The sequence below is a fragment of the Melospiza georgiana genome, chromosome 3 (assembly GCF_028018845.1).
Source record: "Melospiza georgiana isolate bMelGeo1 chromosome 3, bMelGeo1.pri, whole genome shotgun sequence".
NCBI classification, from domain to species: domain Eukaryota; kingdom Metazoa; phylum Chordata; class Aves; order Passeriformes; family Passerellidae; genus Melospiza; species Melospiza georgiana.
The window spans coordinates 20,095,201-20,239,379 of NC_080432.1; the positions used below are offsets into that span (position 1 = coordinate 20,095,201).

The window sequence follows — 144,179 nt, forward strand, 5'->3', positions numbered from 1 at the left end:
CATCACACAGCTGAACTCCTTCTGTGCTCACCATGGATGGCATCACACAGCAATTTTAAAGTGAATGGCAATTCCAAAACCTTTAGGGAAAAACCCATATTCACGTATTGGGACCAGCACAGAATGAATACTTTGTTGCCAGTATTCCTTTGTTCTTTTGAGGTCCCTTGTCCCTTGCTCTATTCACCACCAGGATATTCCTTTACCCATCTGTTAAAACCCAGCATGAAAATCAGACAGGGCTCTTGTGCCCGTTTCTCACTTGAAAGCTGGCTTTGCTCACTGCAATTTTCAGTCCTGGAAGGCAACTATCACGAGTAGCCAAATGGAGCCTGCCCTCAGAGGAATCTGCTGTAGCTGCTTACCTCTCAGCAGCTTCCTTCACAGGGCTAGTTCTGAGGAAATACAACTTTTTTATTAGCTTATCATTTTCCATTGGGACTGGAAGAGTTTTGTGGAAGAAAATCCCAGAGCATCTGTAATTTAAAGCACTGTCCTCTCTCTGTTGGGGCTGTTCTTCACCTGTTTCCACAGTATCACTTGTCCTGAATAGAAGACAATCCTTAGTTCCACCAGTTTTCCTTATTTTCTTTGCCTTTGGTTGACATCTAACATTCCTACTCATGGAAGAACAAGGCATCTCTGCTTTTTGGCTCCACATTGTTCCTCCCATATTCCAAACAACCAAGGAACCTGTCTGCTGCCATGGACACCCCTGTCCATGGACACCACTGGCATGGTGGGATCTTTTTTCCCTCTTGTGTGAAAATGTCTGTCTTTTATTTCTCCCTTCATTCTCTGCTGTGGAGTCTCAGTCCTGGCTGTCTCCACTGTCCTGTCATTTGGTCTTTGGGGGGTAGTTTCCCTTTCTTTCTTCTTTGCCTCTGAATTATCTTCCTCCTCTAGATGAATAAATTTGTTGCTCAGCTTCATCTCTCCCACAGTAGCTGATTTCATCCTTCTCCTGCCCTTGGCTAGAGTTGTCCCATGGATATCCCTTTCCATCTTTTTGCTCTCAAGGCCACCTTCTTATTGAAGAGTTGAGCGCTAGTGTTGCTTCTGCTCTCTCCTCAGGGTGTTCCTCAATCACGGCTTTGAGTTTCTCTCTGAATTTCAAGTTATGTCCACTTATCTTTTTTGCACTGACATCATTTTGTCCATGAGTATGGTCAATTTATGTTCTATATTTATATACCTTCCATCTTGTGCCTTGATGTGAAACTGGGAGATTCTGCAGCCATCCATCATCCTGTGAACCCTTTTCTCTTTTGTCCCTTTCAAATTATTCTTCAGAAGAGCATAACTGAATTAGGTACCAAAATTCCATGGATTCTTGCTAGGTGCACTGGTTTATAATAAATGTTACAGAAACAGAAGACTATCACAAGCTGTTACACAATAAAAAATCCCTGCAACATAATCTGTTGTGGTTGGACATTTTATTAAAATCCTGGATAGTCATTTACAAAAAAAAAGCTGACATGCAGGGTTTGGATTTAATCTTCACATTTCCACTGAAACTGTGGCATTGTTTGAACACAACAGCTTCAGGATCCTGGCAAAAAAAGAGTAAAACTGTCCGAGCTGTTCCACTCTGGTTTGAATTATCCCTCTTTTTATTTATTTGTTTCTAGCTTTGAAGTCTGTGTACTTTAAAAATCAATGAACATTATATTAACAAGCAGACACTAATTACATTTTAACAAACTGGAAAGGCTTGGCTACAAATCTTTGAAAAGATAGATTCACATTTTAAAAAGCTTTCTAATCCAACTGGCATCGTTGTCATAAGACACTGACAAAGCCTGCACAGAATGGAAATGCTAAAGGAATCTGTTTACCAGATTTTTTTTTCCTATGATTTATAATTAGTCTTCATCATTGTACTGTTTCATACTCTAGGTCTCGTAAACAGAGTACTTGTGACTTTTACAGGATTAATGGAGACATTCTAAGATATAGAAATTAAAAGATCACTCAGATAATAGCAACATTTCACTCTTGTAGCTCTTCTCATCAGTTCAACTTCTTGTTTTACAAACAAATTAGGATTGCTATCAGAGTCCTATAGAGGGATAGAAACGAGGCAAGGAACACTAATGTTTCTCATCTGCAATTGCTTAGCAGAACAGAGGCAGACCAGAACTGGGTCTCTTGTATGCAGTTTAGAGCTCTAATTCTTAGGTTACAGTGGTTCATTGAGCAGATTTTAAAATATGGGCATTGAAGTAAGCAGTGGGAGTCAGAGAGTTTGTATCAGGATTTTCAGCACATCAGGAAATGCCAAAAATAAATAGATGGTCCTGTAACAATAAAAAATATCATGCCTCTTCTGGCCACTCTGAGAGTAGCTGTGTCCTTGGCGTGAGGGTCGCTGGAAAAGCAGCTCCCACATGAAACTAGAATCCCCAGCAATGCACGGAACAGTTTCTGCACCGATGTCCTGGGATGACTTTATGATGCTTGTATCCCCAATTGTCTGTTCTGTTTATGCTGGACAATAAGTTTTGCACCTTTAAGACTGGTTCCAAGAGCTAAGTGGGAGGAGAAGAAGCACGTAGTTTGTTATCAAAACCTGCACTTGCTCCCTGTACACAACTGGACCCAGTCCAAGTCTCCAGGTCTACCACATCTCTCCAGATCCTGTAATGGCACTACACTTAGGCTTTCCATTTGGTTAACATGTGATATAAGTGCATTTATCTTTGGTTCTTTATGCCACTTGTTAGTGACATGCTACATATGTGGAAACACACTCCCCTCTACTAAGTGCTGAGCAACCAGCCTAACTCAGACCCTGGACTCCTGTTCCAATGGTGCTGAACTATGATTTTGTGTGGTTTTGGGACCAGCTTGACAAGCCTGAAGCTCTACCTCTGAAATGGATAAAGTGAGTCCTCATTATCTTGTGACTGATCTGCAGGGAGCACAAACCACCCTGGATGTGTGAGTAAATGAAGGAAACACCTTGATGCTGTTTTTGAAGGCATCTAATGTTCAGCTTCCAATCATGGCATGAAATCTGCCCTTTCTCAGCTGGTGGTATGGTTTCTTTAAAATTTGGTCCTGATCTATGTTTTAAATTGAAGAGCAGTTAAACCTCATGAACAAATAAAAAGCAGATCATGTATTAGAGAATCTCTATTGGATTTTGAAGTAGGCTAGAAAGCACATAAACACCTTTAGTACAGACTGCTTTTTTACACCACTACTTTGTTCCCTGTCACAGCAGAACAGGGAAATATGCAACACACCTTCAACCAACCATTTTGCTAAAAAAAAAAAAAAAAAGAAAATAAAACCCAGCTGAAATCCTACCTTAAATAGATCCACTTCATATCTTGGTCCCCTGTGAAGAGCAGCAGCTGTGAAACAGTCCAGAGACACCAGTGTTCAAACCCCTCTGAAACAAATGCAGGCAGCTCACCTCACACTGACAGGTTCCTCTCACAGTTGTACTATTTTTAAATAGTACTAGTTGTAAATTGCACTAGTAATTAATTGTACTAGTTTTAAACCAACAGTATTGACTTCAAAGCAAGACTTAACCTGATCTACACTTGTATAAATGACACAACAAGCCCATTCTTGGTTCAGCAGCTTGGGTAGTTCAGATTTGGTTCGTCATAGGAATTTATCAACATCATGTTGAATTTATCAAGGAAAAAAAACCAAAACTTTTTTACTTGAAAAGGAAGGATTAAGTTTGCAAGAGCTGATGAGAATACCAGGAAAAGCAGGCAGTGAGGCTTTGCCCAGAAAGCCAACTGTTGCACTCAGGTCCACTGCAGCTGCCTGTGTGTTTCCCCCAACAGAGAACAGCAGAACAGAGAGAACAATAGAAAAAGACAGAAGTGGAGGGGGGAACCACCTTGACAAGTTTGATAAGTTCAGGAGATGAAGACTTTCTAAAAGATGAGGAAGGGTAAAAGTGCAGGAAAGGGCAAACAATTCAGTTTCTCTGTCAAACAGAAACTTTAGATATATGATATTTTCCCATATCATAAAGGTCAATCAAGGCTTTACATAGGATAACAGGATGCAGCTTGCCCACAAAAAGTTGGTGTAGTTATACTTAATCCACTGGATTAAAATATGACAACTTGAGCATTTTTTAAAATTTATGGAAGGCAGCTCTTCAAATCCTTCTGAAGCAATTAGAGACAGCTATATTTTCCAAGAACACACGTGCCTGAAGAGGGAGCACATTCTAGGAAATACATGATCCTGTGCTAGAGGTGCAAATTCCCTAATGGGTACTCTATCAGATTTTTTCAGACCCCTGCTAAAATAGAGTCTTCAAATGCTGACCAACTCTAAATCTATAAAAATTGAAGCAAGCCAGGAAAAACTCCACACTGTTAGAAAAGCAAATGCCAGATTACAAACCTCATGGGGAAAATCTAGAAGACTGAAGTTCCTGGGAGTTTTATTATTGTACCAGTGGAGCAGAGATTTCTCCCTAACTGTTCCCCAAGCCCAGGGATAGTCAGTCTGTACTTCCTCCAGTGTGTAAGGGATGGAAGAAATCAAAGAGAGCACATAATAAATCAACTGACAGTCTCTAAAAAATAGCTGTCCTGTCTCCTTAATATGAGTGAGAGTAATGTTCTGAGGGCAGGAAGAATTCGGCTTTAGACTGAAAACATTCCCCTATTGGGGTACAGAAAGTGATCACTCTGTACTTTAATCAATCTCAGGCCTCTCTTTGAGGGAAATAGTGTGTTGCCTGCAACAGTACATGTAATAATGTTTGCTGAAATATAAACTGTGGCTGTATACCCCAAAATGGAAGGTCAGAAGTCAACTGAGGATCTGGCCGCAGAAGTTCAGCAATAGAGATCAAAAAGGAATATATCAAATCCAGTACTTTTCCTCAAGGAACAGGTTGCAGAAATTTCTCAACCCATCTCCTTTCATAGTAAGTGCACTCACCCTGTAACAAAACTATGCACTACAAACTGCCAGAGTACTCAAAGATGAAGTTTCCTAATTTCTCCTTGTCCTGTGCTTGAGTATTTAAATATTTATACAGTGAGTTTGCTCTTATCCACAAACACAACTCCCCTGAACCTCTGCAATGCTTTTCCAGTCCATCTACCACAGTGAAGAATCACATGACACTTAGTCCTCCCCCAGCCCTTGATAAATATTTCCTAAAGCCAACATTTGGGATTACGGAATGTGTTGTAATCAATTCTTAAAGTTACAGCACCACTGGATTTTTATTAACTTGCACAACAACAACAACAACAAAAATCCAACAAAAAAATGGGCCCTCATAATCAGTCAGCCTTGTTATATCCTGAAAGCTGCTTTAACAAGCAGGGAGTAATATAGTGTAATTGGTACTCCACAATTTAATTGTTCTGTTCTTAAATCTAATATTGCAGCTGTGGGTTAAGTTTACACCACAGCTTTCAAGAGAACATGAAAGTGTGGTACATCTGTGCAACAGAAAGCTAAACATCTCTCATCTGATGTGTTTACAATGACATTTGATAGCGTGGAATTGTTTGGAGCTCATTCTTAAAGCTGCAGAACTGCTTTTCAACACTGGGAAAAAAAAAAAAGGCAAAAGCCTCCAATCTCCTTCCAGCACCAGCCCACACAGACCTGATGCTTGTGGCTGCTGGCATTGCAGGGAAACTGCTGGCTGGAACAATTCCTTCAGGTAGCCTTGAGCATTTGTCACTTGGGCAGTGGACAAGGGGACAAGGGCATCTTCCTCTTGAGAAGATACAATAATTATTTGAAAAACAAATGACTCAAAAAAACCCCCAACAAAAAACAAAGCCAAAAAAACCTGAACAGAACAACCCTTGACATGCATAAACCAGACAAAAATATTTCAAGAAATGTTATTTCATGGATGACTGTAGCATGTATAGAAATGGTGGAGTTTTCTGTTTAGCAGGTGGCAGAACCGCTTATGGTATCTTGAGCTTCACATAACTAACAGCTTCAGCATTATGTACTTGTTAGTCAATTTATGAGGCCCATAAGTAGTTCAAGAAACTTAGGAATGAGCCCATAAATGTCATCTGCAGTTTGTGAACTGCAAGTATCTGACTGTTTTGATCAAGGTTTTTATGGGAAAGTTAAATGTTTATTAAAATTATTTACTACCGCCCCACAAAAAGGGAGCAAGCCTGCTGAAGAACTTAGGTAGTGATAAGATGTGATAGGTTGTGGGTCAAATGAGTTGGCAGAAAAGCATTTCTGTTTATGTTTAAGCCCAAATTTTTATACAATTCAAAGTTTAGAGTGCATTTAGGTGCTGAGAAAAGGTCTGTGGAGAGGAGGAATTTTCCCTTTCCCATAACCTGCTGTCAGAAATACATGATCTCATCAGGCTACTTTTCTTGTTCTCAGCATTAGCCTTTTTCTAACACCTTCTGTCCTTGGAGAAATGCATGATAGTGCAACTTAGTTAAAGAAATCACTTTCTGCTCATTCCTTTGTAGCAGTCCACACCAGCGTCTTGATTAATGCTCTTTAACAGATCAGTCTCACTGATGAAGCTCAGCTATATTACACTGGAATCTATTAACTTTTTAAACTTTATTATTTCAGTCACAATTAAGACTATCTGAAGCCTCTTTATAAAAAAGGGCCATATCAAAAGCTGTACGTTACCAACCGGATCAATGGATGCATTCATTCTGCATCAAAAATACCTTAAGAAGGACAGATCTCCTGGGGAGGCAAATCTGTATCAATATTTCAGTCTCTTGAATACAGAAGTTTGATACAACGTGATGCAACACCTGAGCTTCCCCTCCTTTCAATTAACTGAGAAATAAAAATTGTCCTTAGAAGGGAAGAAATGCATTTGTATTGTTTCGTTTTCAGGTTTTCCGCCCTTTCATAGCATCATAATGTTCTTTTCATGGGTGGAAAACTTAATCTTCAAGTTCAAGCCTAGATTCTTCATACAGTTCAGGATGAGCTGACTTGGAATACCGGGAATATTTCAGATGTAGAAAATCACCCAATTCATCCAGAGCATTCAAAACCTGTAAGACCATGAGACTTTGTCAATTCTATTGGAAAAGAAATGAACTTCTCCTAACTTTTACTTTATTGCAGAACAAGAAGATTATTTTAAAAAATCAAGTAAAGTTTAAAGAACAAATAGGCAAATTTTGCATTCAGTCCACAACAGTGAACATCAGTGCAGTTGTAGATGTACAACAGCATCTATGAGAAAGGAATTTACTCCTTCAGTAGGTTATGGGTTATTAGTAAGTACATTAATTGAGCACAGATGAAAAAAATTACTTTTTCCAAAAGCACAGAGAAGTAACAACCAAAATAAAAAGTTATCTTTGCATGTGCAACAGAAATGTGTGAGGCTATACTTCAGTATTCCTCTGTAGCTCCCAAAGATTGGGGTTGCCAATGCATTTTCTTAGGTAGTACTCCGTTCAAAGTGCTGAGCAGAGACAGCATAAATAATCTAAATAGTTTAAGATCATTTTAGTAAATGCCATTATTTTCTATATCACAGGGACAATTTTTTCTTCATTAATAGTGTAATGCAATTTGCTGAACTGTGTCCCCAGCTCTCAGTGGATACAAAAATTAGCTGAGGAACTCTGTACCATAGGGAAGCAGCTCAGTGTTTTGCAGCATCTGACCCCCATTCAAGAGCAGCCAACTTTTTGGCATCAAAGAAGGAAACTGCAACTTTGATTTTAAGCCTGTTTCTGTTAAGCCACTAAAACAAGCTCATAAACAAAAAGTAATTTAGAACAAAAAGAAGTAATTTAGTAATGGTTTATGCAGAAAGATAGCTTCCAGGTCATTAAGGAAGTTATTCTTGGGAGCTTGCCCTTGCATGGATCTTTTCTCTTTAGCTGCAGGCTGATATACAAAAGGGAAATGTTTTCACTGTGCTTGTTACCTGTTGTTACCCCGGATTTAGGCACAGCCACAAAGTGTTTTGTCCTAAAAGCTTTCTTTCTGCAAGTAATCAAACTCAGAGCATTTCCATTCCCCCATGCTGAAAGAGTGCCACAAGTACTGTGGCAAAAGCACAGCACGTTCAGTGATGGCTGGGGAGTGACAGACCTTCCCTGGAAGCAGCAAGGTGCAGGTAGAAGTGAATGCACCATGATGGCCCAAAAATGAGGTGGGCTTGACACTTGGGGGTGGGGAGAAAGGAAAAAAATCAAAGCAGCAACGTTAAGAGATAAATCTTCAGATCAACTTCATTGCCTGTTACATAAGCCAAAATCCTTACAGTCAAACAGCAAAAACTGGTAAGGACCAACACAAGAACATAGCCATGCTCTGTTCTACAAAATGGTACCTTGTTAATAACTACTGAACCTTTAAAAGCAGCAGGAATTTTACACTGCACACATGCAAAGCAGGTTTTTGATGTTGTTTTAAAGCTACCTACACTGGCATGGGAGCTGCTCAACAGCTCCATACATCCACCTGTATCTCAGGATGCAAAAGGAGATTCAGGAACTCTCTGAAGGCCCCAGTGCTTGTCTGCATGAACCACAGGCACATTTAACCCAAATGCCTTTCCATGTTCAAGGATTTTTGGCTTTGACCATCAACATTCGTGCAAAGAGAGGAAAAGCAAAGCCTGAAATTTATTGTTAAGCCTCTTTGCTTCATGCCTGTAAGTTGGCTTATTCTGAGAATGAAAGTATCTCAAGCCAGGCCAAAAACACCTTCGGCAAAAAAAGGAAATGAAAAATTTCAAAGAGTTTATTTTAAACATATTTCCATTTTGGAACAGAGGTTTATGATAGAAGTCTCAACACACTCTTAATGGTATTTCTGATATCAGAGAAAGACACAGAACTGAGACTTTCCAGACAGCACCAATTAAACTTGATTAGGTTCAAACAGTTCCAAAACTGTTTGCAATTTCCACCTGTACCCCCAAGGCTGTCCCATATACTTCTGCAGTTCAAGAAACACATGGAAATATGGAGTGGAACTATGGGTATGGAAAACTTGATTTTCAATTATTTCCATATAGTTTCAGGTTTCCTACTCTGATAGTTTTGACATAGGATTTAACTTTTGTCTTGCTGTGCTTTTCATGTAGGTTTTTATTAGTGATGACAGATTTGGTCACTATTAGAAATAGAAGAACATAAGAAGTTAACTGACTCATAACTCATTTCAGAAAATAAAATGTATAAGGCTCAAATGCCTTTAAAGATCAAGTGCCAAGGCCACAAAAACAAACGTAAAAATGAATTATTGAGATTCAAAGTAACAGAGGCAGAGCTTCTCCTGCTCTCCCTGGCACCTGAGGTTGATTTGGGCAGGACATGTGCTGCACTCACCGTGTCCAACATCTCCCGTGTATGTGCAGCTGACACGCAAAAGCGAGCCCTGGACTCTGTGATAGGAGTAGCTGGAAACCCAACCACGACCACCCCGATGTTCTTTTCTAACATGCGTCTTGCAAAAGCCCTGAGGAGAGAAAAAGCAGTAGGAGAAAAATCAAAAATAAATGATCCCAAATAAACTGAACACAGACAGAAAACATTCACATATAACGCAACAATAGGTTAAATCCTGCTTTCAATTGATTGAATATTGCCACTGATTTCCATAAAAGCCAGAATTTTACCAGCAGGACTGAGATTCTTTGCTGCTTGGCAGCTCATGAAGTCAAGTGGGTGTCAAATGTGATGGCACAGAGGGCTCTGCAGGTAGACACGATTCATTATGCCAATGAAAATCTCTGAATACAAATCAAACCATGTGGGCATTCATAGTCCCTAAGGATGGAAGAGGCTGGGCTTGTGGAAGGTACAGATTCTTGGTTCCTGAACACCGATAGGAATACACCTGAAAGCTGTGTGATGGTTTATTTGATCTCACAATTGATCTGCTAGTTAGGAAGGCTTGTGTAGCATGTAGGAGACCTAAAACCCACAGCCACCCTAAGCTACCTACAAATACTTTCTACAGCTCAACACTTCCATTATGCTAATTCTGTCTTCTGGTCTCTGTGTCCAAGTCAGTGCACAAGTGGTGCTTGAGATGAACTGAATGATAAAAAATGTAAAAACCATTCAAAGATCAGATGGGGAAAAAAAAGCATCCTTCTGAACCAGTTCATACATCAAAGGCAATGCGTGTCCTTTAATAATTACAAATTCAAAATCAAAAAAATTCAAATTCAAAATGTTATCGAAAGTATTATTCCAGACCATGTTAAAAAGGGAAACGAGAAAAATTTTAAAATTCTGACATCTGGAACAACTCAAAATTAAACCTAGGGGCAAAAGGAAAACAGAACTAAATGACAGATTCAAACTACAGTGTATGTTTCCCCTGGGAAGCACCTACCACAGAGAACATCATCTTCTGCAGTGTGTACCAAATAACCCACAAACTTCAATAGTGCTTGTTTTGCCAGCAAGGTTTTTTCAGTACTTACCCTATCTTACCAGGCATATAAAGGAGCAAGGGAACAACAGGAGAATCATCATTGCCATAAATGATGAAGCCCATTTCATGCAGTTTTCGTCTGAAGTACCTTGTGTTTTTCTCCAGCTGACGCACTCTTTGGAGCCCTGAAATGAGCCAGTCAGGAGAAAAGTCAGTGCAAAGATCCTAACTGGAGTCTAGTCAAAGGTAAGAATCAGGGCTAGGGGATAACAGTTTGGCTGAAATGTGAATGTTGCTATTTGATTGAGAAGAAAAACATGGAATGAGCTAAATGCAGCTGCATTAATTATTATGGCATTGTAGGATGGATGGCTGATACTCCTGTACTTGTGAGGCGCCTTCCCATGGACAGAAACAGTCCCTGTCTGGGGGCAGACATCAGGACAATTCCCTGGACTTTGTTGTTCTAAATGAAGCCTGCTAGATGACACACACCTACAGAGAAGTAGTGCAGACAGGACCTGGAAATCAAGTATTTTCTTTCTCAGCATAACTGACTATTATCTCTGCATCATCCCTCATTTGGCCACGGATCCACAGATGGGACCCCAGCAAAACTGACAGGAGAGAAAACAATTATTTTTAATAAAGGAAAAAGACAAAAAACAGCAGAGAAAAATGTGCTTGAAAGGACATTTCAGCCATTTCTTTTGCATTGCCACAAAGGAGGTTGTTTCTGACAAGTGCAATTGCTTCCCAACCCACTGCATAAAGAGTCAAGTAGTAGGAGATATGTCCTTCCACCATTCCACCTGCATTATCCCTAAGCAGTGAGCTGATCTATGTGCTGCTTTTGCACTGCTGTGAGGTGCTGACAGGCATGGTGCCACCTCCTCCATGCCCACATGCCTGTCCAGTGCCAGATCAAGTTCACACAGCCAAGTCGAGCCGGGTCTGCATCTGCCTGACCTCGCCAGGAACAAAACTGCCAAGCCACCCTTAAGCAGATGGAGTCTCCAAACCTAACCACTGTTCAGTAGCTTGTGTCTGCCCAGCAGAGGTGGTGAGAATGTGTGGTAAGACTGGGAGTTAGCAGGACACAGTTACACTCTTAACTTTCATTTTCCTGCTGTTCATCAGCCTATACTTTCAATATCACTTACATTATGTCACCAGACATGAACACTGAAACCTACAGTGCAACTCATTTCCTCTTTTCCCTTTGCCTTTGCACAGATATTATGTTTTCACTCTCCATTTATGTTTTCATTTTACTTTACATTTTGTTGGCTTCATTCTTCATTTACCACTTTCTGCTGTCACCATTCTCTGACTGGAAGCCAGCTTCCTAATTCCTCATCTTGCTCTGAGTAATCACAGTGGCCAGTAAGGCACTTCTAGCAGCTACATGCTACCTTTGGTAGATTTGTCCTCAGACCACATTCTGCCCCCAACATCTGCTCTGGCTTTTCTTCCTTTTCCCTCTTGGCTGAAGTGGGGAACAGCACACTTACACGAACATCTTCTACATTAATATTTCTGAACATGTGTAGGGTTGAACAAGATCTATTACTTCATTTGTTCTGTATCCTCCAGAGTCAAGGTTCTGCCAGTGTTCTGGCTGGGAAATTTATAGGGAAACTGGGACTTGCTTCACAGTGTTCGGTGTTTTGCTTGAACAAATTAAGAGATCTCATAAAAACAGTGCATTTGTAACTTTATGCACAAAACTGCCCACGCAGACAACCTGTTACTTACAGTCACAGTCATTCAATTTAAAGCACTCAGTGGAAGAGATCTGCTGGGTTAGAAAAGGCCACAAATAGTTTAACTATCTCTCTAATGCTGCTAAAGCAAAAACAGCTGTGCCAGAGCAAGGAAAACAAATGAAACACAAAAGCATCCTACTACAAAGCTTTCCAGTCACTAATAAAAACAATAGTCTGTGGTATTTCCAAAAATATTTTTGGTGTAGTAGATCTCAAAGAAACAGGAGGAAGTATTGTTGAGGAGGAGAAGGGAAGGGGAGATGATGGTAAGGACAGGGAGTTAGAGAACTAGAGAATAATGTGGTTGAAGTCTAAAAAGATAATTTTTCCCTTTTTAGAAATTGTAAAGATGTTATTAGCACCTCCTCAATGTCCAAGCTATGAGGAGGAGGGTGGGGGAGTAACCTGAACTCAGTGCTCAAAGCCACTGCTGTTTCTTGCTATCTTAGCAGCCCCTGAGCGAGTTTCCAAACTCTCAGTTGGAAAGCATTTGAAACTACTAGATCTTCAATTAGGGAAAGCTTTTCATAAATGCAGATGTTCTTGGCAAGTGCAGTTTAAGCCTTGCTGCCTTCTCCTTTCTATTCATGTGTTTACCACAGAGCTGAAAACACAGTGTGAGCCACGCAGGATTCCAGGCTGTGCTGTTTGCTATTTATCAAACCATATGCGCAGGACCCAGAGTTGAACAGTTTTGTCTCCACTTATTTTTGGTGCTGGAAATTTAGACTCCACCTAAGGAAACTTTAGAGCTGAAAGAGAAGGTTCAGGCAATCCCCCAAAAGTCAAACCCCTCTTCCTTTTCTAATCTTCCTTTCCTGATTCTACATCCTCAAACAGTTTGTGATGTGAGATCCCCCCCTTTCAAGGCTCCCTCTGGAGCTCATTTCAAGCCAGCCAGTGCTGATGCAAAAGAGCCACTTGGATGTTTTAGCAATATCCCAGAATACTAATTTCATTTGCAGGGATGCATTAAAGAGCCAAATAAAAGATCAGAGCACTCACATATATCTGGAGGGAAAAAAAGCACATTAGGAGACGATTGCTACACACTCTGTATTTGTGGGTGGGTGGCTGGGAGGAACCTATTTCTTTACCAAATGTCAACACTTTCCTTTCTCATGTTAAGTTTTGTGGTCAAAGACCACAGACACACATCATATATGCACACTTCTTATATGCTGTCCCAATAAGAGCAATAAAACCATTAAAATTTGTAGCTGTATTTCAACACTCTTTTTCATTCTTTTATGGGACCTTCCAACATCAGATAAAGAGGCAGATCTGAGCAAAATGTTTATTTTTGTCTCACTGGTCTGATTTTGTCCCTCCACTGCAGATTAAGAATGATGAATTCAGTTTAGAATCAGGTCTTAATCCAAATTCACTGTGGGATGTTTAACTAAAAGCACCACATTTAGGAAGCATTTTCTTTGATTCCTGAGGCTGGGATCTTGCATTCTTTAATATTTATTGAGTCAAAATCTGCCAAGCAGACCCTTGAGCTAAAAGAATATGCCTGCATCTATGTGAGTGTAAGAATTTACCTGTATGGGACTAATTAGAGGATCAGGTCCCTAGACAGTAAATATGTATTACAAAATTCTTACTTTGCAAAATCCTTGAGGATTTACAGTCTATGCAAAGAGCTTAGAGCACAGCATGCAGCATATCCAGAGAGTTATATTCCATGAAATATGTGAACCACAACACACCATATGTTTGGAAAAAAAACCAGCCTGGACAGGGAACACCAACACTCCTCTATTTGAAACTAAGCACACTAATGCTCCACAGTATTCAGCTAAGGCTGAGAACAACTTTATTAAGTGCTCTATATCTTCTTATTGGTTAAATTAAGAAGGGACAGAAGGAGAGAAAAGTGAACAATAAACAATTCCCAAATTTCACAAGTTATCTTCACAGTGCTGGGAATGCACACAGGTGGTTTATGGGGATTTTTCTGAAATAAAGGATTAATTGCCTGGATGGTACAAGAAAAGCAGATTTACTGCATCAGCAATCCACCTTCTGCTGGCAAATTTAGAGTTTTCATTTGGTTGCACCACTTTAAAAATATTTGGTTTACTGCAAAGTTCTAAGGTGTCAGCAATTCTGGGAAAAATGCTGATTATATTTTTATGTGACATGGATCATTGCATACTGCTGGATTTAGCTCATTAATTTATGCAGGCTTTTAGAAAGTTTTATAGCTCAAAATTAATATGGTTTAGTTGAAAGAAAAATACCAAAAGAGGGCAAGAGAGAGAGATAAATAATAAAATGCAGTAGCTCATAATTTCTTTGAAGCAACCAACTTTTTAAGAGAGCCACTTGGAGTAACAGGCTTGTCAGAAGCTTTGTCACACATTTTCAGGGCACCTGACATCAGGAAGGCATTCTGATTACATATCTGATACCTGATCTTAGGCTGCCTTTACCTGGCACAGCCCCATGCACTTCAATAGAATTCTACTGTTCATGCCAGCTGAGGACCTTATCCTGGCAGCAAAAGAGGCAGTAAAACTATCAGCTCTCTAAAACAAAACTTCATTTTCCTCTTCCAGAGATGTCTGCTTTTGCCTTGTGCAAAATGCTCACGAGCAGAGAAGCTGCCTGCATCCAATTTCTGCACAAACATTCCACCCTTGAACTCTTCCTGTCTGTTCCTACCCTTGGAAGTTGTGACTCAGTCTATTGGAAAGAGGAATAAGCAACCTGGAGCCTTTCATATCAAGATCTCAGGTGTAGGAGGTGAAGGAGAGATATTTTTCCTGAACACAAGCCAGCAAAGCTAACACCACACCGTGCTGGTTTTTGGCAGGAGGTGGACTCCTCAAGACACAAATCCACCTGCTTTAATCTTTTCCAGCTGTTGTTTCATAGGGTCTTTCTAGATAATTAGTTACACAATTGAGCTTGTACACTGTCAGTGTTCCTTGGACAGAGCCCTCAACCCCCTGCCTTCCTCTACTAACAACTAGCTAGGAAAAAGCAATCTTCTATAGGCTGAAAAAAAACCTGGAAAACAATAGCTCTTTCCCACTAAACTACTGCAGATGGACAGATTTCCTTTTTTTTCCTCTGGTTCCATTATAAGAGTAACACACATGTACCTCCATGTGCATTAAATCACAAATAGAATGCTATAAAACCGGGGCACCTAAAGGAAATATGTTCTCGGATAAAACAATCTTCATAAAAAATAACTTTGCTACAAACTGGAGAGAAATGAAGACATTTACTTCTACAATCTAATGCTAACTAGAAATCTAGTAATTTCAACTTAATTCAGTTGCTAAATAATCCCTTAAGGACTTATTTTAACTGTGAACTGCTGTAAAACACTTTTCAGAGAAGATTAAGAGAAGAAAAATAGCAATTTCAATTGAAGCAGAAATGAGAAAAACTGAAAAGATTTGGGCATTTGTAATTTATTTCTCAAATGAGTCAGATCTGCCTACCCAGCACCTTATCTTTATTTAAATATAGAGTGCAGGCACAGCCTTGGCTAAGCCTTATTTCCTCTCAGCACAGGTCTCCATCCCACTGCTGATGCTTATGTCAAGATACAGGGAACATCTATCCATGGGAAGGATCTTCTAGAGGATTACAGCACTGGTTTAACTTTGAGTATGAAATAACTTTGAATATGAGAAAAGTGACTGCAAATGAGGCAGAATTTGATAAATCCTCAGATATGTTGCAAATCCCTCTTAGTCCAAAGACCCCGCTTGTTCAGATGCACTGACCCTCTATGGATACATCTGATGTCCTGTGGCAGGTGGATCACATGGCAGTGTCTATACTAGAACAGCATGTCTCCCTCATTTTGAGAAAAGATATCAGAATTTAGCTCTGTTTCATCATCCACTGTGATGTTCACCTTAGACAAACAATAATTGTGGCAGCACATTATCATCACTAATATCTTCACTGTAATCATGACTGGGAGCCCTAGTCATGGAGCCAATGCTGTGCAAACAGGGAATAAAGGTGCTTAAGGGCTTGAAATGTTACCATGTCCTTACTGGGAATATTAACTTTAAATTAAGCCAGGGTTCAAGCATTCTGCTTGAAACAATCCCCTCTGAATGAAGCAGCAAAATGAGAATTTGAAAAAGGCTTTATTTAGCATGACTGATTCTGCAAACTGTTTTGAGCAGGTCCAAGGGGTCCATCACTAAGTCACTTTCAGATTTAAAGCTTACAGCAATAGTTTCATGATCAGTCCAGTTGGGCACAGATTTATTTTGCTGCAGAATGGATTGTTCCTCTTGGCTCCAGCTGCTCAAGTCCTGACAGGGACACTCGCGGAGCCATGTGGCAGATTAGCTCTGGGAAGCAGTTTGGGTGTGGGCTAACCATTTTGTGGGAGGGCTGGTTATTTTTCAGCTACATCAGTGCTCTGATTCAGTTCATTGCATGGCTGCATGAACGCTCACACTGGCACAGGGAGAAGGGGCATGAGAAAGGGGATAGGCAGTGGGAGAAGAAACTGGAGGACAAGACTGCACTTCCCTGCACCAGTGTTGGTTTATGTCAGGCCATAGTGATGTAGAACGAAGGCTTCTGAATTTACAGAGCATCCTGACAGTGCAAAACTAATGTTTTCAAAAGACTGTTGAGGACAGATAGCAGAGGAAGATGGAAACTGATTCTAAGGAGCTGGTCCAGTTATACAAAAAATCTGAGGCTGATGAAAATATCTTTAAAAGGAACCTTTTAAAAACAATTTCTTTAATGCCAAACCAAAACAGAAAGCAGCATTCTGCCATTTCTCACAGTCTGAACGAGCTCAAATGCAAGAACTCAAGAATTTGCTGAAACACAAATGAAAACAAGTAGTTCCAAAAAGACAAACCAATCAGCACAAATGGCAAAGTAAAGGAACATTTTAAAGAAACACAATCTAAACAACTTCAGGAATTATCTTTTAACAAAACATATTTTACTTGTAGATTCCAGAGGACAAGCTTTTAAATGTTTCAGCATCCCATAAAAACATAAAAAATGCCCACTTCTGTTGGTGAATTATTGTTTGCCATGCATTAAACAGAAAAAATGTTTCCTTTACAAATGCTGCAACTTGCTTTATACACCAGTATAATCTATTATTAGTCATCAAAAAAATTGCTTTGGACTTGCCAGCAGTTTTAACTCCATCTGCCTGGTGGTTCTATTTTATCCCTATCAAATTTAAGTGTAAAAATATGCTTTCAGCATTCTCATGCAGAAAGTGGGGAGGAAGAAAAGGTCTGAGGGCACAGCTGGAGGGGCTGTGTTGCATGCAAGTAAGTGTACTTGCAAATTTGTGCGGGGTCCAAACACTCTGAGTCAACTCCAGTGTCATCATGGGATAAAACCACTAAGGCAGCTGTTGAGTTTCCTGAGGTATCTCCAGTGGTGTAATGAGAAAGCCATGAGGAAAACACATAAAGAATGTCTATATTATGAATTATAAAGAGTAAATGCCATGGGAACTTCTGCTTCCCATATTTTCTAATAAATGAGCAGAGACACATTTGAGATGAAAAGGCCACAAAGGCTTAAGAGGGATAAATTTTTTTTTTTAATAGACTACATGAGCTGAACTGCAGAACTTGCTGCCTTATGACATTACAAGAGGAAATACAGCTGCCAGAAGTTCATACACTTTTGAACAACTCTATTATAGGAACTATGAAAGTGTCTATGATGTTATGGCACTAAGAACAAATGTGTTTTGTTCTACGAGACATCGATTTTCAGAGTTCTGTAAAATATGGCACTGAGAAAAACAGGACTTCTACTCCACTAAAAATTTGATTTCACATTTGCATATTTTGTAGTCATTTCAGATATTTTGTTTCAAGTTCTTCTCGAGCAACTTGCTCAAGAAATAATAGCAATATTGACCTCAACCTGTTCCTCCTTCCTAGGCAGGAACAATGCTGTGTATCGCTTTTGAGGGAGCTACTACCTTCTCCTAAATTAGCATTTCTCACCCTTCATTTTCTTGAGTCACCACAGAAAACATGGCAAAATGAATGAAACTGTAATAGCTGGCTGTGGGCTCTGTAATATCCTCCCAGTGACATTATCACGACATTGATGTCCCACAGCTATCACAAATATTGATGTGGGATGGACCCACATGTTTACACCTTTCAGTGTGGAACTAACACTGGCTGTGGGTAATTTCCAGCTGAAGAGTTTAGGTTTCACAGAATTACTCTGAAGGTGCTAACTTGTTCCTTCCTTGTGGTGAAGCAGTATTCCCTGGGCCCATAAACATCTATTCATGTCCTGCATTCATGCATCCCCTAAACAGATCCTATCCTGGAAATGCCTGTCTTGATTCATTTTCCAATCAACCATATTCTTACTAATTGAAAATAATGGCTCTGGCATTACCTACTATATAATTGCATCTTTGCTACTCTTTTTTCAGTCAGCTGCTTCACAAATTAGTGGAGAATAACCAGCAAGAAATTAAAGATATTATAATCTCTTATCTCTGGGAAAATAAAGAATACTAAAAAAAAAGGATTTTTCTGAGTGGCAACTTAAATGACCAAGTCAGTTTTCCTTCTCTTAGTTGTCTATTAATCTGCCAAGAAGTCACAAAGTTCAGAAGTAAGAACATGCTGGATCAACACAATTTTTGTCCCTTTATTTCATCCTCTTTCCAACAAGCACCCTCTAATTCACATGGAACTTTTTAGCAAACTCTAATTTCATTATTTATTAACACATTCCCAGAGATTTTTGCAAGGCTCACTCCCTAGAGAAATAACCTCTGGAAGATAAGCCCTTGGTGGACCTCTCCTTATAAAGGATTCCCCAAATTGTCCGGTGGGAAGAGAATGTTATTTGAAATAAATTGCAGAAATAAACTTCTTCTATGGATCAGAGAGGCTTCCAGAGAACACATGGCCAACACTGCCCTGCAGCAAGTTCATTTTACTTGAAACGTCTCAGCTCCACAGCTCATGCTCTCACAAGAACGACTCACAAGGATTCACCACCTTCCATCACAGTGCACCAAAAGAACTCTGCCAAAGTCATTTTCCTTGGAATGAAAAATATCTAAGGAGAGACAGTGCTTTCTCCCTTCTTTCTGTTCCTTGCTCCTTTCTAAGCCACCACCTTCCTCTCTCCAATGCCAAAGCAATGCACTGTATGTAGTGTGGTCCAGCACAGCATTTTTTCCCCCGTGTTTTGCCTTGTGGGGTTTTTTTGTAGTCCACAAAACAGCCTAATGAGGGAAGGCCCACATGAAAGAAAACCTAAAATAATGAGTCTGGCTCAGAAGGACAAGAAACATTTTTACACATCACAGCCAGCTTGCTAGCCTTTGTGCAATGGTCTAAGTTGTGATATATGATTTATTCATTTGTTTTTCTACTCATTTGCATTTCATATTACAAGACAATTTAAAAAAAATTGAAAAAAACACTAATTTACTTCATAACAGATTTGCAGAAGACTTAATAAGCTCTTATTTTGCGCAGAAATCCAAACACTGTCTCATTAAATAACACTGGTTCTTGAAGAGAAAATGCTTCAAACTCTTAGACCTAAGACAGACACGCACATCTTAAAATACTCCATCTTGAACCCAGTTCTCCTGTTATCCCGCACTGAACTGCATGCAGAATCACGCTAGCTGAGGAGCATTTTTAACAGGCTTTGAAGGCCGGGAAATGCTCTGCATGTTTCGTGTTTTACACGGAGCATCTGCGAGCGCCTGAGTCAGCGAGTGCCGGGCAGGCTCAGTGTCAGACCGCCCTCTCACGGCAACGCCGGGGCAGGAGCTGCGCCCGCTGCCGCGGCCCCAGGCCACGAGAAAGATGTCAGAGACGTCTCCTATCTCCAACACATGTAGGCATCAGCACATGCAACCAGGACCTTCCGAATTTCAAGCCGGAAGCAGTTTTTTATGCTCCGGCTTCTCTGCGAAAATGACCGAAGCATCGCTTTATCATCGCGCTGGAGTTTTGCTGCTTTTTGTCCTTGCACTCAGCAGAATTAGGCATTGGGATTGGATTCTCCATCCTTCCTTCTGTACTCTGAGTCTTGTAAATTCTGGCCTCATTAATAGCCTTGTATCTATCATGGCTCGAAGCAGCCCTCTAGGGCACTGCAACAGAACAGTGCACAGAGTATCTTACCTGCTTTCATCTACTCTTTATCTCTTCCATTCCCACCTTATCCCAGTCACATCTATCAGGGAGGACTACGACAGAATTAATTCTGTAACAGAAAACAGCACTGCTGCACCAGTATAAAAAAGATTGCAATTCAGTGCAGAATCTGTATATTCAGCTGCACGTTAAAGAATATCATGACTTTCACACATTCCTGGAAGAAAACTACACAAATTCAATCACTTTTTCTCCATGTTGGGATTTAAGTTCTAGAATACTGAAAACATATCAGCATTGCTTTGAAACAGTAATAGAGAGGTATGTCACAGTTGTTTTGTGGCTTGTTGTACAGAAAACACATTGCACAGATGATAAAACATCACACAGAGGATAAAGGATGTCACACAGAGGATTGGACAGTAGCTGCATCTGCAACTTCAAGAGATGAATAGAAATACACCTAATTTTTCATGACAACACCAAGAAGTCAATTCTTTTGGGACAAATTGCAAAACTAGGCTCAGGACGCCATAATTGATACCCGAGTGAGGTAGGAATTATTATAATCATCTTCTCATACTATTATTTAACATACAATACCTACAATACCTGTTCTGAAAAGCTGCACCATGCCTGAGTTGCTTGCCATTTTGAAGGTTTACACTTACAAAGAAGCTAAACTGACAGCACCTACCCCATAAATGAAGTCACATCCTTATGAAACCCACTACAAAGTCAGACAATGTACTCCAAGGGAAATATATGTATTTCAATTTGTTGCTGTAAAGCAGGATGGGCTGGCAACTACACAACCAGAAGTGCAAAATATTTCCATCCCTGCTGCATGTGGATGAATATGGAAAAAACCTCAGGGTTCACAGTACTTAGAATATGAAGGTCTGAGTATTAATTTTACAGTAAGAAGGATTTCTTTTCCGCTGCTATTGCAATACTTGGCTGATGGATGATGTTGGGAAGGGAAGGGAAGGGAAGGGAAGGGAAGGGAAGGGAAGGGAAGGGAAGGGAAGGGAAGGGAAGGAGGGAAGGGAAGGGAAGGGAAGGGAAGGGAAGGGAAGGGAAGGGAAGGGAAGGGAAGGGAAGGGAAGGGAAGGGAAGGGAAGGGAAGGGAAGGGAAGGGAAGGGAAGGGAAGGGAAGGGAAGGGAAGGGAAGGGAAGGGAAGGGAAGGGAAGGGAAGGGAAGGGAAGGGAAGGGAAGGGAAGGGAAGGGAAGGGAAGGGAAGGGAAGGGAAGGGAAGGGAAGGGAAGGGAAGGGAAGGGAAGGGAAGGGAAGGGAAGGGAAGGGAAGGGAAGGGAAGGGAAGGGAAGGGAAGGGAAGGGAAGGGGGCTTACCTTGTGTTGTCCCGTCCAGTCCCATGAGACATTTCATTGCCCTGATGATTTGCTCTGCTACGGGGGGACACATGGATGTGGCGTACACAGCACTATGAGAATGAGTTCGTAAAAAGTCCACAAGGTCCTTACACAAGCAAAACAGAGCATGAATGAGCTTTGAGCTGGCCAAACAGCAGACCTCCCTCTTAACTACTGCAGGAGTGGGAATGTGCAGAAGGAGGAGGACATTTCACCAGCTACTGCATTGCATTCTTGACTGCCACTGTTAATACATGGCCTGAAGAAACATCAGGCAGGTCCAAATGCTTTACCATATAAGTGGGACAATTACAGCTGAAACAAAAGTCTGGAATAGAATAATATTTACTTCTGTGCTCAGACAACTTATAAAGGAGCCAAATAATTTCAAGACCAATGAACAGCCGCACTTAAAATAATGCTGCTCAGTTCCCCTCTGGTAATGAAACAAAGGCTATATGACATCAGTATAGGTTCTCTGCCACATGACTCAGCCCAGGAAAAGCAACCTCACTGAGATCTATCTTTGTCTATAAGCACATAAATTTTCAATCAAAACTTTCAATCAGTGTGGCAGGTACAGTCATGTCAGAGTTGGTATAATTGCTTTAACATTTCCTAAGAACACAATCTGTCCTCTTAGAAAAACCATTGATATACTGTAGGCATGTCTAAAACACCAGTAACTCTCCTGAATTCAGGCATGCAGTAGGAATTCTGATCTTACTAAGATAATGATTGTTATAAATATCTCCTAGTGCAAAATATCAGAGTAACAGTTACCACACTAAAAGTTGAGTGTGTGTTAGTGAGAAAGGGATGAGGCCTACTTGAAAATTGACTTTGATAAAAAAATAAAATCAGAAAAGAAAATCCAGTGAGAGTAACACAAATCACTACCAAAATGCTGTATGAGTCTACACAGTAACTCCAGTGCTGAGGATAAAGATTTACCTAACCTTACACAGGTTGCGCATGGCCATATTGCAATTGTATTCCTAAGGGTTTGGTTAAAAGCTAAGAAGGCTTCTGGGCTCCAGCTGATGCAGAATAAACAGCACCACTGTGAGATTTTACCTACAGAAAGGAACTTAAGTGTGTGAATGGGTGACCAGCCTTCCAAGGCTGAGAAGCCTGAGGCAATACTTAGTGATACACATAGGCGTGAAAAGAGTGACCTGTTTTCACTCAAAAAAACCTCCCAAGGATTAGAGGATAAATTACATGGGACTTTGCTTTTCATAGGTCTAATCTTTCTATACTTTCTAGCTACATTACCCATCTTATTTTTGGTAAGAAATAAATGTACAGATACAAATTCAGGAAGCCAAGGAAACAAAGAAAATTGATTCTCGATCTATTATGACACTTGGTTTTAAGATCTCCAGGGGCAAACCCAAAAAAGACAGTAAGAAATACACAGTTTATACTTTCTTATAGCCCTTCTATTCTACTGTAGGGCTACCCTTATTAATGTTATCCTGACAACAACCATATGGGCTGAATAAACAGGCTTCCCACTCATTCAGCAGACTGCTTAAAAAACACATTCAGCTGGGTATGAAAAGAGAAAATAATCAGCAGCCATTTGATCTCTCTGTCAAGCAACAAAACCAATGACATTTCACAATGGTGCTGATTATGCTTTCTCTTCTAGACCCCCAGTTAAAGCAAGCTCAGCTCTACTTTTTGTTGACATCTGTTGTTGGCAAGAGATTGTTTTGTTAATGTATGCGGAGCAACTGAGGACACAGAATTTACTATTGCAAAAGGCCCCCAGTAACCTCTTTCTCCATTCTCCTAAAAAATGCAACTATGTCAATTCACAACTCTTTAGGAATTTTATTATCAGTGGATGAAACTGTGGTTTCAATCTCTCAATACTGCTTCACATACTGTTTACAAATGTGAAACAAAGTAATGAGCAATCCGCATGCAAATTAATGTAGGGAAGTATATTAGCCAACCACAACATGTCCAAACATTTCCAAGACAAACAACAATCATCAGAGTGGCACAGAATAATCCAACTCAAGCAAATTACATAATATGAACATGAGACAAAAATAAGAAAGTCTGACTGTTTGATGTACATTTGGGATCCAAGCAAAAATGATGCTAACTTTAGAACAGTGCTTGCATTAAGCAGTCTGTTCAAAAAGATACTGAAAAATATCATACATCATACAAAAGCAGTTTGCACGCTCTTGATGTGAAATTGTTTATGATTTCCTCCTACCTTTTTGCCAGCTATGTATCCTCCAGCTGCACCAAAGCTCTTTGTGAACGTTCCCATTAATACATCAACGTCATTGGGACTCATCCCGAAGTATTCCACAACTCCTCGGCCCGTTGCTCCCACTGCACCAATGCTGTGAGCTTCATCCAAGTAGAGGTATGCTTTGTATTTGTTCTTCAGGGAGACTATCTCTGGCAGGCGCACGATGGACCCTTCCATGCTGCTCATGGAGAGAATCAGGGGTGAGCAACAAAAATCCCTGTACTCTTTCCCATACTGGCAGGAAATATAGCCATTGATTGCCTTAGTCCACCAAAGTTCTTCTGTAATCTCAATTTTTACTTACAAGCCAAAAAAAATCCCCAAATTCGCAACCCATTCCCACTTGCAGGTGAGTATACAAAAGAGTTAAATGGTTTTAGAATTCAAACATTGAAAACCAGTCAAAAAGTCTTTGGATGTTTGTAAATTGTCAACGTGTCAGAGGAGAGAAGGAAAGGTGTAAAGCAAGGTGGAAATACTTACCCTAAGCAGCACACTACAGTTCTTCTCTACAAAACAAATATTATAAGGAACAGCTATAATTCAGTCTGGTCCTTACTTCATTGTCAGCTACTGTGGCAGTATTTGGGCATAACAGCTCTAGAGCAAATTCATCTGGTGCAGAGGAGTTGGGTCCAACATACACTGGAGATGGGCCATGTGAAACCCACAGCTGGTGCCATAAACTCTAAGCATTCCCAGTCTTCACAGAATCAGGGATTAAAACAGGCAGCTGAAATCCAGTCTTGCCAATTTTTGCTTCGATATGAACTTTTTAGGAAATGTAGCCTGCTACCTAGTAATCAAAAGTAAAAAAAATTCCATTCCTTTTCTCTTTACTTTCTTACAGCCATGCAGAAAAACAAAATATCCAGAACTGGCACGAGTTGCCCAGAGAAGCTGTGGATGCCTATACCTGGCAGTGCTCTAGGCCAGGCTGGATGTGGCTCTGAGCAACCTGGTTTAGTGGAAGATGTCCCTGTCCATGACAGGGGGTGTTGGAACAAGATAAGTTTTCAGGTCCCTTCCAACCCAGACCATTCCTTGATTCTGTGATTAATGGTGTACTGAGATTTATAGAAAGGGGAAGAGATGATCTTTTGCACTATTGGTGGTCGTGTCAGTAAATGGGAAGGCACCGAGGAGGTGTCCAGCAAAATGAAAGCACAGGGAGATAAATAAGAAATGCTCTCTGATCCCATAAAGATGGCATTTGCAAAGTATTGCTGTGAAGACTTGTGTCTTGAAAACCTTTCTGAGATGACCACAGCTATGATTTGATATGCTCAGATGCGCTCAGTATTAATTTCATAATGAGTTCTCTTCCACTGGCTTTACTAAGCAGGTCTTCAAAGGCTAAAAACTTCATATCAAACACAAATTCAGTGTGCTGTGGGCCAGTAAAAGGAGGGCTCTGCAGCTGAGGCCCACAGCTAAGGTGTATCCACTTGCAAATGCAGTGAGTTTCAGATGACCAAAAACATGGACTTTGGTCCCAAATAGCAAGTACAAAAAAGAAATGCAATCAATAGTGCCTTGGAAATTTTGGATCCTGGACCAATGGCTTTCACAGGCTGCTTTGTTGCCACTTGTACTGTGCAGCTGCAAGTTTGGCACCACAAAAGGAGTACGATGTGTTTTTAGCACTTGGGAAATTTCTCACAATTTTAATCCTTCTTCATCCTTTGGTCTCCTGAATAAACTTGGAAACTGGTCTCCAGTTTTTCAGGAGACCTGCCCAAAGACAAGTCTCCATTAGTGTAACAGCATGGGGGAGAGCCATGGACAAGGGTTGCCTGTGCTGTTCACACTGGGAGGTTCAGAGAGCCTGGCTGTGTGTGCCTGGAGGCATATTTTTGGCTGTTGCTGACTGCTGGCAAATCATGTCCTTCTGTCTTGCCCAGCCATCAAAGAGGCAGCTGTAGGACTGTGTGTTGGCACCACGGTCCCTTGCAGCAAAGAAGGGTGGGCTTGTACTGCAATCTCCTGAGGACTGGGCTTTTTCACTTTTCCCAAACGGCACTTGGCAGCAGGGGGAGAAGCAATTTAAACCACCACAGCTATTTTCCTAGTGAATACAAGGGAAGGGCCCACAGTCCTCACATAGCCCAGAGTCAAAGCATCAGTCAGCTAAAATGACACTGAGGCACTGGATGTGCTTGGATGTGCACCATCGTATGTGCTGGGCTTGGCAGCTTTCAGCGGTGTCTGGTGGGTCTGCAGGGACAGAGAGCCAAGGAGCAAACTGCAATCTGCAAACTGCAATCCCACCTTCCACCTTCCTGCATGCTTGAGCACAACAGCCAGGCATAGAAGCACAATAATAGTTTTTCCACATTTATATGGTCATCATTAGTCTTGGTGGCTAATGGAGATTCAGGCAGGAGACAGCATTTAACTTCAAAAAAAAAAAAAAAAAAAGGGTAAATTAAAAATGCTGGGTATTTGTGTAATGGAAGGAAAGTTGTGCTGAATCCCAGAATACATGAAGCTCGTACATGGCCGATGCAAGATTTAACCATCTAGAAGATTTACTGAAAACTTTTCTTTCTCATATGAGTAGGAGATTTCTCTCGGACCTCTAAGCTGCTTAGCAAAACAAGGCACTTGAATTCAGTTTCAGTTTTGATCTATTGCTCTTGAAAGATGCTGGTTGACAAATACAATAGTTGTCAGAGGTCCTAATGTGGCCTTGAAGCATCCATGGAACAGATAAAGTGCTGCTGGAGTCATGTGTATGTTCTGTGCTGCCATTGCAACAGGTCTCAGCCATCCTGATGACAGAGATGAGAAATGTTTTGCTGCCAGCTCTGGTCTTGGTCTCTCTCTTGACCCTGGGAGATGGTTAGTGATATGCACACCACTCTCTCTCAAGTTGCTTTAAGATAAAGCTTCACATAACCCCTTGAGTAGTCCAGATGCAAAGTTTACTGAATCCTCCAGTAAATGTTTATATCAAGTGAGCTTAAACCAAAGAGCCAGAAGTGAACTGTACTGGTTCTGTCTCACTCTGGCCTCTTAGCTTTATGTACAAATGTATTGATCTGTTTCCAGATCTGCTCAAGCACACAGAGCACATAAAAAAACTCCAGATGCAGATGAACTAAAGCTGGTTCTGCCCAGGCCAGGTGTTCTCATTACATGGTATGACATCTCGTCTTGTAGCACAAACTGCTAGCTTGGTGGCAGGGATGGAAAGCTTGCAGATTGCAGCTGACCCTCATCTCCCTTGTGTGGTGGACAGGCACAAAAACTTGCGTCAGTACACACTCATTTTGAATGTACTTCCAGAAGTGAGGAGATAATCCTAAATTTTTAGAAAACTCGACTTTGGAACTTGATTCAATCCCCACCAAAGCACTGATGTTCTTCCTGATGCAGCTGTTGAATTGTGGATCCAGTGCTTTGAGAGATGGGAAGTGTGTGCTTGGATTGGTCACTTCAGTTGGAATACAGGCTCGCCCTTGACACGATATTGATGGGGTTTTTTGGCCAGTTACATAGTGAAACTTCTTGGCAAAAGGGGTATTCCACCTCTTATCTAATTAATCTCTAAACATGCCCTAGAGTACCACTATCTTTTCAACATTTGAAGAGTTTATCTGTTCCCCTTTCAGGCTAGTTTGTAATTGGGAAAAATCCCTCCTTTCCTGGCCTGCTACTAACAACACAGAAACATTACACTTTAACAGTTACTTTAGGTACTGTTTTCTTACATAAACTTTGTACATTCATACAACAATCCCTGTTTTGTAGTTTACAGTAATAATTTTAAGGAAATCGTTCAACTCTGCCCTCAAATAGAACTCCATTTCAACAGTGAAATTATAGAAATTTTAACCTTTAATGCTGGTCCTTGGCCAAAGACATTAAATGTTACCTCATTTTTTTCTGGAAGTCCAGTCACTTAATCCCAGGAAATAAAAAACAAAAAAAAATAACCTGCTAAATTTCCTACACTATTGGCATTGAATCCCAAGGAACTTCTAATGCACATGAAAAGGCATTGAACAATATCTAACTGATCAGAGGTATTTTCTTAGCTGGAAGGGAAAATACACAAATTAAATTAAAAGTAAGGAACAAACAAATGAAAACCAATATGTTTTGATCAATTTCTGATTCTCCATAACTTCTGCCCTGAGCCTTGGCCTATCTGACTCCTAAGTAAAAATGCAAGGAAGAGAGCAGAAGCCTACCACAAACCATGTAAGAACACAGTAACTGATTAATCCTGAACTGGAAATGGCAGAAGCCAAGGAAAACATTAGCTGGAATTCAAATAATAAAAATATTATTTAGCAAGTCAGTTTAACTTGTGCCCTGGTTACTGCCAAAACTTCTTCATGCTTTTTGGAGTCAAGATTGATGGCTAGATGGTCTCTCTCAGTTTGGAACACAAACTGAATATATTTGCTCCTAGGCTGGTCCAAGTTAAAAACCAGCTTTCACTAGGAGTTACATTTACTTTTGATGATTTTTTTTCTTTTTAAGATAATAGAGACATTAAAAAGCAAACAAAAACATACCTAATGCTATTTATTTGACATGTAGCTTGAGTGCTTCCCAAGTCAAGGGGCCAATTTTGCCTTAAGTTGCCTTAACCAAGCAAAATCTGTGGTTTATGGTTCCAAACACAAGTCTGATTTCCAGAAATGCTCATGTTGGCTAACAATGACCCTTTTCAAATTTTGCCAGCTGGTAAGTGTAAACACTTTAAGATACTCCTAATGGAAACAGAAGGCAAATTTCTTTCCATACCATAAACTTCATCACACTAAGACTATGGTGTCCCATATAACAGTATTTTTTAAAGCAGGAAAGCTTAGTGTTTTCTTTTACTTCTCTGGAAAAAGCATTTCTGTAAAAATTTGCCAGGCCAAACTTGCAAATCAAGATATTTTAACTTGGAGAATGGCTCTGACCAAGTTATTTAAATTCTACATTTTCTGTCCCTGAAGCATAACTTAAGGAAAAAAAGAATAAAGAGCGGTAGTAACTATTGTAAGAAGAATACATTAACTGCACTCTAACTCCTCTTAAACCCTCTGGATGAATGTTAATTTGACATTTGGCAAACCTTCAAGAAAACTATCATTAGCCAATATGGGGCTGGAAAATTTTAGTCTTTCAAAAACCCGGGCCAAGAAAGGAGAGAACATACACACGAAAAGAGTAAGAGTATTTCTACTCTGTCCTTCTCCAGCTTTCTTGGGTTTTTTTTGGTTTGTTTTTTTTTTTTTTTTTTTTTTTTTTGTTTTTTTTTTTAATTGGTTTTCTTGGGTTTTTTTTTTTTTTTTTTTTTTTTTTTTTGGGTTTTTTTTTTGGGGGGGTTTTTTGTTGTTTTTTTTTTTTTTTTTTTTAATTTTTGCATAGTTCTTAGCTACCAACAGGCTCAGAGTGCCTGTGCTGTGAGCCTGCTCCTGGCAGTGTCACATGTCCCAAAGGCTGGAAGCGGTGGCAGGGACATGCCACGGTGGCACATTGTGGCATTCACCCTCAAGCCACAGCAGATTTGCTTTACAACCACACTCTCCAATTTCTGATCTGCTTAGACTGTGAAAACAACTAACTAACTAACTAACTAACTAACTAACTAACTAACCAACCAACCAACCAACCAACCTAGCTACTGCTAGGGAGAGTTTCCAATGAGAGACTATTAGAGACCTAAGCTTTGTTCTTTCAGAACCTTATGTCTTTCAGAAGCATAGGCACTCAGGGCATGAGTGGTCTTAACATTATTTAGCCTTTATGGAGCTGAAGGAACTTTATGGTTCCTTTAAGTAGGTATTCTGAGGTTTAAGGTGCTTTTATTTTGCATTCCAACTGAAAGTTTTTGAATTCTGGCAAATAAAAGCTAATTTGAGAATGAACTGTAAAAATATAGGAAAAGAAAACTCTACACCAAACATAAATCTGGAAATACAGTTACAAGTTAGTATAGTTAAATAGCTAACAGTGGGTTTGTTCCATTTCTTGGACTGATCCACATCTCTGTGTTACCAGTCTACTTTCTTCCCTAGTGATCAATACTCAGGACAAAGGATTTAAAAGTGAACAAAGCTCAGCAGCTGGAGCCTTTTCTGCCAGCCATGTGACCCTTGGGAACATTTGTTAGTAAAATGTTGGTGGTCCACTTAATTTCTGTGTGATCAAAGCCCTTAAATCCAAGCTTTCTTTTAGTAGTGCCAAGCAATGTTTATTTGTAGTTTTGCTTTGTTTATTCTGGTTGAAAGGACATGTTCAGCCTGCTTTGGATCAGCTGATCTCTTGATCCTGTTTCACCTCTGAGTGACAGGTGCTTAGATAAGGACTGATTTGGTCTCATTGCAGATGGAAAATGTTAGGCAAAAAGAAAGCACTGACAGCTAAGAAGTAGTGATGACATGAGATCCTAGAAGATTTCTTACCAAAAAAAAAAAAGCTAATTGGCTAAGCTGTGCCAGCATTTTGCTGTAAAATGGCATAAGTGACTGCCCATTGAGACTGGCTGTATTTCAGCAACATATGATACAATCCCCACATGTAGAGTTTTAATGTCACTTTCATGAACCCTGTCATGGCCTGTGAATGAGTGGTTCTGGTTTTCTTCTCTCTGGGGCAGGTGTTGCTACTCCCCAAACCATCCTTGTCCTGCTCCCGCATCTCCTGTCATCACTGCAGTAGCCTTGACTACATCCCTGCAAACCTTCTTTCTGTTCATATCCCTGCTTCTTCAGCCCTTCCCTTCTCCAACTCCTGCCCAGGAGTGGCTCCCCCTCCATGAACTCCCTGGTTGCCTTCTCCAGACTGGAGCAGTGGCCAGGATGAAGCCCAGGATGATGAGCCTGGCTGGTGTCACTGCTTTGCTGCTCAACTCCAGTGATTGTTTGCTTTTCTGGTTGGGTGTAAGCTGCACCACACTGTGTAGCTATCTGACTTAGCTGCTCTATAATTACATTGTATTATTGAAGCTGCTATTATCAGATGCATTCTCAAAGGCACTTGTCTCATTTGAACTCCTCCAGGGACTAGGGCTATGTTAAATACCACTACATAATTCTTTGAAAGCCAGTCTTTCAATTTTCCTGTTGAAGTGTGAGTCTATTAGATCCAGCACTAGTTACTAAAAAGGTGCTGATATCACTTAACCTAATTTTAGCTTAAGATTTCAGCAGCTGGGCAAGAAGTGGGCATGCAGAGCTTAATTCTGTGTGGATGTCTTTTGACCTGCCCATGTGTAATGAACAACTCCTACTCAGCAGAACCCCTCACCAACTATAGTTCCACAAACTTTATCACATCTGTCACAACATTCATCACCTTACCTGTCTTGCTCTCAGTACATCTCCCACTCAACTGTGATTTGCTAAATCAACATTCAGAACAATGTACAGGATCTAACTGGAGTTACAGGATACAAGGTTCAGGCTGTCATAATGGAAATCAACATATTCATGAGATCACAGAAACCTAGCGCAACTTCCACCCTCGTTAAGATTTCCCTCAGATACCTAGAGTCAGAGTTTGCCCCACTCAACTCATCATTCTGTCCTCAGAAATGATAGAATACTCATCTTTCTACCACACAGACATACCTGTAAATGCCCTCCACCAGGATGATAATTTTTCTCCATGCTCTGTGGGTGCGAGGCTGTCCATATATTATTGCTTCTCTCAGCAGCTTCTCGAGGCTCTGCATATCTTTATTTAAAAATAAGGAAAAGGAGGAAGGAAAAACATTAACAGCTTTTTGTCAAGAACTTTCGATTGGGTGCTACTTTTCCTAGTCAGAAAAAGACAACATTAAAAAAAAAAAGTGTCCTAAAGATAAACTTCTTTTATTATTAGACCTAACAATTCCTTTCATTAGTGTGAATGCAATTTAGTGACAAGAAGAGTTATAAAAAGCTTCCATTATTTACCTGATCTGGGAAACTTCTAGAAATACTCAGCATACATTTGTATTTAAAGGCAAAAGGGAATCACTTTGCTTCAGTACTGAGGCTAACTGCCAGCAGTTCTGTTTAGGGGCTGCTGATACTCATAATTTATCAAGGCTTCACTTGTGAGTTTTGGTTGCTTTCCAACCACAAGCTCACAAACAACAAGCATTTCTTCAGCAAAGGCTTTGACAAGGTTGCATGAAGCACATAAGGATGGCAGCAAGAGAAGTCTTGTCCTCCTCAAGAAGGAAAGAAAGTGGAAGGTTGCTGATGAGAGAGGAAGAGGCAGGTGGATACAAGCACATGGCATGGACACACTGATCTGGTGCCCAAATGCTTGGCACTGGCAGGACTTCAATATAAGGAGGCCGAGAACAAGGTTATGATCCTTAGCTGCTTCCTTAAGGGCTGAGTGTGGGTCATCAAAAATATCTTGAAGGAAAGCCATTGAAATTTTGAAAAAGATGGAAGAAACAAGAAAGTATACCACAGAAATCGGGGTCAGGCCAAATGTGACTCTCAATGCACCAGCATTCTGGTGTCGCCAATGAATGGACACTCTTCAAAATGAATTATTTGTGTGCCAGATCAGGAATCTGGATTGGCATTTCAGAATGTTTCCCAACAACATCCTGTAGAGTCTCATATTACCCAAATAACACTACAGATCAGCTCAAACCACGGGCTGAGAAAATCAATGGCATTTTTCCACAATATAACCCCATTTGCTTCAGCAACACAACACAGTTGATACAACCTTCTACAATAGGACAAAGTTAATATGCAAAATGAATTGTTCTGAGGAAAAAAAATACACCTTAGAAATATTAATACTGATCCTAGTTTGGTTTCTGCCCCAGGGGAATGGAGCCATCTGTACATTAATTGGCCATTGTGAGTAACCTGTGCCCTGAGAGAAGGCCAGGTTATGACCTGAACCCTTCCAGATCCTGATGCTTCACCTCTTCCTAGGAACATTCAGTGATGCTGGTGGAAGGTGAAGTTCTCAGTAACCAAGCTGCCACTCTGCACCCGACCTAGCAAGTCCCTGCTGTAGTCTACTAAGCACAAAATAGGCATGGACAATATCAGCTGCCCCTTGTTTCAGTGGTGCAGTGGCCTGCACACCTCAGTGAGCTCTGAGATGGAGAATGATGCTAGGAATAATGCAATGCAGACAGCACACTTTCCACTAGATGGCAATCAAGGAAATGAAAGTTCTTCAGTGCTTTATATGGGAAAGTTAAAACCAAGCTGAGAATTTGCAGCTGCTCACTTGCCTTTCGTTTCAAGTAGACAATATTCAGAAACCCTCTTAAAGGGCTCCCTCAGGATGACAGAGAGCTCACAGTAAAATGTGGACACCCCCTTTTCTCCAACAAACTATTCTCACTGATGTCAGTGTCTTCTAAATCCTTTTGGGACCTCTGAATCCCTTTTCTCAATCACACAGGGTTTTTCAATTCAGTGTTCTATATGTCAGTCCAGATTGGCTCTTGACTTCAAAAAAGCCATTCTGCCTCTGAGCTAAAAGCATGGCTTGAAGATTTAGTTTTAGCACACGCACATGAAAAGAAGAAAAAAAGGAAAGAGGAAATGAAGTGAAAAGTATGTAATTCTGTTTTTAAAAATACATGGCTGTGAATAGGTCCTCTGTCCAAACTACCATGGAACATGAGACCTCAGACTGGAAGAACCTCTCCAAGGGATGAGGTTGCCTGATTTTACACATAATATGTCCTGCTGGAGTACAGGCTAAGAACATATCTGTTTGCAGGATCAGGGCTATCTCACATTCTTTCTGACATCTCATTTTGAAAAACATGTATGTGTGACCCTTTCTGAAGCCTGTAATAGTCAACACATAATTTATTCATGTGCAAATGAATTTTACTAATCTATTAATTGCCTCATTTGGAAAGGGGAAACAGGCAGAAAGAAAAAAAACCTTTAGTAGTCCCCACAAAAGGCTGCTTCTGTTCTTCAAGGTGAAAACAATGCTCTATGTGCTTGTGCTTAAGCTTTTGAGAAAGTGGGATCTACTGAATGCCAGGAAAAACAACAGCACAACCCCAGATGACTTTCAGATATCAAATTATTTACTCATTAAATATCGTTAGATTGAGAGACATTAGGATATTAAGATGATGAGCTGCACGAGTCCATCCTGAATAACCAGTTATAGAGAAAATAACAGTCCTTCCTTGTTTGACCATCACCAGCCCAGGGTTTGCAGCAGCAATGGCCAACAGCTGCTCACCAGCCCAGGAGGTGGAGTTAAGAATTTGACTTGATTAATCAGTCACAGCACAACCAAATCTATCCATGTTTCACTTTCCACCTTCTCCTTACAGCATTTTCCCCAGATATGGAGGATAAAGTTTCCTAAGAGGGGACAGTGGATCTATCAGTGGGTTGGTGGACTTGCATCATCCTTGTTTTAGATGTCTCATAGTTAATTCAAGAGCAATAGCAAACTGCCAGTGGGCTGGAGCAAGTCTGAACCTGGGCAGGCAGAGTGTCATGCTGCCTGCAGTGCAGGTGGGACAGCAGGCTTCTGGAGGGAGCACAGCATGCTCAGGGAGACATGATGTCTCCACCCCTCATCCTTACACTGCAATGCTGGGGATGTCATCACCATTCTCCTGTGTGGGCTGGAAACCTGTGTGATGTCAGCTTAATTAAAATAAACAGGCTGCTGTTATTCTTATCACATTCTTCTTTTTGCTTTGTGCTTGTAACTCTGATTTTCAGTTTCTCCCTTCTGTACTCTCATGCAAGGTGGCACTGACCCCGTGGCTGCACACAAGTATCTTTGTTTGGAACGTGGGAGTGGTGATCACTGCAGCCACAGCAACAGTCTGAGACTCCCCTCAATAAATACCAATCTCTCTGAAAGTAAAGGGCAATGGCTCAAGAAAGCTCCCTGTGCACACCTGGCAAGTCAGATGTGGCTTTCTCAAAGCAGAGAGGGGGAAGGCAGCCACAGCATGCAGAGAGCAGGACAGACCAGTCTCCTTGCCCTGGCAGCGTCTGTGTGTGTCACAGGGAATTACACCCAACTGGATTAGGCTGCAGTCCACCTATCTGGGCAGCAATCTTGTCTCTGATAGTGGCCAGAGGCTTCAAGGAGCACAAAACCTTAGTGGGTAATGTGCCTTTCATCCTACTCTGTAACTGCTGTAACACTGCCCTCTCTTCCGAAATTCAAGGGCTACCTACATAGTTGGAAAAAAAAATTTAAAATTAAGGAACCATTTTGTACAAAGCCACCACAAACTCTTGGAGTTTTGCAACCAAAGGGATCTCTTTCTAATTTTTATCTGCTTACTTATCTCTTTAATTTCCCCCCATTTTATTTGCTTGCTTAATTAGTTGTACTTAGTTTCCACTTTTTTTTTAAGTTTTCCTTTAATTTCTTTCTTTTTAGCTAGAGAATATATTTGCTCTGAAAGGTGAAGGCCTTCTGCCACCTAGAATTCCTTCATTTTTAAGTACAGCTCCTCCAGGTAGCTGTGCATTCTCAAGGTGTCCTCACGGCACTTGTATCTGAACTGCAAAGCAGTAATTTGACTGAGTAGAGGGAGAAATGTCAGAGTTTGGATGAACATTAATTCAGAACTGTTGTCCAAGCTGGAAACAGTGCTTTGTATGAAAACCTGGACAGCTCACACCTGCATCACACAATTGTTGTCAATTACTTGATCTGTGAGAAACTAAAAAATCTCTTACTACTTTCACAACATTGAAAAGGTGCATAAGGAGGAGCTAGGAATGCATTGCCCTGATTGCCATTTCAGATGCAGATTCAAGCACCAGATTAAGGCTGGATTTTCACCTGACCAATGTGCTTGGTTATGCTTTGCAATTTCCTGCCCTCCTCATAGGATCACTTGTTCTGACTGCTCACTGAATGCAATCAATGCATTACAATCCCTTGCAATGAAGAGAACTGCAAATATTTTTTTTCCCCATGGCCTGAGTTCTGTGCCTTGTCCCAACATTCCCACGGACTTTTCAGGCAATTGCAAATCTAAACCTGAAAATGAGACTGCAATTGAGTTGCTTAATGGGAAAAATGTAGTAGAATTAGAAAGAATAAACAAATCCTAAGCCTTGTATGGTGCCTTCTTTTACAGGCGGGTCAGAACAGAACTCACTTGGATATAACCAGTCCATAACACCCTCATTTGTTCACTGAAGGAACACCTGATACCAGTATAAGACCCAGAACTGCTGTGAGAGAAACACCTTGATAAAATCACAGCCTGATTAATGGTTAAATATTTGGTTTTGCTTTTCAGGTTTTATTGGAAGGGTCAAGGATTTTGGCTAATACTTAACCAGATAAAGGTCAGAGGTCCTGAAAAAGTGCTTTTAAATGTGTGATGTTAGTAAAAGATTGCCTTAAAATTAAAATTAAAAAGGCCAAACCCAGTCAATCTCTCCCTGAGCCAGAAAGTAAAAGCATCTGAGTTTAGCCCCCATTTAACTGAGGGACCCCCAATCCTGTCACTTGGGGAAGGCGGGAGAGACTCCCTGGAGACCAAAGCTGATGAGGGTAACATCAGAAACCTTCTAGCAAAAAAACTGGCCAAGCCCAGGCCACTACTGCCCCAGTGGGGGAGAGATGTTTTAGCATCCCTCCTTCTCCCACTGCACACTGTTGCTGCCTGAATTCCAGTGCAGCACTGCAGCTCTGTCCTATCTTCCCAAAAAAATCACTGCCTAGGAAATGGCAACCTGAGTGGTGTCCACCCCACAGCAGGGAAGACAAAGGCAGGTGCTTTGTGGGCAGGTCAGAATCATTTTAGTCCACTAAAACACTACTGCATACATTTAGGACTGCTTAGACCCTAAAATAAAATTGAAAAAAAAATTAAAATCCCCTAGACCTGTGATTCAGAGCAGGGGCTCCAGGGAGCCATATGAAGAGCGACTGAGGGAGCTGGGATTGTTCAGCCTGGAGAAAAGGAGACTAAGGGGTGACCTCATCACTCTCTACAACTTCCTAAAGGGTAGCTGTAGTGAGCTGGGGGTCGGCCTCTTTCTCCGGGCAACAACGGATAGAACAAGAGGACACAGTCTCAAGTTGCGTCAAGGTAGATGTAAGTTAGAAGTAAGAAGGAAATACTTCACAGAAAGAGTGGTCAGAAACTGGAATCATTTACCCAGTGAGGTGGTGGAGGCATCATCCCTTGAAGAATTCAAAAAAAGACTGGATGTGGCACTTGCTGCCATGATCTAGTTGAATAGTTAGAACATCGGCTGGACTAGATGATCTTATAGGTCTCTTCCAGTCTTGAAAATTCTGTGATTCTGTGATTCTGTGAGCTGAACTTTGCTGCTTGCAAACAAAACCTCACAGATGCCTGACACAGAAAAACTCCTTTAAAGGCCAAAACCCATGTGCCAATATTGATATGCCCTTAGCAGGGTGAAGACTGGAGACAGAGCTAATGAGAGCCCACAGGAAGGGAAGGCCCTGTTCAGTAGATTTTGGCTAAAATGGAATATTCTGTTACATTTCTCTCACACAGATGACCTGTAGGTGTGTGTGCCTGTGCATTTCTCTCAGCCCAGACCTGTAAATTCGTGTCTGTTTACAAGGAAGGGATTGTTCACGGGCAGTCAGGATGCAGGGCACATTCCTATGTCCAAATAAAAACAGACTTATAGGTCCACAGCACATTTTTTTTCTATTATTTACTTTAAGGCTTGAAAACTTTCTCATACACCCATGCAATGTTTTTGTCAAAATGAAAGATATTCAGATGCCTTTTATTTCACCTAGGAAAAGCATAGATGTGTAAGGATTTTGTCTGTTCTAGAAAAGCTATATAGAAATTTATGGAAAGTGAAATGTCTAAGAGAGCTACCCACTTATTGAAATAGAACTTCATTAACTTCTATAAGAATAAGAACTACATTATACATAATTTAGGTAATAGGTAGAGATTCTTTCTCATCTTACAAATGAAACAATCCTCTATTAATAATAAAATAATAATTATTTACTTTTGAAAGATGACAAATCAATCCTCTATTACAGATTTCATGAAATAAAGTAATAGTTTTACAGAATTAGCTACAGTACAGTCTTTGAAAGATAAAGGTATTTCATAGCAAGTTTAAAGTGGTAGATTTTACTCTCTTTTCTGTGAAATATTTTTATCATAGAACAAAGTTTTGTATCATATTTCTTTAGACAAAGAGTTTTTCCATAACAGAGTAGGGAAAGTAATGAGGAGAGAGATTTATGCTCTTGTTAGAACCTGATGGTAAAATCAATGCTTATTAAAGATCTTAAAGCAGTAGCTCAAAGTGCAAAGTTTTCTATTCCTGCACAGGGCCAATCCAGCAGAAGGAACCTTGCATTCACAGCAAGCACTGTAACATGGAGCATGGCTCAATTCTCCTATTCTTAAGCATGACAACAACAGCATAAGCACAGTCTGACAGTTTGGGCATGCCTGTATATGTCACATACCCACAAATGAGCAAGAATGACTCTGGCAGCACAAGCAACACAGCTCTGGTCTAACAAAACAAAATCTGTCTGAATGAAAAGAACCCTCCCAACCCAAGCTGGAATTTTTGGTCACTTAATTAGTACAGTTTTGGTCCTTAATTTTTTTGCTGTACTGACTTGTGTTACACTACTCCCTGACAGACAGAGGGCACAAGGCTGTCTGCTCCATTTTGGGTGAAAGCATGCATCCTACAAAGGCATCAGCCCTGCTGGGTTATGCTTTCCACTGCTATCTCCCCCAAAACACATCTTATTTCCCCCAAAGCAAAAGGCATTCAACATGCATCTCTGCATGAGTGATTTTAGTTAGTGATGTGTAACTCATGGTATGATTAAGGAAATACTAAAAGCCACAACTTTCTAACCACAGAAATAACTAGCTTAGAGGCTCAGAGTGGGCTCAGAGAAAGCATGGGCATGTGAAGCTCTCTCTAAATGAAGTTTAGAGTCAGGATTACAAAATTGCGACAACAAAAGCTGTCACTCAATTCCAAACAGTACTTGCATGTCTGAACCCAAGAAATTCATCTGACTGCCCTAGAAGGCTTGAGACCCTGATGGAGGCTCAAAGACCTTGGCATGGAGTCAAAGACACCTGTGCCTTTGATTTTAATCCTTAGAAACAATTACCAGCTTTGTGTGAAGAGCTGCGAGCCACAAGAGTTTGAGTAGAATGCTAGTGAATTTATCACCAAGTGAAAATGTAGAATTTTAAAGTTTTTAGAATGAGGGTTCAAGAAACAAAATAGAAGAATCTAATCCAGTCTTTCTCCTTCTGCTTAGCCTCCATCTTCTGCTGTGATAGTAACACTTTTAAAAATTTAAAGACAAACTGTCTAACATAAGTGATAAGTATTAGAAAATTATTGTAAATAATTTACACATAATTTTTAGTATAAAAGATAACACTGCCCCAAGGTGGTCAGTATGCCATAAACTGATGTGCTAGACAGATCTCAGCAAGTCAGAGAAAGACAATGTATTAAATAAAGGCCAATAAACAACCTTGAAAATGAAAGCCAAAAAATTCTGCCTTCTTCTTCAGTCTTGAAGCTGAGAAAGAGAGACTTCCTAACACCTCAAAGTCATCTTGACACCAAAGACCCTGTCACTTGCAAAAGTTCCCAAAGTTTCATTTTGGAAGTAAGCTAAGGTGATGTCCCAGCAATGGCATATAGGGCTTTAATCTTTGGCAAATAAGAACTTTAATCTTGAAACCAATGAGTTTTTCCAAAGCAACTTGGATGGGCTTCCACCGAAGTTTGCCAAGATCCTTAAAGCAACTGTCTGCATTTTCCAGCGATAGACTAGTGCTGTGTGGGTAGCTCACTATTATTTTTAGGCTCATCCATTATTCAGAAGAGCATCAGCTGTAATTTACTGTCAGTGCAACAAGCTGGTTAGGCATTAGGTTCTGGTAAGGGGAGTGAGATATTGAGGAATGGTCAGAAACTGAATTCCTTAAAGCAAGCATGACAGCTCCAGGTGATATCTTCACAGCTGAGAGTAACATACTCCTCAAACTGAAATGTTTTCTAAAATGATGTGGGAAGTGACACAAGCCAGCTGGACTGCACACAGCATAGGTGGTTGGAGAGGCTGAGAGTGTTTGGATTTGGGTAGTAAGAGGTCAAAATTCAGGGTGTGATGCAACCTGATTGAATGGGATAAGGCTTTGAACAACCGAGCAAAAGTTGAGAAAAGACTGGGGTGGCAACCATGCTTAGCATATCCACATTTGTGGAAGTGGACCAAGTTGGGGTATGCTACAGTTATTATATGAATAGTTAATTCTGTAAAAATGTTCAGATGGTCTTTAATACTTGAATGATCTTCAGAAATTGCTTCTTGCCCAAATTATGAACTGATATTAAGTATAACAACATCTTATAGTATAATTATGGTGTTCTTTTCATTCCAACTCCTCCTTAGGCCTTTTACAGCATATGCATAATTCATTTTTGCTTCCCTTAAGCAACACTTAGTAAAGACAAGGGATTGTATTAGCCATTAAGAAAGGTAATCAGACCACTCTTCTGATTTCTCACCACTACACTAGCTTCTAAACCTTTCTTGCCTGCTGGCAGCAGTGAGGATAGAAAAGGGAACTGTAATGGGGAATAAGGGAAAAGAAGAAGCTCTTGTCATTAAAGGCAGTCCTAATATCTCTGACAGTAACCAGAGCAACACTAACTAAATACAAGTTAGAGAGCATGAGCATTTTAGAAGATAACTTTACAATTGCAAAGTTAATGTGTGATTTCTATACTAAAATACTATTTCAAAGAATATTTGGGATGATGCTGTTGATATACCCATCTCCATCTTTGCTATTAGATCTCTGGGAATTCAGACTAACCGCTTCAAAGGAATGCCATGGTAAGGTAATTCTGGTTTCACTGAACCTGCTGGAAACAGGCATGTCTGTAAGTATATTTCTACTGTTTGGGCTACAATGACAAAAACAATAAAACTTTTGTGGCAGCACACAGTCATTCAGCAAGTCAAAAAGACACAATAGCAATTACAGTACTGCACTTATAATTTTTCCCATCAGAAACCACTCATAATATTAAGCAGTTGATCCTCCTGCCTGGACAAAAGCATCATCTGGCAATTGACAGCAAAATAAGCATTAAAAGAAATCATTCTTGCCTTTGAGGTGTGAATAACTCTGTAAAGTTTTCCAATTCAATACTTACTGTTATGCTTGAAGATTCTGATAGTGGCACCTGAAAGCCTCGCACCGAGAACGAGAGAAGTGTGGTTCAACTCATCACTTAGAATGAGGCAGCCCTGTGGAGAAGGAGTACAGTGAACATCTGCATCAACTGGGAGGCTTCAGACTCGTGTGCATGTGTGTGCCAGCATACACAGGTGTCTGTGATAGAGCATTGCACCAGTTCAGCTGTAAGGATTAAACATTAAATGAATTTTCTGCCACTTTTCTGAAGGTGCTGGAATATGATACAAGGTTTCTTTGAGTTAGGTCTCATAAGCTCTTGGAGATTTATATCACACACCAGATAGCTCAGCCACCTCAGATGGCATTAAATCAGCAAGATGGCTTCTGCGGTAGTGTTGGAAACAGAAAAGTTTTAATAACAAAAAAAAAAAAAAAAACCTAGCCAGGGCAAGAGGTTCTTGCTCCTGGTAAAACACCTCACAAAAGCCATTAGTTCCTTTGTTCTCTTCTTTTCCTAGTAAATTGCTTGGGCCGGACTTTTTGGCTTATGTCCAGTTGGCTATCCTTAAGTTTGAGGTGAAGTCCCCAAGGTTTATGAGGTGTCTTTTTACCTAATTGAGGAGAGAAACTTCTAAGATTTTTTTTTTCCTTTTTTAAGAGACACAAAATTGTTTTGTCACTCCGTCAATAAAGGGGCACATTCCTACAGGGGTGCACTGCAAAGGCAGGCTGAAACAGTGGGATCAGATTCTCAGGCATTCCCAGGTGATGCACAGGGGCCCAATATTTCCTGTAAATGGAAAGCAGAAAATAACCCTATTAAAGACTGAGTGCTTTATATAAAATCAGGCAATGTTGCTTCCTCTATCACCTGTTTACAGCTCATTTTGAGTTGTAAGGAAAATGCAGCCACCACCCCACATATAAAGGCTGCATGGCAGTAGGCTAAGGAGCAGTAATAATGAGGCTGGCCTGGCATCAGCCCTTTGGACTGCAGAAATGAGATGAGGAGAGACTGATGCCTTGTCACTCCCATCTCCATTAGGATGTGAGTGAAGTTTAGGAACCAGAGTCTTGCTCTGGTAAATGCATATAGAGTTGACCTGTAGTATACTTTTTATTAATTAACTCAGCTGAAAACTCCTTTTGTTTTTAGAAACAAAAATAGAAATGTCGGAGAAGTAAACTTGTCTATTATATTGAGAAGGGGCAGGACTCACAGTTGAAATTCAAGCTCGAACCCTTGTTTAGCTCTGCTTTCTATTGAACATGTTTTGCTCTGTTTCATTATGCAAAGAGCAACCCATAATTAAGCAAAAACTTATTCTGGTATCATAGATTAGGCCTAGGTTGAGAGATATTAACACAATCTCCACAAAGACTGGTTTGCAGAACTAACAATAAGTGTAGATGCAGCTTGACAAGAAAATGTAGCTGCTAGATTTAATTATAGAGGAAAACATAGGAGTAAATCTCTCAAACATAGGATATAATATTTGAATAATATTTCTATAATATTTTTAATATGTAAAATAACACATACTGAAATTTCAAATATATATACACACACATATTTATTTACTAAAATACATACAGTAATATCTTTATTTGTGCCACTTATATCTATCCAACCTCTGACAGAGGCTTGAATCTCAACACGAAGCCAGGTAAGGGAGGGAAAATTATTATACAGCAAAGACAAGTGCATATCTCACACTGCATATCTCCAATTTCATAAATTTACCTTCATTAACTCTCTGTATCTGTTCCCCTTGAAACTGCTGGACCAGTTCTCCAGCACTGCTGCAGACTGAAGTTCATATTCTGGATGACTGAAGCAACTCTCCCTGCCCAACACTTGTGTACGTGTATTTTAGAGATCTTGCAAAAGCTGCAGTCATCTTCAACAGAGAGTGAAGTGACTTCAGCTCTACGCTGGTGTTTTAGAAGTCCTGGTCATACACCACAAAATGAATTCATTCTACTTCCACCAAGAAGGAGGTCATGCTTTGTGCTTGCATGGCACACTTCAAGGTGCTCCACACCTGGACAAGCCAAGGAGGAGTTACCCATTTTCCAGCTATCAGTATCAGCACAGTGTGTGTGATGTCCACAGCTACCAGTGACAGGATGATGGAAATCCATGCCTTTGAGTTAAATACTCCAAACTGGAGAGGAGGTTCCTTCAGCACCAAGAACCTGACTTTTGTAACATGATCACAGCTTTAGACTTGATTTTGCTGCCAGCTTTCTTGGCAGGGCTGGCTGGAGCTCTGTTCCCCAGGAATGCTAAGCACTGTGCTTTTCCTTTTCTCAAAGTGTTGTAAAAACTATCCTAATCATCATCTTTCATCACAGGGAGCTGGGCAGTATCTCAGCAAGTAGCCTAAATACTTCATCCCACAAGACCTGGACATGGGATTTAACCTTTGGTTACTTTTTAAGGAGAAGCAACTTCATCAAGAGGAGCTAGAGAGCTGCATCACTGATCCTTAAGCAGATGTTAGGTATGTGTGATAGCAACACTCAGTGCCAGCACAGGTGATAAAGAAGCATATTTAAAGTCACAAGGTCATCAGCTTTATGAGTCACACATTCCTGATACCAAGCTCTGTTCCTCGATGGAGCCTTTCCCCTCACTGAAAGCCCAGAGTACTGCAACAGCAGTTAAAACAATTAATAAATGTTCTGTGTTCCTGAAGGGAGTACTCACCTTTCCAACAAGGGCTGGAATATTCATTGAGTTAGTTGCAAAGCCCATGCCAAACACCATAGCATCTTCCACACCAAGGAACTTGGCCACGAGTTTCTCTAGTTCTACATGTTTGTCTAGGGTGCCTGCAGAAAGAAGCACAGGGAATATTAAATCTCATTGAACTGTGAAAGTTAGTATGACACAAAACATACCAAAGAACAGGCTAGAAATGTGTCATTAAGCTATGTGACATTAAGTTCTGCTGAGGGTTTTCCATTTGTATCCTGCTCATGTGGGCTAATGCAAGAGGTACAAACCAGCTGTGACTGATGCTAACAAACACTGCTGCTGTTAGGGCAGCAAAGCAGTTGCTATGGAAAACAGCTTTATTTTCCCACAATAACTTTTGACATAGTTTATTCTGAAGACTAATTTGTTGTCTTTTTCTCTCCCCTGCAGTAAGGACAAAAATACCTTCTTCTTGTAGGAAATATGGGACAAATATTTTAGGCATTCTTGAGTTCTCTCCAGATGTGAAAACAAAAATGGGTGACAACAAAATTCTTCCTTTTCTATTGTCTGTCGATATATGTGTACAAAATTCTTAATTAGGGTTAATTAGGGTTTTATATGGCTAGAAAAACAAAAGCATTCTCCATATTTTTCTCTGCCTTGGAAGGTAAAAGCTGATGACAACTCTGCTCTTTCTTTCCTCTCAACAGCAAACACAAATGATAATGCAACACTAGACTCTTCTTTATTGCATATTAATTATCTAATATTAGTACTTGAAGTCTCCAAACAAGTAAGGCTCTCCAGCTATCCAACAAAAGCAGTATCCTTCCTGCCCAGCTCACAGAGAAGGATGACAAAGTACAGAAGGCAAACAAACAAAAGAGTGGTGTTAAGAGACTGAGATAACAGATAGCTTTGAACAGTAAGGAATCATCTCCACTTGCCAGCTCTCTAGTCTTTGGTTGCCTGGCTGTGCATTGCAGGGACCAAGGCAGAAGGAACTCTTACAGGATGATCTGTGGGGAAGAAAAGAGAGTGGCTTGTGGATTCTGAGAGAGCATTTTCCCTATGAATAAGGCTGTAATCAGAGAACAGAAGAAAAAAATTAGGCAAGCAAATATGTTACCTCACTTGCAATGCACAAGCGGATGACACAACAATATAAAGGGAATTACGACGGATGGAACAAGAAAGCTGTGTTCACTGTGATGGAAAAAAGGCAGATGAATGGAAGAAATGCAGAAGCTTGGCTAGAGTGTCTCAACAAGAATGATGAGTCAGGAAGATGATCTTACCTTCATCATGGAGCAGAGCTCATTAAAAAAATCAAATATAAATGTCAGGAGAACAGTTTCAGCAATAGCAATAAGTCAGCTGGTTACAGTGAAGGTGTGCTTTCATTTTTTTTTCCTCATTAAATATCTAAATTAAGAATGACATCCATTTGGAAATAGAATGTGACAAATATCTATCAGGCAGGCAGGTAACTCTCCAACTATCAGGGAGATAAGGAGCAAGGATCATGTGGCTTCTTGAAAAGCCTGGATTACATGGACAGTAAAGAACAGCAGAAGTGCTGAGATTCTGCCAGAGCCTTCCTGAGTTGTGCTAGAGCTGAGCCTACTCCAGCAGAGCTTCAAGAGCATCTCTGCACTTCTTGCATCACACTGCATGTAGCTGGGGCTGGGTTGCCTCTGTGCTTTGAGAATGAGGTAATGGGACACAGAAAATGTGGCTCTGCAGAAACTCCACTACCTGTGAACTGAGTCTGTGTGAAGCTCTTTGAGGATGGCTATTTTTTGAATTTGTACATCCCAAGACACATGAGGATATGAGCTGGCTCTGCACACAGCCACTGTTTAGTACCCAGGTTCCATGAAATACAAAACAGTGTTTCAGAGCTGGGCTGCTCACTGGAAATGTGGGTAAGAATCTGTCATAAGGTTTAAGTCCAGCAGGACCCAGCATTTATTTCCGAGGTTCTGTATTTTTTGCAAACTGGGCCCATCTAATCTTCAGTCTACAGCACCCATGGACAACTAAGAGTTCCAGGAGGATCAGCTACCTTAGTGCTCCCTGCAGATGATATTTTTGTCACTCCAGGGCTATCAGCACACCAAAAGAAGATGAAGTCTGAAATGGAAGCTCAAAGCCAAGCACACTATGGTCACAGTTTGAATTAGAAGGTTTGTGAAAGCATGAGAAACAAGCAGTGTGTGCTTTGGAAGGCAGGCTTATTAAGGCATGACACAATTGTCTCTGACTCTTCCAGGGATAAGTCTGACACTGGGGTGGAGTTAAATTGCTTTTTGGGGTTGCATCACATGTTTTCTGTTTTTATAAACAGGAAAGGCCTGACTCAATACACACTGTTCTGTTAAAGCTCCTATTAGATGACCCACAAAAGAACAGCACATTTTGCCCCTATTTTTATTGATTTTGTCATGGTGAAGAATGACTCATTTTGACAGCGACTGATTCCTACTTATTATTTACTAATCCTAAGCACCAATGCAGATGATACTCTACATCACTGTTGCCTACAAATCCTGGAATACAAATTGAAATTGGCTAGCAAAACAAAATCCTGAATGACAAAGATTTGCAAACTGAGCCCTGGTTTTGAATCATGTTAATTGCCATGGCAATATTGGTGGTGGTAAGTAAGGTGTTACAGAAGCAATACAACACACACCAGTACCGTCAGTGGGAGGTTCATGGCAGCTGTATACATTGAACAGAGTTGAAAAAGCATATAATTATGCAATTATTTAATCATATCAGGAGATATTTCTACACAGGATGTCCTTGGACACTGTACAAATGGCATCAATTCTATCACCTCTCTCTACTGGAAGAAACAGGGGGTCAGTCATGTGGTGCTTCGATGAGGTTTGTCCACTAGCATTCCCAGCTGGTCACAGCCACCACCATGACAAGCACAAACAGCACTGCCAGACAGATGCAAATTTGATCCAAAGGAACTGGCACAAGCTGAAACATCTCAGCATCTCAAGCTATATAACAAAGGCAGTAATTACACAGCTCCTCATTAAATACAACCTTAGAGATGTCAAGTAAGGTTAGCTTGGCCCTTAAAATGTTTTGTATTGTGCTAGATTCAAGATCAGTATCATGATCTGGTGAATGAAAAGTGATATACTAGATATATCTTTTTAATCTACTGTATACACACTTGCCCTATAAACAGAAATTAGAATTTCCCCACTGAGTGACTACAGCTTGTCTTGACCCAACAAATGAGGATACAACTAAACATTGTACACCAAATCACCAGGAAAGATTTAAGACAAAAAAAGAGAAAGGTACCTGCATGTTTAAGAGACAAAATCCTTTTGAAAGTTATTCTTCCCTGCTGAACAGCTGTAAGTAATACAATACAGCAGGAGTTACTGTGATCCAAGACTATATAGGTATTAAGATTACAGATCATATCAAAAGTGGACTTTCACAATGGGAACCACCTCCACAGATTCCCACACTTCTCACAGCAAATCCCCTCCTTTTCAAAATCTGATGACCCAGTTCCCTCCATTAACTTGCGACTGCACTCTGGTGACAGGGAACATGAAGTACACTGTGTTTTGACAGGCTTTTTCATACATTTGCTGTTTTTCATATCCATGCTGTTGGGCTGAAAGCCACTGCCAGACTACTAGAGAGATAAAGCTGGAAAATGGACTTCCCATGATCCATAGAGTTATTATTTAGTTTGACATTTTCAGCTTGGACTGTCAGTGGTTTATGCCACTGGTTAGTCTGCCCAATACAGTCTTTCAGGTTCTTACACACTAATGACACAGACTGGTTGAACTGCCAACACTGGCAACAGTATCCTGTCATAGCATTTTAAGTTTGGAATTCTAACAGCCAAAGAAGACAGGGAAACACCTGCTCCCCTCAGGTTAAACAAAAGCTGGAAGAGTAAACTGATACAAGCAACAAGGCCTTGAAAGAAAAAAAGAGCAGCTGGGAACCGTGTGCATCCCTGGCGTGACTCACCAAGGTGACTGAGAACCATTACACTATGGAAATGAGGGTTTGTCAGCAGCATCCTTGGGAGGGTGGGGAGCAGAACAAAACATCTCAACTTCCTTGTCACAGCTGAAACTTAAGGTCACAAACTCATGCTGGCAAGATGAGTACACTGCATGGTAAGATGCTTGTCAGAGATGAAAAAAATCTGTATAATTGAAAGACATATGTGCTTTTACAAAAAGCAAGATTGGATGAGTTATTAATAGCAAGATGAAGAAACAGAAGCTGTGGAAATTATATTAATTCTTTACACCATGTTACCAGAGCAGATGGTGCATATGGTATCACTGTCCTACAGACCCACTAGCAGAGGAAAGCCTCAACTTGTAGAATGAGATTTGTTGGAAAAAGAAGGAGAAAAGCACACGGTAATGTTATGCAGTTGCCTCATTTAACACTGTCTGTGCAGAAAAGAGTCCTAAAATAAGGGGGTTTGATGAATCATTTGATAGAAAGGAAATGCTCAAGTTTTCTTAACATTGCTACCAACTGACAGGGCTTTCATACCACAAAGATACCATGGGTGTCATAAATCTAATAATGTATCTGTGTAATTTAGTGATTCTCAGAAAAAAAAAGTAGATTAGTTTTAACAGAACTTCCAGCTGAATTTAGATCTTCTGGGTTTGTTTCTTTTTTTTTTTTTTTTTTTTTTTTTTTTTCTTTTGCCTTTAGAAAAACACAAAGTTAAAATTTCCAGCATCTTCATGCCAAAGCCTGAATGGCAGCATCTTAAGTATCTAAATATTTGCATGCAGATAAAATCATATATCAGAGATACTTTAGGTATTAAACAAGTCACACAGCCCTTAATTCCTACAGATGCCTTCAATTCCACCTGCTAGAAGATGGGCTATCCAGACTATTCATCTTGCATTGCAAAGCATACTTTTGCAATGGTGAAATACAAGGAACAAACCTGACCCTATGATTACAAATTGATTGTAAACTGGATTAGTTATTTATGAAAGGGTAGGCACACAAAGGAAAAGGATGTTAGTGAACATGACAAAACTGTTTCCTAATTTATACCATACCCTATCAGAAAATAGCTAAGATTATTAAATATGTGTATATATACATATATATATACATGCACACAAATTCTCATTTTTGTGGCTTTTTCTCCTTAAGATCTCACTTGGAAACTGTAAATTATGGGATATTCAGTTCTTTATCTCTTTCTCCAAACTGAAAAATGAAACATTTATTCATGTTTGTACAGTATTATGTTTAAATTGAGTCTTGGCCCTAATTAATGCTTTGAAGTAGTATAAAAGAAAGAATGGCCAAATAACTATTTTCATCTTCTTGAAATGCTGCTAGAAATTCACATTAGGCCTTAAAACCCAGTGGAAAGAGCTGAATGAGTCTGAACTACTTTTGTATTAAATGTTGGCACAGATTTTCAGATCAGCTTTTTAGAAATGAGATCACAATCAAGCGTAAAAAAATCCTCAAACAAAGAAAAAGCCTCAAAACTGAGTGCAAGTTAGGTGCTAAAGGGCAATCTCCTAACATGCCCTCCAGAGTGAATCACCCTGCAAGTGTTCTGTGCAGGCTCCATCTTGTTTTTTGGTCCAAGGCATAATCACAGGAGAAGGATTTCAAAAGGCAGGAATCCTGCCTGGCTGCTTAAGCAGCACTAATCACACGTTTGCTCCGGTTACTCACGTATGTCATCTCCATGAGGAACACTGGGGAGTTAGATAAACAGAGAATTGTTAGCACTGGCTGTCCATGTGACAGTCCTGTCACCAGCCTGGCCCTAGGAGCACTCAGAGCATGATAATCTGCCTTATCTTAAAAAAAAAAAAAAAAAAGTGTAATTTTGCTGATTTTGTTATCTGCAAGCAGCAAGCAGGAAACTAATTTGCATGTTTCTCAACAATTCGCAGTCACATTGCTTAGAAAAGGCTGACTATAAACACTGAAAACCAGGATGGGCTCAGAGAAAGGGCTTTTGAATCTACCTTTAACAGCAGACAACTCCCACTCCAGCCATTAAAAAAAGGACTTTACATTCAAGGTGTCATTCTTTCATTTTTTTTCACTATATGGAGGGAACACTTGCTATTTCATATTTATCAGGTTCCTATGTGCTGGCAGTTTTATTAAGCTAAAATAATAACACTTTTGAGAGAAAAATTAAAATACATATAACAGTAGAGATATTTTTGTGGGGCAGTTTATATGGAATGCCCTAACATTCCCAACACTCCAGTTAGTTGAACAGTTGGTGTCCAGTTACTTATGGAATCACAGAATGAATCACAGAATAGTTTGTGCTGGAAGGAACCTTAAAGATCATCTCATTCCAATGCCTTGGACAGAGACATGGACACCTTTCACTAGATCCGGTTGCATCAAGCCCCACCCAGCCTGTCCTTGAACACTTCTAGTAATGGGTATCCACTGGACAGCCTGTTCCAGAGCCTCACCACCCCCACGGGGAAGAATCTCTTCCTGAAATCTAATCTGACCCCACCCTCTGTCAGTCTGAAGCCATTCCCTCTTATCCTGTCACTCCACACCCTTGTAAAAAATCCCTCTCAAGCTCTCTTGTAGCCACCTTGAGTTACTGGATGGCTACTTAAATCCTTCAACATTCATGAGTAATTTTCTCAGACCCAACATTTATTCCTAAAAGACAAAACTTCCTACTTTTTTACGTCCAAGTTGGTTTCTTGACGTATAATGAATAAGGCAAAGAAATTTTTAAAATTACGTTTTCCTGAACCTGCAGGAGAGACTGCTGCTGAACAAAACTGTTTTAATTTAAATAACACCCATGGTCAATTTTCTCTGGTTTGGTAGGTACAAATCTCTCTGTATGCTCTCTTGGCATCTCTCAGAGCTCATAAGGACATCCTGAATCAGGTACAGTTTGGGTATTTCTAGTAACTATCAGGGAGAGCACCTCTGCACACATGGCCACTCTACCTTAGAACACAAGGGAGTGGGAAGTTCTGGTATCTGCAGCATTATGGATATATATTATAATATTGCCTTTTTGCAAATATTAAAATGGATTCTATATGTGTGATGTTAAAGTAACTTTGTTATAAAGATATAGTTTTTTATTTCTGTTGTTAATTAAGCTTAGACATAGCAGTGAAATAGCTGTGCTTATGTTAAAATGCCTGCTTGGATGGGATAATATCCAATGAAGACAGGATGAGGATCCTGCTACTGATATGCCAACTATCAGCATCTGCTGTCTGAAAACAGAGTGGACCAAGGCCCAAAGTGGAAGTGAAAAAGAGGAACCAAAACCACAGCCAAGAAACACACATGCTCTAAAAACACAGACCCAAGGAGAGGCCATGTAAAATAGTTCCCACAATATGTAAAGTAGTTTATGGATATGCATAAGGATCTATGAATATGCAACAGGCAAGTGTAAGGGAAAAGGTATTTAAAGGGTGTCCCCAAAAGTGACAGTGTGCTCTTGGCTAAGTGCCAAGATGCACCTGGCCACAATAACCTTTGTTCTATGGTCCTGGTCTCCTTGTTAAACTTTTTACATTTTCACAGGAGAATGAACATGCTTTTCACAGCAGTGCTGAGCTCTTCAGGTGTGGCAGCCTCCAGCACTTAGGTGAAAACCTTCCACCAGCTTCATACAATGCCATGTACATCTGGTAGTGGGAAAGGACAGTGAATCCTGACCACTCTTCCACATCACACATTATGTTGAAAATGTCTATAATTTCTCCACTGAAGTTCTTTTTTTGAGACAGATGACAGGCATTTGTGACAGCTGGAGACAGCAATCTCAGTAGTTCTTCATCCAGAAGCTGTCTGTGGTCTTTGATGATCCCTGTGGCTCTTACACTTTCCAGTTTTGCTAAATATTTTTGATCATACCTGCACAGAGTACTCAAGACAACAACAAACAGCAGCTTTATGCAGTAGTGTACTGAGGCTCTATGGCTGGCTTTCTGTGTACTTTCTAGTAATTTCTAGAGTTTGTTTTGCTTTCCGATCGTGGAACAGCAAGTTAATTCTTCCATGGATGTACCCCTTATAACTTCAAAATCTTGCTCCTAGGGGCTAATAGCTAGCTTGGTCTTAAAAAAAATGAAAGTATTTTTATTTCACACTGAAAGTCCCACAAACCCCTTAGAAACATGTCTGAAATGACACTGTTATAGTAAGACATTAATTATTATGATTATTATAATTAAGAAGAGCATGGAATTAAAAATGGATTGAAAAGCCTTAAATCTTTTTATGAGGGATAAGCCTTGGAAGGTCAGTCACTGTTTTCAACAGCTTAAACCCTGTTGTCAGAGGAAACTACCTGCAACAGCATTCTGATATGACAGCATTGTGTGTCCTCTCCACAGCCTCCATAGTTTTAGGAGGAGAAGTGTAGGCAGAAGACATAAAGGACAGTTTTACCATCATGTATTCTTTCAAACACCACTCACATTACTTTCATTTGTGTCCTCTTTGTTTTACCCTCTATCTGAAATCCTCTGGAAGTAGTGGAATGATTTCTCAGAAAGAGAGTCACCACTGCTTAGAGAGAGACCTTGGTGAAACTCAGATCTGCCAGACACTTAAATGCACACAAGCAGAACAGTACTTTCAAAGTGAATTAGCTTGAAAACATAAATACATTCAAGTGCTCTCTTGAATTAGAACCCTACAGGCAATTTGCAGCCTTGGCTCTTGCAGCTTACTGCACTTCTACTTCAAAACACTTTAGCTCCACAAACAATAACAACAGAAGTTTTGGAATGTGATCTGCCCAGAGACAAACTCATCCTGTTTCTTTTATCTAAGATGAAGCTGAGAAATGATAATTTATAAAGGTAAAATGTTTCATTCAGACCCTTCCCTATCTCTCTCTTTAATATATCTAACTCAGAATTTTTCTGTCATACTGTGATGAGAATGAAGCAAAAGAACACAAAGGAACAAGGAAAGAGGGTATCCACTCTGGATAAGAGGCTGTTTTCCTTAGGTTGTTTATACAGACCTTGGTGACAGAGCTCCAAAGAGCCAGCACCAACAAAGGAGCCACTGCTCAGCCCTGCCCTGTGGAGCCACCTCTCTCCATGGAGCACACAAACACAGCCCCTCTGTTACCTGCCCAGGATAAACTGCTGTGACTGCTCAGTTACACCAGCTAAGCCAGGCCTAAACACCCTGCTTTCCTTTGTCCAAGCTGCTCTCCAAAATCCACTTCCAAAAGACTGAGACTCACAAGGCTTTTAGGATGCTCTTTATCTGCAGCCCATTCTTGCATTGTGAATGGCCTTGATGCAGCTCATGGGACTGTTTGTTGTGAAGGCAATTAGAATGAATCTAAATCCTTGCTCAATCAGTCAAAACAACTTTGAGTACAGCACAGATGAAGAGGATACCCTAGAAATCTCTCTACATCGGTTCTCAGATAGATGGGATGAAGTTACTTAGTAAGATTTTTAATATTTGAACACAGAATCCTCTTTTAATAAGAAGTTGGGTTGGTGGTTTTTTGGTGTGTTTTTTTTTTTTTTTTTTTGTTTTGTTTTGTTTTTGTTGGTTTGCTTTTAAGAATAAATCTTCCAGTAAAAAACTTCAGCAAAAGCTACAGAATAAGGAACGCCAGCCATAATCTTAGATGTCCTGAAAACAACTTGAAATGTTCTTAGACAAAATGGAATCTGGGAGAAAAAGAGAGAAAGCTTCCTTCAATACCTTAAAGGACTAGCAATGGTGACCACTTTCAAGCATGAAATTCAGGTTAAATAATAATATATTGCAGTCACCAGATGTGTCACCTGCACAACAAAAGTGGGGTCAATCTGTAAATCCTCTCTGAGTGGTGTCACTGACATAATTATTATTGGCAAATCAAACCACAATGACAAGATAAGAAGCAGATCACAAAGTTTGCATTACTTTTTCTTCTGAAATTGAGACTTTAAATAAAAAAAACTAAATTAAATACAGTATTTTTTCTGTAAGTTTTATGGAAGAACATAGTTTACATTGGAGATTAAAATGTAATTTTTTTAGGTTACTGATTAGAAAAAAGAAATCTTTTATAGACTTTATAGACTTCTCCATTCTGGGAAGCCTTCTTTTTTTTTAATACTCCCAAGAGTGATAAAGCCTGAAGGGAAACCTCCCCCTGCATTTCTCTGGTTTGAAACTGTTTTTTTGTTTGTTTTTTTTTTTTTTTAATGTAAGATGATTGTACCCTAAGGATTGCAAGGCTTTGTGTTGAAGGTAACCCTGCATGCAGTCTACAGACTAACAAAGCAGACAATCATAACAGATAAAACCAAAAATGTCAGATGCAGCCTTCCTGAATTTATTTGCTAATGGCAAACTAGAAATTTCTGTTTTGTGCCAGTAGTATCTGATAAAACATTCCAATACATTCTTAGAACATGGGATTAAAAACATTATGCAAAAGATCGTTCAACTAATCTGAAACCTCTGTGTGTGGTAACTGATATAAATCTGTGATGCAGTTGAATTTGCCCCAGAAAAATTGTTGAAATCTATGTGTGTTTCCATCATTAAAAATCCCAGGCCAGTAGATGACACACTTGGTTTAGCTTTTCCAAAAATCAGTATTGCTTTTCCTTTTGAAAAAACCCCCCATGTGAGAACAAATAAAACACAGCCTTTCTTTTAACTGTGAAACAAGTAATTGCTGGTGTGATTCTTTGTATCTGTAGCCAATTCTTTTAAGATGTCTGAGAAGAAGAGTGTAGTTACAGGACCTTTGGTGGCCATGTCTCTGTTTACTCACCCATCTCTTGCCTGGTACTGCAGACTCCTGTCCCATATTTTTCTAACTCTATGGTCACAGTTTTCAAAGCATTAACATCTGTTTCTGCAAAGCCGAGGTAGTTATAAGAACCCATATTGATTACATTCTTGATAGTCCTTCCTGTAAACCTGTAATTAAAGCAAATTTTGAACAACAGTGTAATTTTCCTTCCAATCCCAAATGAAAATAAAAAAATCCCAAAATTTTCCCACCAAATTTTGTTCCAGTGTTAAATTTCTACTTGTGAATTGACAATCTGCATATTCTAACAGCCCAAAAGTTTTTCTAGCCTTCCTCTTTTCCTAAGTACTTCTTCATGGTCAGAGTGCTTTCTAGAAGTCACACTGTAGATGGCAATAAACTGGTGTGGGATCACTGTCTGCTTTTATGGATTTACATAAACAAACAAACATAGGACTTTATTTTAGGAACAACTTACAGACATTAATTTTTCAAGCAAATTGTCAACTGCTTCCATTAAGTCACCAGTGTTCTCACACACACACAGAACTTAAACTTGATGAAAATATGGGAAATACTATGATACATTCTCAATAAGCTCAAATATAGCCAACCTACACGAAAATATGAGAAACACTATGGATGCATTCTCAATAAGCTCAAATATAGCGAACCTACATTGTCTATGCTGAATTACACAGCTATGTGAATTCCCATAGCTGTGTAATTCAGCTGCAATACACCAAAACCTTCAAGCTCTAATCTGCTTAAAATCCACTGCCAAAGACTCCCGGTGAAGGTAGGAAGCCATATTCATGCAGTGCAAAAACTTATGATATAAAACCTAACCAAGGGATAAAACAAATTTTGTTGTAATATTGAGAATCAAGGTCTGTTGTTATAAATGGTGCATGAGCAGTCTTGTGCTGACACAGCCAAACCCATTTGCAACTGAGTTGGAAATCTATACTGCATTTCCAAACAAATACTCAGAAGAAAAGGGTCAGATTGCCAGCATGGTGCTGACTGCAGAAAGAAACATGCTGGTGGATATTAGACAAGGATCTGGACAACTTTGTGTGCTTTGCAGAGGTGTCAGGAGCATGCTCAGGAGGCTGAGAGCAGCAGAGTGTAAGATGACTCACCTAAATGTCCAGTTGTAATCATCTGTAACACGTTCCATGAGGTCAAACTGTGGCCCAGGGACACTGCAAATGGGACGGTTCCAGTTATCCCGTATTCTCAAATAGAGGTTCCTGGTCCAAAAGTTCTCAAAATCTTGATAAAGTGGCACAAAATCCTGGTTGGAAAACATGCACAGGGTTATGTTGCTGTGAAAATATCTCCTTCTGTACCAAAGTCATTCCTATTAACAAGGAAAAACCGATTCATCAATAAACAGAGAGTCACAGCAGCCACATGGTCCTGTGTCACTTACAACTCCAAACAGCAATATTGTATCCTTACTACACTTCCTTTAAAACACAATGTTGTATTTATTTGAGGGTATTTTATTTCTGTTTAAAGATTAGGAGTTTTTTCGTTTCTTTTTTTGGTTGGTCAGGTTTTTTTTAAATGGTAAACAAGTTGGTCTAACTTTATATGTACTGAAAGTTGGAAATGGAAAAAAAAAATCAAGATTCTTTCACTTGAAGAAACCAATTGCTTCAAATTGAGCATTTTTCTATGTGTGGAGCAGATTGCAGAAAAGTAGGATAAAGAACTCACTACCTTTGATGAAATGCTGGACACATAAGACAAAAGCTAGTCCAATATTTGTGATTTGGGCATTACTGGCCTAGGGTGGCAATGCAAACATCCAGTTATGACAATTTTTTTGGTTGAGAATGAATGAATATCTATGGATTTTACTTGGAAATTACATTTAAACAAAGCTTTTTCTCTATATGAAACAGCAATATATCCATGCTGAGCACTGCATACAATAAACTGACAAAATAACATGGCACGCAGTTAACATATGTGGGAAAAAAAATAAACATGTAATCCATAGTGAAAGACAAAAAAATTTAACTGGCACAACTGGAATTAACAAATGGCCAGATCATGAAATGAATTGAAAGTGATATTTCAAAATCTAAATCAGGAAACAATTTCAGGAGTTTTATTTGCAAGAGAAACAGTAAAACTCTTCATGTTTTTCCTTCATTATGCCAGGTGTTACCATAAATGATGAATCAAACTGCACAGAGAAGGAGGAGGAACAAAAAATTGTAAGCAAAGTTGGAAGGCAGTTGATCTTGCTAAGGTGCAAGTTTCACTTGGAACTATATGGGATGAAAAAATGTTGGGAGTTACAAGAATTCAATTATTACAAAATCAGAACTTCCTCACTAGGAAAGGCACCGTAAGATAGCTAGATGGGACAAAGGAAAATTTGGGTTGAAGAGATTTGGAAAGATGAAATATTAAACAATAAGGCATTTATGAATTTTCTTTTTCCGTGGATTGACTTAATAAACTGAGATTCTGTTTTGCTGAGAGTATTATGGCACTCTTAGAATGAGGTGAACATGTCCCTGGGTAAAAATGATGATTTTATGCATAATTTTTCAATGCATAATTTTTCAATATTCATATTTTCAATATGAAAAATGCATATTTTTTCAATATAATCAATGCATATGCATGATTTTTGCATTGTATGCAAAAATGCATACAACTTCACTGGCAGGGTGTGTCACTCCTCTCACCCCTGTGCAATGCTCTGTAAAATGAAAGTTGTCTGCATTGTTACTCCCACAAGTTGCTGTAAATCACTTGCAACCAGAGGAAAACTCAGCTGTGGATACAGAATGACTTTTTCATACATACTTTTTGTTGTTCTCTCTCCGCAGCAATGTTACGTTTTTCTAGTCCCCAGGCTCTCATAAAATCTCGCAGGTAGCCAAATATTGTTCCCACTGCAAACCCAACGAAAGTAAAAACTGCAACATACATTGGTGCCTGTTCAAAGTGCTCAATAAATGTTTTTTTGTAGAGGGTTCCATTTGATACTCCATTCTTCTGAAAAAACAGAAGAGAAATTCCTGATTAATACACTTAATCTCATCGCAGCTTTGACCTTGGGGCAAATCTTTTTCTCTAATTAGGAAAGACATTTAGACCTCACACTATGTATCAGCTGAAGAAGAGGACCTTAAACATTGCAGTTGCTACTGACCACTACAAGTATTTCCATTTTCCCTCCTCTCATGCCCTCAGCTGCAGATGTCTTCAACACCACTCCCTTGTCTATTTTGAAACATATGAAACTTATGAAAGATTGGCTGTGTATTATTGTGCAATTGGACAATTATTTCAAAGGTGATTAAATGGAAACCACAATACTCTGTCTTGCAAGAGAGTGCTATAAAAAGGGAAGGGCAGCATTAAAAGCTCACCTACACTATTCCTGACTGCTTCTGGAAGTCTTGAGTAACCAACCCATTGCAGCAACTAACCTATATAAAACAAATCCTGCCTAAACCAGGGCAGCTTTGCTGTGATGTTCTCCAGACCTGAGAGAGTCTCCAAAACTTTATGATCCCTGCCTTCAATTTCTGTTATGATTTCACAAATGCTTTTAATCCTATTTTCAGTAACATCTCCCCTAATTCTAAGGCTACTTAAGACAAAATAGAACAGAGGAAAAGTAAAGCAAAAAAAATTGAACAAGACACACAGACAGCCTTGCTTGTTGGAATTAGTGATCCCATTGTGAGCAAATTCTAGAAATTTACAACAGTGCGTGGACAACGTATTTTGTCACTAAAATATATCAAGATTTCAATTTTCAAATTAAAGAAGCTAAGTTTTTCAGTTGCCATATTCAATAGCCTCATTAGACTACTCTTTGGAAGAGTGGTAACTCCCTTATTTCTGCAAAACATGATGGCCTTTACAGATACTGTCTAGTAACAACCAATCTGCTAATCCAAAATTAACAAAACACAATCCAGAAAAAAATAGTGTCCTGTTAAAAAAAACCAAAACCAAACAAACTAGTACCCAAGACATATATTTTGACATATTATAAAGCAAAACTGCCAGCATATGAAGAAATACCATTTCTGCCCGTGGGAAGGATTAACTAAAAATGTAGATTACCTAGTTATGTAATGTAGCAAGCTGAAATAGAATATTAATATTAAGAACAATTGCCAATTCACTAGACTTGTAAGGACAGAATATTATTGATCTTCATATTGCACTAAAATGTCTTTACCCTCACAGGATTTAGATTTCTGTTGTAACTTGCTGGTCCAATCACTGGATTCCCCAATGGTTTTGGAGGAGAAAAAGAAAAGAAAAAGTAAAGCATTTTTGTGCACAAGAGAAAATAGAAAGGCTGTTAAGGAAACTTAAAAAAGAAAAAAAAAAAGCTGGTTGGGCTGAATAGAAACATATTTAGACTTTGGAAACACTTACTGCCCTGCAAGGGAGAAGGAATGCAGGACTGGCTCTCACCATGTGAGGGAACACCTTTGAAGAAATAATACACCTGCACTCCTACCTCAAGCTAATTGCTCTTTTAGGGCAACCTATTTACCATGAAAAACATTTTATGAGTATGAGTTAAATACATGGTGAAGTCAAATTTCACATGAGTCACAACAGTTGTGTGCACATAGGGATGAGATAAAGCAAATATTTCAGAAAGGATTAAGCTCAGTCCTATTACTTTACATTTGCCATGGGCTAAAAGCTTGTTTATGGTCATCTGTGGAAATTCAAGTGGCATTGTAGTTTGATGTTCTTGAATCAATTGGCATCAAGCTATGATGATGTGATAATGCACCTGAGCCCAGAGGAGAGAGTTATGATGTTTCTGTTCATTAATTTTATGAAGAAACACTTTATTGCTGTAAACCTTATTGGTGAAGGGACAGGAAAGCTCCTATCAGATTTCTGCACTGTAACACCCTTCTTCCACAACAAAACTGTGCTGTTGTGCAACTCTCATTGCAGCAGGGGCCATTTGATGCAGTCAGTGTGACACAGTATTTAACCAGGTAATCACTGTCACCTTAACACAAACAGCTGGGAGGAATGAGCACAGATAGTAGTGAAGTATGAAGAATGTGCAGCCAGGTGTGACCCCCATTCTCAAGGCTATGAAGGACAAAACCCAAGAGTCTTCAAACAGTTGGTACAAGGCTGGGAGAACAAATTCAGACAACACAGTGACACCTTGTCTAAAAATAAAGTGAGGAAAACAAAGAGTATTTAAACCAACCCTAGAGTCCCAGAAATAAGTAAAGAGAGAGCCTCAAGAAAGAATAATCAAAACAAGTCGATTTGCTGCTTCTAGAGAGTGGGAGAATGATAGCAGGGATGTTTTTGTGCAGCATTTCTGATCCAAGCATGGGGTATATGAGTGACTGACTGAATATCATGTAGATGTTCAATTTCAGCCAGTCTAAATTGGCTGAATTGGTCAGTGAAGCAATGGCTGTCATTTTGCACTGCATTACTGTTGACTTTTTCTGTGTTATCTTAAAGTTTTATCTCAGAAGAAGGAGGTGGATTTGTAGACTGTGCTTTAGAACAGCAGCTATACAGTGAAGGGAGATGTAATTCAACTGCTGCTGGCACTGAAATCAAATAGAGCAGATTTCCTACAAATGCCTGAAACCGTTCAGAGATCATTAGTCACACCATTACACAGCAGATGCTCTGCTGAATTATATCCTATTACCTGTAATAACACCTGCAGCAGACAGAACATTTTCTACTCCATACCTTAAACTGTAGCAATTGGTTGGGCAAAGATTCTAAAAAACATATAAATCCTTCCAACTTTAATAACTGGTGGCTTTGAGGTTTTATGACTCTAAGATTGTCTTATCACTTGTAACAGCCATCAGGGATAACTATGAATGTGTTCATCATTTTTGAACCTAAAAATGTGGGGAAATAAATTGTGACTTTTGACAATTCATTTCATCTGTAAAAATGTGTTTCCTTTTTTTATAATGAAACTACCAGACAGTTTACTTTGACTGCTGTGCTTTCCTACTCAATTACACAACTCATAATTTTCTATACTTCAATAAATTCTGCCTCTCCATTTGTCTCTTCCCAACCTAGAGAAATCCTAACCTATATAATTCTAGTCCAGTCTCTGTGTCCTTACACAGATTTAAACTCAAAAAAAAAAAATTAAAAAATTATATATTTTCATGCTCAACTTTCTTTTCACTCTGCAAAAATCAATAAAATCTTTTTGAGATGGAGAGGATGAGAACTAAAATTGCATACCCCACTTGAGGGCACAGTAGGGATTTATACATCTGCAAATGATGCTTGGTCTTCTTTTCTGTTGCTTTTAAAAGCCTGTTAACATTCTATTTGCCTCCTTGCCACAGTTTACAGTTTCACCTCTTATGATTACATATATCCTTCCTCAGTTGCAAAAAGACCAGATTTATAGAACATTGCTGTTTGTGCATTTTTGGGACCATTTTCCTTTCCAATTAATTATTTGGTTTTTATTTAGAGATCTGCAATTTTTTTCTGATCCTTTGCCAACATTATACAAACTACCATCGAGAAACTTCTCCAGTGTTTCTTGTTCAGAACTAATTTTTCAGCAACCTGAAGAATTCGGTACTGTCAACCCATATTGTCATCTATTTCTCCTTTTTCCACACCACTGATGAAAATATGAGAGCACATGTCCAAAGAGTGATCCCTGGGGGATTCCATTCCCTGCATTTTCCTTGTTATCTTTTCAAAAATTGTTTATTTGCGACCCCTAATTTCTCAAAAAATTGCAAAAAGGGCAACATAAACAGCAGCCCAGAGTTTCTCAGCAACTTCATCTTTGTCTTCCTTTAAAAATCTTGAGTAAATACCTTTTGTGGATATGTTAATCCAGAATTTACTGGCTTGTTTTAAAAAATTCTGCTGGCATCTCAAATCAAAATACTTTCTCAGTGGCCTGCCACAAAGTACATTTACCTTCCAGGCACAAATGCAACATAAAGACACTCGACACAGAAAGGCAACGGGTGAAATTCAGAGAGAATGGATGTTTTACCAAGGAGTTTTACAAGTCTAGGATTTCATCAGCTTCTTGGAAACCAAAAGTGTAATCAGGATATGCAACTTTTGTACGTTGATCCCCCGCTTAGCTGGTTTCCAGTGAGATACTGCAGCAAGAGAATTCCTTGCAGCAAGATTTTGAGGCCAAGGAAGTCATTGCAGCGCAGCAAAGTCAGCTTTAAGTACAATACCTCTTAGATTCCCATTTTCCCATTAGCTGTAGTATTTCAAAACTCTCCCCTAATGTAGAATCCCTTCCAAAATGCCTTCAGTTTTTCAAATGGAGAAATCAATTCTGACAACAAATCTCAGAGTGCTATAAGAAAGGACATCAGTATAAAATACTGAATATAAGGGACACACTTAAAATTTCAATTTTAATTGAAATAGTTTGCTCTAATAATAATGCAAACTCATCTTGAAGTCTATTAAACACACTTCTGGTAACACCTTTACAAGTAATAGTTACAATATATATTTTATATATTTTCATTAGCAAAGAAAAAATGATAGCTATGCAATAGCATGAATAATACTTAAATATTTGTTCACACTACTGTTAAAATTAGGAGATAATTTTTCATTGCATTTAGGTCCTGCAGCCCTTGGAATTGTGCTGATTGGCATGAGCCAAATTTGCATCAAGGGGAGAATGAAGAATTGAACAGCACAGAGTGCCACAATACCAAACCTGTGTTCTGGCCACGAGTAACTCCCCAGCAAAGAGGTAACCAGGTATGCTGGGTGAGTGGAGCTGTATTAAGGAAACTGAGCCCCAAAACCTCATGTTTTCATGCAAATCTGTTCTACAGAGACAACAAGCTCTAGTTAAATATTCTCCTGCTATTACATCCACTTCCAATATACCAGCAGTAGGTGCAGATAGGTATATCCCTGAAACAAAACTACTGGGAGAACAATAAAGTCTTTGTCTTTAAATAAAAGTTCCCTGGCAGGAATAAAATCTGATCCAGAGATGGATGTAACTTTATGTATGTTTCTGGATCAGATTTTATCAAATTTTTTTATACATTCTATTAAAAAACAATGCAAGCTGACTGATCTCCATAATGCTTCCCATACAGATATGCATATGAAGAGAGAGGTGTTGAAAACTGTGAACCCAGTGACAGCCATGTTTGCTCAATATCTGACAGAGCTACAAGATGAGAGTGAAATCTTAAGCAAATTAGGACACTGTGCTCCTACAGCAGAGAAAAAAAACCCATGGGAGGATAGGCCTAATTGCTAATGCAACATCTGATTGCTTGCAGACAGTTTGGCTCTAAAGAGATGTTTCCCCCCCAACATTTGAAGAGCATCTGGGACAGGACCCTAAATGTAGACGATTTTAGATGTCCTAGGATTTGTGAGACAGCCACATGGGTAAGAATATAAATATCTCCATAAATAAGGACATAAATGAGTGACAGGATCTCCAGAGGCCTGTAATCTTCTGGAGCACTACAGGATTCCATTTCAGCCAAGGGAAGGGCATGATCCAGCTGAATCCCACTGCCACTGGACAGTCACACTTTTAAGGGTCTGGTGCGCAATTCTGTCTCCTATAGATCATTGTCACCAGAGGGCTGGGTCCCAAAGAGTAAAACTGTCAGGTTCTGTGCAAACTCACCATGTTGACAGTCACAATTACTACATTTTCCCAAAATCACTTAGGAATCCATTAGACATTGGAGCAATCTGGGTGATTGTGTGCAGTTCCCAGGAGAAAAAAAGGAAATTGAAATTATGAAAGCAGAAGTTCCCTGTAATGAATATACTACTGACACAAATTTAGATTACTTCATAAATCTCCCACTTACTGGCAGTGATATCCTTCACTTTAAATTAGTGATTTCTTTTCTGTAACAACACATTTTAGATCTTATAGGCTCAAGTTTCTAAACTATAAGCCAAAAATAGCTACATGGGGTATTCACAGATTACTGAACTATAAGAACAGGACTTAAGTTAAAAATAGTTGTGAAACTTAAAAGTTTCTAATTTATAACTTAGAAATTAATTTATAAATGCTAAAATGAAGGTCACTGCCTCTTGCAATGTGACAAAGCCACAAGAAAGTGGCTACAACACAAACTACAAGTAGCAACCGAGCCAAAAAAAGCTTTGGTTGTTATTAGTGTCCCTGCAGAATCCTTGTTTACACTGATAGCTGATTTCTACTGAAGTTTCATGAAAAAATAGACGCCTGGTAGTAATACAATCAATAAAAACTAGGAGTAAAATCTCTAAGACACTCCAGAAGGTTTAGGAAATATAGGACACCCTTGAAATAACTTAGGAAACCATGTACTCTTGAACTTGCAGAGATTCAGGATTTAACAATTCAGAAACTCTAAAAAGTTCACTCCCTGTAAACACTATTAAATGCTGCTTGTTCTGCTGTTTGAGGTTTGTTAGAAGGATGGGTCTTCACCACACTTTTCACAAGCATCAGGAAATGGCTTTTCATTTGTTAATGAACTGTCATCTAATTGCTGACTAAAAACTTGCAGCCTCTCTTCAAGACAGCACACTAGAGGCAAACACCACAAAGGTATGAAAAGACAGGATCTTCACTTCCAGACGTGCCTAATCTTTTCAGCTGAACACAAATTAAACTCAACATATTAATATTGCAGCAATTCTTTCAGCATCAAATACACAAGTCTTGCAATGCTGACTATGGCATTAATACTATGAAAATACTGATGTGAATGACAAACACATGAGAATATATTGTGAAATGTTGTTATGTAATGAGGATAAAAATACTCATATGGTATAATTTTCAGGCTAATGCTTTACTCTGATGCTAAAATGAAACTTTTGATTGCAATATGGGAGGCTGGGAGGATACAGAAGACTTTCTCATAAGTAACATTCAGGAAAATATTCAACAGCGGCAAGAGTTCCAAAGAAGAAGAAATATGAACGCAGAAAGTACCCATTTTATCTTAGTTTTGTAAGATTTTATTAAGATATTTATATGAATTTAGTAAATGTCTTATCTGATATATCTGAAATTCTAGCACTGCACACATTATTACAGGCAACACGCACTCCAGCTTCAAAGAATGTTTAATTTCTCCTACTAAGAAACTTCCTTCTGTGTGCGATTTTTGCAAAACCTACAGAAAATATTGGCAGGTGTTTTCATCTTGCATGAATTTAGTCCAGCAGGCAGAACTGCACATTGCAGAATGGCCACAGTGCTTGTCAAAAGAAAAGCCATCTCTAACTCTTTATAGCACAGAAGCTTAGACTGATGCACCAAGACTCAGGACAAAACCCAGTTGCAAACCATGAAAATGCAATCTGATGAAGGGGAGAAAAATCATAGGAAACACTGTTCTGAACTTCAAGGTTCATAAATTGCAGTGTAAACCATAACAGCTAATACCCAATACCAAATAACTAAGGCACTTAGATGAAACAGTACAGGGTGGACAAAAAAAAAATGCACAGCGAACTCTTTTCCCAGTGGTTTTACATTTGTACATTTCAAGCAATAGTAAGAAACACTAGACAGAAAATGTAACATGATTGTCTTATACAGCTGTTACTCTCCTACTACTTCCAGAAACTTCAAAGTGACCCAATGTAAATAGGAAGGCATGAGGACAAAGATGGAGCTTAATAATTTTAAATTATTTACAGACAAAACAATGAAGTTCACTGCCCAGAGAGATACTTACAAACACTTAAAGGTATTTCCTAACCTCACAGCAATTACAGAGCAGAAAGCCAGGCATGTGGAATCAGAGAGAAGTGGATGAAACACCTGGGTTACAGCAATCCCCACATAGTTGGTGGTGTCAAGTTGCAGTGTTTGCTATGATTTCCAAGGCTTAGGGTAAATTACAGGATTCACATTGCTTAGCTGCATCAGAATATTTCCTGATGATCCAAATCCTATGGCTTTGGCTTTAAAAATACACAAACAAACAAGAATATAATGATGAAGTGGTATCACTTCAAAGGCTGCCAGTTTCTGCACGACTGGTGATAATCTGCTATCAGAACTGATCTAGCATTTAGAAATTAATCCTATGGATAATACATATATTTTTGATATTAAACTGTTTATTGAGATGAAGACTGTAATAGTGTAAAAATTCTCAAGATGTGCTAAGCAGACTACTAGTGATTTTGCCCAGTGTGGATTCTGAGTTAATACCCACATGATGCAATCCACCAACTCCTACATATTTCCTACACAGTGACTTTGCACCAGAAAATGTTTAGGTTAGCTATCAGATTCCTCTTCATGCAAAATTCCCTTGTAGAGAAAATGCTTCATCTTCTGCTTAAACTAACATAATGAACCCTCATTGGATCCCTGACCTTTCCCCATTATATGGCACAACAGCTTCAAACAGGGCCAGGATTTTGCAGAGATTTAATAATGAGTTTAACACACCTTCCCTATCAGAATGGAAGTGGCCATGGATGCTGGATCATGCCAAATAAACATTCAGAAGCAGTCTCAGGCCATTCTTAGTTCCTAAGAGTATGGCACCAGTTTGGATAAAGACTTCTGGAAGGCACAATAACCTTGTTAAAAGAGGACAAATGTATTCACACTTCTTACCTGAAAGCTGCATATCATCAGGATAATTTGCACATTATTTTCCTGATTCTGAGAGTTATGCACAAGTTAAGCTGAAACTGTGTGCCTTCCAAGACATTCCTATGATTGCAAGGAGTACCTTATCATATTTCAAAAATGTGATGAAAGAGAAAGTCATTGCCAGTCTTGTTGATGCAATCAGTTTAGCTGGATTTATGCTACCTCTTCCAAGGTAATTAGCTACTTTGAAATGATATTTTAGTACAAATATCTTGACATACCACAGATGGAGAGGAGAGAGAGAGAGAGAGAGAGAGATAAGAAATTCCATAGCAAAAATCCCCAACAGAGAAAGCAGAATTTCCCATGAACAGCTGAGAAAGAGGCAATCAAATTTGTGCTGCTAGCTTGACAGACAGGGGGATTAAAAACTCAGTAGGAAGATGACCATCTGGGTAGACAAGGACCACCTCTGAGTTAAGATAAGAATTCAGCATCAAAAGAGAGCCCTAGGGTGAAAAAAGAATCAGAATAAATTCAGTTAAGGCATAGCATATAGATTTGTAGGACAGAAGATTTCGAGGAAGGTGAAGGCAATATCCATCCTTATGAACATGTCAAGAAAATTAATAGCTTGACACCTTCAAACACAATAAAAGATGTTTTAAGCAAGAAGACAAAAACTCGTTTAGCCAATCATTAGGCAACTTGGTAGCAGTGACCATGGCTAATTAAAGTCAGCTGTCCTACACCAAAGCCAGCATCACAACTGGTACATGTGATCAAATCTCTGCACCATTTAATTTAACAACGTGATGATGGCTGCCAACCCACCTATCATCAAAGTGTCCTCAGAGAACCCCAGTCTAGAGTAATCCACATTCACCAGCTTGTTCCCAAATGTAGAAAAGGTACATAGTTTAACCAGTGACAACCAATTACCTTTTTCATCTAAAAATCTGCAGAAGCAGTAACATCCTGCTCCAGCTATTTTTTTGTTTGAAAACTATCAGGAAAAGTGGTTAAGTAGTGCCCGCACCTACACCTATGAGAAACTCACAACTGGATGCCTCCAGGTACGGCAGCTCTGCAAGAGATTCTCTCCTCTTCCCATCAATTTCAAATTTTGCCTGGTACTACTGGAAAAGATGATCTTGGCCTATATGACTTCTTAATTGCTATTTAATTGTTATATTAATTAACTGTTATTAAATTTACTAATTCAATCAGAGTTCAAAAAATTTCATTTTACTTCAATTGCTTGAAGATCAATTTTAAAAATCTAGAAATAAATTGATGCCTTTTTTTTTTAAAGCACATTATACACTGAAATGCTCTAAGTTGTTCCAGTAATTATCTAAGTAATGACACTGAACATGAGACCTGATGGCTTTCACTCATCTGAACCTTCTGTACCTATCCAGGTTTGCAGAAACACCCTTAAATAAAAGCTCTCCTCAGATTTTACAGCAGCCTAGATACAGACAAAAAGGGAAGTCCTCACCCTACCAGGTACTGATTTTCACCAGTGGATCAACGCCTACCTAGAGGCAAACACCTAGAGCCTGTGGCTCTTGGCTGAAAAGACAAGGGTTGGGAAAAAGAAGCACATGAGAAGTTCAAGAGACAAAAATCAGGTGCAAGATTTCTGAGGTAAAGGGGTGACTGAAGTGTTTTGATGTTTCAGCAGAGGAAGACACCTTTTCAAATGCATAGCAAAAAAGTTGAAAATTAGTGTTTGAACAATCTTAACCTTTTTTTTTTTTTTAAAGAAAGCAATGGCCTTCTCTCTCATGTCACCTCTCTGTATGCAAGTACCTATCTACTAAAGCTTTTGAGCTCACTGAGCAATTCCAATCAAATCTGATTAGCGTTCATGATATCAACTCTTCTAAAAGCTTCAGGAAAATGTGACCTTGATAGCACAAAGGGATCCAAATCCCTGAACTGAAGGATAGAGAGCAACAACTTGGCTCTTCAGCCATTCTTGGAATTACACAAGCACAATTGTAATAACCCATGAACCAGCATCTCTTTAGGTCTGAACAAGGTTCAGCACACTCTTCCTCTTTCCCCTCTGGAAAGAAAGGATGTGTAGGCAAGCTGGGATGTTCCAGGGTGGTGGAAGATGCTGGATATGCAACAAGATGAAATCACTGCTTGTGGGAAAAAATGCTTACAGCCATTTCACAAGCCTCTTACCTCCATTATTATTTCTTCCCATACTGCCATGGGGCAAATTGGAAGACAATACTCAAAACATTGCTGCACTTTGGAAGTAATTTCAGGAGACATTAATGGTGTATTACCTCAAAGTTTTCATTTATACTGATCATAAAATGGTAGAAATCAAGGGACTTAGGAAAAGCAGGAAATGGGACAGCAGAATCACATATTTCAGGAGAGCATAACTGTACCCAGGTATTGCTATAGGAAGCAACATCAAAAGTAAAAGGAGTTAGAGAAAAAACAGCCATCTCTTAAGAAAATCATGTTAAGGGCAGAAGGACAAACCATTCTAGAGCTACTAAGAAGTACCAATGCAGGTCTCAGCTGAAGTGTCCATCCAGCTTTTTGAGAAAGAAGAGGTGAACCAGATGGAGAGAACTGGGAAAAGAAGCATAAAGTCTGGTCAAGTAAGTTATGAGGAAAGAATGAACAAAATCTGAATTGTCTGGTTTAAAGAGAAGAGAAAACCCTAATGACTGGCAGCCCAAGAGTCTTCAAATATGTAAAAGATAACTGCAAAAGAAGGACAGTAATCTGTGCTCTGTTAAGCATCAATATGCTTAAATTACACCCAAAGTGATCTAAATCAGATATTAGAAAGAACTTTGTACTGATAATATCAGTTAAATGTGAATCTAGAGCAATGAAGGTGTTTAAGATTGTTATAAACCTCTGGTAGGGACATTTTATGTGAAGTCAAAGCTGATATTGTCTATCAGAAGACAGAAGAAAGCAGTGCTGTCAGTCCTAACACAACCCCAAAACACAGTGACACATCTTATGAGGTAAGCCTTCAAAATATTCCAGCAGAAAACCAGCCCTGGATAAAAGTGATTGCAGAAATAGACTAGATAACATCCCAAAACACATATAAGCCTCATGTCCTATTTTCCTACTTACCTCACATTCCTAAAGCTCACTATGACATGAAATGTGGAACAGAAATGACTGAGAACTGCAAAAACAGCTGGTACATATTTTCAGAGGGTGAAATGTAAGCAGATAGAAAGAACATCTGATTCAGACATGCTGGAAGAAGGAAATAGGTATAAAGACTTTCTGCTTAAAATCAAATTTATCAATCAAATTTGGGAAGTACAGAGATACAGCAACAATAGTTGGCAGAGCAAAGACTGGCAGGGTCATCTAGAAGGATCTAGAAGCTCTGATTAAGAACACTCTTCTGAGCTACCAGATATGTTTCAAGAGCAACAGAAGATGCCTAGACATCAATCTGATTTCTTGTCAACATAATCCAAAAGGAGGGCTCATTCAAATGGAATGTGGTTTTAAAGCCCAATAAAATGTAAAGATTTTAAAATACTAGTAAAGTAGTCTCTTACTTCTGAAAGAAAGAAGTTCCTGCTGAAACTTATACATGATAAGCAAATAACAGTAAAAGTTCACACAGAAGATAAAGAAACTTTTTTCAGAAGACTTCATGTTTTACCTCTACCCTTTCACATTTGCAAAACAAAAACAAAAACAAAAAAACCCCAAAATACAAATCTGAGCATAAGAGAAATGTTGCACCCTTCTATAACCACTGTTACAAATGTATTTCTGCAGAGTCAAATAATGGCAATGACAAAAGGTCCCAGTTTTCTCTCTCAACTGCAGTGGAGAGAGGTTTCAAATTTGTTCCAACAACTTTAGTCCCTCCAGAACTCCCCTTGAGATGATACTTACATATTTACAGCCTACCATCCAGCAGAGAAAAGTATAATTTACTTGTGAAAAATGTCCACATATACTAAACTGCCCCAATAGTGTGTTACATGGTAGAAATCAGTCAATAGAGAATGAATAACATTGAGCTACAAGGAAAAAAACCCCAACAAACTACCTGAGATCTCATGACAGAAACTCCTAGCAAAATCTGTCCAAGGAAACACTCCTGTGGGGAAGTATTTAGAGATTTCAGACATAATGCTTTACAGTGGATTCTGGAACAATTTTAGTATACTCTGATAACTCCTGAGTTTGTGTTCTTTCCCAGTCCACAGGGAAAGCTGGGCACTCCCCTCATACTCAATATGAAATTAATAATAATTAAGAAATTGAATGTGCCCATCCTGACAGTTCCCTTATGGACCAATGGAATAACATCAGCCTGTGCAAAAAATATCAGTTGATACAAAATCAATGGTAAGCAGGACATGCAGAACAATCATCATAATTCAGGAATATCCCCCTCTGAGGACCAAATTCATACTAGAGAGTATTGTCTCTTTTTCCATCCCTCCTTTTTCTTTATTTTCATGGATCAAAGCTAATCTTAACGCTGCTGGAAGATAGCAAGTATAGTAAAATACTATTTGCACTTCCTACACCATAATTTTTTGTCTGCATTCTGCTTAGGAGGAAGACAATGGAAGCCCTTGAACAAAACTCAGGTAGAGCTGTGCCCCAGTAGGTGATCAGGCAAATCCACATCTCCCAGTGGGGAAGGCGGCTAATGCAGTACGAGGTCCCAAAAGCACAACTTGGTACTTGGGGAGCACAGCTGGGGGCACCAGAACAAGGCCCTAGAGAAACTTTGAAAAATGATGAATCTTGCTTCCAGATAAGCAGTTCCAACCTATTCCCTGAAGTGCTCTATGAGGTCTAGCTTTAGGTCAAGAGAGAAGTGAATGAACGGTTTCCCCTTTTGGATGAAGGCAGTTCAGACTAAGCCCAGTGCTCAGTACAGCCATTCCATGGAGCTGTTGTGTAAAAATGATACAGAAATGTCCAGTGAAATGCAATGGCTTCCCCAAGAGGTGACATCACTTCATATAAAATATTCTAAAGCATAGATTCTGTACGAGTCGTTTACTTGACCAATGCATTTCTGCTTTATTCTGACAGAATCCCAGTGAGCCAAAGCATGGGGTAAAATCCAGTATCCTCTGTTATTTGTTAATGAACAAAACAGATCAGAATTTCATTTTAAAAACCCTGACCAATGGAGGAGTATCCAAATTGGGATTCTATCAGCCAAGGAGTAAGGTTGGCTCCTACACCAATAGAATTGAATATGTAACAGACATTGCAGTGAAGATGTACAGGAAGATACAGGAAGAAAATGTAATTATGCTTAAGGTTCAGATTATCACATAGGCCTTGACTGGAATGGAATGTAAAATCTTTAAAGTATCTTCTCTCAGGTGCATCACACCATGTAGATTATTGACATTAAAATAGTATATTCTGAGGGAATAAATGCACGCCAAGAATGGAAAATATTTGACACAGGCATTCCTGCACCATCAAGAGAGAGGATCACAGACCACAGAATTTTGAAATTATTTTCTGTGGTAGCCATTCCAAAAATCTGACAACTTATTTTACAAATCTGAGTGGAATTATTTTGAAATTCCATATACGTTCCTTTGTCTCTGTAGTCAACTTAAGTGCTAACAACTTTTTCCTTTGTTACAACTCTCAGTAGAATTATATAGAAGCCTTGCATTCCTACACAAATCTTTACAATTCTATCCTCATTTCCACACATCCCTTAAATCTGCTTTTGCTATCTTACAAGGTATGCTGCAGAGGACACCACATTTCCCCAGAAACACTACAGTTTTGGAGATGGAAAGAAATTTTTTTAAAAGTTAAGTATACCTTTGAAGAATGTATGATAAAATGGATTAAAGCACTTTTACAGACTCAGACAAAGTGAAGAAAAGTATTGCAAGAAGTTACAAAAGAGCTAGAATTTTCCTAATAGGAGTACAGAACAGACCTGGCAGTAGCAGCTGCTCTGTTTTAACTAAACCTTCAGTCAACACTAAACTATTTCATTTCTGAGTACTACATGCAAGTCAATACACATGCTGGCTGTGAAATTATTTGTGATTCTGCAGCTACCCACTTCACAGTCTTATTTCTTTGCTATTTATGAAGAACGAAAAACAAAAAGAAAATCAGTTCCTATGAAAAAAAGCCAATAATTTGTTTTTAAACTTTTAAAAGTTTTATAGTAATAAAATGATTATAATTAGAGTAATAAAAATTTGGACAATTAGGATTAGGACAATATGAGACAATAAAAAACAAAGAATTACCGATGGTCTGGGCACCTCTTTCTGGGCAAAATAAGCCCATAAAAGGACACATGTCAAAAGAGGATTAACCCTTAAAAACAATAGCCTGCTGCATAATCATACACCTCATCCATGATGCATAAATTCCATTCAAACACAGGGTTCTGTCTGGTCAGTGTCAGCTTTTTCCTCTGAATCCTGACAGCACCTTCAGGACTGAGCAAGGTGGGAAGAAGTTCGTTTTTTCTGATAAGAGAGCAATAAATTCTTTTTCTCTGAAAGACTTAGGTGTCCTGTGGCTGCTATCTCAGTGCAAGTCCTCTCTTTTAAAAAAAGTATCTTACCTAGCTTAATTTCTATTTTAACACATTGTTATAACCTAAAACTATATTTAACGCACTACTTAAGAGAATTAATACAGCCTAACTTTCTAACATAGTACATGCAGTATTTATTTCAATATTTGCGAAAAGCCAATCATAAAATGCACATTTTTCACAACTCCCTTCAAGACTGCAACTGCTTGCAGATCTCCATCTCCCCTCCTTGAACCACTCCTCCCTGCGCTTGCTCGCCGTCACCCCGGCTGAGCTCACCTGCCGCAGACGCAGCCCGTCCACCTTTCACCTCCTCTCGCCTTTCCCCAGAGCCCGGGGCTACGCCGGCACCCCCAGCGCAGCCGGCACGTCCCGTCCCTGCCCCAGTTCTCACAGCGCATTTCGCTCCCCGCGGCGGCTCCGCCTCCCCGCGGCCGAGCCCCGCCGCCCTGCGAGCGCTGCTGACGGCAGCTCGGCTCAACCCAGCCAGCCGGACCCGCCGGTCCGCCCGCTGCTTTATCGGAGTCCCTCATTCCCACCCGGCCGGGCCCGCTGGCACCTGGAGAGAGCTCCTTGGCCCTTCGCGAACGCAGATGGAGCTGAGCCGGGCTTGGAAATGACGAGGAGCTTGTGAAAAATGCCAGTCACTTGGGGTTTAAAATTTTAAAAGTTTCACAGTAATAAAATGGTTATAAAAATAGTAATATAATTAGAGTATTAACATTTGGACAATTAGGATTAGGACAATACGAGACAATAAAACAAAGAGTTATGGACAGTCCGGGTACCTCTTTCTGGGCAAAATAAGCCCGAAAATGGACACAGGTTAACAGAGGATTAACCCTTAAAAGCAAGAACCTGTTGCATATTCACACACCTCACACATGATGCATCAATTCCATTCAAACACAGGATTCTGTCTGGTCAGTGTCAGCTTCTTCCTCTGAATCCTGACAGCATCTTCAGGGCTGAGCAAGGTGAGAAGAAGTTCATTTCGTCTGATAATGGTGCAATAAATTCTTTTTCTCTGAAAGATTCAGGTGTCCTGTAGCTGCTATCTCGGTGCAAGTCCTCTCTTTTAAAAAAAGTATCTTACCTAGTATAGTCTCCTATTTTAACATTATGTCATAACGTAAAACTGTATTTAACACACTACTTAAGAGAATTAATGCAACCTAACTTTCTAACATAATGCATATAATATTCATTTTAATATTTGTGAAAAGTCAATCATAAAATACGCATTTTCACAAGTTACAACAGTTCAACTGTGATTCCTTGTTCCCGCTATTGACACATGGATAATTAAATATAAAAAAAAATTATATTAAGAATCGTGAAAAATGCATATTTTATGATTGGCTTTTTGCAAATATTAATATGAATATTATATGTGTTGTGTTAGAAAGTTATGCTGTCTTGATTTTCTTAAGTAGTGTGCTAAATATAGTTTTAGGTTATAACATAATATTAAAATAGAAATTATGCTATGTAAGATACTTTTTTTAAAGAGGGGAATGAGGTACTCACACCGAGATAGCAGCCACAGGACACCTAAATCTTTCAGAGAAAAAGAATTTATTGTTTCATTATCAGGAGAAATGAACTTCTTCCTGCCTTGCTCAGCCCTGAGGATGCTGTCAGGATTCAGAGGAAGAAGCTGACACTGACCAGACAGAATCCTGTGTTTGAATGGAATTTATGCATCATGGATGAGATATATGAATATGCAGCAGGCTGTTGCTTTTAAGGGTTAATCCTCTGTTAACGTGTGTCCTTTTTCAGGCTCATTTTGCCCAGAAAGAGGTACCTGGACTGTCCATAACTCTTTGTTTTTATTGTCTTGTACTGTCCTAAATCCTAATTGTCCAAATTTTTATTACTCTAATTATATTACTATTTTTATAACCATTTTATTACTATTAAACTTTTAAAATTAAAAAAAAAAAAGTGTTTGGTATTTTTCACATAAAGAAATACGAAATAATTTGTAAAAAAAATTACAAATTCCTGCAGACATGAGTGTCTCATTTCCAAGTATGTCTTTCTCAGTCGCGAAAGTGGGACCTAAACCAAAGTGTTTGTTTATAGTTGTAACATGCTTATGACATAAGCAGCTTTATATCCAGCTGATAATCACCCTTAATATGAAACTAACCAGTATCAGGTAGCTTGAGAATTAATTTTTCTAAGGCAAAAGTGACCAGTATGCAGACAAAGACCTGTTTCTCTCACTGTTCAAGACATCCTTCCCTTTCAAAGCCTTGCACATGTGCACTTTTTTATTCCTCCCATCTCCCCCACCAAAATGAATTCTCTTTTCAAAACAGAGTGTCTCAATGCACTGCTAATGCTTTTACCTACTCAACTGTAAAAACACTGCTGTTTATGAGACCTGCTAAACCTTACATGTTGAACAATATCGACTGAAAAAACCCTCCAAAATCACAAACCTGTTCAATTTTGCAAATGTGAGTAGATAAAGCACAGGTGTGTCAACTTGTTTTAACCATGGCTAAATGAAGCTAATAAAGAAACAAGACTCCAGCATCTGCTTCAAGTTAAGAAAAATATTCCTTTATCCAATAGCATAGAAAGTAACACTGGTTTATTTGCCTCTACCACAAGTTTCAGGAAGTGGTGTTGGAAGATTTATCATCAGACTTGGTAAATATTTTTATCACCATAATCTCACAGATAAAGCTGTTTCTTATTCCAACAAAGTCCAGTTGGCAAATATAATTTGTTACAGATGATTGATGCCCATCTCTGTTACCTCTGCTGAAATATTGCATTGCAAACCTGCGATTTTCTTTCAATTTTCCTGTGGAAAATGTCGTTTTGGTTTTTTTTTTTTTGGCCATGCCTCTAAGTGGGTAGCACAGCTAAGCATGCCACACACTGTGCAGTAGTGATTGAATGTAGCCTTGAAATGTAGCCATAAATCAGGAAGATATCCAGGGCTAGAAAAAAGAAATATAGGAATAAGCAGCAAACAGTGGAGTCTGAGAACAAATTATTGTCAGTCAGCCATGGTGGTTACTTATTGAGAAGTGTCAAAGTGCAGAGATGTTTTGATTAGCTTCTCCAGCAAAAAAAACACTCAATAAAAAAAGAAAAGTGAAGATAGTTTGAGAACTATTCTCTGTCAGTCTCTTTAAGCTATATTTTAAAGGTGCAAGCCTTCTTGGATATCTGGTTAAAAGCTTAATGTCTTTCCACACTATTCAAGTAATTCTGTGTGTAGCCCTGAAAAATAAAATATTCTCATCATGGTCATGTTAATTTCAAGCTTGAAGTACTCAAAGCCCTCTAAAATGCCTGTCCATCAACCTCCAGCCTGAGCTCACACAAATTACCTGTCACAGAGTGAGAGGTTTGCATTTCTGTCTTTAAACTGATGTCCTGAAACACAGCTCCAATGAGGATGGTGCTGCTGAGCAGGTGAGAGACTGGATCAACAGGAGGTGAACTGAAATCACACAGCCCTTGTGAACAGGAGAAACACCAGCCAGACAACAATGATGGGTCTGGAACTGCAAAGCTCCACGTCTGATCCCTTTTGGATTTGGATCAAACTTCTCTAAAGATGAAGAACTGATGCCTGACTGGGTTAGAAGTGAATTATGGAAAAACAATAATATTTAACATGAACTCAAGTTTCATCTCTTAGATAGACTGGTAGAACAGAAATGTCCCATGAGAAATGACACCAAAACACTTCATTCTGACTTAGTAGCATCAACTAGAACATGAGACAGGGCAACTGCTTTACACAATACTGATGACAAATCACTGATATTTGAAAAAGTGGCACACTTGGACAAAAATCCCTGTGAATAAAGGAACACTTAATAGACACTGATCCCTTGTGTACCAAGTATTTCACAAGCAGAGAACAAAATAAAGTGTCTTTATCTCATAAAGTTTATGGACTAAAGGAATTCCTGAGAAATGCAATGGTAAGATACACACCATGCAGAAATGAGTTGGAGCAGAAGTAAACAGAGCAGTGTGAGCTCTGGGAATAATAAATTCTGGGGGTTTTTATGTGTGTCTCATGTTGGCTTTCATGTAAAATAAAGGAACACTGACAGAAGCTTCTTTCTTATTTGGAGCATAGGTCAAATCTCCTTCCTGCTGCAGACTGCCCAGGTCACTGGAGGAATGAGTTCAAACTGCAGCTTCTATTTATTTCAGAAAAGGAAGGTGCTGGGCCTTTCTCATGTGTCCAAAAGCCTGCTCAAAGCAAAGAGTGGATAATATGAAAATGGGTCACGAGTTCGTTCACAAGCTGCTAAGGAGTTGACAGACAGATAGCATCACTATATAAATTTTGTTTCTTTAGGAAACTAGCCAAGATTTTATAATGCTACCAGGTTGAAAGCTCAAACTATGTGGGTGGAGTTTTTCCTCTCATATAACACTCCTCTCCCTGATCACATACATATTCCCCCTTCAGTGGGGAATAAAGCCAAATATGCCTGCCTGAGGTTTTAAGAATCTGCATAACTTGCCATTGATTGAAATTTTGTTTCCTATAGATGTTAACATCTTTATAACAAAATCACAAGTTTACAACACTGGTTCTCAGCAGGCATACATTGAAACAGTAAAAAAAGCTCATGTCTCTGATAACGATCCCAAAAAACCCAGATTGAAATCATGCTTCAATTTACTTAAATAAATCCACGTGATTCTCAGCCCACATGCAAGAATTCTAAAGGTCTTTGGTTATACTGAATCACAGATATAAAAACCTCCTAATGTTACCCCTTATCTCTGCAAATTTAAAATATTTTCTACCTGTTGACAGGTAAAGCTAATTTTTACCTTCTGACTTGCTTGATTTAATTATGCTGTGGTGGAAGCATAAGGGAATTAGTACAAGATTTTCAAAAGCGTAAATGAATGGGTACTTTGGGTTGGGGATGAGATGGAAGCTAAAAGAGCTCCATTTTTGATCTGCCATGCTTGGTCATACTATACTGTCCTACTATTACTAGTAGAGTGCCTGTTGACTTTAATTCTTGCATAAGCTCCAGAGATGTATCTCTGCTACAAAACCTACTGTGATTTCTTTACCAAATCATAGAGATGAATGAGGAAGACAATAAAAGGAAAAGATTTCTCTCACCTCAACAGAAATTTATTAAGAGCCAAGAAGCTAATGAAGTGCAGAGAACATTTTGTTGGAAAGGGACAGGTGACCTTGTGTGCTTTGGAAGACATTGTACAGGCAGGGAGGTGGAATGATCTCGCAGACATTACTTTATGCTGAAAACTGCTGCTGTAACAACAAATCCTCTGCTAGAGCACCAAGGGGCCAGTTCAGCTCCCCATCCTAACAATAGACATGTGGACAAAGGACAGCCTCCCTGAACCCCTTCTTGATCATGAATATCTTTGGCTCAAGACAGTGTGCACAATTTTATTTCTTTACCTTTCACTGGTGAGTAAGAGATGCAAGGAGGTCAATTAATTCCTCTTCAGGGAGGTAATAAATTACAGCTCTTCTTGGACAATAGGTTCAGCCCAAGGTGAAACCAGATTTTATTAAAGTTGCATCTCCATTCCCAAAGCACAAGTTTCCTGTCTCTGGACACAGCCTCATAATTATTTTGCTAACTTGCTAGTGCTCATAGCGTATCCCACATTTAACACTATGCACACCATTAGTACACATCTGAAAACAGACACAAATTATGGAATTGGTACATTTTTCAACACTTGAAAACAGATTTTAAAAAAAGCAATTAGACTTGGCATGTATCAACATCATACTTATCTCAGAATGAAAAACAAAAATACCAACTTTTTTCTTTAAAATTGTAGATTTTGGCAAACACATATTTTTTGTTTTGGAATCTGTACTTCCTGCTTGATTATGGGTAAGAAATAGATTTAAGAAGCAAAAGTTCTGACTTCAACCTGAAAAGACACTGTTAAAATATGTATTGAAAGCTAAAAAGTAACAACAGACAAGTCTTGGCCACATGGGATTCTTCCCAGATAATTTGATAAAGTAATTTCTTACTTGGGATAAAACTGGGTTTTACACAGAGAGAAATGAGAACCTGCTTTGGAACACCCCTTACTACTTATTTACCCACAGATGCACCAATCCAATACTTAAAGGCTTATTTCCCCAAGAGTTTTTTGTAACTTAAAGCAAGTGGAAAGAAACCAAGGATAAGACCCACAGGGGTGGATGATTGTGATTAGAAGAGAGGAAAAGGGGTAGAGATTGCATCAAAGCATTTCGATGAAGAGTTTTGTTTTGTTTCTGTTCAAAATAGAACAATCAAAAGCCAAGAAGATTCCCCCTTCAAGATTAACACACCCTTATATCTGCTAGAACCTCCCAGACACTTTCACCACCCACATATGCAAACAGACAAGCTGTTTATATAACAGTGATGTGAGGAAAATATTGCACAGGGGAGCAATTTATAAAGACCCTTTTATAAAAAAGAGATGACTTCAAGAGACTTGCAGACACACATTTTGTGCTAGAGACAAAATACAACATTCCCTCTGAGCATAACTGATGTCAAGAGATTGTTGGAAATTCAAAGCTCAAACTCAGAAACTTGCATGAATATGATCTCAAAAAGCAGAGGAAACATGACTTTTCAAATGCTTTCTTGGACCATGAAATGCCTTCAAAAAAATCTTGTTCAATTTGAATTGTTTTGTAGTTTGGTGTTGGGATCTGTGTAGCATCCAAAGTTTTGAGGTTGGTCAGCAGGAAATACATTTGATCTGATCACAGGGCTGGGATTTTTTCAGGGAATGGCTGACAATGAGGTACAATGTGACAACCACAGGTGGTCCTAAATTTATTTCTCAGGTTGTATTTCCTGACCTCCAAGGTCTCATGTAAATCACTAGTCACTGACACATGGCTGCTGGAACTGGGTGGAACCATCTGTGTCCTGCCCTCTCCAGGCAGCAGTGGGGCTGATCTTTACAGATCTCCCCCACAACAGTGTGCATGAGAACCTGGCTGCAGCTTACCTTTACCTGCAGGAAATGCAGCCTGGTGATGACAGGGGAAGAAGTGTTTCTTTCAGAAGACAATCAAATTTTTGTGGAAACACAACAAATGGGCAGGAAATGGAAATTCTAAGCTAGATTGAGGCATTCTCCTGCAGAACAGGCCCAGGAAGCTCAAGAACATACAAATTGGAATGCTGCTGTGATACCAGGTGTAAGCTGACAGCTTTGGGCTGTGAGATTAGCCAGGCTGTAGCCTCAGCTGGCTACATGTGAGTCACATAGAGAGATGTGTGGCAACTCTTTGGGCTGTATGAATCAGCAGCAGCAACAGGGAAGCAGAAACTCAAATGAAAATTCCTGGAGGAAGCAGAGTGCAGCATCATGGAAGCTGAAATGGCTACAAGTCTCACCTCTGCATCTCAAATTTGTCTTTCTTTATTTCTTTTTAAGTGGATAAACCCTCATGTCTTCGTAGGTTGATGGAGAAGACCACATTTTTTGGAAGAGGGGGAAATGACAGAGCACATGCCTGTGCTTGATCAAAGGAGTGAAGAGAAGGATACAGCTGAATAACTTCCAAAAAACCCCTGAGATGATCAGTAGAACAGATAAGGCATTACTATGTTGCATCTACACTGGATGTTCTAGAAATTCAAAATACCTCAGGTGGGAGAAAGACACCTGGCCAGGATGGGTTAAATATTACTTTGTTCTGAAGACAGGGGTGTATATAGATGGCATCTACACTGGAAATTCAGCTCTTCACCTCACAGTTTTATACTGGAGGTATCTCACAGAATGTTCTGGTCATCTATCTGAATTCATGTATCTTTAAGTGCAAAACACTTCAGTTCCTCTTCAGTCTGGCACAAAACACTGCTGGTCCTGATGCCTACTCTTCTCCTTAACTGGTGTTTTTCTTCCATATTCCATCCCATATCCATCCCACAATGACAACTCTGACAATAGCCTCGCAAAATTCCTGGCTGGGTTGCTTTCTCAAAGTATTTTCTGTGGAAAAATTGGCTGCCAGGAATGGCGGAAATTCTCTCATTCCCTACAATGAGCCACCGGTCATTGTAGGGAAATTTAATTTCCTGCTTTGCTGGTTAATGCCACAGTCCTAGCCACAACAAAAATTACTTTTCTTTAAAAGGAAAGTAAAAAATCAAAATCCCACAAGAAAGTTCATATGTCTGTTGGCAGAAGAAACAGACTTGCATATCATGATGAATTAGGATCTTTATGGTTGTCTTGTACCCTATAAACCAGGATTTGAAACACCACTGCACACATGCAAAGAGCAAGCTGTGAGAGAGGCAGCATGTTACTAAACATTTTTCTGGTGAAATCTGGTCAGATTTTATAGAAACTGTGGGAACATAACAGAAGATTGTTGAGGAGAATTATAAACATGCTGAAGTGATCTGCAGCTGAGGTGCAGAAAAACACACATACCAATAGTTGCTCAGCTTTGTGTGTTGGCTAAGTTCAATGTCTGTGTTTCAGTAAGAGGCCTGAGTTAGACTTACAGGCACTCAATCAAATATGCTTGAGATTCCTTCTCTGCTGTGGGAAAGATCACAGCAGGGAGGTAATCAGTGACAGCCCCTGAAATACAGGTGAAAACAGCAGGTTCAGAGATCCTCTAGCAAGGACTGAGCAAGAACTGAGTTCTCTGGTGTCCCTGCTCATGTGGGTCTGCCTAGGTGCTGCTTTGGGGATCCCTAGTTTCAAAAGGTAATGGAAATAACCTGCTCTCATTTCATTCAGTGTTCTGTGGTCATCCCTGGGTCCTGTGTATGGCAGCTCACAAAGAGACCCAAACAGGCCCTAAGCAATCATTATCTTATCATTCAGCTCATTATTATTCATGGACTTGCTTCTGCAATGGAACACATCCAGCCACATCCCTCACTGACATTGTAGGTAGAAGATGCATTTCACCTTTCTCATTTCTGAAAGCCAGACTGCTACTTAAAGCTTGCAAAGGTAATGAATTCTCATACTGAAGGGATGTTATCAGGCAGGCAATAGCAGTAGCCACACCATGGCTTTCTATTACCAGTTACCTCTATTGAGCACAAATAAGCTGCTTGCCAGACAAATATTCATTGAAGCCTGACTGAGGATCTGCATCAATTCCATCCATTTTTGGATCACTAATGCTGACTCACCACAGAAATGCTGCCTCCTTGCACTGAAAGGTCACAAACTCACTGTGACTGGATGGCTTCTGTTTCATCTGCATATTTAAAAGGCAGGTCAACACCAAATTCCCAGCAGGGCGCTCAGGGTTTTGCCCAGTTGAGCCCTGAAAGGCTCCATATGTCCCACTGCTGTTATTCATATCTTGATTACCCCTCCCTCTCCACACATGTGAAACCCCTCCAGCCTGCAGGCCAAGTATAAACCATTAACCACCACTCTGAGCCTGATGACCCAGCCAGTTATTACCCACACAGCAGTCTGCCCATCGAGACCGTAATGCCACAAGCAGCACATGAGGGTGGTGGGACCAGTGTCAAGGTAGGTGACATCTATTACTTGCCTCTCATAATAAAATCTAGTCATCTCAGCATAGAAGACAGTCAGTCAAACATTATTTATCTCTGGTACATCTATGCTTGCTGTTCCAAATCTCTATGCTCCCAGGAGCAACCTCAGCTAGAAATGACCTGCCTTTTGAAGACAGGTGGGACATTTCTCCTAAGTTATCAGGGATCTTTGAGACCTGGGAGCTTCCAAAGCTGATAGTGTGTGAGATCCCTGTGATATCACCTACCACACATGAGTGCTTCCCTCCTGGATCCCACGCCCTTGTATGGGTTGCCATTTCTCAAGAGATCCTTGAATCAACCTTCTTTCACTGCTGGTAGTTTGACAACACAGAGGCTTGGATGACTTTGATTGTGAAAAGTGAGTCAAAGAAAGAACAGAGTACATCTTACCTGCATCTGTGGTCACTAAGTCATCCACCCCGTTTGTTGATGGGACACATTTTCCTTGTTCATTCATCTACTACTAATGTAGCAGTGAGATCTGTTCTTGCTTCCCTTGATATTCATTGCAAATGTCGACTCCAGAAGATCTTTGGCTTACCAAAGGCGCCCCCAGAATGTTTCAAAATTTCTCTTTCAAAGGCCATTCTTGTTTCTATCTCTTGTATACTGCTTATTTTTGCACTGGAGCTCAGCCATGAGTTATGTGTGTGTAGCTAAGCCAGTCTCCCAACATATTTATTGCTTTCATGAGTAGAAGGATGAGCTGTTACTGTGCTAAGAGGAGGCTGACCTTAAAGAACTGACATGCTGAATCTTTCAAGCCAAAGTAAATTACTATCTGCTATTTCTGTAAAGCCTTTACCTTCCAAAATTTAATTACCTGCATTTAGAGGTTTCCAGGTGTTAAAAGGGTAATGACTTCAGACCAACCTTATATATTGAGCTATGTGAAAAATCTCAGCCTTGCATTTAAAGTCTCATGCAACACGCTCAAAGCATTGCTACAAGAGTCAGAGACTGTTACATGTGCCCACACAGTGGTGACACCTCGGCTGCAGAAAGATGTCCCCAGTGTTTCCTGCTTCCAATGCATTGAGCTCATCACATAGCAGGGCAGATGACAGAAACAAGGGCGTGGATCCGAGACCTGTGATTATCATCTGAGAGGGCAGGTGCAGAGCAACACATTTCTCAGGCTTGAAACCAAGGAGAAAAGGAGGCAGGAGCTGAGGATGAGGAGATCATATCTGTGGTGCAGCTGAAGCAACATGTACAGTAATTGGCAGAGAATTTGACTAAAAACCAAATCTCAACATTTTCCTGAGGGAAAATTGCAGTTGCACTTTCCACGAACAAAATGCACAATGAAAAATGCCCAAAATACTGAGCTGCTTCAAGCAAAACAGGCTGGACTCAATGAAGTTCCCTTTCAATTTGTTTTTACCCAGACCAATATCAAAATATGAAGATATTTCAGAAAAAAATCCTATTGTGTTGGTAGATCATTACAGCTGCACAACTGAAGCTGCAAACTGCTGGAAAGGCCTGATCAGCCTTAGTGATCTCTCCTTGCTCTTCCCTTATTAATAATAACCCTTATTACTTGACTCTGATTGTGGGAATTAGTTTATTTCTGTTCCTACCAGACTCTTTAACATTTACATTGAGTATGCATCTCAAATGCCCTATTTACACCAAGTTTGCAAATACACTTGAAGTGCTGCCCACATTTGTGAAGAGAAAGCAAAGAGATCACAGGAGGCCTTTACAACATAAAAGAAACTTACTGCCATGAGAACAGTTGCATGGCATATTCCTTTCATGACTCTCTTTCTAAACAATCAATGTTTTCTTTAAGATGGTCATTAGGCAATAAATGACATTGGAAAGCAGAAAAGAGAGGAAAGAAACTAGGGTGACAAGAGCATGGAAAGGACTGAGATTTGATGCTGGAATATTGAACCAAATAGCTAAGTAAAACAGCTAGGAGGAGATTCAGATGTAACAGGACAGAACTTAAACAATTTCTGAATTTTGGACCTTCCAATTGTTGGAGACTATCACATTTTTGGGCCATCAGATAAGTGGGGCAGATGTTTCTGTGTTGGATCTCATCCTGGGTTCTTTTTTGCTTTCACACAGGAGCTTGAAATCCTTGGAAAAGCCCATAGTCTTGTTGACTACACGTTTCTTCCAAGCCCTGCCATTCTCAGTGCAGAACATAAAAATAATGAGTTTACAAATAGCTTTATAATGTCTTGGGGGCTAAAGCATCCAAGGGAATAATCTATTGAAGAAATTGAACTGTTACATGTGTTTTATAGGGAAAAAAATGGTAGTAGATAAACATATTTATTGTTGTAAAAATACAATGTCCCCTATTATTGGTACCCAATCAACAGCAATGTAACAGCAAAGAAACCATCGCTAGGAAAATACCTTCTCCTGGCCAATACAGTTACATAAATAAACAGGTTATGTACTGAACTGTGCTTTGGGCAAAGGCAAGCCCAGACTATGGATTCTGGAAGAACATGAAGCATCTGCCTCTGTTAAAAGCACGAACAAAGTGGAAGACATGGTCCACAACCCACCTCCCAAAGTTTAGGTCTTACTACAGCCCAGCTTCCAAAGAATACCAGGATGCAGCATGGCTGTGGGGACATGGTTAAGCCTGACATCCATTAGTACATGGAGAGTCTGTGCTGTCAGCTAGAATTGAATAAACCTGACTTAAAACAATCACAGAAGCTATCTGAACAAGCAGTCCCACTCCAAAGCACTCCAGCACTTCCCCAAAAGCAACAGCTTCTCTTCTGTTAGGATGCTTCACTGCTTCTTTATCACTCAGCTACCTCCTCTCTGTCCTTGGCGTGCCACAGATTGCTAGAAGCAAACAGAATCTCCCTGCTCCCCCACATTTGATCATCCCTAATTACCTTTCCCAACCCATTAAACAAAATCCTTTCTTTAGAAACCCAGGGGGGTTTGTGGGTATCAGAATTGCTTCTCTATTTCTATTAAGCACGCACAGACACACAAAATGTTCTTACATCATTAAGATGCAAAACACATTGTTCCTGAGCAAGTGTTTTCACAAACAGTGTTTCCAAAGCCAGCATTTCCTGAAGCCAGTGCTTCCTGGGGGCTCCCTTGGAAAAAAAAAAGGGTTTATAGAGCTGATTGCTGCAAAGCCTGATGTTCCAGTCAGACAATTGCATAGGCCTAGAAGCCTTCACTCTGCCATTCACTCACTGCAGTCTCTGACCTCGTTGCCCCTCTCTAACCACAGCATCTCTCCCTCCTCCCCTCCTTGCAAAGTAGCACAGCTGTAACTAAGCCCAAAAGTTTTGGAACTATCACAAGTCTAGAATCACCAGTCACATCCCCTGAATATACCAGCACTATATTTCTGCTATATAAGGTGTTTAATGGTCAACTGCTGCATGGGTAGTAAAATACATAAATGTGTGTGTCAGAGTGTTAGGGGAAATGGGGGCAAGCTGGCTGAAGAGCAAAAGAGGAAGAAGGAAGAATGACTGGAATTAAGAGAAACCTGGAAGCCTTGTGGAGGCCTCCTTGTGCACCAAGCTGCCATATTCCCTGTCTCTCAGATCCCAGCTTGCAAAGTGGGAAGCACACCCCAGCGAGGAGTGGCCAGTGTGAGTACACACCTCCAGCAGTGAAGCTCCTAAACACACAGGGAGGAAGGAACAGAATCTGCTCCTGTAAAATAGCATCAAGCATAAGCACTGAACAGGGTGAGGCAGCTGGGGCGGGGAAACAGACCAGACAGGAATGGGGAGATTCCTGCCAGGAGTGAGATTCCTGGTTCATTCAGGACTCCTGTATGTTATTGTTTCCTTCTTTCTGTGTTTGGAGCAGGAAGAAAGGGGAAATGGTATGTAATTGTGAGCACAGGGCTCGACCCAGACTTGCCAAATCTGCCTTTGATAAGCCTCCTGAACTTTCTAAGCCTTCACTTCCTCACCACTTCCCTCAGCCATGGATGGCATTTACAAGTGGCTCGGTGCTACTGTCAGATGTCACACAGCAGGGTAAAACACTTTCTCCTCCAACCATATGCTTGTAAGGCTTCACTAATCTTGTAGGTGCATCTAATTTCCTTCATTTCTTTGCCACCCCTTTCAGACCAATATTTATTTCCCTTTTTTTTTGCTCATGCTCAGTAATATTAGTCATTACTTCTCTGCCTGTTTACTTCTCTTTTTTTATTAAGGAGGAAATCCTAATTAATGCCCTTCTGGGATTTCAAAATTACTTATTTGCAGCAGGTTAGCAGTAACTTAATGGCAAAACTTAGTCCTTGAAATCTGTCACAAGTGGAAAGCAAAAACTTAGAACCCCATTGTGGCAAATAGCTAATGTACAAAATGACAAGGAGGGGTATGTGATATACAAGAGGATACTGAATTAGGTTTCTGGAAGCGAATCCAAGAAAGGCTTTTTCAATCATTGTGCAAGATTTTTTGCTTTCCTCATCCAACACAAGCCAGTGATTGGGAAATACTCATACCAGGGGAGACACCTAAAGCCAGACAACCATTAAGCATGACACTGGGCGTGCCCTCATTAGGGTGCTAAGGCCTGTGAGAGCCCCATTTAGAGAAAGATAAAAGATAGCAGTTTATTTGTAAAACAGCAGAGCCCTCACCACAGTCCTTGTACAAAGCTTCCTAACCTAGCAAGGATGGTTAGGTGAGTGCACAGGCTCCACAAGCACCCTTCTCCATTCCCCTGTCACTACCACACCGTGCTGTAAAAGCCAGCCCTCTTATAGTCACTGCAAGACTTTCTCCTAATGATCACATCAAGATCCAGAATTAGGACATTCCAAGACAGACAGCAAGCTCCCAGTCAGAACAGGTATCACAGAGAGACAACCTTTAAGATTTGGGCTCTTTTGGTAAAAGCGTACTTTTAGATCTGTTCATTCTTCAGGATGTTACATGCCAACAGTTCTACAAAACATTCATGTATGTGAGAAGTGCTGCTTCAAAGAGAACAGGCTAAGAAAACAGAAAGTAAACTGGCTTGGAGTTTAAGCTTGGATTTTGAGCAGTCCAAGGCTGGATAGCAGGCATCAGCAAAGTGTGGGGATCAGCTACGCCATCCCTGCATAAATGTAAACATCATGAAAAGGCAGCTTTGCCTGCCTACGTACTTCTGTTGTTATATTTGTACAGCAACAAATCACACTTTAAAAATTACTACACACACACTTGAAGCTGACAAAACAGCTTTCCACTAGTGATTAGTGCATTGCAAAGTCAAGTCCACCACCGGTTAAGCTTCAGAAGGAAGTTACTACTTGTGTTTGTTGTGTTTGATACGAACTAGACACAAAGTCAGTCCATGGGATCAACAGCATTTGCATGAGCACTCCCAACTCTCTCTTCAGTTTAGGAGAGACAAAAGCAGAGTTAGGTCCCAAGACTACAAATTCACACACAAGCCTAATCCATACAAGCTGTTCAATGGACACTAAGATGATCATAAAAATAGCTTAATAAGTAATGTTGCAACTACCTATTTGTTTTCAATATTGAGGCAATTAGGGTAAACAATTAAACCTTACCTTCATTCCTTTAGTGATTCCATTTTTCTTAGATATTCCACTTTTTAAGACGTTGTTCTGTTTCTGATGATTGTGATGATGTAGATGTCCATTGCACACAGCACTGGGATTAGCCATCTGTTTAAATTAGTCAGATTCTCAGTTCTTAAGGGTGTCTCGGGTCTTTCTACTGTAAAAAAGACAGTGGGACGAGAAGATAAAGTTCTTGGTTAAGGCCTGAAAGGTATCCAACTGGTCTGTCAGGATTTTCCAGGATGAGAGGAGGAACTATCTTTTGCAATCTCTTCAAAACATAAAACTTTCTTTCATATAGCTTCAGCCCCAGCAAGCTAGAATGTGAAATACATGGCAGGAGGTGTGCTGTTAAAATCTCTGGAAATTACTGCTCCTTGCTGGCTCTTGCATGAACACGGCTCCTGTGAGTCAACAAGGCTGCTGCAGCTATCAAGAAGTGGGTGGATTCAGAGGCGGAGACACTTAAAGATACATTACCTCTTAAATACCTCCAAGGGAGAAACTTTGTTTCTTTTCTCCGAATAACACTCGGTATAGCGCGAGGTCACTCCATAGAAACTGCCAAAATGTTTTGAAAACTTTAACAGTGTAATCTGTACAATTACATGGTTCATCTTAAGAGTATTTTAGCTGTAAACCAGTAGTATTGCCCTGAGTAAAGCAAAGAAACGCTTCAAAAAATGTCTTTTAATCTCTTCTTATATGAGTAGCATGACAGACACAGCATTATACCTGCAAAGAAATGGAAAGCATTTTAGTAATAAAATGAAAATTTATCTGGAGCTAGATACTACAGACACGTGCCCAAGTATTCACTAGAGTGAACTGTCCCTTTAAACTCAGTTTGGCAGGAGTAGGATAAATGGCATGCTGTTACAATGAATGGGAAGTGGATTTTTATAAAGCTGATTAGTTCAGTTTTAAAACAAGTCAGGCTTTAATCACATGTGAAACTACTAGGACAACTAACATACATAATTTCTTTTATGAAAAAAGGTATTTAATTGTAAAAATGCATATACAGTCTTTGCTGACTCAAATTCTCGTGCTTCAGATTTTAGTGACAAAAAGTAAAAGTAGAAACCTCTCTGGTAGCATTTAATAGAATGTCTTCCTCCCAGAATAATTCAAATTAGTGTGGAGATAGATTAAAGGAAAGCTGTATTATGATATCAATTTTGAAAAACAGTTTGGAGGAAAGGCTGGGAGAATAAAAATACTTGAAGTTCTTTAATTAGAAAAAATTGCTATGGCATCCTGGCAATGAAATGTAAGTTATATACAGAAAGAGCAGCCTAGAACTTGAGTACATGGAATGCAGGAGATGAAATGTTAAACAAACTGCTGTGAAAATACACAGGGAAACACACTGTGTTGGTTTTGAAAACTTATCTTAGACACATATTATGTTGCTAAAATGTATTTTCTTCTTGAAGTAGTTTGCAAAGTGAGATATCATCAATGTACTAGAAAACTTCTGGGTCTTGCTTAAGAGTGATCTAAACTAAGTGATCTAAACTAAGTGATCTAAATAAGACTGTAGTATTTTGGGGGAAGAAAATATCCCTTAACTTATTAAAATGACACAGAAGCAGTAAAACACCAAAATTTTTTGCCTCACAGTTTTACAAGATTCACCATTAGAAATCAGATTTTTAAAAGTTTTATCTTTTTGGTGCTTTTCTTAGGCAAGAATACCTCATTTCTGTATAATCAGTTTTGTTTTGGTTTCATTAAGGCATCTGTAAGTATAGCTCACTGAGAAATGAATTGTGAATATAGTAATGTCAAATATAGTGGCAAAATGGATTGTTGGTCTTAAGTGGCTAAGAGTTCATATTTGCAAAGAAAAAAGGAGACTGAGGTGAGGATAAGCCTGCAGAAAAAATGGTTGGTAACATCTCCTGCACACCTATCCCCTATGGGCTGCTGCTAAATGGAACAAGGTAATGCAAGGAATTCTCTCTGCACCTGGCAAGCCTCTCCCATCCAGGAGCTTTCTTCATTTGGGATTTGTGTCCTTGATTGTCACAGCAAACCAAATTCCTGTAAAACATGCCATCTGCTCAGTCAGTCACTGGTCATCTTCCCCCTGGTGTGATAAAGACAAGGACACTCACCAGAGTAGGGCTGCTCCCCTTAGCAGCTTCCCATGTCCCAGCCAGCACCTCTGCCAGCTGCTCTTCCCAACAGGCTCTGCACCTTCCAAGGCACAAAGCAATAAAATTAACATATCATATCTGTCTTTTTTCCTCCCCAATTAAGTTCATGAGGGAAGTGGAATCTCCAGTTAAAGCAACAGTTCAGATAATGCAAAGGCTCTAGGTCTATACTTGTTATCTGTTTCAACACCCGTGAAATTACCAGGGTCCTTACATGAATAAAATAGCAAGTTAAATGTGTTATGGAAATTTTAGTTTTCAATGTCTATATTATTTAAGATAAAAAACAAATAGAATTTTAAAAAATACCTCATTTAAATAAGCAATTAAAAAAATAAACTCAGAGAAGAGCTGCCCATTTGGATATCTGTTAACCATGACCTAAAAGCCAGGGCTCACAAAACAAATACCACTAGAAGATGACTAAAATTCCTACCCTGATCCTATTCAGAGGAAAAGATTTATAGAAGGGATGAACAAATACACAAAATTTATCTGTAAACAGAATGTGGTATTTCTCCTGAAAAAAAAACCCGCAAAAAACCAACCAAACAAAAAAAACCCCAACAACAACAACAGCCCCCATGAAACCTGCCCAAGCTCCCCCAAAACAAACAAACAAACAAACAAACAAACAAACAAACAAACAAACACCCTGCAAACCCCCAAACCAAACCAAAAAATAAGCAGGAAAAAAAGCCAAAAAACCAACCAAACAAAAAACCCAAATCAAGCCAGAAAAAATAACAACCAGAAATCATTGTGCCCTTCAGAACTCTATCTTACTCAAAGCCATCTCATCTATTACTCAGACTTGTATACATATATCTGTCATGTTACCTGTTACCTGCATCTAAATCTATTACTCAAATGTATGAGGATCTGTGCTGGACAATGGAGGAGGAACTCAATAATTGTCTGCTTTGCAATACCAAAAGCACCACCAGCAATATCCTATTTTTATTGTTCTGGGAAATGGAAGGAAATCATCTGCTGTGCTGTACAAGAACTGTGTGTATTTAACTGCAGGAGACACCAATCCTACTAAGATTGTACGTGCACTTCTCTTTAGTGGCTTGGGTGCTGGTCATTCTTCATACTTTGACAAGAAGATGTTGAATTTCTAAGATTACCAGCAGACCACACAACATGTTCTACAAAAATGCTAGTAAGGTTTCCAAGATGTGACTACAATTACTATAAATCTGTAGGAAAACCATCAATGAATCTCCAGGTTCTAGGTTATGAATCCCCAGGTTCTAGGTTTTATTCCTTGCTTTGTCATCATCCTGTTAACACCATTGCCTTTTTGCTAACTCACACTAAAATCAGGAAAAAAGTGTTTAAGTCCTTTTTAAATGCTCTGAGACAAACTGCTGAGGAGTATGGTACAAAAGTGAAGTAAAATATATGCAGTTTAATTAGCCAAGGATTAGCAACAGAGCAAAGAGAACAGAGAGGGGTAGGGCTCTGTCTAAGTAGTCTCTCAGTGTTTGAAGAAAATCACTTTTCTAGTAAAAATTCCATTGTTACATAGGACAGGTTAAAAGGCTGAAATCTGCTGATGCACTCAAGAAACAGGGAGAAAACATTCTATTAGACTTTTGGCCCAGTCAGACATACAATGTCATTGTAGTGGTCACAGTGTCCCCATTTAAAATAACAATACTGGATTCACAGTGTCCCCATTCATAATAGCAGTACTGCATTACCTACCAACTAAAATAAAATAACTGTTGCAAGAAAGCATGAGAGCTCATCCCAGAAAATTGTCATGTCATAAGCTGGAAGGATTTCGTAGGATTCCCGCTCATTCCAGAGTACAGTTACTTACAGCAGAGTTGTGAAATGGCCTTGCAATCTAATGGCAGGACCTTGATAATTTCAGTTCCTGACAGATTCCCATTTACATATATGAAACGATAAGGGTCTAAACAAAGACACCAGGTTTATGCTTGTTTTGAATGGACAAATATCCATGTCAAAAAAGAGCTGAAGAAACTGGGAATCCAAAACTATTCCTCTGTTAAAATCCAAGATTCTAGGAATGTTTAAATTGGCAGCAGAGCATGATGGTAATGAAGTACACAGTAAAAAACAACTTTTTTGTTCTCACAATAATTTCCCTTAAAACAGAAATCCATTTCTTAAATTCTGTGTACCATTGATGACTTATACTTACATTTGACAAATGTGGACACATGGATGTTGGAGGCAATTCCTGCCTTGGATGTGTAGAAGACTTCATGAACAAATGGGGAGACACCACAACAACAAAGCAAGTACCAGCCATCAGTCCATCAGCTGGTCAGTCACCCCCAGGGAGTCTTTTGAGCCATCCACATTTCATCAGCACCAGCTATAGACTAAATTCCCTGAATCCTTACATGGAATAACTCCCATCTGTGTTTGCTTCTTTACACCCTATCTAGCAATACATATGTGGGATTGAGTAGGGATATGCCACTACACCTGGAAATAAAACTGATACTGAAAGATGCTTTCAACTGCCCTTGCACAGCTTGAAGGACACACAAAATGGTTTGATATTGGTCAGAGAATAATCTAGAGCAACTCAGAGCCATGGCACAGGTGGACACATGCAACCAGTGTTGCAACAGGGCAGGGCATGGCACAACAGGCAGGGCTCCTCTGTGTCTGGCAGGTCCACACAGCCCTGCAGAGCCCTGGGGCTGGCACAGCTGCTTCTGACACCTCTGCACCTCCTTGTTCTTCATGGGGCACAGTAGGATGACAAGACAATGCTTGAAAACCTTAAGCATTTAAAGATGCTGTCAGCCTGGTTTCTTAGGCAATATTACCAGAACCAGTTTTCTGACTGTATCTGGGTGTCAACAAGCTTTGAGTACTCCTAGGAGCAGGAAATTGTTGGGATTTTCTGTCTGATACAAGTGTCTGATTGATATATGATACACAAATCTGGTTAGGAATTTGTACTTAACCTGAGGACAGTTGTAGAACTTGTGACCTTTATCTCCTTTCAAGGATTAAGGCTTCATAAATTGCACAATTGATACAGTTCTGTCCTTATCTTCTGATACAAAAATAAAATAAATCTGACTAGAATGTCATAATCAGATAAAACCAACATAAATTCAGAAAAATCACACCAAGACAAAAAAATAACTATATAGCAACTAAGAGCCTGCTGCAAAAATCCAGCAGCAAGTGCAAGAGAGCCCAGTGTGCCTTCTGCTCTATCTTCTGGAAATTACAAGGCTGATGCCATTACTACACTCTTATGTGGAAATTTCTCATAAAGTTGAACCTGCAATTCTTACACCTTAAATAAAAAAGCTTAGATAGCTAGACCCACTGATGCCAATAGAACAACTCAGCCAAGCCAAAGGCTGAAAAACCACTTTACAAGCACTAGGTAGAGGCAAAATCTCTTTCATGGGACATTTCTCTACTGACTTCTTTCAGCAGCAATATGATCCATAGTCATATAACCTCTAGAGCCATGCAAGGCAGATTTCAGTTTACTTTTCCAAGACCTCTGCCAGTCAGGCTGATTAATTTGCAGAGCTCTGTCATTTGCTGAGAACCAGCATGGTCTTGTCATTGTTTCCACTGGACATGATGAATGGAGCAGGGGCAGCTCTGTGCCATCACCACGTTGATTCAGACAAGGCATTCTCCACCACAAACATCTGAAACATTAAGACAATTGATATTTAACCAGGTAGACTATTATTATTATTATTATTATTATTACTGAAAAAACAGAACAAAACAGACATAGCTTTAACTTATGTTTAATGATGAAATGTCAGTCTCTGAACAGGAAATTATGAAGTGATTTCACACAAAAGTTAAAAGTTATTGCTTATTGTTCTTGCAATGTAATTTTTCAGCGCTTCCAGAAGCCTGAGATTTATGCAGGCCCAGATGCGAACTCGTAATGCTACTCAGTTGGGAAAAAAAAAAAGTAGCATTGCAAAATACCCCGTTTTTTAATCTAACAAGTGGCTCTGTTTTGCAATTCTTACTCATTCACTGAAGCACTTCATTGAATTAGACCCAGTGAGGTCAATAGCCCTACCCAATGCAAGTAGTAGTCATGCTTCAAAACCTTTTTATTAGCATTACTAAACTTATTGACATGATACAGTAGATTATTTGCCTTCCCTATTGCCAGTGAACAAATCATTTCAAGACATGCCACAGAATAAGATTTTTGTGGTAAATGTGACTCCATACATGGGCTCTCTGGACTACAGTTCTGTTATTCACCATTTCAGTTTTATTCATCCTATCTCTTAGGGAAGTACAGGTTGAGAGAGAAAAAAAACCCAAACAAAACTCCAAAACCTGTGTTTGCCAGTTATGGTAAAGGGGTGGTAGCTGTGTTGCCTTATAAAAACTTTATCTTTTTTGTTCAGTTGCCTCATGATACTTTATTATGGTTGACATTAGATATTTTTACCCTACACTGTCAAACAGATGGAAGAAACCAAAATACTGTTCGCTTTACCTACCTATAAACATTCAAACTTTCAAAAGCTTTTTCAGATCAAGTTTTTTCTATTTTCACTTGTGGAGAATTTCTTTTGACTATTGAGAGTTTGGTCTGCCTATGGCTTGGCAGAAACAGTTGCAATTCTGTTTTAAGCAGACTTCTTTCTCAATTTCATGCCTCACTGAAGTCAATGGAGCTCTGAAGAGGCACCAAGTGTCAGATGGGAGACTAAAAGGGGGAAGGAGAAATTCATTCTAGAAATTGTTGCCAAATACAGGAAGGGCAACTGTCCAAAATTATCTCAAGAGCTTTTTAAATCCATGAGTTCTGAGAATGGTGTTTTTTGAATCTGGTTTAAGACTTATATTTCTATTTATCATTTTAAGAGCAAGATTAAACGTTATTCCTTATTTGAAGTTATTTGTATTAAAGGTTCAGTGCAGAAGTCTGAAACACCCCACATTTGTTACAGAAGCTTTAGGAGCACAGTCTGGTATTCCAGAAACACTGCCATGTCTCAGGAGCTACAATCCAAGAGTTCAGTTCAAAGCTGGTACATATATCAGAAAATAAAATAAATTGAAGGTTTCCCAGAGCAGCAGGTCCTATTCAACACAGCTTCAGTCACAAAATATTTTCATTAAACCCCCTTAAGTTTACTGGAGTCTTTTAACTCTCCTACCAAGACATTAGGAAACTAAAGTTTCTTTCCTGTGATATTTGTTTGTTTTTATATTCCATGTAATCTCTAACTTTCATATTATGCACAGTAAGCTTGTCAGACCTCAGTAAAGAATTGGAATCAAATGTTACCATTTTCCAGTCTCCACAGTTCTCTTTTGAAATAAATCCCTATTCAAACAAAGCATATTTCATATCATTGGAGAAGAATTGGGCAAGTTGAGCCTTAGACAGGTGTCATTCCACTATCCAGCCTTTCATCCCTTACTTTTAGACAGGTGTCATTCCACTATACAGCCCTTCATCCCTGAGCTGGGGAGGGAACTGTGGCAACTATCACAGCCACATTTAGCAGCCTATTGCTTGCAGTGGCTTTCAAAGCAATCTTTTCCACACAGGAAGGAGGTTCTGAGCTGCTTTTTCAATGCTGCTAAAATTTCAAGCCATCAAGTGGTCAGCTGCAGCTTGCTCTGAGAGCAGTGCATGTCCTCCAGCTCCTGCACTCTCACTGTGGCTAACAGACATCTGAAACTGCCTCTTACCTGGAGTAGCTCCTCTCCTCACCTGCTATGCAAACAGCAGCTGATGTCATACAGTTACTGCATCATTACAATCTCTTTGCATAAGATTTCCTTCTCTTCTTTTTATCTGCTAAAAATGGAACAGAGGTGACTCATGACTGAGATAGGCAAAAATTAAATACTCAGCACTAAAGGCTCTGCTAGGGTTTTCACTGCCTGAACTGGATCCCTGCTTATGCTCATCCATGGGATAGATGTATTCCTGGTACCCCCTCAGCCCCTTGGACTGTGCCACAACCATGGGGGACCTGGCTGGATCCCCCACCCCAGCCTCTCCACAGTGCCATGCACTCACCATGGCAAAAGCAGAGCTGCTGCAAGGTCTCCACCTGGCTGATGGTTCAGTGCTTCAGCTCATCCCCTTCACCATGGGGCCTGGCTCTGGTACTCCTGCTAATCTGGGCAGGATGGACCAGCATAACCCCCAGCAGGGTGGGAGAAGGTTTAACAGACTGTTGTCATTGAAAACAGGTGTATAGAGGGAAGGAATAGAGCAGGGTTTGAGAACTGTCAGGAGAAATTCTCCAGATCAAGGTCTACTATTGTACTTCTGTGAAAGAAATGCCAGGGAAAAGCCCTTACTCCTCCCTTCCTTCCCACAGCATCTGCCACACTTCAAACTGCAACCTTTGCCAGTCCTAGCAGCCAGGTTAGCTCATAAGATTTCTGGTCCTGGTGATGCAGACAGCTGAGCCATGGCCCTTGGACTGCTCTCTTTGTGTAAGGCAGTGGTGGAACAGATCTGGCAGGAGCTCTTGTTCACGGGGATCAGTTTCTACAGCCTTGGGAGCCAACTGATATCAACATGTGCCTACAGGATGTGCCACTCATTGTCATGGAAGAATTTCAGAATTATGATACTGTTTTTAGCCTTTTAAAGCAGTGTGACAATTAATTACATCTTTATCACTCGATTTCTGAGGCCAGGAGACACTGACAATCATGAGATTAAAGATTAGAATAATTAAATTCAACATTAGGACAGTTTTACTCAGACAGTGTAGCACTCTTCTAGACCAAAGCCTGGGGTTCCATCAGTGATCTGAGTTTGACTAAAGCATTTCTCAGGAAAATTCCCTGATGTAACTAGAATTGCTCAACAGTGGGAAATGTAACACCTTTGTAACATGTTCAAAATTACCCAGGACCAGATTTTGATGTTTAAGACAAATGAACAAACACCCACATAAATCATTAGTTCTGTATAAAAACAAAACCTAGAGAGGAAACCAAAAAATTCTCTTATCACTCTTGCAGTGAGTCATGGTCTTCTTCTTAAGAAGACACATGTGCCTCTACAGGGCTTTGCTGACTTCAGGAACTCTGTCCAGATAAAGACTTACACCTTGGTCTATCTAGGCCTAGATTATATTTGTTTATATTCTTACTATTTAATTCACTATCTTACTGAACTTGATAAGAAACTTAGATATCAACCCTGACACCAAGCACAAGAAGTTTCAGACCAAACCCACTTTACACATGATGCTTAGGGACATACTTTAATTAACTTCAGGAAGTAATTAAAGATAAATCCCAGATTTCATATACTATAGAACAGGAAGAAAGCCATCCACACATTTGCTCCTTCCCACATAAGCCTAATCAGAACTGTTGGTGGACTTCACAAGAATTCAAAACACTCCTCACTATCATGACCTTTTGATAACACAGATCATCTTTAACTTAAGACTTTTTACCAAACCAGTCACTCCACACACCAAGGCTTTTCCTGCAGACATCTTTGCCTTCCTACAGTTCCATACATACTTTTGACACTTCCAATCAAATCAATATAACTGTTTACAATGTAAAGTTAAGGCTGAAAATAATTGTTTATAAATTACACCAAAATTCCTGACCCTTCTCATGACCATTCCTCAGATCATGATTATTAAATGTGGTTACAGTTTGGATACTAAGGGATTTTCTTTCCAGGGTTGCCATGACCTTCCTAAGACCTCATGTTGTACCTTTGTTATTCAGCATCACTGTCAGTAAAATACAAGTTATTTTGCAATCTCCTAAGGGTATGAGACAGGTAATTATTACTGAATGAACATCAGCAAAAAGCAAAGACTTTTGGGTTAACAGAGCTAATGTGCAACAAAAGTCAGGATACTGCCATGCTAAGTCTCTCTTCTGACCTCACAGCATACATGATAATGTTTGAGCTGTATTTTATTAGATACAGAATTTTGGTCTGTCCCAAATCATTCAGCAGGGCTGTGAAGGCTTTCTAGTCAGTTCAAAGCTGGTTCTCTTAACATGTATTTACTGGACTCCCATTTGAGCTAGATATTGGGAGACAATTCTCTTCCCATACTCAGCATTCCAACTGGCACAGTTTTATCAATAGTCTAACAGGATCTAATGTTTTTTCCTGTAGATCCAGCTCCTGAAGCAATGAAACTTTGTGAGAGTAGTGTCTTTTTTCTTTCTTTTTTTTTTTTTTGAAATGACTTTTAGTTATTTTTAGTAGTACTTTTTTTTTTCTTTTAAACTGACTTCAGTTCAGTGCTTTTTCTAGTTCATAATGGTCCTCTACAGGCACAAAGATAAAATCATGATATCTTAATGAAAGCTGAGATGATAAATAGCTGTGGGAACTATGCTTCAAAATAAACAATCAATATAGTGAGACCCATGTTGAACCCGAAGCCTTGGTAATTCTGGCTGTGCAGTATTTTGCAATTTTTATTATCCTCTGAGACCAAGTTTCAGTGTTCCAATAAAATCAAGTTAATGAACTGCATTTTTAATTTTCAACTGACCTTCTACACTTGAATTTTTTTTCAGACCTTAGTTACAGATAAGAAGCAGTTCACATTATTATTTTTGCTGTCCAGGGAATGAATAATCATATTTCATAAATTTTTTCCTATGCTTCAATATTTCTTTTGGATCAAACCCAAAATTGTTTAGCAAGTTTTTCCCAAACACTTAAGCCCACTCTAGTGGCCTTTTTTTTTCTTTTTTACCTTTTCAACTTGTCTCTAGAGGGCAAAGATTCCATAACTGATAGACCATTTTCATAGTGAGAGACAGAAGTTCAAATTCATTCTCTGCCAGATTCATAACAGAGATTCTAAGCTCCTTTCTGCACCAGGGACTTAAACCACCAAATTCACTGCTTGCTTTCACTCTCTGCCTCTATAGCCAAATAAAAGTTTATACACATTCCCTTAGGGAAAATCTTTCAGTGCAACAGATGCAGAAGAGTACAGAAATAAGCACTAGATTGGGAAAATAAATTCAAAACTTCTTCAATCTTTTTGCACCTCAGAACTTTCCAATTTTTAGCAGTGAATAGCATGTTTTGGGGTTTTTTTAATTTAAAATAAATATATTTTAAAATTACTTATAAATCCACAGAATGTGGCCTTTGAACCTTTATGTTCTTTAGCTGAAGACTATTTAGATATTTTTTCCAAGTGCACTTCACTGTGATCCATTAGTACTGGACTCCAATGAGCCACTGAAATAATACATGGCAAGGTGCAGGCTCTTTGCTGTAGCTGTCCTGGGGCCCCTCTTAGCCCCTTAAGCTTCATAACCAGCAGGATTAATGTCAAACAGAGCTCAGTGAGGCACAAGAATTAACCAAAACCTGGAAGAGCACTGGGTGTAGCTATTCCACCCATTCCAGTCCTTTGTCAGCTGCTGAGTTAGACATCCAAAACCAGAACAAACAAACAAATCCAAAACCAGAACAAACATGAAGTGGTGCTTTTCCTGGGACACTGCATGGAGCCCAGACATTTGCCTAAGCATTTATTTTGTGTTCATCAGCTTCTGTTCCCAAGAACTTTCCTGCCCAGTAAGGTGTTAGAGATGTGAAGGGTCATTTGTGTGATTAGCAAAAACCTGCTATGCAAAACTGGAGGAATAAAGGACCTGAAAGCTGCTTGGATGAATGAACTTGTACTGACCTCTGATGGCTGGGACTGTGCATGAAACATGGTCCTGCAATTATCTGTGCTTCCTTAGGAGCTCCAGTGCTCTAATTAAAGTAATGTTGACACAAGAAGGAAGAATTTTTGAGGTGGAAACGAAATTATTTATAAGAGAGTCCTGGGATTTTTTTTGCTTTGCATCATCATTCTCTTTTGAAAGCATGGTGAATATATATTATCATGTGTTTGCAAAAAAAAAAGAAGTTATTTTCAGTGGGAAGTTGGGTTTTCTGTCTCATCTGTTTGGGAATTTCCCAATAATGTTTTCTGAAAACAATTGTCCACCTTATTTGTTCTTTATAAATGGTTTCATAAGGCAGAAAACAAAAACACATGAGCATGAACAGCAAATTACTGTCACAATTTCCACGGCTGCTGAGTTCACAATACACTAGAGAAGATCCAATTGCTAGGGCTGCTAAGTCAGGAGAAACACTTGCACTTAAATCACTGCCAGCATGGTAGAAACTACCTTGTCATTATTGGAATGGACCAACCTGGTCCACCAAAAATGGTAGAGGGCAAGGGGGAATCTGACTTCATTCCGACAAGATTTTTCTCTTGTGTTTGTCCTTGATGCAAACTCTGAGAATATCTAGAGCTGAGCCCGGTGCCTCTCCTTTAACAGAGCCTTATGGGCAGCAACTTCCAAGAGTGAGACTATGTGCTAGAAAGTATCTAAAACAATCCAGTATAACTTCTTTAAGAGTATAGTCAGGAAATCCTGAGTGGAGTGGGAATTAAGAAATTCTTTTCTTTACATTGATACACAGACTTTTTTTCCTTTGTGCAGTGAAATGAAGAAGCTGAGTGGCACAGGAATAGGGTTAAAATCTCACCTATTAATTCAGAGAAGAGAAACAATTAAATGAGAATCATGGGAAATGGAGTTTGTCTATTTAAGTGTAGGAAACCAACAAATCTCAGGCTGCCACTCTGAGGTGGAAGGATAAATTGTGCAGAGATAGCAAATGCTGGTCCTAAGCTAATCATATCTGTTTCAGTGGAGAGCAGGTGACAGTGAAACAGGAAGCTCACAGCTGGACAAGCACTTTAAACATGACTAAATCTGAGCAGGTACCTCTGGGAAGGAGAAGAGCAGAATGCCAGGTGAGTGAATCAAATTGAACTATGCAAGTGAGTAACAGCCAGGAAAAGAAGGAACACTGCCTGCCTATGGGAGGAGATTGACTACTTCCAAGACAGAAATTCTACTATCAGCATTTGAACCTCCACACCAGCATATATTAGGAATTCTGCACCTAAAACAATGCATTCATTGCTCAAGATGCTGTAATTAGCACACACTAGGTTATAGGGTTGTTTTGGTTTTTGAAACAAAACAAAACAAACAAAAAAAGCAGCAATGTCAGAATACTTCAGTTTCACTGGGAGATATGTCAGCTTTAGGCAGATGCATAGCATGGATCCTATAAACTGAAGTGTCTTGCTTTCACTATGCTTTACCACAGGAAAACAAAGGTGTATTAGTTACCCTGAGGTAAAAGAAAGGAAGAAAGAGGGGGAAAAAAAAGCTGCTTCAGCCCCAGTGACAAGTAGTCAGTTTAATTTATTGTAAGGTAAGCAGAAAGTCTATGCTTGGACAGGAATACAGCACTGGCCTCACACAGCTAGCCAGAGGCAAACACCTCAAGTGTCACCTTCCCCTTCTGTATTTGTAGTGACATAATCCACACCTGTTAGCTTGCTCTAACAAGCTCATCTGTTTTGAGCAACAAAACCTTCTTCTTATCTTGGTTTTGGGGTCAAAGGCAAAGCCTGGATAAGGTTATTAACAGAATCAAACATATTCAGAATTCCTGGGAAACCATTCCATTCTATTAACGAAATTGGTTTGGTTTTGTTCCAAAATTTCTAAGAGTTTTTCATTAGCTTTCAGTAAACATAAAGCCCCCATCACCATGTCTGTCAAAGCTGTCTTACCTTTCCCTTGCCATCAACACAAACACACTGTATCAATTCCCACATCCCACTCCAGGTTGCTCTGAGAATGAAGTTATTCATGCAGGATAAAAGGTGTACCTTCCTCTGGCATGAAGGATCAGTCCTTCTTCCCCAGAAGCTTCTGGAAGTGAATACCCCCAGAGACCTGCAGTCAGCAATTTCAAAACCAGGTCATTTAAACTAAAGGGGAAAATCCAGACTTTATAGATTCAAATGGAGGCAAAGTCATAAAATTCATATTAAATATAACAAAATCACAACCAGTCTAGACCTTTTGTCACGATTTGCTGACAAAGCAAGAGTAAAACCTTACCTAGCAGAAATGCCAGCTTCTGAAATCCAGCACACAATCTGTCAGGCATCTCCCCTGAAATCATGTAAACCTTTTCCTTCCATTCTTTCAGGGGCCTTGTGCTCAGCTAAGAAGACTCTATTAGCAATGTAAGGATGTGAGGAATATTCCTATTCTAATAGTTCATACATAGGCTGGAATGCCTTTCCAGCTGAATTGTCCATTGAGTTTGGACTCAGACCACAAGATTTACCTCCTGTACATATTGAGAATATTTCTGTGCATTAAGGGTATATTGCCACATCAATGGGTGATTACAAGAAGGGTTGTACTCCCTTCTTATGATTTCACTGATCTACAAAAGGATATGTAAAGAACTTAGAGGAAAAATGCCCAGAATTAATTTACACTCATTTAAAATTACATTAGATTTAACAAGGGGCCATTTATTTCACTCTAATTTTTATTGAAATTCAATCTGTCTTTGCTCAGAAATGTATAGGGGTGTGATTTTCAAATTTTTCCTAGCTTTAACTGTAATTGGCCACAGCAGGGACCAAAAAAAAGCAAAGTCAGAGACCTCTAGAAAATTGTAGTTTGTGCCAGATAAGAACATTGATAAAATTTCCGTTGAAATTGCTGTGATTTGGAGTTTAATCCTGAGTACCAGCATGCAGCTGTATTGGCTATTGACAGCAGCAATATGTGAGAGGCTCACAAAATCCCTGCCCAAGCACACAGCACCACAGTAACATATTAAGAGCACTCCTTCATGTTATTGTCACTGAAAGAGATATAACCTGCTCAATCATTACACTGTGGTCAGAGGGAGAGCCAGTATAGCCACTATTTTACCTGTATCTAATAAAAAATCTAGAGACAGACAGCAGAGTAAAGTTACCTCTTTTTTATTGGGAATTGAATCTACCTAAATGGTCCCAGATCCTGGAATAGTTAAAAATAGTCCCAGTTCAAAACAGAAGCCTGGGAGAGTATCTCAGATGGGAAAGATGTGCTGGTCAGCACAAATGGCAATGATAGTGACTAGTCTTGTTTATCGGTGTAAATCTGTGTCAGGAGATCTGGGACAGTCAAAGACCCACATATTGACTTTTTCATTTAATGATCTGTATGATGAAAAAGGTTTTTAATGAAAGCCAATAGCCTACAAATCATAAAGATCCAAGATACCTAATTCAAACTTTAGCAAAACCCCGAGTATTTAAAGATAAATTATTACTTTCACCTGTGTGCTCTTTGCAATGTAGATCTGAAGGTGTCACACAAGCCCAGGGATGAGAAAAACTCCTGTTCTACACTGTCACACATTTAGAGATCAGCTGTGCATTTGCTCTCCCCAGGAAGTGCATCAGTGCTGAGTCCATCACCCTTGATAACACCTGGCTACATCGTCCTGCAGCACACAATTGCTGCTTGGGAAATACAGGAATGTGCTTTTTATTGATGGAGTGATAAAACTATCTTTTGTCTTTTTAAAAAGGAAAAAAGCTTAGATTTTTTTTTTTATTATGTAAAAAGACACTTCATAGGACTTGGGGGACTTCACTTTAAACTTAAGGATAGCTAATTGGACAGGAGCTAAAAAGTCCTGCCTAAGCAATTTATTAGAAAAAGAAGAGAACAAAGAAACTAATGGCTTCTGTGAGGTGTTTTACCAGGGGCAAGAACTTCTTGCACCTGGCTCAGTTTTTCTCTGTAAAGAGTTTTGTTATTTTGCCTTTCATTAAATCTTTTCTGTTTCCAACACTACCACAGAAGCCATCCTGCTGATTTTATGCCTTCAAAGGTAGCTGAGCTATCTTGGGTGTGATATAAATCTCCAAGAGCTTATGAGACCTGGCTGGAGACCAGATATCAGGGAGAAGATGCAGAAATGCTCTGTCCAACCAGTAAGGTGCTGATGGTAGAGCCCTGCCCGTGTCCCAGGTGTCTGCAGCACTCCCAGGACCCATTTTCACAGGCATACATTTCCCTCTCAGTGCACTGGCGCTCAGCCTGGATTGAAGCTGTGCACAAACACCACCTGCCCTTGCAGGGAGCACCGTACTCATTCCTGCCTGGGCTGCAGGCAGCCTGCCCTGGGACTGGGAGCCAAACAGGTTTCTGCATGAGCCAACAGATGGCTGTCTTGCATTTCTTTCCATTAACAACCACATTTGCTACAGAGAAATGACTGTCACTGCTCTCTGCAATCTATTTCCCATCAGGATTCTACATGATTTTGCAAAAAGAAGGAATAAGAAAGTCTCTAAACCACTCTACCTTGTATATGGAAAATATTTTAACTATAACTTGAGTGCTGCACTATTTAAATATGTGACTGCTGTACTAAACATTCCTTTTTTCTTATTAGGCCTCATCAACTACTATGCCAGATTATTTATTTAAAATTTTATTTAAAACTTTTCAGTCTATCTACATTCAGCAGAATTAAAATAATAAATGCACATGGATATAATCATCATCCAGCACTTTTCTTCCAACTAGGGAAGAATATCAATATTACCTAGGAAATAAAAATACCTGATCAATATTACCTAGGAAATAAAAAAAATGACCCAGTAGTTCTGCCTGGCCTTCAGAATCTCTAAGTCAGCAGTTATTTATAAAGCCTAGGCAGAGTTGGCTGAATACCACAAAAAATAGTGAATAATTTTGTCACAAGCACTGTCAGCTCTTTCAGTTATTACTTGTGGCTTATTATTAACGACTGCATATGCGTATCTGCATGACAAATGTTTTTTGCCCTGAAGATGTTTATGAATCCTAAATACTTTGCAAATAGTCAGTGAATAATTATTCATGTTGAAAAGTAATATTGCAAGTCATTATGGGTTAGATATTTTTGGTGATTTTCTCATTTGAAGACTAAATTATCTAATCATAGTGTAGAAACAGAAGACTTGAGTAAGCAGACAAATCAAATGCCTGAAAAAATTACCAGATATGTAATGAACCAGTAGCAGGGGATTTATAAAAAGCCTTTATAACAATTCCTTTTTTTCTGAAGTGGGAAACATTAGAATTTTTTTAGCAATTAATGCATTCATAGAAAAGCTGATCAGTTCAGGAACAGAAGGAAAAAAATTTAGTTCAGTAGTTAATCAAGAATAATTTTGAACACTTCTAGTCTATAATGGACTTAAAGATTTACAATAAATCAGGATTTTCAGAATGAAATTCCCAATCTACATAGAAAAATAGTTTCATATTAACTATTCTAGGATAAAATCAAGAATCCTGATAAAAATGTTTATGGCTCAGCCATTAAGAGAACAGAAACACTTTCACACAACTAACACATCAAATAAATTATTAACTCTTCTGAACAGATGTTGAAAGGAATTTATAGCTCAGAGTTGCTCAGGTAATCATTCTAAACGAATATGCTTGGCAAAACACCACTGCTAAAGTTAAAGTGAAAGGAAAAGTTAAATGTGTCAAATACATTTTCTGCTGTTCCCTACTTCCCTTTACACACTATTTCTCAGTCTGCAGTTGCTTGGCTTACAAAACTGGGCTTGCAGGGGAAAGAGGGCACTGATGGTTAAGCAAAAGGTTCTGTTAAGACAGAAAATAAAAATCTACAGTTACTTACTTTGGAGAGAGTCCACAGGGTATCAAATCCTCATCTTGTCTTTTCCCTCAGTGTTGGGAAGAGTTCTTTTTTGACATGGTAGAAGTCAAACATGAGCATGAGCTCAGAATCAGAGGAAGAGACAGATGATGATTTTGTAGAATATCCTTGTGTGGAGTCCCACCAGAGTCCAACCTCCCAAACTTGCCAAAGACTGTGAGAAGGATGATGAGTACATTCACATGCTGGAGAGCAAGAATAGGCAGAACAGCAGGGATGTGACACTGATTACATTCACAATACTCCTGAGGTCTTTTTGGTTCCATCCACCCTGACACTTCATCCTGTAACAACACTTGAACATAGGAGAGGGAATAAGAAACTCACATTTCTTCTGCAAATAAATACAGTCTTGTGTTTACTGTGGTGTATTTTTTGTGAGCAGGTTAGTAATCTGCAGTAATCAAAGGGCAAGTATTTTTGTGTAGCACAAAAAGGAAAACAATGACCAGGGTTTTTTTTCTGGAAAAATATATAGCCCACATTTATATGCCAGCAGAAGGTATTAAAGAGCTGTATATCTGTGAGGTGAACAACCACAGAAAAATTGTTCCTGGCCCAGTACTTGACACAGTTTGCAGCCTAAGGCAAATTTTATTGTTTACATGGTGGGGACTCACCAAGCAAACACCGACACCATCTCTGCTAAGAACCAAGTTCTTTTCAGACTCTCAGCTACTCTCAAAATCTATGGTCTCATTATCTTCCATACAGGAGATAGATTATCTTGCATACAATGTGGTCTTTCTTATAGGACATTTTTTATTTAAACAGAAGAGTTTTCCACAGCCAGGATGATGGGAATTGTCCAGATTGCTGGGTTCTGCTGAAGCTGCACAACTTCTTCACAGACACTCATCTCCATGTGGGGCTGATAGAGAGACTGACAGTGTTTCCTCAGGAGCTGAGTTATCACCCACAGAGGAACAACTACAGCCAGGTCTCCTTAACACACTCCAAGGTTAGCTTGGCATCTAGATGAAACTTAAAATCCTTAGCAGCCAAAAATAACTTGTGCCATTAGCAGTAGAGAAAAGTAACATCCTTTCCTATAAGTGTATTGGAAAGGTTACTGTGAAATATTCCCAGAATCTCTATCAATATTAGTACCTTTTCATTCCAGCCTTCATGGACACTATCCACAGCTTCTGCTAAGCAGGCTGCATTTCATATTTACAGCTAATGCATTCATAATGGAGCTGTCAATCCTTTTATTCTTACTTTAATTTGCTTACTTTAACTTGCAATTCTTCCCTGGAGTCTCCAACCCTTTTTGCCAAATTCCCATCTGCTTCAGAATATTGTAACTTTTTATGTTTCTGAGTTGAAGCTAGTGAGACCTGCTGGCCTGCAAGTGAGCGGACTTAGCACCACATTTCTAGATATGGACTGAACATCTCATCCTCTATCAGAGTCTTTAAGACAGTGCTCCTCACACCCAGAGCTCTTGAGTTTCTGCAGTCACTCACAGCCCTGCCCAGGAATAAGCTTTCTATTGGGAAATCTTTCACTGTTGCTGATGTAGGGGATGCACAGACTACATTCCTTAACCTTCTCATCATGATTTAACTTCATGATCAACACCCCAATCTAATTGGAACTGATTTAAAAGACACAAAAGGGGCAACTTTGGCTGCCCCTTTTGACCAATGCTTTGACTTCATGTCTCCACACTCATACCTATGTTAATTTTAGGAGTGTTGGTAAGATTAGTTTGCTATGAATAGATTTTCTCTATATGTACTTATGCTTGGCTATTTCAGATTAACTGGCAAACCACAGGAATCTCATTCCTAGATAAAAGAATGGTCTTGGAAGATTCTCATGGTACCACAATCCAGTAGGTCTTTGGCAATACCTAAATGGATGAAGATTGTGTAGGTTATTACAGAAATTGTGTAGCAGAGGGTCTTTGTGAAAGAGATAATAACAGCTATCATAGGAAAGAGGTAATTTAGAGTGCAGGAAGATCCCACAGATCACCCAGTTAGGTTAATCTCATAAAACACTTATCCTTCCTTAAACAGGGGAACCATCTCTGCTTTTACACTCTTCAGGAGAGGAAAAATATTTATTGTGGAGGAATCATTTACAGAAGTAACAACACAGCTGGAGAAAACATCCTGTTTTTCTAAATGGAGTATGTTGATAAAGATTTCTTTAAGCAAGTAATACTTTGTGTAATGATACTAATATTAAAAAACCCCAAACCTTTCATACACTTAAAAGAAAAAGAGAAAAATGTATGGAAGTAAAAAGTAAATTGCACACATGACAGAAAAAATATCCAGTATTATCTTGAGGTTGGAGACAATAATCATAATTTCCTTCTTCTATTTCATTAATATTTGTCTTCTTTTACTATGATGTGCTTACTAATAGCATGTCTAAAAATTCTGAATACCTGTCTCCATCCAGTCACTTACTGGAAAAGTTTATGAATGAACATTCTCCCTTTCCTGACTGAGACAGCAAATTGACAAGGAAAACCACTCTTACAGGTGCTGGTGCATATTCAGCCTAAGAATGGTAAGAGTCAAAATTATCCCCACAGAAGTAAAACAAAAATGTTTGCAGAAGATAGAAGTTCCATGGTTCCCACTACAACCAACACTCTTTAATTCCATTTAGGAGAGATCCGATTAAAATTAAATCTAGAGATATCCTCAGTTAGAAACTGACACACTGCTGGAGAAGCTTATTCACTCAATCAACATAAAGTCAGCAGTTTCTTGTCTTGTTGTGGTTGACTGTGTACTCAGCTTGTACTAAAGTCAGTGATAAAGTGATATTGACTGCAATGGAGCAGAGCTGACCAGACTATGGCACTGCCCTTTAGGAAATTCCACTCATGTGTAATAAAACAACAAAGAATTAGGACAAAGAAGGTCTATATTCATCTCATAGCTCTTTCTTAAATTTCCTGTGTGAGTGAAAAAAAGCAAAAGGCATGCCATCCCTCTGAATCAGAATTGTCAGATCAAAACCAAGGCAAAGAAACTTTCCATTTCTTCACTCCTCATATTAGTCTAAAAGGCTAAAGAATATTTATCTCCATCTCTTACTATCCTGGACACCATATTTGTAGAAACATAGAACCATAGAATGGTTTAAGTTGGAAGGGACCTTAAAGGTCATCTAGTTCCAATCCCTTGCTATGAGAAGGGACACTTTCCACTAGGCCAGGTGGCTCAGAGCTCCATCCAACCTGGCCTTGAACACTGAAAATCTGTTCCAGTGTCTCAACACCCCTACAGTAAAGAATTTCTTCTGTGTATCCAACCAGTATCTCCCCTTTCAATTTGAACCCATAAGTCCTTATCCCATACAGCTCCTGTGGAGTCACTCTCTGGCTGATTTGCAGACCTCCTTCAGACACTCAAAGGCTACTCTGAGGTCTCCACACAACTTTCTCTTCTCGAGGCTGTACAGCCCCAACTTTCTTAGCCTGTTCATAGCAATGAAGTGCTCTTGTGTGCACAAGCCTAAAACTGCTGAGTCTGACACCAAGAAAAGGGTTGTTTGAGCTCCTGGGAACAGGCAGCTGTTGGACACGTTGCTCTGGGACTCACCTCATCCTGTCCATTTGCACAGACACCCTGAATTTGAACACCTATGAAGCAGAAGCAGCTGAGCAGCAGCAATAGAGGACTTTGAACTGGCTGCTGTAGTTTTCCAATAAACCAGGTCTGGTATCTCTGCTCTGTGCTGTGGCACTGATGTTTCCTTTGTTACAGACAGGACATTGCTCATCCCTCTCTCCCCAAGTACAAATGTCTTACAAGTCAATTCTGTGGTTAATGCAAGCTGACAAAAGGAGGTTTATGTACTGCACAACAATACCACTGCCACTCACTCAAACACAAGATACTTCAAGGGCAGCCTGCTCCTGTGTGACACAACTACTGCTTTGCCAAACTGAACAGATGACTTGCAGTGGTAATGCTGTTTTTTGCTTTGAGTCCCTCAGCTAGACTGTTAACTTCTCTCTTGTGGCAGATGTGCAGATTAATCGCTATCTCAGCCTGCAGCAGTCCAGCTAATTTAAACACAGATGCACTGTGGAGAGTACAGAGCCTGAAGGAAGCACAGCCTGCTAATATCTACAAAAACTGAACAAGAAATAGACAAAACTAAATTAGCAATCTATTAAAAATAAATTAATGACATCTGCAAATTAAACTAAATCTAAAATAATCACTCTAATAGCAGGGTCTCTGGTGAGTGTTAGTGCTTAATTTTTTCTTGTATTTGATGAAGGCATCTATTAATTAAAAATATTTGTACAAGGTAGAGGCTTGACAGGAATACTCTGTGCAGCTGTTCTTAAGGGAGCTTCTTCTGTTAATCAGCTATTCTGGAAGAAAATGCCTCTAATATGTGCAATGAAAGCAATATTGTACTTCAATAAATCATATTTAAGGTCTATGCTTTCTAAATACTCTCTGCAGCTAGAGTTGGATGAACAAGGCTGCTTTCTACAGATCATATAATATACTTCCCTTTCCTTTGTTTAGCTGGCTTGAACTGAAAAGAAACCTTCTTCTTATCCTCCTCCTTTTTTACCCCCTCCCCTGTATTGCTAACATCAGATTGAATTGTTGAACATCAAAGAACAAAAGAAGATTATCTGATATGTATGAATGCATTGTGCAAATGAGGAGGACAAAGCTAAACATACATTCAATAGGAGGTATGAAAGTATTATCAGACATTGAGGCAGGGACAAACCAAGACTGTGTCATTAATGAGGCTATTCAAGTAATTTTGATGAAGTTGTGGTTCTATTGTCATCCAGGACTGAAAAGAAATCACAATTTGAAAAAAGAATTGTTAATCATTATGCAGCTCTCTGGGGCACTAACTTTTTCAGAATTTTATTCTTTGTCTCCCATCCCCTCCTTTTCCCTATTCTTTTTCCCCCTCTCAGCTTTTCACTGCTATAAAAACAGAGAGGATTAGAAGTTGTCCCTGACAACATTTCGCTGTAAGGTTGTCAGTTTTGTCTTTCAGCATTTATTAGTTTGAACTCTGTATGAGGCACCTGTTGGGTGATGAGAATAAATCAATAGAAGGTCACACATGGGTTGGTATTGTACACTTGCCTTTTTAAACCTGTTGGGAACTCACTGCTTTCATACACAGGAATAAATGCTGGAAAGAGGGCAAGCCAGGCTGTTCAACTCTATTTCACTATGGGAATTAGGTGTGAATTGTGAAGGGTCCTTGAAGAAAAGTTAGGGTTAAAGTCCTGTTGCTCATGTTGTCACAATCAACTCAGGCTAGTGAGGGCAGGAGTCTGAGGTCATGACAGCAGTTAAGCAACCCAGAGTTCAGCTCACCTAGCACAGCTTTTGTGATGCTACACGGAGAGAAATGAGCACTGTGAAAGGGCACTCGGAGAAATAAACACAGAAAGGGATGGATGGATGGATGGTTGGATGGTTGGATGGATGGATGGATGGATGGATGGATGGATGGATGGAGCTTTCTGAAAGCTTTGATAGAAAGCCCTGGCTGAGCAGTCCATTACATTTGCTAAGTCAAGGATGGATGGCATAAAAGCAAGTGATGAATGTGTTAAATTGCTAAAAATGGATCAGGGGACAACCTAGCACTTGTGCTTGATGGTTTCTTTTGCTTATGCTACTGCTATGATAAAACACTGTGGCCAGCCAAGTGGGAACAACAGAGGCCCCTCAAGCCCCCTCACTCTTTTAATTCAAGGGACAGAGCTAAAGTCAACTCTGGAGTAAATAACATTTCTTTCAGAGAAGGGAAATAAAATACATTTTCTTTAGCACACAACTTGATACACATCATGACTGATGAGAATGCCCAGTTACCCATGCCCTGTACAAACTACAGCTGGGCTTCACAAGATCTGTTTCTCAGCAAGACTGCCCACTTCTTTAACACTGCAGTATACCCAAAAGACCACCTCCTGAGCAATGGAACACTAACTCCATTCCTACTTTGGGATTGGGAGGGAAAGGGATGCAACCCTCCCAAATCTAAAAGCTTTTCTCATCTGGCAGTCAGCTCCACAGGCACTCATTGCCCCATCCCAAGAAGGTGCATGAAAGGAGAATTCAGGACTGAGGAGGCCATAAAGAAGAAGCAAGGGCTGTTGTGCTCCAGTCCCTGTCCTAAGTCATGCTTATACATTTTGATTAAACATAGCTAAGTATCTTGGACTTTTCTCATTTTCTCACATGCCCAGAAAAAAAAAATAATTCCTCCTTCCTTTCTTCTGTATGACCTCCATAATGTTGATGTTTTAAATTCTTTTTCTATTATTAAAGATACATGCTATTGATACATCCATAATATTTTGCATCTGTGGCCACTTATATCTCCTTTTCCTTTCATCAGTAGAATATACATTTAAACATTTATCTCTCAGGTTTTTTAAATCCCATTGGGTGTTTCATGAAATATTTCTTTCTCTTATATAATTTTTTTCACTCATCCCTGCCACTTTGAACTCCAGACAATGCCAAAGTCAAAGCACAGCCAGAACATCTTTTTATGTGCTAAGTGAAACCATTAAGAGTTGGAAGTTAAATTCATTCTTTTCAAAGCTCATGACAAAGCTTTTGCTGGTTTCAGTGAATATAACAGTTTTCCAGGTTATTTCAATACATGAAGAGAAAAATGTTCCAGTGCAATTTACTGTAATTTTATATAGCTTTAAGGAATATTCAAATTTCAGGTAGTTATAAAAGGCAAAATCCCCTCCATTTCTAACCAGGAAGACAGTTTCAAATGTTGGTTAATCAGATTACTTTTTCCATAAACTCACCAATATTCCAATTCCAGTTTTACAAATGCCATATGTACTAGCATGGTAGAAATACATATTTTTCAGCTTCAAGAGATTATTCCAGTAATAATCAATTAAGAACTCCCAAACCTTTAGCATTTGCACATCATTAAGACGCAGCATAAACTGGCCCGTACCCCAGGCACTTCTTTGAACAATAAATTCTGATGATACCAGCACATTAAGCAGCAAAGAAAAATAGATAATGGAAAAAAAATGAATCATCATTTTGTTAGTGAACTGGCACTGTTAATGTTTTTTTCAGTTCCATTGATGCTTGCCATGCTACATACAACATGCAGTGCCAGCTCAGCAGTTCACGCAATTTGTCATTTTTCTGACAAAGTTAATGGATCTGTGTACATTTTCTCCCCAGGTGAGAATGTGACCCAACATTTAGACATGACATTACTTTGATAAACTTGCAGTATAAAGAAGATGGTGACATGACAGGCAAAAGCCTCACTGGGAAGGCAGAAACAAAGACAACTGCAGTCTGTCAGCACAGGTGAAAGAAGAGGGGCTGAGGAACACAATAATAGTGATAAGTAACAGAATTTTATTTCACTACCTAGAGAAGATCTGAGGGGTTTGCTGGCCATTTTACAATTCTTTCACTTGACTTGTTTACTGATGGAAACGTTTGCCAAGGAACTTTGGAAAAATAATGACATATGAACAATCTGTTGCGGCATATTGTAGTGGTGGTGTTTGTGCTGCTATAGTTACCAAGATTTTAGCATTTTTGTAATTTGTCTTGAAAAAACTGGAATTTGGCATGAAGTTTCTGGGTACCTCTGTGTTCCAGTCAGATGGTTTTCATATTTTTTGTTACATTTCTTATGTGAAGAAAAGCCTCAAGATATTGCTGTGTCAAGGAAAAGGAAAAAGCATGCTCAGAAAAGGAAAGAAGCAGAACGTGGGAAAAGAACCAAATGCATTGCAAGATGAGGAGGAACAGGTGCAATCTTCTTTTCAAGGTGAGAAAAGTATTTACAGGATACTCACAGGTCTTATGTAACTGCAAAATTAATCAGGTTATGCCAAAAATGCCTTGTGATTTTTTTATTTAGTTTGATTTCTGATCTGACACTCACACTGTAAGGCTGGTTTTCACTGCATGATAAGCATAGAGCAGAACCTCATGTTCAAGTACTTGAAGTTCCACATGGCTCTGCTGTGGTGGGACACAGAACCACCCACCCAAAATGTGGCAGTACAAGCAAACACCTGTTAGAAAGAAGTCTAGAGAGGAACTGAAGAACAGGGAAAGGGCAAAAACAGAACGAGACACAACAAAATTGTTGATGACTAATCAAACAATAAGAGGACAAAATATATAAAAGGAATGAGGGGAGCTGGGAAGTGCTAATGTGATCAAAATACTGGTGTACATTATTCCATTTGGGAGCCCTCCCATAACATCCTAGGGCTCTGTATACAGGTACTCCCCAGCCCAGCTGAGTACACATAAAATACTAATTTTCTGTCAGGAGAACAATACTCTGCCTCCCTCTTCCCAAACTACAGCCCACACAGAAGATCCTACACTCCTGCCAGGCATCATCTCAAGCACACAGAAAATCTTACTGACACATCTTAGATTAATAAGGCATTTAGCCAGTGTTATGGAAGTCTTCACTGCTTGAATGTCATGCCTTATCACAGTTCTGCAACAATTTTCTTGACACTTTGAACTTTCCAGAGGTCTTTCTGAGGGAGAAGGAGGCTGAAAGGAGAGTATTACAGTGCTGCTAATAGGCCTATTAGCAATCACATTTGTTCTATAGACAATATATAGATAATTCTGTTTGCTTTTAGCATTTTACCTTTCAAAGTAGTTTAGCACGTGGATGCATAGAAAAGTTGACTATAGCAGCATCAGAAATAAGTGAAAAATTACACAGTGTATTATTAACCAGCAGAATTGATTAACTAAGGAAAATATAGCAGTATATTGTTGTGATTAAGTGGGATTAGACATGCACATGTATCATGACATATAAGCCATCAACATTTGCATGGAAAGATGAATATCCTATATTGCATTACCTGAAATACATACACAGCCACATCCATGTATATATTTTATAAGATATCAATGTAGGTATTATAAACAATTATGAGCCAGAAGAACAATGGCTAGCCCAGAGCTCACTGAAGGGTATTGGAAAGAAAATTCGTCCCTGGGAAGTTTATTCCACAATGTATCTTCTAATCTACTCTTTAGGAGCTCACGGCAGCCACAGTTGTAGATTGGATACCTACTTATGGCCCTCCATCCTGCAACACGACTCCTGCATCCTGATGTTCTTCCCATCAGTCCCTGTCCTGCTGTCTCGTACCATGAAACACAAATTACCCATAAAAATGATAATTCTCTTATTAGTTTTAAAGGTCAAATCAAATTATGTGGAAAATATGTGGTGGTGTGACATATAATTTGCATAACTGCCACAAAAACACTGCACTAAAGCTGTGTGGAAAAATAATAAATAAAATAAATCAAGCTCCACTCTGAGGAAAACAGGATCAGCCAGATTTGTGGTGAGAGTAAATGAGGGCTGCAACACCAACATACAAATACCTGCAACCCAAAAATCCCACCACATTCAAGTCTGAATTTACTCACCCCTTCTTATCCCTTTCCCCCAAATATACATACACACACTGAAAAAGGGAAAATTAGATCCTTCTCACCAATCTTCAATTTAAAACTGATTTGTTTCTAGGTGTGGAATGTCATTTCCAAAGTCCTTATATAGCACACCACACTTGAGTGAGGCAGGGACACAAAGATGACATTGCCAGTCCTACCTCATCTCCCAGACAGGAGAACATGGGAATAATGAGGTGTGAGCAGAGTCAGTGCTGGAGCCCTTTGCAGAATTTACTTTTCCCTTGCCCAGGCTATCAAATCAAGCAGGTAAAGGACTTCATTTGGCTTTTGGATGAAGGTGCTGCCAACACTGGCCTTCTCTTCCAAGGCTTGCCACAGTTTGTGAATCCTGCTTCTCCCTATGTGGAAAATTCATGTGGGAATAAGCAGGAACCTCAAATGCATGGGGTGCAAGACCTCAGATCCCAATGGATCTCACAAAAGCCAAAGCAGCAGCCAATGTGCCTCTACAGGGAGGAATGAACTCAGCTTGTAGCTTAATTAATGACTTCCTAAAAGTGCTCACTCACAGGAAACAGACCCTGGATCAATGTAGTCTGAATCCATCTAAGAAAAAACCATAGCCCAAACACCACATTTCAAACAAAACCTGAGCTGTTTAGCAGCAAGCTTTGGATTTCTTCTAACACCCTGATGATGCTGGACTGCTTGAACTGGTTAACATGGTGGCTGGGCTTGGCTTATGATTTCAGAATTATTTTACACAGGAATTAGACAACTCAAACAATTGGCAATAAGCTTGACATCTGCCCATTTTTCTGAAATCTTAGGATGTATCCCTCTCCTCTTCCTCCCTTGCACACCAGTCATTAAATCATCTTTCTGCTTGGTGCATCTGGCAGCCAACACAGTAATATTTATTTCTGAGATGAAGACAGCAAGTTATCCCTCTTTGTGTCAAGGAAGCATAAACCCCAACTACATCCTTGGTTACTCTGGCTCAGTTTACCAGTATTTCTTCTTCTTATATCTGGATTTATCTGTACTCTGTTAACTATAGATACATCTATTCCGCTTCTTTTTAAAAATCAACTATTACAAAGGTAGTCTTACTCTCCTTTGATTAATTAAGGTTGATCTTACCTTACAATAATTAAGATGACAATAGGTGTCTACACATTAGAAAAATGGAGTATGATGGTGGAAGAAAAGGTGGGTTTATTAATTACATTACATCTACATTTTGGATTTATAACTCAGTTCATTTCATATAATATATATTTATCATCTATGTTCTTAATGGAACTTTTTAATCAGCAGAAGTAGGAGAGATCACTTATTCATTTGACATATTACAAATTAATAAAAATTCAATGAATGAGCACCAGAAACTTTGCTCTTCTGAAGTGCAAAGCTCTCTTACCAAAGAGAAGAGCTAAAATTCTTTCAGCTAGCAACGGGCATTCATCTAATTCACTGCATATATTACAGGAATCCCCACAAGGTATCTATTCAAGGTCAAGTTATTTTACATTTCCATAATATTAAAAAGAGGAAAAAAAGTAATACAATGACACACTGAGAGAGGGCATTGGGTAATTAGATATGGAACATTTGTGATCCAGGCATTCAAAAAGCTTTAAATTAATTTTAGAAGTAAGCAATACTGCTCTTTTTTTCCCCCAGATCTGATTAACAGCACACTCAAAATATTTCTGAGCTGAATTACACAAGCATCATCATAAAAATCATTCAGCAAATGCCTATCAGAGACACCTGGAAAAAATTTAGGCAATACTGATCAATCACCACAAAGTCCTTACAGTTCTGAAACATTACCAAAAATTCACAGATATAGCAGTTGAGTCAATTTCCTTTTTTCCCTATGCCTTCATAACATTATGTATATGTTGGTGAGTATTAAAAGTATTAAAGCTTAGCAAATAAACAGCCAAGTACTGCATTGTCCAATGTCTAATTTTTACCTCTTCATCCCACCTTAACCCCAGGCTTTTGTTTTCCCTGCCTGTGTGCTCTATCTTGTCTCTGACAGTAGATTAGAAGGGTGAGAGCCACCATCCTTGTTTCTACAATTCCCAGCACAGCCAGGCCTGCAGATGTTGCAGTAATAATAATAATAAAAAACCACAGTCTGAAGGGACACCTCAAGAAAGAGAAATGTTCTTTGGCACAATGTAGTTGGATCTTCCCATTGTGAGACAGGGGGAGTAGGGAGGATACACCAGGCTTTGAGGTTGTGACAGATGGGGATTGTGCTTAGATCTAGATTTGATCCGGGTGAGTGGAAAAGATTTTTTATGAGAAACGTCAGATGGGAGAACACCCTGGACATGTAGAAGAGAAACCCAGCTGCTGTTATCTGACCATTGAAATGTTCCTAAATAAACATTTTGATGTGAACATACTGAATTTAGGTTTCAGGAGGAGCCTGGGTCTGTAGAGCAATGGACTCTCCTGAGAAGCAGCAACCAAATGCTCCTAAATGCAAATTGCCTCCTCAGCCACCCTCCCTGCTGACACTCAGTATCATCATTTGGAGGCTGTGGGTGTAACACTGGTGTTACTTGAAATGGTTTCAATGGTGCAACAGCAGTGATTTGTCTACCTAAGGCTGGTCTTGACAGTAGCTGCTGAGACATCAGTCAGACCAAGAAAACCATAATTAGAGATTATTCTGACAGCCAGTCTGTCAGCAAATTGTTGCCTAACCTACAGCTACTCATGGCCCATTCCCAAAAATGAATAAGGCTCGAAACAGATCATAACCAAATGTATTCCAGTGCAGGAAGAGCCAATTTTCTGATCCTTCACCCCCTGCAGAAGACACCATGCAACATTACTTATGCTTGATCAGACTGACAGCAGGGAGGAGGAGCTTCAGATCTGGCATAAACAGCAGCTCATCTCAAAGGTTGCAGCTGCTTGTCTCGAAGATGTCAAATCCTGAAGTGAGTTCTGTGAGGTGTTCATCTTCTGATGGCAACATATTTTTTTGTGTGATTAAACCTTGTAGCGGTTTAGAAACATCAATTTGTTTTTCTCTTTTTATTCAAAAGGGAACCAAACAACAAGATCACAAGCCAGTGAATGGAATGGAGCCCTGAAAAGTGCATTCACAGCCATATTTCAAGAGCTGCTGTCTAGATTTTTGTAAGAGGTTTGGAAGCTTTTCCCTCAAATGAGCTCTGTGGGAACTAAGGTACAGATGAATAGAGAATGCAGAACAAATGACATCATGCTGGTTTGGTGGGCTTACATCACACACTCACAAGGTTAACATGGAAGACTGTTCTGAGCCTTCTGTCACTATGTTTTATAAGCAAGTTGCAAGCAGGACTTCTGTCAGCAGAAGTTAAGTGTACCAATTGAGGGCAGTCTATCATCTGCACAAGAACTTGCTTCAAAATGGAGTGTGTGTTTGTTCAGTAACATTTTTTCAGCCAACTAACTTTTCTTCCTCATCAGAATTTTTTTTTCCAGCAGATTTTTCCAGCCTGTTACAGAATGGATGTTATGACACACAAAAAAAAAATCCAGTCTGTTCTTGTCTGTACAGAACAGAATATTGTTTTCTGGCTTAGCCTTTCAGTGATCACCAAACAGCGCAGCAAATTATTGCTGCAGGAGGTCTGAAGCAATTTAAGCAATTTTTTTTTTGGCGAAGACCTACGGTTATTTCTCAGCAGTCACAATAGGAAAATATATAGTGAATACCTTTTTGCTTTTTAGCATTCATAGGGTTTCTGACAAACGTGTTAGGAGCTGTCAAATGCACTAGCCAGATAGAGCAAGGCTGCTGCATTCCATGTTCCCAGGTTCCATGAGCAGTGAGGCTGAGTGTCTATCCCAAATAGGTGCCCATAAAACACAGGTAGTGTCTATGCCAAATTGGTGCCCATAAAACACAGGTAGATGACCAATAGATGTGTAGGCACATGGCCAGCTATACAGCTCACAGCAGACAGAAACACCAAGCACTCACACAAACAGCAATAGCTTCTTGTTTTCCTCTCTGGCTGAACAGGATTAAAGTCTCTTGATGGAAAATACACACACGCACATATAACAGGTGTATCTACACATCTGTATCTAACTGGCCTCAGTCTATCCACCAGCCTGCCCCCAATCCTTTTTCTCCCCAGCTGCAGCACCTCAGCAGCCCCAGTGCAGCTGCTGGCCCACAAACACTCTTCCATGCACATTAGATATCCCTCCAGTGACTGGTCACAGGCACTCAGCCTGTCCAGCATCTTTTAACTTCTGTTTGCTTCACAAAGAGACACTCACATGCAAATGGATCCCACTCCTAGCTTATGAATCTTCTAGTCTCCCTAGCTGTGGGCTTCTGGGACCCTCCGACCCTCCTAAAACCAACTTGCAGGCTCCCTGGTCTCACATCTATCTGACCATGACTCACAGGTGCCTTGATACCCAGCTCACAGGCCTCTTATCCTGGTAATCCAGTCTTACACAGATGCACACACAGTTGGTCCTTTTGCTGTCACTGCAGGCACATGAGCCCATTCTCTGGTCCAATTCCACTCCCTGTCCTTGAGACCCCCTTGCACACACAGATGCACTCAGAATAGAGCCCCTCACCCAGCAGGACCTGTAGAAATTGAGAGAACTGAGAATACAGGACAAACTGCAGTGAGCAATAGATCAGTAATTTGCCCCCTTTCTATTTCTCCTTTCTGTTCCTTCCCAAAGCACCTTGGTCCCCCTCCTGTCCTTTGTCTCATCCCTTAATTCAACGATGCCAACAGCAGATTCAAGACTAACTATCCAGTGCTCCATTTTTCCTGTAGAATGAGGCATTCCTCAGAGGCAGAGTGAATTAAGAAGTTATATTGTACTGCAGAAACACAAATAGATGTAGAGCTCAGCAATACATTTGCTATGCAACCAATTTAATCTACAAGTTAATACAGAATGCTTCTGTTCTGCATTCTGATTTCAGTGTTACATGCTAGTGCTTTCTAGCTGTAAGCTTTATACAGAACTACCAAGATATGTGCAATCAGTATATTTCTATACTTCCTGTATGATATTTTTAAAAGAGAAACAATAATTTTGCCACATTCTAACATGCATAAGTTATAGAACAAATATATTTCTGCATATATGAAAACAAAAGTACACACAAATACAATTGAAATGCAAAGATTTTTGGATTATTTGAAGCTGACAACAAAGTGCTAAAACTGAGGTATGACCAGCATGCCAGGGCTGATTGTACAGAAAATATTAATTTCAAACCCAGATCCTGTAGTTTCCATGCAAATCTCTTTTGTCCCAACCACTTTCTGATGATTTACTGTAAATGAACAACCTGGCATAAAAATGGCTCACTCAAGATGGGAGCTGAAGCAAGTAAAGCACCAACCTGACTGCTTAAATGGCCCGAGATCTTGCCATTGATGTGGTAACAAAATCAACAGGGCAGTTTGATGTGAAGCCTCTATACCTGATTAATGGGACCAGTAACTCTTTGATTACCCATAAAGGGGATCTTGCTGTCTGCAGCATTGAGGTGAAGGAAACCTTTAGCAGCTGAGAAGCTAAGAAGGAAGGGGAAAAAACCCAGCTCAACAACATAGAAGGAATCCACAGCACTTTCAAAAAAGAACAGTGTGTAAAAATTAAGATTACATAGGATAATGAAGAAGCTGAAAACATTCTGCTCCTGAAAGCTAGCACAAAGTGTCAAAACTATCCTACAAGAGAAACTAAAAACCTCTCAGAGTTTCTCAACAGAGCTGTATGAAAAGTGACCCACCAGCAGCTGCTCTTTGGCAGAATCAGAGAGATGACAGATGTACCAGGCTGTGTCCTGGGGAAGGCTGGGGTGGTGACCCAGCCCCTGTGGGTCCATTCCCTAAGAGCCAGTCCATGACACACCTTTGAGGAGGGCATAGAGCTTGTAGGAAAGAGCAGCTCCAAAGCAGAGAAAAGCCCCTGCAAGAAATGACAATGAAAGGAAGAGGCAAGAGTTCAGAGCTTCTGTGGTGTGTAATAGAGTTGACACAGAAAGGAGACACAAGTAAAGACTGAAAATGAAAATAACATTTTAAATGGTCTGATCAGGCACTGTCAACAATGAAGTACATCAATGGAGATTCACCCTTTTTAAAAGTGCAGACATGAACCCTAAACTTGGCATTAAAACTGCATAAGCATTGTTCTGATATTTCTGCCTAGCCAATGTCTGAGAGCACAGGTAAGACAGGGGCAGCAGGTATACCAAATAACAAAGGGGAAACTGGAAAGGTGGTAGAAAGGCAAGGCTGGTAAAGGCAGTGTACGGCAGACTAAGCTGCAAACACCTTTTTCCTCCTCATGTGAAAGGAACTTTCTCTGGGTCCAAAGGAACAGCCAGCTGTTCCCCAATGTTAGACAAAGATTTACCATCTAGCACACAGAGTAGGCTCAGTATTATTCAGAACTGTGATTCAGTTCTGGCTGTAATTTGGGCATCTGTTGAAACGTTCTTTTGCATTAGAACATGCAATTCTAAGGCTCTACCCTTGGACAAACTGTGGTTGTGACAGACTTGGCACTCAGCATAGACATCAAGAGTTATGGAAAAGCACAGAAATGACTGGGCTGTTTTTCACAACTACACAGCACCCAGTATTCTGAGAGCTCAGGGGATTAAGTGTTAAAGTTTTGGTTCCTTCTGTAGTAAAGAAAACAGATGCATATATGTATTCAGCTGAAGATCTCAAAAAGTTGAGATGACTTAGTGTGATTATAATTTGCACCCATATCATCTTTGAAGACAAGAGATGAATCATCTGCAAAATTAGCTGCAGATGGAGGCTCAGGTCTTGGGAGGCTTCAAAGATTCCAGGCTGCTTGGAAAGGTTTCAATTTGTATCCACAGCAAGATCAAAATGAAAGATGAACCAAACCAGCTAATACACATTGCAATAGACTGTGAGGATCTCTTTAGTCTGTCCCCTGGAAGAAAATTCTGGCTTAATAAAAGGCTGCTAAAAAGAAAAATAGTATTTCTTTTCATATATTTTACCCACATTGTAAAAATCTCTTTATTGTTTTCCTGTACTGCTGTTGTGTGCCTGCCATAATTGAACAGCCTAATGCAAAATGAAATATTATACAATCTGAAAACAAACATAATGGGTATTGAAAAAAATCCCTGGCAACAGGCAGAAGTTAAACAAACAAACAGAAAAATTATCTTGCAGAGACACAGCCTTTCTATTAAAGAAGGCAAAGATGAAATGCCTTTGTGTTTGAAAGCAAAGCATTTCTACATTTCCCTATATACTTGCACATATTCAACTCTGGCTAGTTGTACACTTTACAAAATCTTTTGTGATTTTGGAGCATGGCTATCTACCTCTGCTATCCTGGAAAAGACATCTTTGCTATTCAAACCTGTCACAAAGGCTTAGAGAAGAAGAAATGGAACCAGACTGGGTGTTGGGGTTTCTGCTGACCAACATTATCACTCAAACATGATCCTGCAAGAAATATTTTAATATTTTTTAGATTAATGGTTCAGGTTACACAAGGAAATTAGGCCTACATGGTACAGTGCTTAGGAAGAATAACCAATGGGTTTGAGATGTAGAGTCAACAAAAGCAAAGAGACAGTACTGCCAGTGTTTGTAGGTTTGGTAGCGTGGTTTTGTTTTAAACCTGTTCATATCAAACAGTATTAAGAAAGCTTTATGTCTTGTTTTTCTTCCCTTTGAGTTATTTAGACATGGCAACAAATTAACCAGTTTTGACAACAGTTTGGAGGACAAACTGACGAGGATTGAGTTGTAAATCATGCAGGGATTTAATTTAAAAAACAGATGTTGAAAAACTGAGAAGCGATCACTGATTGAAATTTCTAAACTATTAGAGAATGACAAAGATAAAAATGTAATTAGCATACAAACCTGTATCTTCCAACAATTTAGACAGGAACAACAGCATTTAATCTGGAATTTTCCAAGTTCTACTAAGATACCTGCACCCATTGTCATAACTCAAACCTCTGGCAAAGAATCTTAGTACCTTTTATTGTCACCACATCTGTGAAGGTGACTACCCGTTTCCTATTGCTCCTACTAAATATTTTATGCATTTCTTTCATATAATAATATAAAATATATATACATATATACACACATATCTATATATGAAATGTATACACACACATACATACTTTTATGAAATATATACATTTCTTCTCAACACCCTGGAGGCCACAGCAGACATACTTTGCTGGCTTTACAAGCATGACATCCCTCAATGATAATTTGAAATGAAAGAGATTAAATTGCATGTGAGTGTAGTATCAGTTCTAAACATGTCAGGGCTCTAGGCACTTAACTATATGAATATTTTGGAATATTCAAATATGCCCTTTTCAAAAAATACTGGAGAATAATGCTAATTAAAAACATTTCTCTTTGGGCAGTATAACATTCTACCAATTCTTAATTGCCACACACATTTCTCACAACAGTCCACTTGACACAGCACAAGTTTTGTGAGTGAAAGATTCTCCTTATCTCCATTTTTCAGCATTTCATTTGCTATTTTGGGGTCCTTTAGCTGATATCGTGAAATTTATTTCTGGAATGAGTGATGGCAGATAGTATGGGAATTAATTAATCAAGCTCCATGGATGTCTAACAACACATGCACATCTTAACTACTTCTCTACATAAAAATGACTTTTCCACTAATAGAAGGAATGAAGGTTGAGGAATACATGAAGGAGTCATGGAGGGAAGATTGTTCATGAAGACCATCTATTCAGGAAATTTTACTGGAAGCACATTGGTATTTGTGTTACTGGAGAGCTGAATCCATACTGGTATCTATCTGTCTAGATTTGAACTTTATGCATGGATTATTTGAACAGTGAGTGATCACTGTGTCCCATGAGAAGAACTAGGAATAGAGTGAAAGAAAATACTCACTTTCAGGGTGATAGCAGTTCAATGAACAGGAGTCATTTGTAGCACTGTGGCATCCCTATTGCCCAAGAAATGACACACCATGAATCTAATTTATTTAGACTCCACAAAGGTAGATCTCTTGTGATAGCTCTTACCCAAGAGCCTTGCTATTGATTGCAAAGATGCAGGGGGAATGGACAAACACAGGGCTTAAAGGAGGGCCAAAATTAATGCATTCCCCCTCTTCCTGGCTACCACCCATAGCTCGCTCACTGCTCTCCACAAAACAAGGTGTTTTCTCCTCCCCTCTGCAAAATGTGGTGGAGAAAGTGTCAGGAATAACAAGCAATAGTGCAGGAAAAGTAGCAAACCCCTACAGAATATGTAATCCTTTATGAAAAACTCTTTCAGAAATACTATAAAAATATCTATCTATTGGATACCTATCAATCAAAACCAGTCAGCATGGATAAGCTTTAATTTGCTCTGAAACTTGGAACAAAAAAAATATCTTTCATTCAGGGCACTAACACATAACCCATGCATAGAATATGTTTTTACTTATGAAGTATTAATGTTAATATGATTTCATCCCTGAGTTAATAGGATGATAGGTCTATTTCTATACATATGCTCTTAAGAACTAGTTTGAGGGAGCTAGTTTTAGTCCATCCATTGAATAATAAAATAAACCCTAAATGAGGAGGAAAAAAATACCAAGAGCTTGAATTTAGGGTTAATTCTTTCAAGCTCCATAAATCTACAGTGTCTGTCAAGGAGTATGCAAGGCATACCTGTACCTGAGCAGCAAAGATTAAAGATCAATAGCTGTAATCAAAATGTGGTTTTTTTCCCCCTCTTTCTCAAATGGTAGCTACGAAGACCTGAGAAGAACTGAGAATATGTCTGCAAAAAGCAAATAAACTCCAGAGATACAATCTGTGCAAACAGAGACTGGTTAAAGGTGCTATTGTTGAGAGCAAGCTTTGGAACATTTCCAGTTCTCTGCAACTTGTGGAAAAAAAAGAGAATAACCAAGAAGCTGATACTAGTATTATCTGTGTACAAATACACAAGGACAACACAGAGCATGATCACTGCAGACACAAGGTTGTAGCGATTTAGGGCCAGAAAACAAAGAGCTTCATTATAATTTTGCTTCTATGTTTAACCCCAACTGCACCAGCAATACCATAATCTTCTGCCAGAAAGGCATAAAATTTTTGTGCCTTTCATGGATAATTCCATCCAAGGTAGATGGAATGAGAGAGATGCAATTTATCACACAGAAAGCCACAAGTTTACACATGCAGGTCCATGAGAATAACACAGTAGTTCCCTGTCTACACTGCCAGTCTTCAAATAGAGACTGGTTAAAGGTGCTATTGTTGGGAGCAAGCACTGGATCATTTCCAGTTCTCTGTAACTTGTGGAAATAAATGAGAATAACCAAGAAGCTGATACAAGCATTCTCTATGTACAAATACACAAGGACAACACAGAGCACGATCACTGTAGACACAGGGTTATAGTGATTTAGGGCCAGAAAGCAAAGAGCTTTATTACTTTATTATTATTTTATTTTTGCTTCTATGTTTAACCCCAACTGCACCAGGAGAACCATAATCTTCTGCCAGAAAGGCATAAAATTTTTGTGCCTTTCATGGATAATTCCATCCAAGGTAGATGGAATGAGAGAGATGCAATTTATCACACAAAAAGCCACGAGTCTGCACATGCAGGTCCATGAGTGTAACACAGCAGTTCCCTGTCTACACTGCCAACCTTGGGAGTCCAACACCCACCTCCAGAGAGCACCACAGCAGTGCCAGGCTGCAAGCAGCTCACTGTGCTCCTCCTGAGCAAAGCTTTCCAAGAGTGCAGATCAGTACCTAAACAGGTGCCAAGTTTTTGGGCTCTGATGCATGAAAAAGACCCAATGTCTGTTAAAGTTAAGAACTTGTTAGAGAGTGCCATAAGGAGCTGGATGGAAGCAAAGAGACTGGGATGTGACAGGAAAGAACAGAGATAAAGTCACATTTTGCCAAAAGGATGAGCATTAGCAGATTAATGGCTATGTGATAGTCTAAGTGCAGTTCTTATCTATAAGGCTGAATGATATTTTCTGGTGAACAATACTCCCAGAACCAGTATCAAATAAGAGGGTAGAGGAGCTACATAAATAATAGCTTGAAAATGGACAGGTTGCCTGTGCCATGTCTTGAAACTTTCCAAGTTGGTCAAGTGCAATTATCTGCTTAAGAGCACAAGAATGTCTAGAGTATCTGCAATCTAACATTAAAGAAACATGCATGTTGTTTAAAAATAATGTTTTCCACATTTTCAAAGCTATGTTTTCAAGGTAAACCTACTAATTTATCCTTCATCTTGTCTAGCAAAAAATCTGACATTAAGTAACCTGACATGCATGAAGCAGCCTGTACTTTTGTGGGTGGCAAATCTGTTCACTGACAAACTCCTAGAAAATCTGTCACACAGCAGGCCCTGGAGGTCCCCAAAAGCAGTAGGACAATCTGCTCCAGACCTGCCTGGGCCTTAGCTCTAGGTGCATAACACACATGGCCATATTGCAGGGCGTTGCTCTCTCTTGGCAAGCAGTGGCCAAGCAGCTTTGGCAAATGGCAAGAGAGCAGGCAAGAAAATTAGAGGTTGTGAGGATCACCATTAAAATGGATTTATTGGCAAATGCCTGTTGCAAGACAAATAACTACAGAGAGGCAGGAGCTTCAGAAACACACCTGTGTTCACCACCTGACTTGCCAATCACTACAAACTGTCCATTTCCATGCCTGAAGTTCCGCATCAGAACACTCAAAGCTCATTCTTTGATATTCTGAGCATTTGTTGCTTCTGTATTATTATTGATATGAGCTACAAGATGTAAAGTTGAATTTTTGTATAACTTATTGTATAACTTAATTATGTAAAAGTATTTACATAATTAAGGCCTATTTTAGTTTGAAAACAATCTGGAGAATGAACAGGCTTAGTTTTCCTGTCAAAGCTGCCTTTTTTCCTGTGCCAATCCATTTTTGGGTACAAACTGCATAAAACCTACCTCTGGATAGCAGTTTATCAAATCTATAAAACTCAAGGCTAGTGATGATAAAATATAGCAGCAGTAAAATTATGCTAAATTATCAAACCCATGTATTTATGAGTCTACATGAAAACTAGGAAAGTTCTCATAGTCTAAGGAACAATCAAAAGGCATCACCACAAGAAAAAGGAAGAAAGAATCTATATCTCTGAAGATGTCTGCAGAATTTTGATTTAGTACTGCAGGTTAATCCATCCTAAACTACTATCAAGCAGTAATGACACCATTCATCATTCTTTTAACTGGAAGTAATGACAAGATCTCTAATGCTGTCTGGGGAAACAGGAATTTTTGTTCCTCAAAAGATACAGAATTTGGATGCTCCAAATTGAAGTGGAAAAGGCAAAAATTATACCCAAAGTATTTAACAGGGACATTTTAAAAAGCCAGTTTAGTTCTTCAGACATTCAGATTATTTTGATTTTTATTTTTTACTATGTAAAAAATTTGAAATTAATCTTAACCACAAAAATCCCAAATTATACCAAGTGGAACATTCAACAATTAATCATTTACTCTTTCATTATTCCAAGCTGATACAGGAAATTTATCTACTCCCCTCCTCCCCCAAGAGGCTTACTCGTTCATCAGGCATTTATTTAAAAATACTCTGCTAATTTCCATGCACACTGCAGAGAAAAATAGATGCTTTTTATAGATTTATTTAATTCACAGATGCTATTTTAATTGGTCTCCCATACAATTGCCTCACACTGGGAAGGAATCTGGATGGCTCTGGGGAATTGGCAGCAACTTTCAGAGCTTTTCCAGGTCAGTGATTCAGATGTAACCAGCATCACTGGTGGCTGAGAATTAATGTGGAGAAAACTATTTGATGGTCTACATGAAATAAAGTAATTATTTCACTCCAGTTGTGGTTTGACAGATTACCAGCAAAAATAATCAGTGCTCTTATGGGTTTTTTTGGAAATAGACCCAGAAAATTAGCTTCTGCAAATTATCTTTCCCATTAGGGCAGAAGGCAGCCTTCAGAGTCACAAGCATGAAGCCTTTATTATCAGTTCACCTTTTTAATTATTATTTATGAAGATTTCATAGGTTTTTTTCCAATTCTGTCACTTTAATGTTCTGGGAACTGTTTGCCATGCTCTGTTTAAACTAAGAAGGTTAATCTCTTCAAGCTTCATCTATTGTCCCAGGCAGGTGGAAGGAAGAGAGAAGAGAGTGAAGGAGATGCTTGTCCTGCATTACTCTGTACAGAAACTTACTGAGGAAACTTGGAGCATCTTTCTACAGTGATGGAGAAACTGCCTTGGGCATGTAACCTTTAGAAGGGTAAAATTTGTTTTTGTAACCTTCTCCCTCATGTCCCTGCAATCATACTGCAAGTATTAGGCTAGATTGTCAGAAAACGTGTCACACCACAAGCTGGGATAGAAACGTGTTAGCACAGCACTTTATCCCTCATCAAACATTCCAATAAATCCCAACTGGATGTTTTGCTTACAATTTCTGGTAAAAATAGGCAGTTATCCACCTCACACTCCTGTTTGATTAGCACATGCTTGTTTTCTAAACTCCCATTCATCCCATCAACAAGGCTTCCTCAAGAACTGGCTTTTAAAACAACAGCACTGTTAAAAGACACAGCTCAGGCCTTTGCTTCACTTTTTTTTCCTCACAGAAAGAATTCACAAAGAAAACTTGCATGTGTAGGGAAATATTTTTCTGTCAGGCCACAAGATCCTGCAGTCTTCAAGGACTGGATGCACTCATTCAGCTAAAAGTAATGTGTATAGAACTAGGACGAACAGAAGATGCATATGTTCTTCAAACTCTTATATAACCTCTTCCATTATCTCATTAATTCCTACTTAAGAAAAAAACCCAACCAAACCCAAAACCCAAGGAGATTAGTTTCTTCCCATTTACTTTGGCTCTCAATGGTGCACCAACACAGGGATATTTGGGCTGCTTTTTTTGTGAGGTTTGTAATGAATTGCCTCTGGTAATAAACTAATGAGGTTGTCAGAAGCTACAACAAAACAGATTTGCAATTTATATGAGCAGGATAGGGTTTATTCAAAATATACAAAAAGGTACACAAAATCCATCTCTCTTCAGTGCTAACAGAGAAGAAAAGGCAAAAACATCTTTGTTTAGTGTCATGTAAGTAAAAAGAGTAAAAGGGTAGAATGAGAAATAAAAAAATTCCCAGGAGAAAGAAGAAAAAAATGCAGAAAGAAACCTAATGACCCATTTTGTCTGTGGCAATGGAATTGGGAAGCAATACGCAGCTAAAGCCCAGATAGTAAGTACTTTGGTTTTAAAAGCAAAATTTTTCTGCTTCCTATTTATATTTTTTTCAGTAGTGCTTTGTGCCAGGAAAGAGAACTTGTCTATGCCTAAAGAGTTCTTTTCTGCTTCACAAATTTGGAGATCTGGAGTTAAGAAGTTCAAATTCAATTCACAATTTATGACTCTCATCAGAAGTTTAGAAATTCAAACTCACTAGAAAGAGGGAGGAAATCAAACTTCTGTTGCTTCACACTAAGGGCAGAGGATGCTGGGCTTCCTTCTGTGCAACAGTGACAGCTGATTTTCTACATTTTTTTTTTCCTCCTGCTATTCAATGGTCAATTTGCAGCTAGCTTTATTACCTCCTCAAAGTGTCAATGGTTGGGAACAGCTGTTTGAAATCCACGGCAGTCCCCAGTCCCATAGAAGAATTTAAATAGGTAAACTGCTGTGCAGTAATCTAGAAATTAGTAGGTATAAATCATCATCTTCTACTATGGCTGTCAGCTCTGGAAGGCCTTGGTTCAGTGCCAATGTGCAGTCAGGCTGCACAGCACAGAGCCTCCTGACAGCACAGCTCGGGAAACCCAGATGACAGTCCCCACGCTTCAAGTGTCTGCCTGAGCACAAAGAAAAAGCAGCAGAAAAAAAACCATTTGTTCTGACAAGGGGTCATTCTAATTACCAGGAACAAAGTAGTGTAGAGGTAGATAATTTCCAGTCACAGGAACTGGTATTATATTGATATCCAAGATGTGGTAAGATATGAACTGGTGTGTCACTATAGGACACAAAATAACACGATGTGCACACAGTGCTGTTCTCAAGGTAAAAAAAGGGAGGTTTATTTTCTGACTCTAACATTTATAGATTTCCAAAAGTGACAGTGTGTTGGAGGGTGAAAGTGCCACCTCTCCAATGACACTAGACAAACCAATAGTCCAAATTTCTCCTTCTCCATAAAAGAATGCAAAACAATAAGTTATTTACAAAAAGTGTGTGAGAAAATTCATTACAAGAATGTTAAAAAGCTTAAGAAATCTTAAAAAATCAGAAATCTTAAAAAATCAGGGCAACACTGGTGAAAATTTTCATGGATCAGTTAAAGGTACAGTTATTTAAGTGAACAGAGTACCCAGGCTTATTTTGTTAACCTAGTGAACAACACACATGCCTTGTCATACTGTCATGGAGACGTGATAGCAGAATAACTCTGTCCCAGAGTGTACATACACACAGTTCTCAATCCACACTTATCCTCAAGTGTGGAAGAACTTCTGGTCAGGTGTGTGTCAGTTCTGGCTTACTGAAATTGTCAACTTGCTCCTGGGGAGGCTGGATGTAAGGCATGCAGTGACAGAGGCTACAGAGTTATCCACAGACAACCTCTGCATCCTTAGAGAAGCACATGGCTAAATATTCCTAAAACCAAAGGGGTTGAGTCAAATCAAGTTCTGAAAGCAGGCTGGAAGCAGCCCAAGGAAGACAAGGCAGGACTGTGAAAACACTTGGCCTAGACACCTCAACAGTGTCATTGGCAAGTGTGGATGCTTAAAAATTTCTCCTAGTTTAAGGTGCATGGAAGCTCCAGTTGATTATCCTTATTGCTCTTTATTTAAAAGAAATACACAAAGTGGGAATATTTTCAGCGTAACTAAAAAATTTGGGATAGCAACACTGCCCAGAAAAGAGTTTAAAGTTAATTCTTTGGGGAAAAAAATCAGTTAACACCACTGAAGGCACTGCACAGATGAAGCATGCACACATTCCAGGGACAGATGTTCCCTGAGCTACAGAGTATCCTAGGAGGCCGTTGTCAGCTAAGCAGAGCAGGCATCATTTTTACTGTTTCAGGAGAAAACAATGAATAGTTTACATGTAGGCACTTTGGAAATGTGCCTGAGTGACACACAAGAAGACCAAGTCAAGTCCCAGCAGAAAGGGAAAATTAAACATGAACAGATGGGCTAATTCAGCATTTTCAAGGAGTGAAATTCAAACGTGAAAGAAACCTAGCCAGCTACAGATGACAAAGCCTGTCTCAGTTCAATCTTCAAGCTATAATAGCAGATTTTTGATTTTTTTTTCCTCCATCAAATTAATCTTCTTGAGGAAGCTGGCATTTCACTGGGTTTAGAGCAATCAAATAACTTTCCCACTCCTGGGGATTCAGTTTCAAATCAAAATTCAAGGTACAACTTACTAGACTTGTTGCTCTCAGTCTATTCAAGAAAAACCAAGCCCATCTGCACAGTTTGCTATTTATGTGTGCCAACATCATCTGTTTGGAAAAGGTCAGGGTAGAAGAAAAAGTTTTCATAGGTCAGCCTATGAAAGCCCCACAAGAGCTACACACAGATAATGAAACAACACTGAAACAAATTTTGCCAGTTTCCAGCACAAGTTGATGATCCACTATATTTCTGAGCACTACACTTGGACAATGATTAAAAATGCTTAACTGAAAACAAAGAAAAGGAGAAAGAACACCCACCAAGCTCAATCTCACTTCCCAAAGTTCCCAACCACACAAAACTCAGTTACTTGTAACCTACCAGAAGCACAGTGAACCACAAAAGGTGGTTGTGGCACTGGATAACAGTAAGAATGTGGAAAAAGATATGTGATATTTTTTAATGGGAACAATGATTTGGGATTTCTTAATATGGGGTTTCTTAATCTAAAGCACCTTGCTATTTCTACTTGATGTGAGTAGGAAAAGGTAAAAAAAAGTAATAAAATACCCTTTTTCAGTATTGCGATTTGTAATATTTTGAAATATATAATTTAAATATTATAATTTAAATATATAATTATAAATAAATTATAAAAATAAACATATATAAATATACAATTTAAATATTTAATTTAAATAAATATTTTAATCTATAATTTCTTATAATTTTGAATTTCGGTAGCTGTTTTTTAGATAAATTGGCTTTGTCACCCCTCAAATAAATAACAATTCTCCTGTTAATTTTTAGTTCTCTTAAAAATGCAAAGCACTGTGAATTTTGAGACAGAACCTTTTTTCTTCTTCCAGCTTTCAGCTTTGTGACTAAACTAAAACCTATAGGTTTGTCCACAAAAACAATTTTTTGAGGAAAGACAGGTGGGAAATGCAGGAAAGGAAGAATGTGAAGTAGAGGTAGCAACATTTTAAGGCTGTTACAGAACTCAAACTTATATTATCTGAATTCTACCAAGTTGCTACAGCTATTAGAAGAAATTTTTAATTGACCTGAAACTGGAATCTGTGATAAATGACAGTAGGAAACTGATCTGTGCTAGATTCCATCATTCAACAGCACGTGTATGCAAGCTGATCACATTTAAGGAAAAGAAGGTGAACTGGTTTTGAAGCTAAAGGGAGCAGAGTAGCTTGAAGTGAAGTCTTGTTATCCTACTTGGTATGTATAGACTGGATAAGTTTCACTAAAATGTCATTCTTTCACAGTGATTTACCATGATATACTAAGGAGCAAAGCTGAACTCCTACCAGGAAAGTAAGTATACTGATATATCACGGGATAGAAAAGTAAATCTGGGAACCAGTGACACACAGCTAAATTGCTGAGCATACCAAATACATGAAATAAAAAAATGTGAGGCAGAACAGCAATAAAGCAGAAGATTCTGATAGGAGTAAAAATATACATGTACTAGGAAATCCAAAATATATGACACTATGCTGTAACAGAATGTAATTACCTTTATTGCAAAGTGCATCCCAGTCTAGCAACTGCATTGTAATTCTTGCCAATACAATTTAGATTGAATCACTGAAAATGAGACATTAGTTAATAACTAAATCAAAGTATTATAAATGGAGGAAATGCCACAGTAAGATCTCATAAATTTGGTCAAATATCTTTTGTCAAAGAGCTCTGTAGGATCACATTGCAGCTCTACCCAGCTCAATTTCAGAGTAACAGATTTAGTCCTAGAGAGCTGCCAGTTTAGCTGCATAAATAAAGCCACAATTCATCATCATCCATGAGTTTGCAGCACCTTGAAAATCAGGAAATATAGGAAAAAGCAAAAAGCCCCAAAAGTAAAACAAAAACGAAACAAAACCACAAAAACCAATCCAAAACCTTATACATCTGATCATTATTTTAGGTATTTTTCAGTCAGACTAACTTTCAGACAAGTGATACAAAGGGAATCAAAGCACAAGTATTTGCTGTTTAGATGAGCAGTCTTCAAAGTCCTCTCACTCTGGTTTTCCCTTTGTAAACTTTCCTGCATTACTGGAGTTTGTGATACATCACTTATCCAACAGGGGCAAGCTCCTTCTTCTGACAGCCTTTACAGCACAGAAGGTTTGACTAGAGCAGGGAGGGAATTTTTCTGCAGAGAAATCTTTAAATTGGCTTCAGTCACGTTATTACAACTTAGCAATAATAATACAGATTTATGGAGTTCCAGTTCTGTGTAAGCCAGGGGTGAGGATGAGCCCTGCAAAAGCATTCTCTGGCTCTGCTTCTTTCTTGTTAAAGTACTGTTTCCTCAGCCCTTGATCACCACACCACAGTTTGATCATTCTCCCCCACATTCTGCCCTCAGCTGTTCACAGTTTCCTATAAGGAACATGGCTGAGTAGAATAAAAGAACCTATGACAGTGATATGACTCATTTTAGTTATAATCTCCAAAGAAAGGAGACACCAAGTTGTGGAGGCCTTTGAGCCTATTAGGGGAACTTCTAGGGTAATGCCCTAGAGGAGGCTGCCACAGGTTATGAGAATGCTCCAGCTTAGGGCGAGACAAAGGGGATTCTCCCATGGTGTTCTGCAGCACTGTGTTGATCTTCCTCAGTTCCCTATAGGTCACTGCCCTTTGCCCTGCCCTTGTGCCCACAGACCATTGGCCCCTGAGCCTATACTTTATTGTGGCAGGGAGCCCAAAAATGGGAATAATAACAACAACAACAATAATAATAAGGTTGTGGAATGACTCCAGTGATCTCAGAAGGCTGAACACTTCCTTTATTAAGCTATACTTTATTACACTACACTATATACTAGAGAAAAACCCCTTGATCCCTTACAGACAGTCATGACACAGCTTTGACCTAATTGGTCAATCAATCCAAATAACCATCACCAGAGTCCAACTAACAAATCACTTTTGGTAAACAACCTCCAGAACATATTCCATGTGTGCCAAACAACAGGAGCAGCAAATATGGATAAGAATTGTTTTCTCTTCTATCTCTGAGCTTTCTCACTGCCTTCCCCAGGAAAAATCCTGGGAAGGTTGTGCCTGCTGCTATCTGTGAAGAGACCTGCAGACACACATACTTAACACAGGGCACTGCATTGTTTTCTTGTCTTTTGTCACTGGAACCCTTCAGTGTGACTCTACAAGAAACCTTGCTGGAACTCTAAACAGGAGACCCTTTCTGTCCTTTTCACTGATCTAACTGTGGTGTGAGTGTGGATTGAGTGACTGCCTGTGCCTGCCCGAGTGGCTTTCTCAGAAGATGCTTTCAGGGAGGTAGCAGCAAACACCATCCATTTTCCACGTTGGTACACCAAGTGAGATGGTTAAAATAGATTTTATTATGGACTGGCTAAAATAAATTTTGACTTTGCTTTCAAAACCAGGAGCACATATGCTTTCAGTAACCTTTCAGTTCTATTGATCAGTTCAGTTCTATTCAGGTCTGCTTATCTTAGATCCCTCTTTCTTCCTAATCACATAAGAAAACTGCTTCTGCTGACAAGAGTTCGGTTTATTTTTAATAAATATTAGTAGGTGCAAAATTAAGTGGGAAAAGGGGAAGAGTATGCCCTTCCTTTGCTGGAGCCTGCAGTAATTGTATTTGCTTTCATTAATTTTGATTACATAGCAATGAGCATAGCTGCAAGATAAATTTGCTTTGCAGGCAAACTAGTAAATACAGCATTGAGGTCTATAGTAAAGGCAGGACCAAATCTGTCCACAGGTAAAATGGGCTCAGGTGTTCTATTCAGACAGGTGGCCTTAGCTTTCGCTGATTTTCATTTTTGCAAATAAAAATCACATCACTTAAGGTGGGTCATTGCTTGGTAGATTTAATCGAAAGACTGTGCATTTTTGTTGTGAGCTGTATGTTTGTTTAGAAGCAGCAGTATGGGGGGAAAAAACCCCAAGTAAGAAAATGATGCCTACACAGATATAACTCTTCCACGAATTGAAAAGGAAGCAATTGCCTGTTTTTCTGATGGTGTTCATTAGTGTACTGTCCCATACATTATGAACTAAAGACCCCTCGAAGATTCAGAAGGGAGACAGAAGATCGAGTCTGTGCATGTGCACGGAGATAACTTACACTGAACCTGTCACTGGTTAAGGCACCCTCGAGCCCTTAGCACAGTTAATGGTGTAATCAGCAGGACAATTAGGCTAAAGGCCTTCTACCTTCCTGTAAAAGGTATTTAGCTGGGACAAAGGCAATCTGAGTTGGAACTCTGGATCAGGCTGGGAAGTGCCATGAATATGTTTGGCACCTCCATGGTAACAGTGATTACAGAATTAATCAAAGTTAATTGTTAATCCTGAACAGCTTTGTAGTATTGATTGATAAGCCTACAATGACAATGCCTGGGCTTTGATGAGCAGGTGGGTAGAGTTTTGCAATGAGGAATTAATTGATTTGTCAAAAAATACTTCAGCTTACTGAGCACAGGTAGACAGACAAAATCTAATTTGCCTAACATAAAGCAAAACCTGTTCCAGTGATAAGCAAAAGTAAAACTTGCAAAATTAGACTTAAATAAATATTAGTTCTAAATGGAGCACTTCATTACAATTCTAAACTCATTACTTTGCTAAAGAAAGTATTTGAAAAAGCTAGTTCAGCTAAAATAAACTCAAGCATTATTTTGAAAACAAAAAATAAAGCATAGGCTATTCAGACTACTTATGTACTCCTGTTTCCTTGCTTCCTTCCCTAAAATAGAGACCAGTTCAATAACAATTACATTTGCTGAAAGTACTGCTGTTGCCACATTAGGCCCTTTAAGAAGTTCTGATAAATATCCCCAATCATTAATTTGCTTTGTTCTAGTCATTGCCACCTTTCACCAGGCTCAGAAATTTCTGCTGCCTGGAACATGCCAGCCACATTCACTCAGCTATTTATGCTTTCATTAGGAACATATCACTAGAGATATATTTTCAACCGTACTACCAGCAAAATAGTTAAAGATAAATCAGTAGAGCTATAAAACCCAAGGGAGTTAAAATTGCTAAGCTCACAAATAGATTACATTCCCCAAAATCACAATCAAACATCACTGTGCTCCTGATTTCAAACAGTCTTGTTCCAGCTGTGCTCATTACTCACTATTCATCACTTCCTTTCTTTGAAGATTTTAGGGCCTGAAATTCTCACACTGGTATTTATAACATCCCCAAGGAATACTAAGAACAGTTCCCTAACGCTTAGTCCCAAGCACTGTTAGGCCAAAATTCACATAGAAAAAGCGTTTCTTCTCACAAATTATGCTGGTAATCCAATATTAAAGATAACACAAAATAATTTTCAAAGCTCCAGAGCTTCCAATCATTAAGTATCTCTTCCAAATACCCTAGATCATGATCAATAATTTTCTGTATTGCTTTCAAAGTAAAACTGCACCACAACTGAACTGCCAGAACTACTCCATAAGTTCTTTGGCTCAGGCTCATGACAGACACCCAGGAAAACTCGTGATTCAAGCTAGGTGTCTAATTATCCAGTAAAAAGGACAGTAAGACTTTAACACCTAAAAATGTATTAATAAGTCAGCACAGTGGAGGAGGAAGGGCTTGCTGGGAGCTGCCTAAGCCCTCTAATAAACTGAAAATGAAGCGAGTGTTAACAATTCAATGACATTTTTCTCTCTACACCCCAAGTCTGCTATACTTGGGTGTAGCCTGAAGAAGACACGTGTTGGACAAGGGCCCACAAATCCTTTTTGCACTTGATGGCTCCTGACAGCTCTTTCTCTCTTTTAAGCAGCATTTACTGCACTGCAGTCAGATTTTGGGAGAGCAATGTTATGTTTACTCCTTGCCCTTCCATCTCCACATCTGACCACCTGCTTATGACCTGAAGTTGGACATACCCTTGGGAACCAAGAAATCTAAGTTTGCACCTCCTTCACCTGAAGGGGTTATTGATCCAGGACTCTCAATTCATGGTCACCAAGTGCACTGACCTGATATTACACACAAGGTAGGTGGCCTGTCCTTTACCCCAGCAGTCTTTCTCCTCCGTATGGAAATCAGTATTCCACCATTCAGGGCAGAGGAACAACTAACTTTGAGTCTATCAAGCTAGTTAGAATGCAGTATGTTTAACCCAGCCATGATGCCTGTGCATTTTTACAGGCTTGAAAGTTAGGTACAAACCACAGCAGGAAATACAATTTTTTAACTAAACTACATTATCATAACCAATGCATTTATTTTCTTTTATCATCTTAATCCTTTAAAACAAACCAAAACCAAATTGAAGGCTTACAAAATCTTATTTCTGACTCTCAGCTGGACTTAAAATTATCTTATAGAAAATTATGCTGATGGATACTAGCCATTAGTCCCTTTCAGCATAGAAAGCACTTTTCTCATACTGTCATGAAAAATTACCCATATTCTTTGAAAGAAGGAAGAACTTGAATAACAATCTGGTGTCAATCAGTCATGGGCATTAAGGAACAGCAGCAACTACTCCTTGTAGTTGAATTCTCTTCATTGCACATTTTTCCCCAGTACCTGCACTGACAGATCTTCACTGGATAATTTATTATCAGAGACTGATGACTGTATTAGAAGCTCTTCACTTCTATTTCTGGACTGTCTGATGCAGGACACTGTTAATTATGACAAAGTAATCAGCTAGAAAAATAAACCTAATTTCAAAAAAAAAAAATGGATGTGATAGAATGAGGAACAGTGATGGCATAAATGTGATGTAACTGGTGAGGGATCAGTTCTTGAAGTATCTTCATATGCAATCCTAACATGTGGGGAAAAGCAGAGGAACTAACTTAACACCAAACAAGAGCTTGCTCCTTGATGTTTCATCTTGTTCTGAAGATTAATTTTGTTGAGTGCTTAGAGGTGAATGTTATAACCAGTCACAGTCTAGAAGACGAAAGATTGTGTCAGCAGAACCTCCACAAAAATAAATAAAAAAAAAAGGATAGCTATCTAATTAGGATCATCCAGTTGCAGTTCAGACTTCTGTGAAAGGATTTCAGAAGCAATCTGGTAACTCATTCACCAGGACTCCTGTGAGCCTGGGTATTTCTTATCTATAGGGCAATATGAGTGAAGAATCCATGACTCACCACAAAACAGGCAATCTTTACTCTTGGAGAAATTTAAAAAGTAACAGTATGATCAAGCTTCTGCCAGGAATGAGAGAATTTTTTAATCCTGTCTCTGGGCAGAGGATGCAACAACTGACATTCTGAAGCCCTAATAATCATATTTCTCATAGAAAAAGTGACCATTTCCTGAACCTGGCCAGTAGACAAATTTCATGCTTTCCCTTCTCAATTCTCTTTCAGGCAGAATAGGCTGCTGTTTAGATAAATATACTTGGAAAAACTGACCCTGAATAGAGAGATTCTATCTAAAGAGAGCTGAGGTTAGGAAGTATTACTTTTTCCATTTTGTAGACTGCCTGTTAGATGGGAAGAAGAGAAGCCTCAGGGAGGAAAAAGTTTAAGCTCTTATTCACAACTGAAGCCTTGATACCCTCTTGACCCTACCTGCCTGAAGGTAGGTACTGGCTTAAATGCATTCTTAAATCAGGAATTGACAGAACAAATTACTCATTGAACTCAAGGGAATCTATGCTACAGCCAGAATTGGAATCCACATACACAACTTGTTGGACTGTGAATCAGTGACAAATTTATCCTTTGCCTCTCTGTAGTACTGCATGAGGGAAACACTTGATGTTTATCTGATTTAACACAAGCCATGCTAAATACTGTACCCAAAATAGAACATATAAATGGTGGATGGGGAAGAGGAGGCAGAGAATTAGGCTGAGAGGGAAAAGAATTAGGGATGACATTTTATGTCTTTTAAAAGTCTGACCTTTTGGAAATATCACTGTGTACATTTTAAATATTAATAAAGGCAGTAGCTGTTAGGAGGCACAGGGCTGTTGTCAGGGGGTGACCTTTTATTGAAGTAAAAGAAAATTGACAGTTTTATTAGCCATAGACTACTGCAAACAGAAGCTACAGGAAAAAAAGCAAGCAAGAAAGCTGTCATTGTAATTAGCTACATTCTGTAAATTAATCTGAGGATGTGTCTGTGCCTAAACATTGCTGCAGGTCCCTTTGTATCTCAGCCTAGATTTATCAAACAGCTTGAGAGTTTAAAAGAATAGCATAATCCATTTCAGTCCTTTAAAGAGATATTGTTCCTAGAGAAAACAACCACGACAATGGGATCCTCATGACTCCATGATCATCACTTCTGTGTCCCACTCGATGCACCCCCCTCAACTCCGAGCAAGGCAAGAATCTTTTTCAAACATTACTAACAGGTATTAGGTCAAGGATCAGACAGCAATTACCTCAGGCCTATTTTTGCTTTTCAGGACTAATCCATTAAAAGATGCTTCTTCAAATTACCTAGACTTAATCAGACTAGATTAGGAAAGAAACAATCACTCTGATTCTTCATCCCAAACTGTTTGGGGTTTTTACTAGAAGTAAGCTGAATTAACTTCTTGTCTTCATTTTGCTAGCAGTACTCTCAAGGGTTCAGCTGTGTGTAATCCAAGGCCATCTGATACAGCACAGCTCTGTAACCTTGACTCAAACTTCTGAGAAAATTGCTGAGCTGTGAGAAAAAGCTGTGAAAAACAAATCGAGCATATCTGCCTAAGGTAAGAAAAGTAAAATTGTAGGGAAAGATAAGATTGTTCAGATAGGTAAGTTACAAGCTCAAGAACTTGAAAAAAAAATCCCACCAACATGAAAATGTTTAAAGCCCTGCAGGGAAAAAAAAACCACACCCAAAAGAGACTTGGAAGTTGATGGTACATCGTGAAGGATCTCTGTTCCAAAGGGGAACAGAGGTCATTCCTTCCCCACCTGACTGCTGACTCTCAAGCCACTTTTATCCAAAGAAACAGATTTATGAAGAGTTAATTCAGACTCTTCAACACCTAGTGGGAATGAGGGATCAGAGAAGGAATGAAAAACAAAGAGCCTCCTTTGGATACCCTTTAGTGACAAACAAGGTGCTATGTAACATTTTTGCACTTCACTACCATATTCTTAATGTGATAAGGTCTTTCATATGTTTCAGCTCCATTCAGAGGTCTTTTGTTGTTACTTATTTATAAACTGTGTAGTCATAGGAGGCAAAATCTGCCCTCCTTTATGTCTCATTCTGCAGAAGGCATTTCAATGCATAAGATTGAGAGTTGATATGCACCCCACAAAGCCAGCTGAATCTCTTCTCTTGAACGTGGGGACACCACTAAGGCCAGTGGTAATCAGGAGGCCATAGAAATAGTGAACAGCATGGGATTCACTCCAGGGGGAAACAAGTCAGCTTGTCAGAAAGTTCCAGCATAAAAAGGACATGATCTGCTTTAGTGAGTCCAAAGGAGGCCACCAAATTAATGACAGGGATGGAGCCTGTCTCCTTCTCTTCTCCTCTGCCATTAGAGAACAGAAGGCTCAGGGGTGACCCAGTTGTGGCCTCCCAGTACCAGGAGGGGCCCACAGGACAGTGGGGAGGGACAATTTCAAAGGGCCTGCAGTGACAGGGCAAGAGGTGATGACTTTAAACTGACAGAGGGCAGGCTTAGCTAGGATATTAGGAAAAAATTCTTCCCTATGAAGGTGCTGAGGCACTGGCCCTGGGTGCCCAGAGATGTGGCTGTCCCACCTCTGGAAGTGTTCAAGGCCAGGCTGGATGGAGCTCTGAGCAACCTGCTCTAGTGAAGGTGTCACTGCCCAAGCTACAGGGGTTGCAATTAGATTATCTTGAAGGTTCCTTTCAACCCAAACCATTCTGTGGTGATTCATCTCTCAGCCAAGGACAAGCACACTTACCACAAACCAGCCTTGCTGGTGTAAGCAGCTGTTGCTGGCTATCTGCAGATCTTGGGTTTTCCTACTGCTCAAACACACTGCAAACATGCACACAGAAGGATAACTAGAACTTTAGAAAATAACTTTTTTTTTTTTTTTTTTTTTTTTTTTTTTTTACTGGAGGTATAATTTAATTTGCATTCTTCTTTTTCCTTTTTTTTTTTTTTTTTTTTTTTTTTTTTTTTTTTTTTTGCTTTTGGAGTTATGTTCTTTAGCTGACAAAACACAAGCTGCAGTTTGTGAAAACTGGCAGGATGGGAAAAGGTAAGCCTAAAGCAAATATTTATTCTGAATGACAAACTTTAATCAGTTAATTGACATAGAGACATCAATGTGAGCTTGAGAACCAGCTAAAAATATTGTCAGGAAGTCATCGGTAAATCAAATAGGAAAGAAAAGTCAGTGAAGTAAAGTAATTGTGAGGAGATTTACAAATCTGGAAAAAATATTCCAGGTGCTGCTACTCTTTAAAGTACAGGAAGGTTCTTTAGACATAGAGAATGACAACAGTAACACAGAAACACTGTAAAAGCATCTACATCTCCTACTGTTTAGTTCTATTTAGAGGAAACAAATTTCTCCTTCCTCTTTTCTCTTAGTATTGGCAAAGTTTAGGATGCCTTGAGGGCATTTTTGTATTACTATGTTATGGAACACCCAGGAAAGAGAGACAAGCCATTCCATTGACACTGAGGGCACAACCAGTCCATCCCAAGGAAGGCAGACCTGGCAGCCAGCACTGCAATGCAGCTGTTTAGCAGTACTTAGAAGGTCACACACCCTTCTGGGGAAAAAGCTTCAACTGAAAGCAGAGTTAATGAAAGCAAAGCCTTCTGACATCAATGGAAACCGGTCCCTTGGACTTTACTACCCCTTCCTCCTCACACCCTCACCAGTACCCACACTCATATTATCCAAAACTTGAAGGTTATGTCAGCATTTACACATTTGATATAAAAGAAATATGTATTATAAAAAAGACTAAGTGGCAGCTAGAAGTTGATATGTCATTTTGTGGCAGAGTCACTAAACTTCTGCTGAATGAAATCTGTGCCCTCTCTCAAGGCAGAACAGTAAATGCTCTAAAAGTTACCAAGTTTGCAAAACTTCAACGTGAATGACAGACTTATTCAGGGATGTAAGGGAAAAACAGACTAAAGATGAAACAGCTACAGTACATTTTGCAACAACAGGAATGAAAACCTTTATAAAGACAAGTTTCCTTGATTATCTTATGGGACCTAAAAAAGAAGGATGCCTCACCCTTGGAGGTGTTGAAGACGCTGAGTAGGCTGGGGAAGAGGCTTTTGCAGAAGGGATTAAACTTCTTTGAAATTATAGAAATGCATCTGTTCTGAATCAGCAAAATGCAGTCTGTCAATAACTAAGATTCTTCTCTTAGCCATGGACAGAGAATGTTCTGAGCACCTTCCATTAGCAAAACACAAAATAATGCCCTCTGGTATTGCATTTTCCCTTGGTATCAGGAAAATGACTCCATTTTGTGATTTCCAGTCAGAGATATTCAGGCAATGACCAGATGACAGAAGTGTAATGGGTAAATCAATTTTTCTCCTTTGCTTTTAAGAAATATTTTGCTTCTCCCCAATCCCTGGCATTTTTAGCTGTCTTGAAGTTGAAAAGCAGATTTCTGTTGACCCACAGCCTAAGGAAACTCCTTGGTGTACATGAAAAGCGAGTTACTCTTCAGAGAAACCACAAGAGATTTCAGCTTTTTGTCCAGAGATCTGAAGGGATGAAACATCAAATAGATATGAAACATTCAGATACAGCAAAGAGCAAGAAACCCTTATACCCAGTCTAGGAGTAATACCTTTCAAATGCACTCTTGCCTACAAAATCACTTTCTGTAAATCTACTCATGCCTGTGCAGAGACCCTGCATAAGTCTTGTAAACCACTAAACCCTCTAAATTACTTAGATGACCTAAACTCAGGAAATTTTACTTCTGTGATGCTTAGCAGCTGGTATAAAACAGAATTACAATTTCAATCAAAGGGGAAGTCTAGACCAAAACACATCATCCATCAAAACCATACCTGGAATACCTAAGGAATGTGACAGGAGAATATGCACATGTCAAATGATCTACAACAGAAGACCACAATTATCTGCTGAAACAGGATACGATTTTGGAAAAAGAATGACTGGTTCATAATCACACATCTATTTGTGTCTGCAGCTCAGCACACCAAAAGGCAAATTAGGGCAAAGGTCTGGGTGGGCATTTTTCCTCCCCTGGTTCTAAGGTCTTCCTCACAGAAGAAGAAAGCTTATTTTCTTTAAAAGCTAGTATTAAAATAGATTTGCACTATAAAGATAATTTTTTCATGCTGCTGTTTCAGCTAAAATATTATCTGGTCTCAGCAGAAGTGTTAATATTTGAATTATCCTTTTTTTCCCTTCTGAACTGCAAGGAAGTTACATGACACCAAACAACTGTGGCAGGCAGCAGAAGAAAGCAGTCCAGATAAACAGGAAGAGAGTAGAAAGCTTGAAGATATGAGAAAAGGAAGGATAAGTCTTTTTAGTTATTTATAAAGAAATCACACAGTTAAACATTTACAGAGCATGTTGCATCTGGAAGGATGTG

General features: G+C 39.3%; 1 protein-coding gene across 3 annotated transcripts; it reads right to left on the reverse strand.

The window, feature by feature from the left end:
* Window positions 1-6,545: 6,545 nt before the first annotated feature.
* Window positions 6,546-105,876, reverse strand: SPTLC3 (serine palmitoyltransferase long chain base subunit 3). 3 transcript variants are annotated; one of them, XM_058021349.1, is made up of 19 exons: window positions 105,647-105,876; window positions 101,715-101,880; window positions 95,798-95,884; window positions 92,252-93,743; window positions 90,028-90,109; window positions 89,879-89,953; window positions 88,385-88,639; window positions 87,893-88,061; window positions 57,423-57,614; window positions 55,733-55,887; window positions 54,606-54,754; window positions 43,790-43,914; window positions 41,093-41,186; window positions 31,511-31,616; window positions 23,889-24,108; window positions 21,629-21,755; window positions 10,427-10,562; window positions 9,321-9,450; window positions 6,546-7,019 (listed from the first exon to the last, which is right to left on the reverse strand). In XM_058021349.1, the coding sequence occupies exons 8-19, from the start codon at window positions 88,007-88,009 to the stop codon at window positions 6,906-6,908; spliced, it is 1,665 nt and encodes a 554-aa protein (XP_057877332.1). In that variant the 5' UTR covers window positions 88,010-88,061; window positions 88,385-88,639; window positions 89,879-89,953; window positions 90,028-90,109; window positions 92,252-93,743; window positions 95,798-95,884; window positions 101,715-101,880; window positions 105,647-105,876; the 3' UTR covers window positions 6,546-6,905. The 3 variants fall into 3 exon arrangements, with proteins under 3 accessions (XP_057877332.1, XP_057877330.1, XP_057877333.1); XM_058021347.1 differs by lacking the exon at window positions 95,798-95,884 and having other exon boundaries at window positions 89,879-90,109; XM_058021350.1 differs by lacking the exons at window positions 95,798-95,884; window positions 101,715-101,880 and having other exon boundaries at window positions 89,879-90,109.
* Window positions 105,877-144,179: the final 38,303 nt, after the last annotated feature.

Coding starts and splice junctions, on each gene's coding strand:
- SPTLC3 (XM_058021350.1), bottom strand. CDS start 88,009: ATGGCTAATCCCAGTGCTGTGTGCAATGGACATCTACATCATCACAAT. Junction 54,755..55,732: donor GATTACAACTGGACATTTAG/GTGAGTCATCTT, acceptor CTTTAATTACAG/GTTTACAGGAAGGACTATCA. Junction 9,451..10,426: donor TATATGCCTGGTAAGATAGG/GTAAGTACTGAA, acceptor TTCTCTCCTCAG/GGCTTTTGCAAGACGCATGT.